Genomic DNA, 144179 nt, shown 5'->3' on the forward strand with positions numbered 1-144179 from the left:
GAACAACTTGATGGTGCCCGTTAGGGTTTTCACGATGTATTGGACACTTATTCTCTCACCTGCCTTCAAGCCCGGTAGCTTAGGGTAGTTCAGACAAGTAGGTTGGCTCCTTTGCAAGATTTCCTTCGCTTTCCACATCCTGATCCTTGGTAGAGGACAAAAGCTGAGGTTGTCTCTGATATTTTTCGGTGCCTCTACCAAGTGGATTAGGTATTGTGGGTACTTTGTGCGCCCGGCCTTCCTCCACTTTGGCTGAGAATCAACAATTAGCCTGACTCCTTCTGGTTGTGAGGTATCTACATTGTAAAGTGGTACGGTCGGCTCTTCTCTTATTCGCTTGTTGATGGTGGCTGCCTCATATTTCAGCAATGGATATGGGAGAGAGGGTTGAAGCCACTCGCGCCTGAGGTTGCTGGCGTCGATCTTCTGAATGGTCATAGACTTGAAAACCCTCTGCTCCCACTCCAAGGCTTCCTTTGTTGTTTCTCTGAGCTCCACCTCTATTGCTTTACGCAACTTTTCTTCCTCTTCCTGTGTTAGATCCTGTGGCTCTTGAGAGGATCCTTCTGGGATTTCCTCTTGCATAGGCGTGTCCACCGGATCTGCCACATTCTCTAAGTCAATGCCCTCATTGGCTGTTGGCCCTGTGCTCTCTTGCTCTCCTGCTTGCTGTCCTTTCAACTCCTCAATTTGCCTCAGGAGTTTTTGCTTCTTCGTTTCCGCTTCTTCGCCCATATTCGCGAGGAGGTCATTTACTTCGGCGTTTATTCTCTCCGCCTCCTCGAGCTTTCTTTTCATACTTTCTACTTCCTCTTGCAGGGATTTTTTCTCTTCTTCCATTCTTGTTTGCATGACGATAGATACTTTTGCCATCATCAATCTTTGCTTTTTCTCTAGAGTCAGCTCTTTTTGAAGTTTTTGCATCTGTTCTTCATAGAGTTGACTCTCTGTAGTGATGTGAGTCGAGCTAGTGGCTCTGACTCTGGCAGGTGATGCTCGCAGCCTCTGGATGGTCTGATCTTTTACTTTGAGTTGGTCCTTGAGCTCAAGGACCTCATCCTAGCTGGCTTCTTGATCTATCTCCGTCTTTTCCTTGGCGTTTCTCATGGCTTCTACTTCTTTAGACTCTTCAGCCAGCTGTAGGGTAAGGTTATCTCTTTCCCTCTCGGCATCTAGCAATGATTTGCTGAGTTGCTGACATTCTTCTTCCACTCCTTGCATTCTCTTTGCTGCTGCTTGATTTTCTTCCTCCACTGCCTGGCATCTTTGCAGTGCCCTTGCTAGGCTGGCCTATAGCTCTCAGCTTCCCTCTCCTTCTGCCTTTGGCTTTGTACTTGTAGAATGTCTACTTCCATCTTAATCTTCACTTTAGTGGCCTTGAGAGCTACTATCTCTCTCTCTCTCTCTGAAGCCATGGATTGCGCTCTCAACCCTGTTAGCTTCGTCATCACCACGTCCCAATCGTTGGAGGGTAGGTGCAGGTCCACTGTATCTGTGGCAATTTCTTTTAATTCCACTAGCCTGATGCCTTGCATTTTTTCTTCAGTCCCTGTGCTTGCTCGCCAAGTCGAATGCGACTGTGGCGGCTTCTTCCTTCATGTATCCTGCAGCTAGCAGGTCCAAAAAGCTGTGATAAGTCTCTTCTAACTCTTTTTGCTCACTTCGAGGCTTAGCCTCATCCTTTGGCTTTGGCTCCTGACTCTGCTCTTGCTGGGTCTCTTCCCGTTCTTCTGGTTTGTCTTCAGCCTCCTTATCTTCTTGTGGAGGGCTACTAGGAGGTGATGAGGGCGGTGGTGAGGGCTGTGGGCTGGGTTTAGGGCTGGCCGGTAGAGATGTAGGCTTGCCCTTTAAATCCCTGTCTGCTTCAGTTTTTCTTTCTCTTTCTGTGTTCTCTTGCTCATCTAGCAGTTTCTGCCGTATTTGTTGTACTTCCTCCTCTCTGAAAGGGACATGCGGTATATTCTCTGATGCGGCATCAAGAATCTCAAAATTCTTGATATAGTCCTCGAATATGTCCCTTTGCACTCTTCGGGATGATCCTGACATTGACTCTAGATAAAGCTTCCAGAGTTCACTTAAATCACCCTTGAGGGGTCTCTCTGCTCGAAAGCTCTCCATCAGCCTCTCTAATCTTGCCGCTTGTTGTGACCTTGTTTCTTTGGCAGGCACTTGGGAAAATTCCTTCTTTCCTTTCTTTTTCTTTGGCTGTTCCTCTTGAACCGGCTCTAGCCGTCTTTTCAGTCTTGTAGCCACCCTTGGTGCTCTTTGGGGCTCGTCTTCTTTGTCTTCTTTTAGCCTCAGCCAGTCGTTATGAGACGGGGGTTCAGGCCACCTTCCTTTTGCGTGTAGTGCCCCATAAATCACCTTGGTGATTATTTCTCCTGGCACAATATAGGTTGGCTTCTTTTTACCCATCTTTACTAGTTTGTCACGTATATACGCTGCATAATTGATTATCTTTGGGGTGCCTTTCGTCATTGCCCAAGTGAATGTAGTGGCAATTGCACCTGGCGGCATTCTGTACTTCTGTGGCCTCTTCGTGCACATGTGAAAGTACTGGTTGTATAACTGGCTCATGATTGCCACTCTTGGGTTGGCAATATCTTCAACGGTGTAATTCCCTTTCTTCTCGTTGTACACCTTGACCTCATCCCTTCTTTTAGTCACACTATCCCCCTCGTTGGAGAGGTCTAGTGCATCTGCTACAACCTGCTCAGTGATGATTATTTCTGTTTCTGGCCTGCCTTGTAGATCTGTTACTTTGGCCACTCCATCCTCTTTGATGGTTGTCACAAACTCCCAGACTCTCTTTATGTCCACCCCTGCCGGTATTGCTTCAAAGTAGCTGTGGAGATCAATCTTCTCCAAGTACCTGGCCATCTTGCTTCATACAAACTCATTGAGTTCTCGCGGCAGCATTGGTAGCTCGATAACATTGCCTTCAGTGTCTTTGAACACTCCTTGGTAGATCTTTAGGTCGTTGGACTCTAACAGATCTTCTTGTATCCATGTGCTGGTGGGCTTTAGTGTTCCTTCTGGAATGACAAACGGTTCCACTTCTTCCAGGTAATCCTTGATGGTCATTCTTTTCTTCTTTGCCGGTGACTTCGCGGCTGCCATAGATCCTGTTGCACTCAGTAGTCCGAAGTTAGCGTTTTTTCCATATTAGCTGCGAAACTGAGTTTTAACTATCCAAATGACTTGAAAATTGAAAATAAAGCTTAAAAGGAACTTGTGAGGCTGTGCATGTGCTCACAGTGCAAATCTGGCCAAAATTTTCCATTTAGACATCCTACGCGTAGGATGTCTTTTTCATCAGAATTGGTTCATACTTGACATGTTGATAGTGCATGGCTCATGGAACATGGCTATATGCTTGGATTTGGATTTGGATTTGGATATCAAAAAGTGGATTTTTGGGCTGATTCAGGCTTTAGGTCACAAATTGGGTAGAAAGTCCATCATAGGTAGCAATTGATGTCCAAATGGGTTGAAAATTGGTATATGGGCTCATTGCACCATGGTATTGGCTCCCATGATGTCACTCTTTGCAGAGAAGGCTTAATTTATGCTGGAGACATCCTACGCGTAGGATGTCTTTTTCATCAAAATGTCATGAAATTTATTATGTGGGTAGTCCTTAGCCTATGGAACATGGCTATATGCTTGGATTTGGATTTGGACAAGGAATGATGCTTGTAAGGGCCTGTGTGGGGTTTTTGGGCTCAAAAAGTGTATCTTGAAGGTGTTGGGGGTCAAAAATGATTAGAATGGCTTCAAACTTGATATATGAGCTCCTGATGATGAGGTGATTGGATCTGGAATGATCAAACATCCTCTGCAGGTCAACAAAGTCAAATAGACATCCTACGCATAGGATGTCTACTTCACCATTTTTTGCTTCTGACCACACAGATGGGTTGGTGATGTGTTGGTGAGTGTGTTGTGCAAATTTCATGTGATTTGGACAAGATTTGGTAGGTGTATGGCCCATTATTGTTTCTATGCCCTAACTTTGCGTTTTTTCATGCATATGAGGTCAATTTTGGTCCAAATGTGATGAGACTTGGTGGATAGCTTGTAAATGTCATTCAGAAAATGTGTATGATGAAAAATGTTGGAGTCTGTGCCCAAAAGTGCCCTTGAGACATCTTACGTGTAGGATGTCTCCTGATGATTTTTTCATGGATGGGGCTCCTAGTGCCTGCCCTTGGTCCCCCTGAGTCCCTTTTGAGCCTAATTTCAACAAAAAATTCAAATGGATAGAGAATAACTCACTGTGTGGACTTCAGAGTCTTCGAGCCGTTTTTTGACTTTTGGAGTGCTTTTTGGCAATGAAATTTCTTGATGTTGGTCTCCATAGCTTCTCGATCCCTTGGGGATCCTTGCCGTATGGTTTTTGTCGACTTTGGCTTCATCGGAGCTTCATTTGGCAATTTGTCACTCTAGAAGCACCCGTGGCCGCCGTCTCTACTTGTAGGTCTCTACCACTCGCTTTGTGTGTGACCCCTACGATAGTTTTCGCGACATAATGACAAACATGCGCGAAAAGCTCAAGGTGGTGAGCCTACCTCTCATGTGTGGAACTGGTCGCGTAGTTGTGCGCGTCGTAGAAGCTGCTGGAAGGTCGATCCGCTCTAGGTGGCAGAAGCTCTCTCCACAAAGTCAATAGTGAGAATGAGCTAAAAATGGGGTGAAAATTTCTTATAATGGAGGTCTCCGAACCACTTTTCATGAAATTTGACATGTGCTCCCATGTGCTCCTATCTTCTTGCGAGATGCGGTTTAAGCTCAAAAATTTCTTGATTTGGACTCCATTTGCTCTGTTTACCAGAAATTTGGCATTTCGGTCAAAACCTGGCCAAAACACGCTTTCCGCTCCAGTCTCATAATTGCACTCCCACTGTACCATAGGTTGTCCTATAGTCACTGATCATCACCATATTTTTTGTTTTTCATTACGACTGTTTTTCACCTGCTTTTTGTATTTTTAAAGTTTTTCTGTCGAAAATTAGCAAAATTAAAAGGAAAATAGCAAATCAAACCCAAAAAATTCCCAAAAATCTTAATAAATCACAAACATCACCGCAAAACATTATATACACTCACATGCAATTTTTATGGCCGGATTTCTCCATTTTACCACTATTTTGCTTGAAAAATGGCTATTTCTACTTATATACACACACCTAGGGGCTTGATTTGGCGTTTGGCCCCATATACCTATAGATACATGCTGTATAAGGACATATGTACTTGGGTTACTCCAAAAAAAATTCGCAATCAAACAACAACCCTTAAAATAGTCGAAAATCATGACCTTTTTTGCTCTTTCTGTTATTGGTTCCACATTTGAGAATGCCTCCCCCCCTCCTAGCCGTAGTCCTCTCGGACGACAAGGTATCGCCTCGGAGTATGTGCCATCCATAGGTTGAAAAAGTTGTGCTAATGCCTGGCCGATTAATGTGGCCCTATTTTATGTATACTCTGTCAATGCATGGAAAAATTAATGATGTGCAAGAGAAGGGAATAAGCAAGATGCTTATTGGCATTCGCCGTCGAGGTTTCCTATTTTCTTTGCAAGCAACAGCTGTAACTCTACTGCTCTCTATTTAATTGTCTTTTTTGCAAAAGGCAATTGCTTTGCCGATACTGTTGATATAACCGTAGCTGTTTCTATGGAGAGGATTGGCTTTGCCGGAAGGGCTATGGGCCGTATTGCCTTTGCTTTCCATTGGTATTTTGCTTTTTCCGGTTTTTGGAAATGTTTTGTCATTTCCTTTGTTGCCACTGTTTTGTTGCTGATTGGAATCCACATAAGCCAGCTCTCCTTTTTCAAATGCAGTTGTCTGCCTTTTGTTGTTGCTTGTACTGAAGGGAGTTCCTTTTGCTTTTGTTTTGGTATCCAAATGCGAGTGACATTTGGGTTATGGCTAAGCATTTTCTTGGGGATCCATACCTATTTTATGCCCTTGGTTTTTGGTTGAACTATCTGCTTCATTGGAATTCTTTTGTTGCATTGTTGTTTGTCTGCCATGTCATTTCTATCCTTCCACATCCATACTTGCTTCTGTTGTTTTGGTAAGCGAGATCTTTGTATTGCGGCCGATGACTTCGTATGTTTGTAATTAGCATGGTTGGCCTTTACCTGATTGTTGGTCTCGGGTATCATGTTGTTCTTTGGTGGCATTTTTGCTTTTGGCTCTTTTTCAAGTGATTGCATGGCTTGCAGCTGATTATTCTGGTATTGTTGAGCAAAGGCTATCACCTGTTGTTCATGTGCATGCTGAATTTTGACTACCTTTGCATTCCAATCTATCTGCACATTGTACTCTTTCTGCCACGGTTGTCCCAACATCATTGGGTGTTGTGTGCTTTCATCCTCCACCACATAGAATTTGTGTGGGTAAATATATTTATAGTCCATCCCATTGTTTTCAACGGGTGTGATGTGCTACTTTCCAGCACTTGAGGAGTAGGATGAAGTGGACCTGTGAGTTTGAGCTGTTGGTATAATCCGTAAGAGATCAAATTTTCTTGAGCTCCAGAATCAAGCAATGTCGTCGATTCAACTTGAGTGCTGCCCACTTTGGCTGCAATTATTGGCTCCAATGTGTCTTCATCCAACTTCGTCAGTCGAATGGCATTGATTCGCAATGGTGCACCACTTTGTTGTTGTTGTCGCAGAGTCTTCTTTTTGCTATGCGTTCTTGTGCTTCTGCTTGAGCTTCCTCTCGTACTCTTTGTTTTTCCTTCATTCTTTGTATGGTCTTTCAGGTGTATTTTAGTTGTTGTCTCGCCATGTCTGAGGTATATGTGGTCGTAACCCCAATCTTGGACCATCTTCAATTGTCGCATGAATGGTCGTCCCAAGATGATCTCATAATTGTTCTTTTTGTCGAAATCGAGTATTGCAAATGTATGATCATACTCGATTCCGCACGAAGTGACAATCACTTTCTCTAAGAGTCCTAGAGGCTTCTCCATGAACCCATCTGCCAATTGCAGTTTCATTCTGGTAGCCCTCAAAGCTGGTTTTCCCCATCTTTTCCAAATTTCCTTGGTGGCGATAGGAACTCCCTCTCCACTGTCAAGAATAGCTTTGGAAACTACTCCTTAAAATTCTAAGGGTAGCGTGGTGTTTCCATCTTCTTCCTCGCAATACTCTCCAACCTTGTTCAATGGTACTGGCCTAGTGTTTAGTTGAGGCCTGTCCAACTCTCTGGTCCCTTCCTGTAGCTTCAAGGTGGGGTCTTTCACTCCAAATTTTTCTAGGCATTTACCTGCTGTGGTCCACATGTTTGGCCGTAACTTTAGGAGTTTTGCTAATGTGATTGTGCATGCCACAGAGGTGGACAATAACTCAATCAATCCTTGCAAATCCATCACTTTGTTAGAAGAAAGTCTTTGAGATGGATTGCTCTCACTTCTGACTTGGCTTCATACTCTCCTAGGTAAGAGGGTAAAGTTTTCAGTGAGTCTGGTTGGCTGTGCCCCAAACTAACTGATCCTTAGTGTCCCCCTTGTGAATGTATCTCAAAGTTCATTTGTGATCTCGCCTCAAATTCTTCAATAGGAGGTAAGATTACATTCTTTTCTTTTCTCGCGCTATTCATGTGGTTACTCATCCTATTAGCCTCGTTGGCCTCACGGATTTGCTTCCACAGATCGTCTAGACCGTTACAGTCCTTACCCATTTCTGCCAATGTTTTAGGCCGGAACCCGTCACTTGCCTCATTTGTGGTATTTGGCACTATGATAGGCTCTCCTCCGGACTCATAGGCGTTAGTGAGTCTTTCCTTTGTTTCCACATGTTTCTCTAAAGTTGGTTGGATAGGGGTTGGAGCTGGTGCCTCATGCCAATTTACAGGTTTACCCAGCGGGTCTTCCATCAATGATTGAGCTGTTTCGATCATCTTTTTACACATTTCCAACCTTTGTTTTTCTATTTTTGCATATGGATAAGTCATCCACCTTTGCTCCTGGGTTTGGTTCTTTTTAAGTCTAGCTTCATAAGCTTTTAGAAGTGCATCCAACTGCTCATTTACCTTGTCAGCCAGTACAGATCCTCCTGATCCTACACTTTTGGTCTCTGCTATTTCCTTGGGTGCTATGGTTGCAGTGGTGTGTGAGCTTAGGCTAGCTAGATCCTCTAACCGCTCTAATCTATCCTTTGTATGTTTCAACTCCTCGGACAGAGCTGTATGCTCTTGTTCCTTCCTGGCTTTCCTACGCGCCTTTCTAGCTTTCCAAGTGCTTCTCTGATTTTTCGTTTCTGAACTTTGGGCGTCGGTTTTTGGTTCTTCAACTATGGGTTCGATCGTCCTTCTTTGAGCTTGGGCTCGTGTTACCGCCTGAATGGGTATGATTGTTTCATTTTCCGACCCTCCACTGGAAGGTACTGTTTCTAACATGTTCAAGGTGGTTTTTGGTCCTTTGCTCGGGTTTTTAGGGCAATCGGGGATCAAATGAGTAGCTCCATACTCAGTGCAATATGCGTTGACTCTAATGATTTCATCATGAGGACAGTCTCGTAGCCAATGGTCTCCACCACACTTGTAGCAGGGTCCCTTGGGTTGTTGAGGTGCTCCTTGTGCCCCTCTTTGTTGGTAAGCATGTCTCTGTCCGCCCATGACTCCATTGGCTATGAACAACAATGTTCGTTCATCTAAGCTATATCTTCCTTCTCTTGCTGCCTGTGCAGTAGTAGTTGGTGGTCCTGTATTTCCTATCATGCTCCATGGTTCTGGTGTCAAGGGCTCTTCCGGTGGATAATAGACAGGGTGTGCCGCATATCCATTGGGATATTCATAATATGCATGCATAGGCACCAAAGCCTTATCCTTTGATTCAGTTACGGTGGGTGTGTATCTTATACCGACTGGTTGTAATCCTGGTAGGGGTGGTTGTTGCCCCAACACCGGTTGTGGTCTTTCTACACCTACAGGTCCTGGTAGGTTGCCTGCTTGATATCTAGGCATCGGTGGAACTTAAGGAGAGGCTACCGGAGCTTGGGGAGCGTAAGGTCTCTCTCTCACATATCCCTTGTTATAATAACATTCCTCGGTCCCATGGTTTGTCTATTTTTGTTCAATAGCACACCACTTGGGCTGTTTAGCCTGGGGTTTAGTGTACAAGTTAATCTTTTTTAGCACTTCATCTACAAGTTGCTCCTGGTTTACAGCTACTTCTCCTTTCGATGCTGTCTTAGAAGACTTGCTTCCACTTTGTTGTGAAGACAAATCGTCATCAAGGTCCTTAACTCCCCCTCTTTGTAGACCGCACAATTGTCCACCAGGTAAAGAGCCTCCTTGGTCAACTCATTCAACGTCGTGCTCCTCTTCATATGTAAGTCTTTCTGGAGATCCGCATTCCTTAGTCCCTGGATGAATATCAGCATGAGTCTGGACTGAGTTGGCAGTTCTTCAACAGGACAGAACTTAACATATCTTTTTAGTCTTAGGGATGCCTTTCGTACAGATTCTCCATCTTTCTGTTTGAATTTATGGATATGTGAGACAGTATTATGAGCTTTCCCCCTTTGTGAGAATTCCTCGATAAACTCGTCAAACACTTCCTCCATAGACTCAAAGTCTCTACGCTCTACAGAGTCAAACCAAGTGGCAGCATCATCCTCTAGGGTTAGTCCAAACCCTGCAAATTGGGTAGGGAATTCTAACACCTCTTCGGCTCTAATTACACGCACAAAGGCTGCTACATGATCTCTTAGGTCTCTGCTTCCTGTGTATTTCTTATTTACCCATTTTTGCACTTGAGAAGGTCTAATTCTCCGATGGTCTACAAACCTCATCATTGGATCTCCCCGTCCTAATCGATATACCTCCTCAGGTCTTCTGTAATAGGCTGGTTCCTCTCCCAGTGGTGCTCCTAAGCCATAATTTCTAACGGTTCTCGTTGGAGGTGGTTCATCTCTTCGAACTCGTTCTATGGGTGGTCCTCCAGGCTCTGTCGACCCTTGAGTCTTTGGCTTACTCTCTCCTTGATACCTTGAATAGAGTGGTGGTTCTTGCAAATCCCTTAGCCCTCGTGCAGCTTGATAACCATCTCGGTTTTGGTCTTGTTCCAATGTTGCACTCTATCGGAGACATGCCTGCAATGATGGCTGGTTTGTTGGTTGGTCTTGGTTGTTGAATGCTTGCGGTCGGGTGGAATGTGAGGTAGCATCATAATCTTTTGAAAAAGGATTCGTTGACTTGCTTGGGGTGTAGGTGGCTCTTGGCACTTCTTCAAGGGCATATGCTAATGCTCCTGGACCTATTTCCCTTTCTACCTCCTCTCGGAGAATACGTTGGTATTCTCGCCCGTTTCTATCAACAAAAACTATACCCTTCCCCATAGCAGTTTCATAAGAGAACAAGTAAAGAACCTTGTCTTTGCTTAATTCGTTTACGTATGGTTCTTTGCTGCGAAAGTAAGAGACTATACCCTCACTCTCATGCTTGTAGATTCCCACATTCTCGTTATAAGTTGGAACCCTAGTTGTTTTCTTATCATACATAAAAATATCTCCGGGCCGATCAATGTTTGGTGGCGGTTCTTGAGCTTCTGAAACCATTTTCCCTTTCGCCACGTTATCTCCATATCTGTTGTAATCTTCAGGGTTACTAACAATCAGATAGTGGTTCCCCTTTTCGTCTTGGAATCTATCTCCATCATCATAGACTCGAATTATCTCCAATCTCTCAGCTGGCCTCTCTTCGATACAAATGCACTTGCGTCCTCGATAGTCAGAATAGACTAGGGCTCCCCTCGAGTTTGTTCCCTCTAAGAAGATCACCGTGAGCTTGGAATCATTCAAAGGATTTTGGGAGGTGCTTCCTCCTGGCATTGGTCCATCATAGGTGAAACCTCCCGGCTGTTGGCTACCCATCATGAAGAAAGATTTGTCTGACGAAGTTTCAGTATCACTACCCTCCTCAATAATCGGTGCTAGAGAATCTAACCTTGCCTGAGTTACAATTTCTTCGGTGGACACTAAGCTACCTTGGTCACCGGCCACCTTCTGGTCTCTAACAATGTATCTTCCTGATCTTAAATTCATCAAACTTATCAATGCAATTTATCAGAAATCCAACCACTCACCTGGCAAAGGGTCAGTTTCTGCACAACTTCTTGCTTTGTTGCTGAATATACCTGTACACAAGCGTTTAATTTTGGCAATTGAATCAAAGCATTTATCTGTTAGAGGTTATCTTAGTAATGATTGGTATAACTGGAGAGTTAATCTCAACCACTACTGTATTTTATACACTGCTGATGTTCTGGACTAGGTCTGCTAATCTGAACTGTACTTCCCTCGGATGTTGGTCAATTTATGTGAAAAAGTCTGAATTCAGTCTTTGCTCCGTCAAATGGACAAACAAGGTCCAAATTCACTTCTGAAAGAAGTTCTGGAACCCTTAAGCCAAATGGAATCTCACTGTTTATGCCCAGTCAAATTTTCTCTTCAATAGGCCCCAATAGACATCCTACGCGTAGGATGTCTCCTGCTTTGTTTTGCCTGGATTTTTGCACTATGGTTTCCCCTTGATGTACTGAGCCCACAGCTGCTTTTACTTTTTGATTTGGACACCTATTAGCTTGTCAATGAGTCAGAAATCTATTCCGACAGCCTGTTGCTGATCTTGATCAGTCCAATCAACTCCAATTTGGACCAAAATTGACTAGGAGGCTTGGCTTAGGCTATACAACACCTTGCTATGCTCACTGTCAAAGTCTGGCTTCAATTTCTTGCTTTAGACATCCTACGCGTAGGATGTCTTTTTCATCAGAATGGCTTCAAACTCAAAGCCCAAGCTCCCCTTGAGTTGCTGATCACTTTGGTATACTCAAAATTTGATTTGGAGTCCAAAATCACACTGAATACATCCTACACGTAGGATGTCTTTTTGGCCTGTTTGACCCCATACTTGTCCCACAGCTTCCCCTTGATGTCAGTAACCCAGTGGTATGCTTAGATTTTGGTTTGGATTTCAAAAGTCCCCAATTTTGGCTGTTCTTGCCTTTTTCAGTCAAAAAGTGCTAAAGTCCGCTTTGAACCCAATTTCCTCGCCCAAATGAGGTGAAACCCCTTTCAGTCACTCAATATATCATGCAAGACATGTTCATGCAGCCATCTTATGGTTTTGGTCTAAAAATAATGTTTTGGCACAATTTGGGTAGGATGTCTGGCAATTTCAGTCTATCTGGCCTTCTCTTGTCAAGATATGGTCAAATTTCCACTTTCCAGTTGAAATTAGGGTAAACCCTACCTTCTGAACACACTGGTCAACTCAAAATCCCAAAATTCCCCCCAGATTAGCCTGTAGACATCCTACGCGTAGGATGTCTCCTGGCTTGAAATTAAAAAAAATTTTGACAGGAATGCTCATGATGCTCTGTAGATCTATCAGAAACACTCACAGTAACTTTTGGAATTCAATTAGGCTTTCAAACACACTTTTGCGTCTTTTTGCGTCTTTTACAAACTTGTGATGACTTTACCAAGCAAGTATACATGCATGAAATTCTCTAGATCCTGAATCATGATGTCCTACTTACACTACTCCTACTTATCGTGTGAAATGGTGATAATGGTGTTTTGGTTACTTTCTGACCTCTCTGGACTCTCAAGCTCTCCTCTCACCGCTTCTACCACTCCAATTCCTACTCAATCCTTGACTACTACCTAAACTATCTTGGTCTACCTAATCTACCTAAGTCGAAGGATATAGGCCAGACACACGCTTCCTATACTCCCTCTAAGACCTAGAGAGTCCTCCACCCTCTGATCCTATCTAAATGTAAAACGAGACTCTTCGCAAGCCAAAAATCCCAATCCTCAAGGATTAGTCTCGGTCACCTATCTAAGGTTTTCGTCCCCAGCAGTGGCGCCAATGTTGGACGGATACGCCGCGACGGACGTCAGCACAGCGAGAACTCACCTAACATATAATGTCAGCTAAGGAAGAAGCTCGACCCACACGCATGTGGAAGTAAGCATAAGGTGTCAACCTACACTCGACCAACTCCTAACTAATTCCTACAGAGGTCTCTACCAATTGTCTAAGTCACAGCCTTCAAGAGTGCATAAGAGGAAACTTCCTACAACGCTTTCTAGAGCCGAACACCCATCAAACAATCTCGAAACACCATAGAACTTGAAGGAGACCCTACCAACACCAATAAGTCGCTCTCCCTAAGGTCTATGAACCAAAATCCCAACCCAAAACACCCAGTGCAAAATCACGTAGGATGTCTGGCCAAAATCTATAGGTCTTCGTTTCCAAAATCTAAAGTGCCTAATGTGTAGTTCTACTCAATGTGAACGCGTGGATATGCTACATGCAAAATCAAACAACGTATGCTCACCCAAACACCAGATGAAGCTCGTAGAAGGAGCTCGCAAAACCGGACCGTACGCACGCAATGTAGGTATTGACGCGTAGCTCTCGTCGGGGGCAACACGCTGCACTTCTCAGCACTCGATTCTGACCACCGGTGCACACGTAGCATCAAGATGAAGCTCACACTCTCTCTTGTACACAGTATGCTCACTCACAGACTTCAAAACTCGTTTTTAAAAATGACAAAAAGGTTTTTCATTAGGTCAAAAAGTGGTATATATACCTTATAATTCTCAAACCCTAAAGTTCCAAAATCAACCATCTACTCAATCTAACTTATCAAAACTGGGATACAATCTAGAAACTTCTGTAAGTCCCAATATTTACAAGGTGAAAAATAAGGTTTTCCTCAATGAATGAATAATTACAAAAATAATAATCTTCCGAGTAGTTAGTTGCCCGTGGGGTGTGTCTAGCTTCTAACACCCACTGCATGTGCAATATCTGGTCTTGTCTAGTCCATATCATATATAAGAGAACCTACCGCTGCAGCATATGGAACTTTAGACATATAGGCTATCTATTCTTGTGTCTTTGGACACATATCCTTGGTTAGTTCAAAGTGACCAGCCAAAGGTATAGAAACCGTTTTGCATTTTGCATTGCAAACCTTTCTAGTACCTTCTTGATGTAATCCTCTTGAGATAGCTTTATTGTCTTCTTTGTCCTGTCCCTTGATATCTTCATACCAAGTATCCTCTTTGCAGCACCTAAATCTTTCATTGAAAAAGATTTAGATAACTCCTCTTTTAGGTCTTTGATGTCCTGCATGTTAGCACTCGCAATCAACATGTCATCAACATACAAGATTAGGATGATGAACTTCCCATCTCCCAAATTCTTTGTGTAGACGCAATGATCTAAGCTGCATCTTGTGAATCCGTGATCCAACATCTATCGATCGAACTTCAAGTACCACTATCTTGATGCTTGCTTTAAACCATACAAGCTCTTCTTTAATCCATAAACCATTTTCTCCTTACCTTTTACTTCATATCCCTTTGGTTGAAGCATGTGAATTTCCTCCTTTAAGTCACCATGAGGGAATGCCGTATTTACATCCATTTGCTCAAGATTTAGATCATGCACAACACAAGGCTTAAGACAAGCCTAATTGAGTTCATTTTTACAATATGAGAAAATATTTCATTGAAGTCAATCCCTTTCTTTTGAGAAAACCCTTTTACCACAAGCCTAGAGTTGTACCTTTTCTTCCCACCTTCTTCTTCCTTCAGCTTGTACACCCATTTGTTTTGAAGTGCCCGCTTACCTTTAGGCAACTCAACCAACTCCCATGTTTGGTTGTGATGTAATGAGTCCATCTCCACTTGCATGCTCTTCATCCATTCTTCTTTGGATTCGTGTTGCATAGCTTTCTCGTATGATTCCGTCTCTCCAGAATCTGAGATCAAGAGATGGTTGAAGGAAGGAACGAACCTTTCTGGAGGTCTACTTTCTCTTGTAGATCTTCGAGGAATAGGTTGAGGCTCCTCATTTGGTTGACATTGTTGCACATTGTCATCGTTTGTAGTCCTTGAGTCTTCACCGTCCTCAAGCTCCATGTACTCATCACCTGTTTCTTTTTTTTCTTTTCTTTCCAAGTAATCTTTGTACATATTTTGTTCATTAAAAAATTAAATCCCTACTCCTAAAGATTTTACCATCTTTAGGATTGCATAGGCAATACCCAAAGTCACCTTCTCCATAGCCAGTGAAAAATGGGCATCTATGTGTGTGTGGGTGTGTGGGTGTGTGTGTGTGTGTGTGTGTGTGTGTGTGAGAGAGAGAGAGAGAGAGAGAGAGAGAGCGCGAGAGAGAGAGAGAGAGAGACACACATACGCACACGCACAGAGAGAATAAAAGGCTATGGTGGAAACACAAGTGAGACATTCATGATTGAAAAGTGCATAATGTAGCTTCTTAATTCATCATCAACAAATGAGTACAAATGAGCTTTTCATATAAGAGAAGGAGGATGTATCTTGCTTACATCAACTGTGAGATGTGAGAGACTCTTCAAATTAGGCCAAATGGAGAGGATCATGGGAAAACTTGTATGCACCTTATTAGGTGACTATTTTGACCCTCCAAATGGCCCTTATATGTAATTGTGTACTAAGTTTAGAAACCTGTACAAGTCATATATGTGGATGGCATCATCTAGGATGTATAGGCATTCATAACTAGTTAATAAAGGGCTTCATAAGTGGTGCAAAATATGTCTCACACACCTAACAAGCCTCCCCTTTAGTGTCATATGTATCACCCAAATACAAAGTGTCCTCCCTTAGAGAATTTAATAGTGGAGTGTAGGAATCAAGCGTCTCTCCTAGAGAATTTGACAGTAGGAGTACATCAAAATGCCTCCTCTTGACAAGTGTATGTCATTAAGGTGTGTAGGCTCAAAAACAAATTTTGGTGCAAAAATGATTTTAGGTGTGTGGCTCTGGTGTTGGAATGCCAAATGTGTTTTTGATGCTATCTTCAAATGTGCAATTTTTTTGTCGATGTCATCATCACATTTTTGGTTCATCTTCATGTTGTCGAAAGTCTTTCTGTTGGTTCTTTTCTTTCTCTTTGAATTTCTTTGTTATCAATTTTTGTTGATGTTTTTTTTACAATACCTCTCATTTCTTGAAGTGTGAGTGAGCTCAAAGTAGTTGTGTGTATGTATGTATGTATGTGATAATGTGCAAATGCCAGAAGATGCATTATATACATTCCATTGTTGCGTAGTGCACATCAAGTGTGTACATGTGCTCATAAGGAAGGTCTTACCAATGGCAGTGTCTAATCCTTTGTGTATCTTTACAAAATCATCTCCAAAGAGAGTGAAAGCATTCATTTTAAAAGTTGTTATTGGCCCAAAAAATGAGTTCCCTTTGCTCGCATGTGAAACTCTTCCAAGCTGAAATTCTCTTTGCTCTGCCCACTGTGGGATTGTGCTCTTAATAGAGGTGGCACCAAGTTTTAGGTGTGAAAACCTACTTGGCCAAAACTAGCACCGAGTGCCAAAAATGCTCTTCCTTGGGTCCTTTGGAGCTCAAGATAGGCTCGTGCAGGAATTCTTGTTGACCGATATTGCACCAAATAAAATCCACCTTAAAACATTGTTTGAAGTCCGCTTGAGCATTGATGTGTGGGAGTGATGCCTAGGGGACCCAAAAAGATCTCAAATGCAGTTGAGCGCCTTTTTGAGATCCACCCATGAGCCCTTGTCTAAATTTAGGCAATAAGAATGAACACCTTACCTTGTAGGTCAACACCCCTTTACCAATTGCCATGACCTTGCACGTGGGAGCCTTCCAAGAATAAGAACTTATCCCAGTATAGGCAAGAGCTCTCACACAGACAGATACCCGACTTTGAGGAGAAAGTTGAAGGGGCACATGAGCTCCAAATAGAGCGGTCAAGGGCTCATCTAAGAGCTGTTGTAGAAAGCTTTAATCTCATGCACACACAAACAAAATGGCTTTGTGTGATGATGAATCAAAATCAGGAATAAAATTGCACCTAGAGGGGGTAAAAAGAGGCTAATGATGGACAAAAAAATCTTAATTACTCACACTAGTCGCAATCTCATCAACCAAGAAGGGCACTGGCCAATGGGACTTTCCAATGACTTGTTCAAGCTTGATTAAGAGCTTGTGATCAAGAGTTCTAAGAAGAGAGAGAGAGAGAGAGAGAGAGAGAGAGAGAGAGAGAGAGAGAGAGAGAGAGAGAGAGAGCTTAAGTTGCAATCAAGTGTCCATTAAAACTTGATTTAGCATAGAGAGGGGGTAGATTAGGATCAAGAGGGTGATTAGAAAATACTAACCACAACAATAGCCTTGGATACAAATCAAAAAATTAGGGTAGAAACACAAGTGAGCCATTCATGATTGAAAATTTCATAATGGAGCTTCTTAATCTATCATCAAATGAGTGCAAATGAGCTCCTTAAATAGGAGAAGAAGGAGATATGTTGCTTACATCATCTGTGAGGTCTTAGAGACTCTTCAAATCAAGACCAAATGGAGAGGATTATGAGAAAGACTTGTATGCACCTTTTCGGGACTATTTTCACCCTACAAATGAACCCCTTTGCAAGTGTACTAGGACTAGAAACCTCAATGGGTCATACATGTTTGGATCAGCATCATCTAGGATGTCTGAACATGCATAACTAGTTAGGGAAGGGCTCCATAAGTGGTTCCAAATGTGTCACAAACACCCTAGATTGGGTAGAAGCAATAGTGAGAGGGAGAGGGAGGAGTTAGAGGGAAGGAGGTGGGGAGAAAGAGAGAGAGAGAGAGAGAGAGAGAGAGAGAGAGAGAGAGAGAGTGGAAGGATTAAGAGATAAGGAGGTGGGGTAGAGAGAGAGAGAGAGAGGAGGAGGAGGAGGCAGAGGAGGTTTGAGATAGAGAGAGATTTTGAGGAGAGGTGTTGAAGAGAGAGAGAGAGAGAGAGAGAGAGAGAGAGAGAGAGAGAGAGAGAGAGAGAGAGAGAGGAGATTGGGTGGAGGGTAAGGTTACACCACCCAAAGATACTTATATCAACCCCTTTATCTTGAATAGGTCCTTGAAATCATGCTATAGGGCACACAGCAAAAGGTATGTATGGGCTTCTGGCTATTTTTCCTTATTAGAGAGAGATTTTGAGGAGAGGTGTTAGAAGAGGGGAGAGAGAGAGAGAGAGAGAGAGAGAGAGAGAGAGAGAGAGAGAGAGAGAGAGAGAGAGAGAGAAGGGCAGGGGGTGAGATGTAGGGAGGGGAAGTTTGAGAGATACGGATTAGAGAGTGAGAAAGAGAGATGGAGGTAGGGGGAGTTAGATGGAGTGAGAGGAGAGAGATAGAAAGAGAAAGAGAAAGGGACGGGGGAGAGGATGGGTGTCGAAAAGAGTGAGAAGAAGATTGATAGGGGTAAAGAGAGAAATGTGTGGATTAGAGAGAGAGAGAGAGAGAGAGTATGATTTATTTAAAAAAGAAATATTATCTAAAAATAATATTTAATTAAAAATTTTATCTATTTAACTAATTATGATGCCTACTTACTCTTACTTGTTATATAGATTTAAGCTCTTTTGAGTTTGAGAGAAAGTTATGCTATAGTATTATCTATCTACTAAGTTACTTCTCTTTGAATATTATCTCTCTTATAACTTGTGGTCTAAATTTTTGTACTTTCAATCAATCTTTTCCTTTTTCTAATAAAAATTTTATAATGCTTAAAAGTCTCTTGATTGATCAAGTTGCTCCCTCACAACTTATTTCTCTAAATGCTATTTTTGATATTATAACACAGCAGATATGTACCTTTGGAAAGTACACTCAATCATCGTGGAGGAGGTTGGTACGTTTTGGAAGAGTGCTTTTCAAGTGTTTACAATATTAGTGTCACAAAGAATCATCTCCTCAATGCTTTATTCTAGCACCCCATTTGTTTCTGAACCAAGCACTACAAAATTTATATGTTTCTAAACCAAGCACTACAAAATTCATTGATTTAAGCTCTATGGGAATGATGCATCAATGCAAGATTGTTTACACACTTCACCATCCGCAATGGATGGAAAAACCCTCGTGGATATTTTGAGATCTATGTCAAGAAATAACACCTGAACAAAGATCATATCCGTGATCTCATTGTGAAGGTAATAGAGATTCCCAAAATTACAATGGCAACGTCATTTTTAGTTTCCACCGACCAAGAGAAAAATGCACGCAATGGACTCAATGAAACATCAATACAACCTTCATCTCTAGACAAAGACACAAACCTCAAACATAGTCTCCAAGGTTGCACGATGAAGCCAATGCATTGGTCCTTTGAAATGCATCAATGAAGTTTGTCCTAAACTTCTACACTATGGATATTCTAATGGTATGCACTTGCACAGTAGTTTGTTGAGGGTAACGGTACCCAGCAAGGTGTGTGACACAACATCAAGCAAAGTAATATGTTACTTTTGTTCCAATTGCCTTATGCATTAGAACTTGTGAATGTTTTGTGTATTATGTGATTTCGTCGAATGAAACATGCAGTGAGTTGTTGATTCATTGAGGCATGCACTTTCGCAACATTCACAAAGGCAAATCAAAGTCACTAATAGACAAAACCAAAGAAATGGTGAAAAAGGTTCTTGTTGTTGACCATCAAGCCGGAGCTAAGAAATTCTAGATGTGTGTAGCAAAGAGATAATGCCAACATCTATTTTTTGATCCAATGGTGTAGGCCAAAAATTGTGAGCAACAATTATATGTTGTGACAAAGAAAATGGGTCCCTTGGTGCAAGAAAGTTGGTATAACCCGATCCATTGCATTTATATAGCAGTTATTTTTTATTTTTTAAATTTAATATATGTAGCTATATAAAATGCTTGTAATCTTCCTTTTAATAAACCAATCCGCTAGGTCTTGACAATGTGTTTTGTTGATGCATAATGCCTGACCAAAGAATCATTTGGTATTAATACACTTATCAATTTGAAACAAGATTACACTTATTACTTCTTCTAAGGTAGCCAGGTTTTGGGGCAAGATAAAGAAGGGGACAAGTTCCTTTTTTTTTAATTTCCAAAGTGGATCCATTATCATGCATCAACCTAGTGAAACTCATTAAGCAAAATGCAACAAAATATCTATGTTGTGCTTGGGTCCAATTTGATCACACCAGATGGGTTATGAATTGGATAACAATGGCATGCCATATATAGTGTGTTTTTCAACATATTATGTGTTATAGAGAGCATTGTTTTACAAGAGATTGATTTTCATTCTTTGGTGGGATAGCGTACAAGCCTCCTTCTCACTATAGTTACATGCAAAATGAAGGAAGAGCACATGGATTCATAGTGCCTCTTTTGGAAATTCCTCAATGGCAGTGTGAACCGGTAGATTTATTTGGATTCATGGATATAGATGAATTAGTATGCACTGTGCCATGTGTTAATTGGTCATAAGGGTAATGTGATGGAAGGTTGGGAGCATACTTGACTTTTTTCAAGTATATAGTCGCACCCTAGCAAGTAGCACACAAAGAAATGTGTGAGAGATGGAGACAAGCACCATCCAAGAGGCATCTTCTACAATTGAAGCCTGGTTGATACAACAATGGTGGTCACTGGTGACTAGGTAATTACATAGACAAATACCTTGCCTACATGGATTCATGGCTAAGCTAGTGGGAGGTCTACATTGCCCATTGGGGTAGCATCATAACCTCCGTTGAAAATAACATAGATGTCCCAACACCCTGCGTACAAATCTTGCCAAAAGAAAAAATTAAAGCTAGTTGGAAGGAGAGGGATTCAAGACAAGGATATCACTAGATGATGCATGTACCACAAATATACTTTTACAAACATGAAGGCTATTTTTTACTTGTAGGGAAAACATTTAGGGAAGGGACCATCCTTGTAGAGGCTTGTTGAGTGGCTGAGTAATCCAATCATCTCATGTCACATGAATCATTGATGAAGCTACCAAGGGAACACCATGCTACAAAACACCTTCAACTCTAACGGGCAACAAGGAAAATTCTCAAAAAAAGAGGTTGTGAATAGAGGTGAATAATGTTGAAGATGAGTTAACTCATTGATCAGAGTACAATTCAGTCACAAAGAATCAACAACCAGGTGGACGGCCAAGGAAATTAAATTTTATAGGTGAAGGGTATTCAAACATGCATGTTAAGAGGAATGAAGGGGAAGGTCCTATACTAAAGGAGAGCAAGATCAACAAAACAATATGGGCTATTTGGTGCACCCGCATAGGCAACAAAGTGACTTATAGTGGAACGCCTAACGAGAGACAAAGATATGGTGTGTTCATTGTAGGCTCCAGTGTGGGAGTTCTAGCTCCCTCTTTTGAAGGATATTGCAAACATCCCAGGAGAATGGTCTACCAATGGTTTTGGTTTTGTCTTGAGCATGTTTTACATTGCCATATTTTGGATAGAAATATTTAAGCACACCCTGGAATGGTATTGACCAGTGCAAATTGGCATAAACCTTTCTTTGAAGGAAGTGCAAAAATTATATGAATGAGGGTATCAAGTGGAACAAGTTGTAGGGGATATGGATCCACATATTTTGGTGACTCCATCTACCAATGAGAATGTGATAGGGTCATCACATGGTCTAATGCAGAGCGATTTTTCCAACACTCAAGATACGCTACGAACAAAGTATCGCCCAACAATTTGAGTAGAGACACCTTGCAAAATTTCTTTAGCTCTAGCTTTGAAGAAAAGAGTGATACATGAGATTTGTTGGTTCAAAGGAGTAAATGAACTTTTCAAGGTGGAAACACATGGAGAAGAAAATCATCATGTGAATATGTTTAACGTTCAAATTTGCAAAGATCCAACTTGTATATGCCCGGTTGTTCAAGATCGTCTTGCATGCAAGCAACCGTATCTTGTATGTAAAAACATTTACTTTATATTCTTGTATTTTTTAGACTTAAGCCAAAACAAGAATATGTTTATCTACTAACCAATTATTGGTGAGGTACAAGTCTTCAATGCACTCACTAGAGAATGCACCTATCCTACCATAAATATGTAGTTGGTTCTTAAGTTGCTATTTTCTACAACAACTTATGTTCTCTCTTCTTGAAGTATTTGCACTTTTGGAATCCCAATGATGAAGGACTAAGAATAGTACAAATTTTTAACATGATTTTTTAATGAATATTCTTTGTAGTGCTCACATTACAGAGCATTGTTTTGTAAATGACACCAAGGAAAAGGGCGATTGACAAAAAAATATTTCTCATAACAACTTTGAGTTGGACTTCTCTGCGCTAATGGAGAGATGTATGAGCTACCCTCCAATGTTGGGCCCCCCAATTTTAGTGATGGATACTTCAAACGGTATGTGAATTCTTCTATTGTCATCTTTTTTTTTTTAATAAGAGGGCACTTGAACCTGACATTTTATTCATGAATCCATTACATTCTCTTACAATGTCCACTAGAAGACACGTTTATCAAACTACCACTCTTGCCAATGTGGTCGAATGTCCTCGACCATCAAGCTACGTGGATGTGTCCAAGGAGATCTTGACATTTGAGGGATTTCTAGTAAGCCCCATTTGATCAACCTCATATCATACAATCTTTTCTTCAAACCTCGCATGCATATTTTTCTTTATTAAGTGGGTTTCAAGTGTGGGATATCTATCCCTTAACCTCCCCTAATCTAACCTAACTCACACTACAAAGTAGTTTTTCATGAAGTTGTTGAGATGTCAAGCTCAAACATGTACTACTCTTAGATGAGTATCATTGATTGTCATCATCACTAATGTGCTTTGGTGGATATGCATATTTTCTCCAATGACATTATAGCTGGACTACACCGATTTGTTCTACCTACCAGAGTGGTGGCAATTTTTCCATCCAATTCACTCACTAGTGGTTCACATAAAACTGTCACATTAGTTTCTCTTTATGTTGTATCTTTCCCTTCTATGCATTGTAAACTTCTTATCTTGAGTTAGTAAAGAAGAAGAAGAACAATGGGGTTTTCCTTTATCTTTTTGTGTGCGTACATACTTGCAAGATCTCAAGATCTCTCCTTCTTTATCTCTTAACATGGTATCAAAGTCTGGTTGTGTCTGCAGTAGCAAAAGAAGTTTTGGGATTGTTTAGAGCCATTGTCAAACGATCTCTAATTAAGGTGATTCTTTTCTGAAATTGTGTGTCTCAGGTTTGTGTGTAGTCCTTGGTGGACCGCATCTATGCAGATAGATTTTCATTACAAGCATGATGGTGTGAAGGGGGAGAATATCTTTCCAATGAGTTCATTAGTTTTATGAAAAAGCATGGAATTTAGAGGCAATTTTCATACAGGTATACTTCACATCAGCACATTTCTTTTTAGCAAAAGAACAGGCACATAGAAAAATTTGCTATAGTATTGATGAATGACAAAAACATGTCTCATGGTTATTGGACTAACGCTCTTGCTATAAGTGTTTTCATTATGAGTAGGACCCCTACTGTTGTAGTGCATGATATGGCACCAAAAGAGAAGTTTTGTCGTGGAAATTGGATATACCAAATTTTGAATTATTTGGATGTATTGCTTATGTGCATGTGTCAGATGAGTTAAGAAGTAATCTTGAACTGAAAGTCAAAAAATGTGTATTTTCATTGGGTGTTCTCTTGAGCAAAAAGGGTATAAGTATTACAATCCTATCACGGGGAAAGTTATGGTCAGCAAAGATGTTTTTTTCTATGAAATGACAAGCAGATATACTCATGTGAAGGATGATTTAGGGGCTGATGTAAGAGAGAATGTGGCTACAAAAAACTCAGGTGCATAGTCATAGGTTTTGAGTGGGCCCCAAGTGCTCCCTAGTGTACGTCATGGTGAGAAGCCATGGAATGGCAAGTTGCATTAATGAGTGAGTCCTACTAACTCTTCAAATTTATCAAAAAATGAAAAGAAAAAGTTGATAATTCCCTAAGCTGCCAAATTTGAGTTCAAGTCATGATAGCCTCAGGGGGTCACTATATGTAAAACCTTTATATCGCATGCGTTGATGGACTATCTATAAAACCGTTTAGCTGTGAATTTTTCATCAATAAAAGGGACTCTTTTTGTAATCAATTTGCAATTTTTATTTCAAATCTATTTTTCCAACACCCTTCTATATGTGGAAATGTGAGAAAATATAGAATAAAAATATTCTTATAATTGAACTCACATGATAGGTCTTTGTTATTGTAGTGACCCTTCGAGGTGACAGCATTGACTGTAAGAAGAGTATGGCACTTGGAAGTGATCTTGAACCACGCAAATCTAATAGAGTAATAACTTTTATGTAGAGATTTCTGACAGTTATGTGGCTTGACATTATGCATAGAGGGCAAAGATTACAGAGGAGGTAGAACCCATTTGTTCTGAGGATGTAACTAAAGATGCAAAATGGAAGCAAGGCTATGGATGAAGAAATAGTTGACCTTGATGCAATTTTAACATGGAGAGTTAGTGCCATTACCAAAGGGAAAGAAGGAAATTGGATGTAAGTCAGTTAAGAAGATAAAGCATAATTATAATGGCAGTGTACTCAATAGGTACAAACCAAGGCTTGTGGCCAAGGGTTATGCACAAACATGTGGGATTGATTATGAGGAGATGCTCGGGCCTAAATCTAAGATGGCTACCATTTGTGTGTTTATTATTGTGGCTAGAGCTTTAGGATTGGTGTCGAAACAAATGGATGTAAAGAATGCTTTCTTGAATGGAGATTTGGATGAGATAATCTTTATGGAGCAACCACAGGTTATGTGGATATGATACTACGTGATCTTGTATGCAGGTTTAAGAAATCATTGTATGGGTTAAAGGAGGAACCTAAAGCTTGGTATGAGATGATTGTGGCCTTCCTCATCTCTTTGGGTTATAAGATTTTTGATGCAGATCATTTATAGACAATGAAGCACAAATTTTGGTGATATGCATCTATGTAAATAACTCAAATGTTAACGGTCATAATGTGGCTAAAGTAGAGGATGTATAGGCTCTACCTATGCAGGAGTTTGAGATGAAAGACTTGGGAGACTTGCGTTATTTCTTGGGCAGTGAAATCACTCGCACAAAACAGGGTGTGTAGGTTGTCACAAAGATAATATTCTTTGGGTATGGTATGGTTGATTCTAAGCCGATTGTGATGCCCTTAGATTGGAATTTAAAGTTGGAGAATGATGCAAATCAAGTGCTTGAGAATTCTACCTTGTGAAGGATGATGATTGGTAGCTTGATCTACTTTACTCTCGTCCAGACTTGAGCTACAAAGTTGGATTGGTGAGCCAGTTTATGTAGTCTCCCAAGAAACCATAGTTGAATGCATTGAGCCACACATTGCATTATGTGAGTGCTACTTTGGATCATGAACTCTTTTATAGGGCTGATGTTGCATTGCATCTCTATGGTTACACAAATGTAGATCGGTAGATTGTGCATATGATCACGTGTCTACCAGTAGATTCATGGATTTGGCTGAGAGTGCTACTATCACATGTATCAAGAATCAATCTATGGTTTCTCTACTGAGTACAAAATTAGAGTACAAGGGTGTTGTAATGGCCACATGTAAGGTAGCATGGTTGGAATTACGTCTTTACGACTTTGGAGTACAAGTATAGAGGCTAGTTGCCATCTATTATTGTGACAACCTTAGCAGCATCAGTTGGCTTGAAACTGAGTATTTCATACAAGGAAAAATCACATTGATTTGCAGAGAGAGGGTCTTGGTAGGCGGCATCAACCTTGAGTACTTGGTGACAAATGAGCAAGTTAAAAATATCTTCACAACATTGCGATGGTTTTGAGTAATGGTTGGCATACAAGGAGATGGCGTTGAGCTTGAGGGGGAGTGTTGAGATGTCAAGCTCAACATGTACTACTCCTATCACCCCAGGAAAGTCATCATCAATGATGTGCCTTGGTGGATATGCATATCTTTGCAAATGATACTACATGTGAACTACATCAACTTGGTCTACCTACCGTAGTGATGGCACACTTATACACCCATCTTACTCACTAGTGTGTGCTAGTTTCTTTTTATGTTGTCTCTTTCCCTTTTATGCATTGTACACTTCATATCTTGAGTTAGTGAACAAGAACTTAGAACAAGGGTTTTGCCTCCATGTGTGTGTGCACACACGCTTGCAAGAGCCCAATCTTTCTCCTGCTCTATCTCTTAACAATATTTTCATCATTACTTTCTTAGCAAAGTATACTCAAACTCTTGCTCTCTCTCTTGGAGGATCATAATAGGTACAATCAAAAAATGTCCATGCGGTGGCTCTTGTGCCTATTACTCTTGGCTACAAATATAACAAGCACAAGACTTGGGACTTTGTAGAACACAGAGGCTCAAAAAAATTCACATCACCACCACCATCTCTCTAGATCAGGAACAACGAACACTTCACTAGCATCTCTTATCTCGATGATCATTTGTTAACATTGTAGCACCACATTTCCATGTGTGTTTGGAATGAGAAACCTAACAATAGTTTGATTATAAAAACTATTGAACCATACAATGGAGTATACGAGACTTGACATATGGACAAGGACGATGATATTATGTAGAAGAATAACTTACATGTATATAACACCATGTCAATTTCTTATTTTAATAGTTTACATTATCTTGAAATACTAACAAACAAAAAAATGTTCGATGTAGAATCTCCTTTCTCCAGGTATTGCTAATGATGTAATCCATTGTGAATATATCTAGTCCCTAGACAAAAACCTCCACTAATCCTATGAGGAGAAGGATCCAGACATTACTTGCATCCATACAAAAGCACATTGTAAAGAGATGATTCTTGGCAATGCTTTGATGAACATGTATGTACAAATGCATTCTCGTGGAATGAATCAATGTAAAATATGGTCAAGGTAGAAAGTTGTGGGTCGTTTTTAGTGAATAAGGAGAAATATTTTTCCTTAGCATGTATTCTCTTCTTGGATTGCATTTTAACAACTTGAATGCACCTGAATAAAACAACTAGGAGACACATGCATCAAAAAATCTCTAGCATGCAAGTAGGGTTAAAGATGCCTACCTTTTCAACATAGGGTGAACTTTTTTTATATGATCTAGAGAGAACCAAGAAGCTTTGATTTTTGTTAACAAATACAAGCCAAAAGGTATCTCTCCAATGATAATCACCTATGTTCTTTTCTTGTTTGAAGGCATGTGGTTTTATGCAAGATGTTGACGTGCACATATTTTCAAAGCTCTAGATTTGGACAACGCCATCCATGTGCACATTGACACAAGTGAATTTTCCATTGGATGCATTTTGGCTCAATCATGAGAGAGAAGCTTGACTTCTCTATTGCAAATGCAAGTAGGTAGTTGATTCAAGACAAAAAGAAACACACACACACACACACACACATAGAGTTTGTTTATAATTTATAAAGAAGTTTTGACATTATCATTCAGTCAATAAATTCATATTATTTTCTAGATCAATAGGATGCACTATAGCCAAACAACAGGTGCACTCCAAGCCAGATGCAATGAGAAGAATTGTGACATGATTCATGATCCTCTTTGAGCTAATTTGAAGTAGCTATGCAGCAAGGCACCAAGCATTTAGAGCAGTTCACCTATAAAAAAACCACAGGTAGAGAAGAATCAACGAGTTTACAACGAGAATCACATGGACCATGTATAACAATGTATTACGTTCACCTTGATTGTAGGCTATCTTTACTACGATGATAAATTAGTTCCCAAAAGAGTAGCCTTCCGAATGATTCTGCCTCTATCCCTACAAAATCCCATGTATTTCTTTGTGGAAAACACCTAGCATGTGACCCGTTTAAGAATGGGCTTTAGCGTGTAATAGTAACCTTTTTTTGTGAACCTTCTCTTTTATTGAATGATTAGCCAATAAACCATGAGATAAGTGTTAAAAAAATACAGTGATGTGTAGAGCAAAGAGCAATTGTCCCACATGCAAAGTAATGTGAGTACACCTAGTACAAAGAAGAGGCTCCAAAATTGACGTAAGAAAAGTCATTTTTCAAGAAAATAAGCGTTTTTAGTGTTAAGTTTGTGGTAATTCTATTCTTATAACATATCCATGGTTTGTATTGTGCTTGATCCACCTTATATTGCATTGTGATATCACAGACTAGGCTAATTGGCTAGAGTGGGCCTTGCAAGTATGCAGGTTTAGCTCTAGTTTGGTACCAAAAAGACACGCGTGTCCTTTTTTCATGAATTTGAATAAAGTAGTGCATGAAATCTAGAAAAGGTCTCAAGAAATGCTTTTGCAAACTTATAAAATGTTAGCCAAAGTACTCATAGAAATCATAATCCCCTACTTTTGTACACAACCTCAAATCACTATACTCATGAAAAGCACCTATACAAAATAGTAGTTGATGTTTCACTAAACCTCATACCTTAGCCTGAGAAAAAAATCAACAAGATGCATGCAGTAATCCATGGTAACTACATATATATCTGCTTGACGTTTTTGCAACTCTCATGTGAAAAAAAATTCTTTGTGAGTAGAATTAAATATAGAAAATTGTGTGGGTCAAATTTGCAACATTTGTGAATTTAGTTAACGACCTCATAGAACATTCTAGTTCATCAAAATTTGCATTGTCTGATGCAGCATTTATATTAAATCTACCACTCAGTTCCTTAAGAGGATACGAGTTAATGGTTATGCAAGCCATATTTGGTGATTTATGTCATATCCCAAAAATTGTGCATGTTGAAATTCTTATTTTTTATTTATCAAAGATTATCTTTTTAAGAACTAAGTTATGAAGCTAAATTTCTTGTTATATAATAAGTTTTTCCCTATGCAGTAAATTTTTATGATCTCTCATCTTAAAACATATCACCATGATCTATGTTATTGGCGCAATTAAAATTTTGGCTATGTTCTTCACCTCATACTTAACCTAAGATATGAACATGACCTATAAGTATTTTTTTTAGCTTCAACAAAAAAAATATGACAAGTTGCTAGAAAAACGAGACACTTTAGTGTCTCAAGACACTTGTGTCCAATTACAAAAAAGACCAACACTAAGAGCAAGTGCATAAGGCATCCCAAACTTTTTGTTCCAAATACTTGTCTAGCCTTATGTGTGTGTCTGTTCATTTGCATCTTAACCATTTCTAATTTATGTATCTTTTGATTATTGGATTGGTTTGTTAATGCTTGTTTTCTGAGTGTTAAAACGAGTTCATGCATGGCTTTGCATTTCCTCCAAATGTTTTGCACACAATTGTGTCTTTAGAGACAGAGGAGAGAAAATCCATCTTGAAGATAATGAAATAGCACTTCAAAGTTGTCAGTGTGACTAGCTGCCCAACATTTCTACACATCTACCTCACCAGCGAAGAGCTACACTCATGTTGCCAAAAGCTTTATATCGTTGAAAGGTATCGTGCTCATCCATCCATCATAGCATGTGATTGGCATGTAAAGGCACACAGAAGGAAAAAGCTAGAGCTCTTGCAAGCTCCTGCAAAAAAACACACACATACACAACCAAGAGGGCAACAATAGAGAAGGAGGTTGAATCCTACTTCTTCTTCTTCACTACTCAAAATGTGAATACGGTGTACATAAAAAGACATAATTAGAGTCTATGTACAACAGTCAACATTCAGTATCCTTAGCACTAGTTTGGTAACGTAACGAGACATAAAAGTGTCCTTTCAAGGTTTTGGAAAAAACTCAAATACTCCTAGGATGTGATTTTTTTGGGGGAATTGCAACTTAATCTTGAAGAGCTAAAAGACCACTCCTAATGGTAAAAATAAGTAGCCTTCAAAATTCCCCACTATTTGGTCATGGTCGGCTTCCAAATTTAGTCTATTGATATATTTCATTGAAAACAAACAAAACTCTAGGTCAATCCCATACTAAGGATTTTAAAGAATTTTCTAGACCATCAACATATTTTTTCCACAACACACAAAACCATCAAGCATAATCCAATCCAAGAACCATAAATCCATCAAGCACATCACATAGGTGAGCATCCCACCCCTCTTTGGGTGATTCACAACCATCCATAGAATATAGTTTAGTACAATATATGGCTGTAAAAATTTGGAAGCGTGAACATATCTAAAAAAGTAATTCAAGAGTTGCATGTGGCTATCACAACCAGAACTATGACCATAAGTGAGATTTCATTCCTTAACCATCAATTAAGTCTTCCTTGAGAAATGACATACTTGGAGTTTATCTATATCCCCTCTTTTAGCAGATTCATGGCACACCAATGCCTCCTGAGGCATAGACTTTGTGCATAAAAAAGATTTTGAATAGCGGATAAACACCTTGAAATACTAATTTAAGTGTCCTTTACCACATAGGAATCATATACATAACCATACCTTATCCTCCTTTCATGTAGGATAAGTATTTACCTAAAAAGAGAAAAATAGTGCATGCATGCACATGAGACGTCCACATATGTTCTCGGAGTTTCCAAGCATAACATATCATCTCCAAATTACTATAACCATGGTACAAAATATTTCCATCACTTTGGGTAATATATGTCATAATTTCATTCCTATGCGCAAAGCACTTTTTCTCTATGTATGCATAACATAGAAGGGAGAGTATATGACTTCTTAGCAATGCATCAAGCTTAGTATTATACTATGGAATATCCCCCTGTCGCATCACTTCACTCACACAGAGCTCATATCAACTTCTATGATGCCAAAAGCAATCTGTTTTATGCAAAATTGACTTTATGACTTGGTGTAGGCTCACAATCAAGACTTAATAACAATAGACTAGATTTATATTTTTTTATTTTTAATCAAGGTTATGGATCGTTGGCTAAATGGACTCCTCCATCAGGCGAGTCCATATGGGAGCCCTCTTAGGAGTAAGTTCCAAAATAGTGACCAAGTGCAAGAAAACAACAAGCTATATATTGATCATAACTCTTCACACAAGTAGAATTCGAACACAAATCATGTTATAAAAGTGCTCTAAACGATGTGGATAATACTGGTTTTGAATGGTTCAATTTAGTTCTTAATGTTTTGGGAGATAATCAAAACAATGTCTATGCGTATACATTACATAAAAGAAGAGCAGTCTTTCTTGCGTGTTTATGTAATCACATACATGCCATAAGCATACATTGACATGTTAAACATGATTAGATAAGTAAGGTTTTTAAAAGCACGAAAAGCAAAAAAATCAAACTTTTTCAAAATTGAACCATGCTTGCACAAGATCTAGCAGTAATACATTTCGACCTTGCTTTTTGCTTTAAAGCACCAAAAAGCCCCAAAAGGAGGATTTTTTTGCCCAAAATTGAACCATGAGGCCATCAAGCCCAAAAGAGATTGGAAATAGCATCACTTTCCACTTTAAGACACTACAAGATTGTCATCAAATATTTCATGTCACAAACGACATAATTAAAATTATGTGGACTTAGATAACCATTTATTTACTTTTCAAAGAGACTCAAAAATCAAGGATCTTACATCGGTCATTAGTTGCTAGCATTCTTATTTATATATGTAAATGCCGTTTCCATTATCAAAGTCATCTAAGAGTTAAATCACTGGCATTAGACAAAATTGTTCACTAATTGGTCAAAATTTTGACATCAAGTGAGCATTGGGGAGCAGTCGTAGGTACTAGTAAGCAGCTTCACAAAAATGCATTCCTTGCACATCATTTGGAGCATTAAAACTTTGTTTAGTCAATTAGAATCCATGGAGTGCAAAAGTAAGGATAACACTCACATTTGGCTTCCAAGCATTACCCAATACACTTGTAACAACTTGCATTGTTAGAATTTTTGAAAACCTAAAGTGCATTGTTAAGAACGGACAACTAGGAAGAAGGTGGCGGTACCTACTAAGAAGGGTTAGGGGGAACCTACTCTGACCCCCTCATGATGTTTTTGTCCCTACATAGGAGAAGGGACACTTTAAATAAAGGGATCATGCCCCACTCCCCAAAACTATCGAGTACCAAAAAAAACCATAGAATTTTGAAAAATTCAAATATTTCAAGATGTCACTTTCTCCCTCCCACATTGACTCCCAAAGAAATTCAAACATCTTTTTCACTCCAATGCCCCTTTTTTTTCCGAGAGATCCTTCTATAAGTTAGTGAAGTTGCCCATAGGGCTACAAACCACCTCTACTACAGAGGGCTACAACAATCATAAGGGGAGACTCTCCCAATGAAAAAACAGCATATGTACAATGAGGCTAAATCAGGAGATGGAAGGAGGGAAAAGCCACACAGATGCCCCTTCTTTTGTGCCCTTCTGCTACCAACCTCCCGCCCAAGCTTTCCATGGCTCTCCTCAATGAGAATCCATGCATGTATTGTTTTTAGGAAAAAGATTGACAACTTGTTTTACGCATCAAAAAATTGCATGTTGTCATACTTCAAAACCGTCTTGAGTCATAGCCAAGAGTATGAATTCAAAGAGTCTGAGTAATTGCAAAGATCTTTAATCTCCCGTTTTAACAAAAGTCATTTCTATTTTGTCAAATTCTAATGAAAGTCTGCTAATTCTATAAAAATCAGTCAGGTTGGGAAGTATGTTTAGCCTTGGCCCGATTCTGTGAATACTCGCTTGTTAAATTGGTCGCTGGCTTGCCATCTGAAACGTCACACTCCTGCATGTCTCTTGCAACAGAAGGAAGCCAGAGCTCTCCCCGTTGCCGTTTCAACAAGCTGATGCGCTCCTCCTCATTTTGCTTCGCTGCATTCTCATCTGCCTGTCGTAAAATCCACAAAGCAAGAGCCTTTGCTTTCTCTCTTTCAGCATACAGTTTAACAGCTGCTCCATCAATTGCAGCGGCCAACAAATGAGATTGAAACTGTCACATGAGTGACACATTAGGCTTCATAAGATTTGTGACCTTGTAAGTAGCCAGCTACTGGTTAGGTAATGAAAACGTGTGTGTGTGTGTGTGTGTGTGTGTGTGTGTGTGTGTGTGTGTGCGCGCGCGCGCGTGTGTGTGCGTGTGTGCGCGCGCACAGTTAAATATCGAAGTGTGTTACCTGCTCAGAAGCTTCATCAACACAACTGTTTAAAAACCTCCTCTTCCTCCTTGCAGCTGCCTCTGCAAACAAGAGAAATTTTGCAAAATCAGGCCTTAAAGCAGTAAAAAAGCAGGCAAGCCTGTACTTGGCAGTGGCCTTTGCTCAGAAAGACCACTCGCAGCATATTTGAGCAAGGTAACCACAAGTTTTGAGAATGTCCAAAGGCACTACCACATATACTTACGAAGTTACATGCCATTGACAAAACTTTACATAATAACAAGAATAATTGTATCATTGTGGGCCTCAACAAGACACAACACATGCAAGCAGGCTATCTTCCCACTGCAAAATGTATTTTGCAGCCGTGGTGCACTCCCATAGTCAAAGGAACAGGATCCGCAGGATCTCTGGCAGTTACATAGCCGAGAACATAGATTAAACACACAGCCTCTTCCATCCAAGATGCTGTATTACAAAGAGCCCTTCATAGCTATTCTAGAGGATGGCTTTATCTAGCACCAAGATATATGGACACATATATGCCACATGGTGCTAGAGTGGCGATTGACAGCTCAAGGTCTCATGTCACGAGCTAGAAATGAAATGAAATGTTATATTAACGTCTTCAAAAGGCCAAAATGACCTATGAGACCAAACTACTACAAAATTGTGAATCTGATACCATGTCTGGGTACAAAAAGACTAGAACAAAATACTACTACTACTAGAATTCATTCTCATCTGCACTCTAGACGTCGAGAGAGTATGGCTCGAATCCTCTGTTGTAGTCTCTGTCGATGCTGTGTAGCCCCTCTCCTCAATCGTGGCCGTCTGGATCTCTGTAGCTCTAGTGCTCGGTCGATGAGAGTGCTGGTAGTGGTAGAATGAGTGTGGGTTGAGCTCTGCAGTGATGGCTGCTCCTCTGGCTATCCCATATCTAGTGAAAAGAAATCTGTAATCTGTCTCTGGGACTCTCTCTCTCTCTACCTCTCCCAAGTAAAGTGTCTCTATATCTGTGTAACTCAAGTAGATATAGCCCAAGATATCTCAGATCCTCATAACTCATGACCCTAGAGAAAGGACCGAAACCCTCTCTAAATAAGCAGTGGAAACGGCCCCGAATCTCATAGTACACTGTGCAATGACATATGTAATGTAGCTCTGTCTCTGGCTCTAGCTGGCATAAGCGGCATATCCTGGTATCCCTTTGAATCTACCAGTCTCAATCTCCAGCTGATGTGAGGATGTGCGTATTTGACCAATGGCACACCGCAAACCATGAGACATATGTGTATCCATGTAGCTGGGTCGAATCACAAACCCATCTCCTGTGAGGTGGAGAAGATGCTCTTTATAGAAAGCCATCTTCGTGCCCAACTCCTATGGTGGCTCTATCCATGTCCTAGTATCCAGCTGGATCAGGTCCTGACGAATGAGTCTAGTAATCTCCACCTGTGTAAGAGACATCGAGGGTGTCTGAAGAGAGTACTGGAAAGGGGGCAGCCTGTCCATGGTGAAGCCATGCATCTGAAACCATGATGTCAATTGTGCATACAAGCATGAAGTGTCCCCTTGAAGAGTTAACTGTCTGGAAGACTCAAGGCCAATCTAGCATATCTGTCTCTAGTAGTATCCCACAAGCTGTGCACAAAGGAGAATGATCTGGTAAGCGCCTCAATCTCCATAGGAGGGGCAGCTAGCTCTGCTCGAATGAGGTTGGGCAGGCAGCACAGATTGACAGAGACTAGAGGACATGTAGAGCCTGTGGACGTGGGGTAGAGAACGAGGAGCACTATGTATGCTAATGCCCAGCATATGAGCACATACAGGGCCGATATACAGCCCTTTTCACAAGACAGCCCATGCTATTGGGGTCGAGAAACTACAACCAGCTAAGTCCCTTTCTACTAGAGATTCCAAGACAGAGAGGCTCTCCTCTAGTCATCCACACAACCCATTGGAGGGAGATAGTCACAGCTCACAGACTGCTTTCAGAGAGCTGCCCAAGTTCCATAGTCACCACCCGAGGGCCAAAACAGGAACGATGAAAACAAAAAAAACACTGTTCCCAAGACCGTGACGGCCAAGACACGGTGTTTTTTTAAATTGAAAGATAAAACATACAAACAATTTAACCCCATGATCACCACATGATGCACACATAGAGCAACTCAAATTGCCTAAAAGCGACACAAATGCCTTCGGAAGCCACAAGAATCTAATGCAAAACATTGCAGGTGCATGTTGTGAATCTTAATCAGAGAGACTCAAGAGTCTAGGCACACAAAGCACAAACATGGAAACACAGATTCAAAATTTAATGCACGCCTAATAAAATGAAATGCATTTTCATATTAAACCAGGGGCAGATGATTTTTAGCCTTAGATAAAAAACGGTTCCCAAAAGGTCAAGAACCACGTTCTGTTTCAACCAGTCAGAACCCGCATTTTTGCTTACTATGTGAGCCAATTCACCCACTGGCAATCAAAGAGGAGTCACACTGCAGCAGGTAAAAATTGTTTGGGTGTATAGATGCCCCAAAGCGCCACAATACCAAGCCCAGAGAGTACGTCATTGGGCCATCCAAGAGATTCAACTCCAATATGAGCAGGCCAGGCAAGGAAGGTAGAGTGGGCTTTCATAGCAACGGGGACTTCACTCCGTTGATACCCATACATGCCATACTACACCCCCTCCCGGATGGAGCTAGCTAGTCCTGTGCATATCATGGATATACTCCTATGTGTCTGTAGTTCCAAATTCCACTATCATCCCCCTCATACACACATATGCCATACACACACCCCGATGTCTCTTATTTTATAGCAGGTTTATTTTCAGCACTCGTCACTCTTTAGACCACTCAAAGAGGAACAATGGACTAGGCTTTCCGCTCACGACATGCCCAAAAATGCCATGTGGGCTAGCTTTCTGCAGGGTGTAGTATCATTGTGTACTTGCACGAGAGCATCCTTTAATCATAGGCTCATGGGTAGGGATTGTCCATATCAATTTGCGTTGCATATCATGTTTATGTGCTTGTGTTTGTTAGTTTTGCATGCTATTTCTTGCATGAATCCCATGAGCAGTTTCTGCAAATAGGGATGCCCGACGGAAACCATGTATATTCTGTTTGCTGACACATTTTTTTGGCTTGTGAATGGTATCGCCATGGACCGACCACAAAGAACTGAGCTGGCAAGATCTCAAAAAGCGGGACATTTGTTGGACATGCCAAGCCTGCTCGATAGTCAAAATCTTCCACAACCTGCGAAGACTCACTCTCCAGCCTCCCCTAAACAGTGCTTACTGTAAGAGGCACATGTGACTGAATCTCCAAGGGATCCAGAATCTATTCGACTAGCCTATCCTGGGGCAACTCAGGCTGCTCCTGAACTACCATCGACTGTTGGTCCTCCTATATCCCTTTGTCCAACTTCCCTTGAACCTCCTCTCAATCCAGGTCCGTTAACCTCTCCTCCGGAGGTCTGTCTGGGGGCTGCTCTACCTCTACCGACCTCTATCTCACTACCCCAGACAAACCTCCTCCAGAGTTCTGTTTAGGGGCTACTCTGCCTCTGCCAACCTCTGTCCCATTACTCTCTTTAAACAAGGATAGGTCGTGCAAGTGCCCGTCTCTGTCTCTGACTCCATGTCTGCTCAACACTATGCTGATGTTGAGCACTCTGTTGCTGCTGACTTTGTGTGGGGTCTCTCTCTCTCTCTCTCTCTCTCTCTCTCTCTCTCTCTCTCTCTCTCTCTCTCTCTCTCTCTCTCTCTCTCTCTCTCTCTCTCTGTTTTACCTGCGCGAACCCTAATCTAGGGCCTGCTGTACCTGTGCGAACCCTACCTCTTGGTCTGATGTACCTTTTCAAACTCACTGGGCCTGCTGTACCTGCGCGAACCCTAATTTCGGGCCTGTTGTACCTGCACGAACCCTAATCTAGGGCCTGCTGTACTTAACCAAAGTGTCGACCTCTTCTGTCAAGACGTTCTGGAACAACTGCATCAGAATTGAAATTTCCACAGCCTGCGTATGTTGTCAGTTGATGAAGAGTGTTTCCAGCATACTCTTAAGCTCTCGAGTGCAAATATCTCTCCTAGGTTCAACTCTTCTTGCTGCTCGCAGTCGTCATTAATGCAGGTATACAATAACCCTGTTCATCGCAAGATGTAAAAGCAAAAAGGGAATCAACTGCCTCCACCAAGTTGCGCCGCCACCAGGGCTAAGGAGTTTTCATCGGCACCTCCAGCACCTGCAGCGACCGACGTGCCTACCCGCAGCAACAACACACCCAGCTGCAGCCTTGCACGGAAATTTGCAACAGGGCAGCACGCAGGACTTTGGGACAACCGGGACACAATTGCCGGAAGCCAACACGGAAAAACCGGACATGGCGCCTCTCGATAAAAGAGAAGTGGAGGAGATGATTGCAAGGGCGGTCACACAAGCCAAGGAGGAGGCCGACAAGGCATTGAATGCCGAGGTACGCAAGATGGTGGAGAAGATAAAGCAAATGGAGGAAGAGCGGAAGCAACTAGAGAAGCAAATCACGGGACTCAAAGAGGAGGTCAACGTCTTGAAGGGAGAAGTGGCGGCATCAAAAGACCTCAAGGAAGAAGGGGAGATACATGAGGCCGATAAGGAAGCCATCAAGGAGGAAATCACCAAGGAGCTCACCAAAGCCATAGAGGTCAAGATGCAGGCCACCAAGGAAGGATGGGTGGATGTCGTACGTAAAAAAATCACAAAGGAAGTAAAGGAAGAGAAGCGGCATGAAGAGACACTATGGATGCATGCCACCCTCGAGGAGAAGAAGATGAGAGAAGCCCGTATGCTCAATGTAAGGGTAAGTGGTATCAAAGAGGAGCATGGATCATCACTAGAAAGTGACAAGAGAACATTGTGTGCCAAACTTGGATACACCAACACCCCTTTCATCAAAGCATGGAGGGTAGGGAAAGACCCTCAAAAGACGGTGCTCATGCTACAATTCAAAGACCTCATGTACAAAATCACCTTCCTGAAGAAGGATTGCATTGAGAGGATTAGGAGGAGCCCCCATTTACATTGATGAGGATCTCACCAAGACACAAGTGGAGCATCGAAAGCTTTGTATGCCCAAAATCATGCAAGCAAGGAAAGAGGGCAAGAAGGCTTTCTATAGAGATGGGCGAATCTTCATAGATGGAAAACCCATCGCATAGGGATTCGCGGCCTATGAGACTACGGAGGCGACACGACATGAGATCACACTCGGAGTATGGAATTGTGACAGATGCCTCTGGACTCAGCCAGGCAGACTCCAGGAGGTGATGGAGGGGAGAGACATTTGTGATGCTAACAGAGACACATGAGAGCCAGGAGAGAGGTCTACCACATGTCCGGGGCTACCACTGGGAGTCCACATACAGGCGATCCACAGGGAGGCAGGGGACATCACGAGGATCAGGGGGGATTGCTCTTTTAGTGAGGAGAGAGCTACAGGATAGGGTCACGGTAGTGAGCAGAGATGTAGAGGCCCGCTTCATGTGGGTGAGGATACAGCTAGCCCCAGACAGAGCCATACATGTTGCACTGTGTTACTTCCCCCCACGCGGGTCACATTTTGCAGACCATACAGAGATACGACGAGCATCTACAACAGAGGAGGAGCCACCAGCGGAGGATGCCGATGAGAGTATGGTAGAGGAGGAGGAGGAGGGACCACAGTCACAGTAACCCTTTTCGGTTCTTTCGGAGGACCTCCTACACTACGTGGCATTGGGAGAGATCCTACTTGTAGGTGATTTCAATGCCCGCACACAGAGCCGACAGTGCGAGATGTATGACTTTGATGATTCCACCCTACTCCATACCATAGCGGCGGAGGATGTGGGACTAGGGAGGACATCAGAGGATAGAGGGAGTGACCCTACCAGATACGGATCACACTTACTGGCACTAGGATCAGCGCACCACCTCCTGATCTACAACGGGATGTCCCGTTGGCCGATGTCAGGTGGATACACTTGCTTCCAGAAGGGAGGCAAGACAAGACAGGGAGGCAAGAAAGGCCAGAGCACAGTGGACTACATCTTAGGCTCCACAGGGGCCATGGATATTGTACGCTCCTTTACCATACCACCACGGCCCATCGGCGCAGATCATACATATCTCAGCCTCTCTCTCAGTACCAGTTTACCGACACCACCTCCCCAGTCCCCCACGCAGCATACCACTATACACTTCAGTGAGGAGCTTTCTGAGATTTACAAATACCATGTGTACGCAGGGATCAGCCAGCTAGACCCTGACGCCCCACTCTCCAGACTCACCACTGAGCTCACCTCCATACTACACTCAGCAGCGCTCGAGAGCTTTCCCTCGACCATGCACTCCAGCGACACATCACGATCTGGGACGATGCCCCAGAATAGATGGTATGATGATGAGTGCAGACAGCTATATCAGAGGCTTAGGGCACATCATATTACTGGGCAGATATCTGAGAGACAAATGCACCGACAGATGGGTACTCTTACTAGACGTACGAGGGGAGCCTTTGAGGAGACACGGTGGTGGGATGTGTACCATACACTTCAGAGTCGAGAGGCAGCGATCTCTTGGAGAGAGATGAGACAGCGGACCCCACCCACATCTATAGAGGACCCAGCGGGGTATGGCATGCATATGCAGAGACACTCTATCAGGTGCCGGCTCAGCCCCCCCTTCCACACCTCGTGGCTCTCCGACCTACAGCTCCCACTCTCTTTACCATAGATATGGTGAGACGAGGCATTCAGAGTCTACAGCACCACCGAGCCGCGGACCACACCGAGCTTCAGGGTGAGCATTTTATATACGCTACACACACTTCGGCTCCATTGATTGCACACTTGTTCAACAGGGCATTGGTAGAGGGATTTCCAGAGAGCTGGACTATGCATACTATTGTGCCTTTACATAAGGCTGGAGACCGCATGGCTCCAGCCAACCACAGGACTATCATGATTGGTCATATGATGGCCAAGATTTATGGAGCAATTTTAGAGTCAGAATTGAGCAGATATGCAAAGACCGAGGGGCTACGCGCCTCCGGACAGGCAAGCTTCAGACGCACATTCTCTACTGTGGACCACATCTTCACTCTCAGATGCCTGATAGAGCAGTGACGGAGCCGAGGGAGACGCCTCTACTGTTGCTTTGTGGACTTCCGCAAAGCCTTTGACACAGTCCCCAGAGAGAGACTACTACAGCGACTCATATCTCTTGGGATACCCCCGGACATGATATGGGCCATATATGCTTTGTATGAGAGAGTGTCAGGCAGGGTCAGATGCCCAGGAGGACTATCAGATAGCATCACTAGCACCATCGGGGTGACACAGGGGTGTCCACTCTCCCCTACTCTATTTGGTATGTACATAGATGAGATGGAGACCCTACATCCGACAGAGAGGAGGAGCAGGCGCTGACCTATCAAGCACTCAGGTACATATTATGCTATATGCTGATGACATTTTTTTTATTTTATTTTTTTTAAGAGAGAGTAGAACTTGAAATTACATATTATGCTATATGCTGATGACATTATTTTACTTGCAGAGTCACAGGAGGATCTCCAGCTCCACATACAGGCTCTAGACTTATTTTGTACACAGAGAGGAGTGACAGTGAACCTTGGCAAGACCAAGGTTTTGATATTCCACACATCAGGCATTGTTCGTAGGAGATCAGTTTTTCCTTTTGAGGGCAGCCAAATTGAGGTAGTAGAGTCATATGTATACTTGGGCATCACCTATACAACCAGGACTGGCCGCTTCTCTATGGCACAGGCAGCCCGAGATCGCACCACACGAGCGTATGCAGCTCTAGCCATGCTTGAGAGGGGATGCCATCAGACACATTTCCAGGAGCCCCGCACGAAGAGCTGGCTATTTGACACTTTGGTGACACCAGCTCTTCTATACGCTGCCCCAATGTGGACCCCAGGATTATCAGAGCAGGCTTGGAGCAGACTCGAGAGGCCACAGATATTGGTGCTTGCTCGGATGATCCGGAGCAATGCATCAGTCCCACATGATATTATGAGAGCAGAGTTCGGTGCCCCACCCATGGTAGTGGAGGCGCTATTTCAGACAGTGGGATACCTCCACAGGCTGCGAGACATGAGGGCAAATAGACTACCTCGCCTTGCTCTTGAGGCCTCCCGAGGGCTAGCAGACTCTGGGGATGAGAGATCATGGTACGCGAGTGTGACTAGATGGCTTCAGACATACGGCTACTCTATGGACAGATTGCCTCCCTCAGTATGATCCGGATGCACCACGTCAGGCCCTCTCACACACTGAGAGGAACACAGTTGTCAGATATGAGCTCATACAGAGGCATGTAGAGCAGACTTGGCTCACACCTTCGCAGCCATTGGCCACGAAGATGGCATATTACAGAGATCATTTCCTAATGCTCACAGAGGACAGGTTCATACAGAGGCCCCACTACATGGATATATATCTACCACATGGCATGAGGGTAGCCATCGGACAGCTCAAAGTATCATCCTACCAGCTTGAGATTGAGAGCAGCAGAGCAGCATGGGTCCCACGCAAGGCCAGGATATGCAGATTATGCAGGCAGGAGGTAGAGTGTGAGAGCCACTTCTTATGCAGATGCCCTCACTATGCGGAGATTAGATCACGGTACCCCACTCTATTTGACAGGCCAGAGGTCTCATTACAGATAGTGATGACATCATTAGATCAGAGACTACTTGGGAGACTCTTGGTGGAGATGCACCAGCATAGAGAGAGAGCCCTCCAGACGGGGGAAGGTGGAGGATCGGATAGGCAGACGCGCTTTACAGACTACTTCCCATGCAACCACAGCCATCCACACATCAGGGGATGACTTTGATACGAGCTGAGGAGGCCAGATCTAGGCGGAGACCACAACTACCAGGATATCGCTCCAGGGCCTCTCAGAGACACAGACGAGAGGTCCAGGCCATCAAGGATTGACATACAGCATATATTCAGAGGGCAGGGCAGGGCAGACACTAGACATGGCGGGCATAGCCAGAGTCCTCACATCAGGCTCACGGATGTACCAGATACTACACCCTGCCATCACTACTGGATGGAGCTGACGTACCACACCACCCCCCTCCCTCCTCCCCTCACTCTCACTACACACATACATGCCTCTTTATGTACACCGGATGTTTTGTTATTACCCGATCACCCCCACATCTGCACACCGGATGCTTTGTTATTACCCGATCACTTACCACACTACACTTTGTACACCGGATGCCATTATTACCCGGTCATTCTGCACATACCAGATATCCAGAGGATATTCACATTTTTTGTACATGGATTTGTCTCATAGGCCAGTTTTCTTTGGCCTTTTGAAGACGTAAATAAAATCAATCTCTCTCTCTCTCTCTCTCTCTCTCTCTCTCTCTCTCTCTCTCTCTCTCTCTCTCTCTCTCTCTCTCTCTCTCTCTCTCTCTCTCTCTCTCTCTCTCTCTCTCTCTCTCTCTCTCTCAGATCTGACAAGATGGTGATTATGATGAAAGTTTGATCCACCTTGGTTCCACATCTTAGGTCCCAAAAGCAACTGCTATCAAAAGCTGGTGCCAAAAGCCTTCGAAAGTCAACGCTTTTCAATAACTAAACTGAAAAGCAACCAGCCACCAACTGCCACCTCACCCGTCCTTCGGGCACCACTTCAGCAACCCGCAAATCTCGCCACGTTTCATTGGGCTCAGAGTAAGGTCCTCCATTGGCTTGAGGTCCTCCATTCAAAGCCAGCTCCGACTCCGCTTTCTGCCCCTCTCTTCTGGTCAGGTCAAGTACATCACTTCATGACAAAATATAAAGTTATGGAACAAGCCAATGTGCACAAACTATCTGTACATCATGGTGGCATGTATGAAGAATGTAATATGAACCACCAAGAAGGTGCACAGTGCCATGTAATATTCCCTTGATCCAGTCTGAAGAACGAGCCCGCTGCCTGAGAAAGAATCTGCAACACTCTTCCACTACCCTAGAAGAGCCAGGTGTTGTATCCCGTTGATTGCTCAAAGTGTGCAGTAGCTCCATCCATATCTCAATCGATGTGGCAATGTGAGAACGCATCTAGAATATACGTAAGGGTTTATCACATGTTTGTGTGTGTGTGTACACAATACTATGCATGGGGACATGAGTGGAGTAGTTTTAAACATTGAAGTGTTACCGTATTGAATACCTCATCAGAGACTTTCTGCAAAATTAGGCCTTAAAGCAATAGGAAACAAGTTCTATAGCAGGCGAGTGTATAAAGACTGACCTTGGCATTGTCCTTTCTCGGAGAGACCACTTGGAGCATTTTTGAACAGGTGAAATCCAGAATTCTCATTCGTGTCCAAGGCACTAGCACATGTATCTTTTGCTGGTGTTATATAATAGGTCTTGTCTAGATACTTATGAAGGAACTCGCGCGCCTGAAACAGTGAAAAATCGAAAAACTTGAGTACAACACGTAAGTGAAGTATCTCTCTATCTCTCATCAAAACAAAACACATAAAAACACGCTATCTTGCCACCACAAAGGAATTTTGTAGCAATGGCACACAAATAACTCTCTCTCTCTCTCTCTCTCTCTCTCTCTCTCTCTCTCTCTCTTTTTAGGGTTTCGTCACCTCTTTTTTTGCTATTTTAAGGGTTTCGTCATAGCTTTTTTGCTTTTTTTTTGTGTTTCGCCACTGTTTTAAGCTATTTTTTTAAGTTTCGTCACTGTTTCTTGCTGTTCTTTAGGGTTTCGAGACTGTTTTGTGCCGTTTTTTAGGGTTTTGCCACTGTTTTTTGCTGTTTTTTAGGGTTTCAAATATATGTTTTGCTGTTTTTTAAAGTTTTGAAGCTGATTTTCTCTGTTTTTAAGGGTTTCACAAGCGTTTCTTGCTATTTTTTAGAGTTTCTTGCATTTTTTGGTTGTTTTAGTCTTTCTCTATCTCTGATGGTCTCCCTCCATTGGGCTACCCATTGACCCCCTTTCACATGGCCTCTCCAGTGGCTAAGTTCTCGATTACCAACAAGCGGATATCAACACTTCAAGTTGAAGTGAAGGAGTGGAAAAAAGAGATGGAGGCAACCTTTCTTCAAAAGATGGAGGAATGGAAAGAGGAGGAGAAGAACCCATGCGAAAGAATTTCTCGTGTCGAAGAGCAAGCGGCTTCACAAGAAGCCACAATCCGAACTCTCCAAGGTGAACTTCTTGCAGCAAAAAGTGGGTGGCTCGAAGAAGGCAAAATTCAGCCATCCATGATGGAAGAATTGAATACCATGAGAGAAGAAATACGGATTATCAATGAAGATGAGGAGAAGAAGTCATGGGCCGCGGTCATCTCCGCAACACAAAAGAAAGTAGCAGAGGCCGAAAAATGGATTGAGGTCACCAAGAAAGGGAAAGGTAAGGAAGCTCCTTGTACACCCACTCTTATTAACATGACCCTCGAAGAGGAACAAAGGAGGAGGATGCGGGCTCTACATGTGAGGGTAACCGGCCTCAAGGACATAAGAATGTGGAAAAAGAGGTCACAATCCTCACATCCATGATGGGGGTGGACAAGCCTTCACACACAAAGGCATGGAGAGTGGGCAAGAAGAGTGGTGGCCAGGGAGAATCTTCAAAAGAGAGAGCTCTCAAACTTTGGCAGAGAAGAAGAAATAAGAAGATAGGTATTTTCCTCGATGATGATCTCACTCTCTCACACCTTGCACATATGAGAGAGGTAATGCCAAAGATTACGGTGGAAAGGGAGAAGGGAAAAACGGCCTTTTACAGAGATGGTCGCGTGGTGATTGTAGAGCGGCACTCTACATGACGGTGTGAGACCTATGGGACCACACTGAAGATGGCTACTTGGAATTTGTAATGGATCTATGAGGTTGGACGTTGGTGCCTTTGAGGACAACTTCAGAGAGGGACATTGTTTTCTTCTCAGAGACTCGTCAAGCCCCTGGACAGCTTATGCCACATGTGGTGGGATACAGATGGGAGACAGCCCACAGGACAGTCGCGAGATCTAAGCATGGGAGTAGAGGTTCAAGAGGAGTAGCAGTGCTATTTAGGAAGGAGTTACAACCACTAGTACATATTGTACAGAGAGATGATCATGCTAGATACATGTGGGTGAGGCTGAGAGCTGACACAGGCCGATTTCTATACATTGCCATAGGTTACTTCCCCCCCAGTACGTCAGTATATGATGCACCCAGAGGACAGTCGCCTTTCTCTATACTAGATGATGATATATGGGAGTTTTCTAAGGATGGTGATATCATCCTCCTAGGAGACTTCAATGCCCGAACGGGCAACTCTCAGACAGTCTTCTCCGACACTTCAAATGAGATGCTTAGAGAGTTGGATGTGGGTGACTTGGAGCTTGACAGATGCTCACATGATAGAGAGCAGACAGAGTATGGGAGATACCTCACGAAGATGACGACCACACATGGGTTAGCCATACTTAATGGCTTACAACGATTTCCTGGAGCAACCGGTTTCACATGCTTTCCACACAGACATGGGGCCAGTACAGTGGACTATGTTATGGCACAGCCGAGCTTTATTCCTTGTATTCAGGATTTCACAGTGGAAGCCAAACCAATGGGTGTAGCAGTGGATCATGCTCTTTTGACATTGTCCGTTTCATTTCAATATAGTATAGTTTAGACATCAGAAGGCAGGTCACATACCCGTTATACATTTATACCAGAGACTAACTCGGTTTATATAGAGGAGATCTATAGCCGTCTATGCACAGCTAGTCCTAGTCTCTCAGTGGAGGAGTGCACCACTTTACTGACTAAGACACTCCATAGTGCAACATCAGAGGCATACCCACACACTCAGCCGGGTCGGAGGCGACATTCTGGGAGCATGCCCCAAAATAGTTGGTATGATGAGGAGTGCAGAGAGATGAAAGCCCAGTTCCAAAGAGATCTTCTTTTAGGAGTCATCACTTACAGACAGTCTCGGATCGCTTCCCGGCACCTTGTGCAACGGAAAAAACGAGCTTATTTGGCCCAAATGGAGTGAGACTTGTATCAGTTGTTCTTGAGTAGAGACTCAGGAGAGGCATGGCAATTCTTTCATGAGCACTCCCCTCCCCCAGTGATTACTTCTCCTGATATGTGGGGCCAGTATGCGACATCGTTATATACAATTCCTGGACAGGACCCCCTTCCAGATCCTACAGAGCCATGCCCACCTACCAGCACCTTCTTTACCACTGAGATGGTAAAGAGAGCCATTGACAGGATGAGGACCAGCAGAATATATGATCATGACGGTCTAGTAGCAGAGCACTTTATACATGCTAGAGAGATGTTGGTAGAGGTTCTTGCAGTGTTGTTCAATCGTGCCATGTATGAGGGGTTACCTGAGACTTGGAGGTTGTCTACTATTGTGCCTATCTTCAAGGCAGGTGATCCTACAGAGCCTGGGAATTACCGCACTATTATGGTTGGGCACACATTGGCACCATTGTATGCATCCATTCTTGAGCAGCAGTTGAGTAATTGGGCAGAGGGTGAGGGTGTACGAGCAAAGGGCCAGGCCGGTTTTAGGAGGGGTTTCTCCACTCTTGATCATATTCCGACACTCAGAGCCATCATTGAGAAGGGCAGGTCACATGGGAGACAGATTTATTGTAGCTTTGTGGATTTCCGCAAAGCATTTGACATGGTATTGAGAGCTCGATTGATGCGCAGATTGCAGGAGATGGGGGTACCCATAGTGTTGATTTGGGGGATTATGGCTCTATATAGATTACTGATGGGACATGTACGCACCCCGGAGGAGATATCTGATTTAGTTCACTCCACCATTGGGGTGAAACAAGGTTGCCCATTGTCTCCTACTCTATTTGGTATATATGTTGATGGTGCCCAGCTGGCAGGGACGTGGATCTCATTGTTGTTATATGCTGATGATATTGTGTTGATCTCTGACTCACCAGAGGGTATGCAGCGAAGTTGGATGCATTACATAGTTTTGCAGAGGATAGTGGATTGACTGTAAACCTTGGTAAAACCAAGGTTATGGTGTTTAACACCCCACCACAGTGGATCAGGAGATCAGCACCGAGTTTCACATATGGTCAAGAGCATACACTTACCTTGGGGTTGTCTTCATTGGGCCGAGGTTTTCTTTGGGGAGAGCAACAGAGACTAATCTGACTAGAGCTTATGCGGCCTTGGAAGGCTTGGAGAGGATGTGTTCGCAGGTTCAGTTCCACGAACCTCGGACAAAGTTATGGCTCTTTGATACTTTAGTAGCCTCAGCTATGTTGTATGCGGTGCAGATATGGGGACCTGCTGTAGGCCAAGATGGTTGGAGACGTATGGAGAGACCCTTGGTATCTATGATCTCTAGACTAATCAGAGCCAAGGCCTCCGTACCCCACGCTATCATTCGAGCAAAGCTAGTTGCCCCTCCTATGGAGATTGAGGCGCTTACCAAATCAGTTTCCTTTGTGCACAGCTTGTGGGATACTACTAGAGACAGATATGCTAGACTGGCCCTTGAGTCTTCCAGACAGTTAGCTCTTCAGGGAGACACTTCATGCTCGTATGCACAGATGACATCATGGTTTCAGATGCATGGCTTCACCATGGACAGGCTGCCCCCTTTCCTGTACTCCCTTCAGACACCCTCGATGTCTCTTACATGGGTGGAGATTACTAGACTCATTCGTCAGGACCTGATCCAACTGGATACCAGGAGGACATGGATAGAGCCGCCACAAGAGTTGGGCACAAAGATGGCTTTCTATAGAGAGCATCTTCTCCACCTCACAGGAGATGTACATGGATACACATGTCTCATGGTTTGCGGTGTGCCGTTGGTCAAATTCGCACGTCCTCACATCAGCTGGAGATTGAGACTGGTAGATTCAGAGAGATACCAGTAGACAACAGGATATGCCGCTTATGCCAGCTAGAGCCAGAGACAGAGCTACATTACATATGTCATTGCACAGTGTACTATGAGATTCGGGGCTGTTTCCACTGCTTATTCAAAGAGGGTTTCAGTCCTTTCTCTAGGGTCATGAGTTATGAGGATCAGAGATGTCTTGGGCTATATCTACTTGAGTTCCACAGATATAGAGACACTTTACTGGGGAGAGCTAGAGAGCGACAATTTCAGAGTTGGATTATAGATTTCTTTTCACTAGATATGGGACAGCCAGAGGAGCAACCATCACTACAGAGCTCGGCCCAGACTCATTCGACCACTACCGATACTCTCATCAACCGAGCACTGGAGCTACGGAGATCCAGACAGCCACGATTGAGGAGAGGGGCTACACAGCATCGGTGGAGACTACAGCAGGGAATTCGAGCCATACTCTCGACATCCAGAGTGCAGATGAGGATGGATTCTAGTAGTAGTAGTATTTTTGTTCTAGTCTTTTTGTACCCAGACATGGTATCAGATTCACAATTTGTAACAGTTTTGGTCTCATAGGTCATTTTGGCCTTTTGAAGACGTTAATATAACATTTCATTTCTCTCTCTCTCTCTCTCTCTCTCTCTCTCTCTCTCTCTCTCTCTCTCTCTCTCTCTCTCAACTTGAGTCTTACGGATAAACGCGTAATATAAGCAACCAAATGCCGGAAAGATGCCATGTTATGGTTCACTCCAATATTTGCCCTCTTTTTTTCATATTGGAAATACATGCGACGGGCTTAAAAAGTTGGCCACTCGCAAAGGAGAATTTCACCGTATTTAGCCAGAAATAATTAAATGGACGGGAGCCATCACATAGTTGGATATGTGAAATGTTCAATCGTGCACTTCAACACGGTATGCCTTGTGATTGAAGCACTAATTGGGTCAAGCCTTAGCATAAAGGAGGGGATGTAACCCATAGTTACCGGGGAACGCCCCCTAGCCTCCGTTCTGGCGTTCCGGGGGGGCAATTCCCTTCCTGAACGTTCCGAAACGTCCCAAAACGTTTGACGTTCTAGGTGGCCAGTGCAAACCGGAACGGCCGTTCCGGAACATTCCGAACACCCCCAAAACGTTCCGGAATGCCCCTGGAACGGCCAACGGCTACAAACAAATTTGGCAAAAATTGAAAAAATTGAAGTAAATGTTTGGGCTTCTTTTTGAAGTGTGCAAGGCCTCAAGGACTCATAAAATGCATCCCCCTCCCCCTTTCTCTCCACAAGCTAATCCTCAAGGCTCAAGCTCTCTCCCTCTCACACTCTCAAGATCTCTCCCTCTCAAGACTCACTCTCTCAAGGCTCAAGCTCTCTCCCTCTCACACTCTCAAGATCTCTCCCTCTCAAGACTCACTCTCTCAAGGCTCAAGGCTTTAAGCCTTCAAGCTCTCTTCCTCTCCCTCCCACTCTCTCAAATCTCTCCCTCTCCCTCTCACTCTCTCGAGTCTCTCCCTCTCTCTCTCTCTCTCTCTCTCTCTCACATCATCTAGTCAAGCAAGATTGAATGGTCTTCAAAACGAGTTTTTTGTGAGTATTAGAGTCAAAGCACTCTAATACTCCTTGTATTTAAACACAAGAAGCTAAAAAATGCACTATTTGGGTGTTTTTTATACCTCCCGTTCCGCGCCGTTCCCGTTCCGAACCCCTAGCCGTTCCCCCGTTCCGCGGGGATCCCGTCGCCGTTCCCGTTCCGCGTTCCGGGTAACTATGATGTAACCAATGGAAATAATTACCGAGCTATAATGATTGGGTCTCTTATGAAAAAATTAAGGGCTAAAAAGAAAGGCAAGCGTGCAAAAGGACAAGCGGGGTTTCCGTCAACATCATAGGACCATTGATCATTTTGTCACTCATCGTGTTCTCATGGAGGAAAGCCAGTTGAAACGTAAGCGATTGTATTGTTGCTTCAAGGACTACAAGAAAATATTTGACATGATTCCACGTAACAATTTGTGGAGAAGGATGGAAGAACTCCGAGTACCAAGTTGAAAGAGGTTCGCGAATTCAGGTTGGGTGATTTTGAGTGACAGTGCGTGTGCGCACTGAGAGAGAGAGAGAGAGAGAGAGAGAGAGAGAGAGAGAGAGAGAGAGAGAAGGTCAAGCTGGAGCAGAGAGAGAGATCTCGTAAGATTTGTCAAGTCCAATAATCTCAAGTGATGAGGTTTTGGACCATTTAAAATGCCACTTGGACAATGTGAACACCTTACAGATAGTCCAAGTGGCCTAAAGGCCAATAAAATGAGGTATGATGCCTGTACAGGCAGAAATGGGCCTGTAGGGTGGTAGACTTTAGCTTTCACCCGGTTCTTTGCTTCAAAAACTTTACTTGAACTTTATGACACAGAGAAACTTCGCAAATGAACTTGTAACTAGAAATAACACTTCTAACTTGGCATCTAGAATGCTATCAAGAAGACAGTGACACCCCGTAGGCCCCAAAGACTGGCGCCCCTTTCGGTATTTCTTTATTCTTAAGAAAACTTGGGAGAAAGACCTGCAAGTTCCTACGAGCTGTCCTGCTTTTACCAGGCTGAAAATGGCCTACTCTAGCCCGATTTCGACAACATAACCACAATAGGAAGCTTCATAGACAAAATCCCCATGTAAAAGATGACTTCCCCGGCGCATACGGGCACTTTCCCGGACCTGTCAAGAATCTGCAGCACACTAAATTCTCTGCATTCTGCCCCAAAAATGCACCCGATCACCTGTATAGTGATCCTAAAGCTTCTCCAAAGCTCCTGAGGGTATTAGAGATCAATTAGGGTCAAAACCCTACACCTGTAAAAATACACAGCAGGCTGTATTTTACTGTTTCGGGCTCCGTTTCACGTGTCAGTCGCATCCATAGCAAGCCCTCGTACTCTTGCACCTGTAGGGCTACTTGCCCTTTGAATCGGACAAAATTTCTCGCGTGAAATCTCTCTGAATTCACCTCTACCTACGGGGGATTAGCAATTAGCTAATCCAATACCGGAACAAGAGGCTCTTGCCCCAGCATGCGCGCATGAACCCACACAATTGTACATACAGATGGAAATCCCTTGATCTGGGCATTACGATTCTGTAATCAAAAGGGGGGAGAGGTGCGCAAGAGCGGAATCATCGCGCTACATAAGACAAGGAAGAAGGCAAGCTTTCCATTAAAGTTGTGATCACCTGCACCCACTACTCACACATAGAGTAGTTCACATAATGAGCAAAAATCAACCCCCACACTCAAATTGGGCGCCTCCTCTTGGGATGAGACTGGCAATTCAACTTGGTGCCACCATGTGTCCACTTTGCCTCTTTTGAATTAATTTCCTAGTACCCACCGACTTATAAAGTGTAGCGAGGGGCCTAAATGAATTTGAACTGAGCCTAGGCACCCTTCTACTGCTCGGATTTCAATGCCGACTGGCCCGACCATCTCGTGGTGACCTGCCCTTCCCGACTGCGGGTGAAACTCTCGGCCGTCGGCCGTTTCACATTGGCCACACAATGTCTGGCCATTTGTGACTTCAAAAAAAGGGTCCCAAAAATTAAATAAAAATCAAGAAAAAGAAACCAACAACTAAAGTTAGTAGTGTGCCACAGCCTCGTGAAACAGGCCCAAAATGGTGGGCTAAAAATATACAGAAAATATATCTGCAAAGCTCCCGAGCAGAGCTACGAAGTGGAAACAGTCTGAAGGAGATCATGAGTGACATCAGGGTATTTACCCCCAACAAACCCCCACTTAAAGGCCCAGAGAGTCGCCTTTAAGCTATGTAACTCCCACATCTGTAGGCAATGCTCATGTTGTACCTTGGACAGGTTTTTGGTAAGAGCATCGGGAGGGTTCTCATGCATGCTGATTTTCATCAATGAGACCAAACCATCATCAAGCATCTCTCTGATAAAATGGTATCGCGCATCAATGTGTTTGGTACGCGCATGAAACATGGCATTTGCACTCTTGCTATCACATCCAAGGACAGGCATGTCATCAGGCAATCCAAGCTCATTGACCAAGCGGACTAACCATATGGCTTCTTTGGAAGCCTAAATGACTAAAATATATTCAGCCTCCGTAGTAGAGAGTACAACTATCCTTCGAAGTCTAGAGCACCATGAAATAGCAACGTGTAAATGTACCCACTAGTTGACTTGCGCGTATCAGTATCACCTGCCATGTCAGAATCACAATATCCCTACAGTTTTAATGGACCTTTTCCATAACACAAGCATTTGCTTTTGGTCCCTTCCAAGTACCTCATTACAGACTTTACAGCTCTGCCAAGATTAAACATAAACCTGCTCACTACTCCCATTGAATAAGCAATGTCAAGTCTAGTGGCAACCATAGCATACATCAGAGAGCCACAAGTTGAAGCATAAAGTACTCCCCTCATAGCATTGGATGCATCATCAGTTTTCGCGCAATCACTTGCAGTCAACTTTACATGTGGCTACAATGGCACATTCAAAGGGTTAGCATCAGCCATACTAAACCTGTCAAGTACCTTTTCAATGTACTTTTCTTAAGACTAAAACAACACTTTTTGTTGCCTCTCTCTCCTTATGCGCATGCCCAAAATATGTTCAATTGTACCCAAATCTTTCATTGCAAAAGCTGACTTCAGCTAGTTTTTGAATGTGTCAAGAGTGCTCTTATTTCTTCCCAACTAACAACATGTCATCCACATACAATACAAGAATCACTAGCCTATTGTCCGCATCTCTTTCGATGTATAGATAGTGATCCGCATGGCTACGTTTGAGCCCATGTTTAAGCATGAAAGTGTCAAATTTTTTGTACCATTGCTTAGAATCTTGTTTCAACCCACACAAACTTCTTTTGAGCATGCATACACGATCTTCCATGCCAAAGATGACAAAACCTTCCGGTTGCTGCTGCATATACAACACTTCTTCAAGGTCATGCAAGAATGCTACTTTTACATCCATCTGATCCATCTTTGAATCCAAGATAGCAACGAGAGCAAAAAGAACGCAAAGGGTAGTCATTTTCACAAAAAGAGAAAACACCTCTTGAAAATCAATGCCTGACTTTTGTGCATATCCTTTGGCAACAAGCCTAGCTTTGTACTTGGGTTTGCCATTGACAGTTTTAATTTTGTTGTTAGAAATGACTTTCCTACCTTTGGATAACTTAACCAAATCCCAAGTATCATTGGCATGCAGTGCCTTGATTTCTTCTTGCATAGCCAGCTCCCACTTGCTCTTAGAATCACATGACATGGCCTCTTTATGTGTAAGAGGCTCTCCCTCATCTGTCAATATAATGTATTGCAAAGAGGGGTCAAATGTCAGGGCAGCGGAAGTGTTTAAGGATTTACCTCAGATCTAGTATTCCGCACAAACACAAGGTTACTTTATTTTAGTTGAAAAGAGAAACTAAACTGAACACAATGAATGAGAGAGAGAGAGAGAGAGAGAGAGAGAGAGAGAGAGAGAGAGACACGACACGGCATGTCGGGTCCCAACCACCCTCAAGGGCCCCCTTTCTCTGTTGCCAGAGCAAGTACTTGCTTTATAAACTTGGACAATGTTGTTACAATGATCCTAGATGATGAGATGCAGAGATGGTACTTGCTAGAGACGCTAGGTATTGCTGAGATGCTAATGGGTACTTGGTGTCGATGCTTGGTACTGCAACAACAATGACGGATACTTGTGCTATAAGTACTTGGTACTACAAGGCTATGGCTGAATGCTGAAAATGCTAATGGCGAAAGGCTGAAATTGCTGAGATTAGTGGCTGAAAAACGCTGGCTGATGCTGACGATAAGGGCTGAAAAGGATGGTGCTAAAGCTGGAAACGCTTGCATTTGGGGCTGAATTTGATGGTGAAGATGGGCTGAAAACGCTGGTTTGTCGATATGCTAAAAACGCTGGTTTGCTGATGCTAAAAACGTTGGGTACTCGGTTTACTTGTGCTACGGGTAGTGTGGGTACTCGTGCTGTACTTGTTCTTCTGCTTCTTCTTGCTTGAAGTGTGACCCTCAAGGGTCCCTTATCTACCCAAACCAAGCTAGGTGAGCAGCCACCAAGGAGACTCCACGATTCTTTACAAAAATGAATCTAAAGAGTCACTTATTAATAAATTGACTTAAGTGCATGTTCGTATGCCTATATGCTTAAGTGACTTAATTGTGCAAGAGAGGGTATGCAACTACGACCTACCTGTACATGCACGTCCTGCTAGAGGCTCACAAAGTGCCAGGCTAGGTCCTAAGCTAAACTAAGAATGACGCTAGACTGCAACAAAAGCTTGTCTACAAGGCGCAAACTTGTGTATATTGCAGATGTAGGTATTGCTGCAATGTAACCACCGGCCGTACCAAAGTTTGTAGGTACAAGAGGAGTATGCCCATATGCTGCTCGGAATGGACTCATGCCAGTCACTGAAAGGGTAGAGTTATTGTATGCGAACTCTACAAGTGGAAAATATTCTTCCCATGACTCCAATCGAATTCGTATGTAATGTCGAAGCATTTCTTCCAAAACTTGATTCACTCTTTCTGTCTGACCATCAGTTTGAGGATGGTATGCTGAGCTGAATAACAAATTTGTACCAAGAGATTTGAAGAGAGATGTCCAAAAATGTCCTGTGAATTTTGGATCTCTATCTGAAACAATAGACTTTGGCAACCCATGTAATCTGAAAATGTGTTGCACAAACAATGTCGCAACGCCTAGGGCAGAAGCAGCCTTCTTGCAAGGAATGAAATGTGCCATCTTTGAAAACCGATCAACCACTACGAGAATCTGTGCATTGCCTTTTCGGGAACGAGGCAAAGTAGTGATAAAATCCATGCTGATACTTTCCCATCTTTCTTGAGGTACCGATAAAGGTTGAAGTAATCCTTGAGGAAGTTGTCGAGAAGCCTTCATTGTTTGACAGGAATGACAAGCTTTAACAAACTTGATAACATCTTGTTGCATCTACGGCCAAAAATATGTTGCTGACAACAGTCTATATGTCTTGTTGATGCCAGGGTGAGCAGCAAAAGAGACTTCATGATGCTCTTGAATCAAAATCTTCCGCAATGGTGCATTGTGAGGAACACAAATGCGATCAATATAATAGAGCAAGTCATCAGCAATGGTGTAAGCTACACACATATTCATCTCTACAGGAGTAGGAGTAGAGAATTTGAGAGCTTGAAATGCGTCTCCAAAATCTCTGTCTGTCAAATATTCATGCTTGAAACAAGCAGGTATTTCCATTTGCACACTGGAAATGGCAAAGTTAGTAGCACGAGGCACGCGGCTTAAGGCATCTGCAACCACATTTGCAAGGCTCGGCACGTATTGAATAATCATATGAAAGTTTGTCAAGAACACAACCCGTCGTCTTTGACAAGGATTCATCACTGGTTGAGTAAAAATGTATGTTAATGACTGATGATCTGTCTGAACAACGGAATCTGCGCCAAGAAGATAATGCTTCCAAGTGCAGTAAGCATAAACAATGGCCAAGAATTCCTTATCATAAACTCATTTGAATGGCTGAAAATTTGCGGCTGTCAAAAGCAATGACACGCTCATTCTACATAAGAACACCTCCAGAAGCACGATCAGACGCATATGTCATCACAAGAAAAGGCTGGGTGGGATCTACAATAGCCAAGACTGGGGTTGTCGTCAAGGCATGCTTAAGAGCTTTGAACAACTTCTGCTTCATCAGACCATTGAAGCTTATCTTGCTTGGTCAACTCAGTCAAAGGAGCTGAAATATCTGAGAACTTGTGCACCTTGGTGTGATAAAAATTGGCAAGTGTCACCAGAAGGTGTATTTTTCATGTTGACTTCCATAAATAAGTACTAGATATTTTTATTTTTACTTGTTTTGCTCGAAACCCTTGAAAAGGTACAAGTGGACATTGCATGGCCAATGTGAAACAGCTGAGGCCAAATAGGTTTCTCACATCCGAAGTCTAGGTCAATCACTATGGGACTGATCGGGCCAGTTAGCAATGAATTCTGATGAGTATGGAAGCCTGTGTGTGCCAAATGAGGTCTGGGCCACTCGAAAAGTCACTTTTAACTTTATAAGTCAATGGGAACTAGAGAATTAACTCAAAGGGGCAAACTGGACACTTGGCAGGAGGAGAGCTGCATGCACGACACCTCAGCAAGAGGAGGCGCCCAAGAGAGAGGGGGGGCTGATTTTTTACTCATAAGTGACCTACAGTGTCTGTGTGAGTAGTGGGTGCAGGTCTACAGCTTCAATGGAAAGCTTGCCTTCTCCTCTGTCTCATGTAGCGCGATGACTTGCTCTCGTGCATCTCTCTCTCCCCTTTGGCACATATGGTAATGCCCCACTAGTTGGGCTACTCAGATGAATATGTACAATTTTAAGGGTTTATGCGCGTTTGCCAAGGCAAGAGCCTTTTGAACAGGAACCGGATTAGCTAATTGCTAATCCCCCACAGGGGTATGCACAATTCCATCGCGAAAGATTGCAAGTTCGGAGAGTTTTCTCACGTGAAAACTCGTCCAATTCACAATGGAACTGTCCCATTGCGTACGGGAGCCCTTGGAACGCACGTCTACACTGTCCCATTGCGTGCACGAGCCCTTGGGACACGCATACGCGTGTTCGCTCCGCTAAAAACGATCTGAAACAGGAAATTACAGCCTGCTGTGTTTTTCTGCAGATTTAGGGTTTCGCACCTAAACTGCAAGGGAGCACCAAGGGAGCCTCGTGAGAGCCTTGGGATGTGTGTATAGGCTTTTGAGCACACGGCAAAGAAAAACAGAGAATTACAGCCCTCTGAATTTCTCTGAGACAGTTCACCAGAGAGCTTCCAAATAGCGAGGGGATCCGCCCTAGACAGGTACTTTCGACCTACAAGGGTTTTTGCGCCGTTATGCTACCGAAATCAGGTCGGAAACCTGCGTTTTCAGCCCTCACCAGGTTTGGACAGTTTTGTGATAGCCAATACTAAGTGGTCGGATTGTCTACCTTAAATTAATAAAGAAATACCGAAAGGGGCGCCAGTCTTTGGGGCCTACAGGGTGTCGGTCTCGTGTGCGCAGTGACATTCTAGTCGTTGGACGCAACTGTGGCATTCTAGTCGCTAGACGCAAATGTGCTCTGTGTAAAGTTAACACGTAATTGAAATAGTACCGCCCTCTACGTTGTACAGGCCGGTTATATGGTTCCATCGACGGGATAGTCACTTTTTCTTCAAAAAGTGCAACGTGGATTGTTGTGGGTGGAAGGAAAACACAGAGTTTGTCGTTATGGCAGAGACGAGAGACCAAGTACCTGAAGAGGGATCTTCCTCACATGGCACAGAGAAAGTTCCTTCAACTCTTCAAGAAGAGGACAAGTTGTTTAGAGCTCAATTGCGTTGCTGCATGGACATGTTTCAGCAATTGGCTAGCAACCCAAGGATGCAGGAGTTCTTACAGGCTCCGACATAGGGTTTTCAGCCTCCTACACAGGGCATGACTGAGCCGTTGCAGAAAAAGGAGATTTCCAATGCGCAGAGGACTCATGATGCTCGAGGGAAAGCCCATGTGGTTGAGCAATTAGCGGTGTCCAATGATCCAAAGCAACTTGTTTTAGCTGGGCAGGAACCTTTTGTGAATGGTCAAGGGAGTAATGGACAGGCTATGCGTCAGACCCTTCCATTACCTAATACCTATCCTGGTTATTTTGGAGGTGGATAAGTGCTTCAAGCTATGGCTGGACCTTCCACATGTTATATGCCAGGGAATGTGTTCGAGACAATGCAAACAGGCATGGGTAACCCTATGTACGCGAACGTGGATGTCCAACCAGGTTTTCAGCTATGGCCAGTTTCGAGTGCCTGGAACACAATTTGGTATGGCTGGTTTTTCGCAGCCATACGTACAAAATGCAAGGCTGCCACTTTCTTGAAAGGGAATGCGCTTCAATGATGGACCGCATTGTTGAACCAGGGTCAAGCCCCAACAACGTGGGTCCAATTCAAACAGCTTTTTGCGCCTGCATGGTTGACAAACACTTTTGAAGTGGATGTGATGTGACAAAATGGCACGGTGCGAATCTGAAAGAGTACAATAAACAGTTTTGGGCCACACTGTTGCCAGTCACCTCTTACAGGTTTGTGCCATTGTCATAACAGATTGAGAAGTACTATTGCGGATTTCCCAAGAAACTCAGGGACTACTGCACGAAGACTACTGTCATGAATATGTTTCAATTGATAGAGAATGCAAGAGTGGCCAGCAATCTGTCGAAGGGAGATTCCGATGGATTTAATGCCACAAGAAAGGGTCCCAGGGTAAACAGTTTTCAACCAAGGGCAATGTTGCAGCAAAGGCTTCTGAGCCTCCCACAAAGAAGCCCTCCAATGAAGAAGTTGATACGTCCAAAAAGCAATCTAAATCTCCTTCAGGACGAGGACAAGGACAAAAAAGCCATTTTTCTAGAAAAACCTTTGAAGAAAGGAAAGCTCTTAGAGAGGCCAAGGAATGCTACATTTGTGAAGAGGAAGGACATTTTGCAAATGAATGCCCACGGAAGAAGTCACAAGATAAGGATGACAAGTCAGACCATAAAGGGAAGAAGCCAAAGCCAAGTGCAGGACTTGTTCCAGATTTGGCTGGAGACCAGCCAAACACAGATGCCACGGAGCTGTGCAGAGCTTGGGACAAAGTTAGAGACCAGACAGTGCTGGTTTTCTTTGATCCAGGAGCTCGTGCAAATTTCATATCACCAGAATTGGCATCAAAGTTGGGCATTCATGCAAAGGAGATGGGTATGACAGGGGAAGCAGGTTTGGCATGCCCAGGTCATTCAGAGCCAGTTACTCCCATTTTGGGGGAGCTTCGTCTGCACATTCAGAGCTATGTGGATGCGGAAGCGGAAGAATTTCATATTATGCCACTTGAGGGTTGTGATGTCTTATTGGGTATCCCATGGTGTTACAGGTTACATGCTATGGTCGATACATGCAACAAAAAGATTACCCTTGTACATAGAAGAAAGACTCATATCCTTGATGTAAAGCTTAAAGGCGAGTCTGTTCCAATTGTTTCTGCTTCTGCTATTTCATCTGTAATAAAGAATCATCTTTCTGCGTACTTGATCTTCGCAAAAGAAGTACCTGAAGTTGTATCTAATCTGTCTACCTTAGATAAAGACAGGTCAACTTTTTTGAGTGGTTTCAGAGATTGTTTTTCGGACTCGTTGCCAGGGGAGTTACCTCCTGAGAGACTTGAGGATCATACCATAGATCTTGTGCCAGGTTCTAATCCACCTAATAGACCACCATACAAGGTTAGTGCAGCCCAGTAGAAAGAGATTATGAGTTAGGTCAACCAGCTTTTAGAGAAGGGACTGATTCAGCCCAGTTCATCCCCTTTTTGTTCGCATGTACTCTTAGTGCAGAAGGATGGTTCATGGCGCATATGCATTGACTATCGCGCCTTGAAATAAGAATACCATCAAGAACAGGTTCCCCATACCAAGGATAGATGACATTCTTGATCGGCTTGAGGGAGCGTCATTGTTTACAGTGGCTACCATCAGATACGCATTAGGCCAGAAGATGTCCATAAGACTGAGTTCAGGACAACATTTGGTCTCTATGAGTTCCTTGTCATGCCATTTGGTCTCACAAATGCTCCTGCCACGTTTAATAGAATGATGGACAGAATTTTTAGACCACATAGAAACTTCGTGGGTACCTTCTTTGATGACATGATTGTCTACTCAAAGTCTGAAGAGGAGCATAGGGATCACTTGACCGCAGTTTTCAATAAGTTACGTAAGAAAAAGCTACTCATTAATGCGAAGAATAATGAATTCTTTTTGCAAGAGATTCACTTCCTTGGGCACATTGTTTCAAAGGATGGGGTACACATGGATCCCGCCAAAGTGGAAGCAATTAGGTCATGGCCAGACTTGAAGTCCGTACATGACATTCAAAGCTTTCTAGGCTTATGTTCCTACTACAGGAGGTTCATCCGAAATTTTGTTGAGATTGCTTCTCCACTCCATGCACTGCAAGGAAAAGGAGTTACTTTCAAGTGGACAGCCAAGGAAATTTTAGCCTTCAAACACTTAAAGAGAAGCTGACTTCAGATCCAATAATCATTTTGCCAGATCTTTCGAAACCTTGTGTGGTTCAATGTGATGTGTGTGGCCATAGTCTGGGTGCAATTCTAATGCAGAATGGCCGAGTAGTCGCATATGAGAGCAGAATTCTTTTGAAGACCGAAAGGAACTTGCAAGTCTATGAGAAAGAATTGCTGGCAATAATTCATGCTCTCACTAGTTGGAACCACTATCTGCTAGGGGCTGATTTTGTTGTCCAAACAGATCATCAAACCTTGCGATATTTTCTCACACAAACGAAGTTGTCTGAGAAGCACATGCGATGGGCAAACATCTTGTCAATGTTCCATTTTCAGATTGTGCATGTGAAAGGGAAAAAGAACATGGTGGTTGATGTGTTGTCACGAAAGCCCCAAATTTCAACAGTGTCAATTCCGTACCATTGTGAACTAGACGAAATGAAGACACAATATGCTGAAGATTCAGATTTTGCAAGGATTTATGACCAGCTTGTTAATGGGCGACATCATGAGCACTATATGCTTAAGAATGACTTTCTCATGATGCATGGAAAGTTATGCGTTACTAAACAGTTACGGCCAAAGATTTTGATGGAAAGTCACGCTCCACCTTATGCTGGACATCGTGGACTTGATGCGACAGTGAAAGGGGTTGAGGCATTCTTCTATTGGCCAGCTTTGCGTCAAGATGTTGACACGTTTGTAAGATCATGCTTAGTTTGCCAAAAAGTCAAATTTGACACGCAAAAGCAACCGAGATTGTTGCAGCCATTGCCGATCCCTGATAGGCCATGGGAAAGCATAGCGATGGACTTTATCTTTGATCTCCAAGGACGCAAACAGGCAATGATGGGATTTGGACTATCATTTGTAGGTTCAGTAAGCAGGCCCATTTCATTCCTGTGAGGAAGAAGATAAAGCCAGAATACATGGTCATGATATTCATGAGCAATATCTTTAAATATCACCGGATGCCTCAGTCAATTATCCAGGGATCCACGTATGACGAGTCTTTTCTGGAAGGCATTGTTTGAGAACATGGACACTACGCTAAAGTTCTCTTCTTCGTTTCATCCTCAAACTGATGGGCAGTCAGAAGAGGCAAATTCTATTGTCTTGGATCTGCTCAAATGTTATGTGTCAGAGCACAAGGCAACTTGGGAACACCATCTCCCATTGGTTGGATATGCTTACAATAACATTGTGCATACCTCAACAAGTAAGGCACCATTTGAGATAGTGGAAGGAGGGAAGAAAGTCCCGCCCATTTTGCAGACTAAGGACAAGATATTTGAGGCAGACAAGTATGCGCAAGATATGGATGAAACATACAGGAAGATAAAGATTGCTCTTGAGAAGACTCAAGCTAAGCAAAAGAAAGTTGTTGATCGTCACCGTCGTGGTGATTGGGTGCTTTTGCGCTTTGAAAAGGCCAGGTTAAGGAAAAGGAAAGGCAAGGAACGTTTGTTTCCTAAGCTCAGTATCCGATATTATGGTCCTTTTCAGATTTCGGAAAAGATCAACGATGTAGCTTACAGGTTGAAGCTACCAGAAGGCTGGAAAATACATAATGCTTTTCATGTCAGCCTTCTAAGACCCTTTGTTGGTGATGTGCCAGAGAATATGCTTGATGAGGAACAATCCGAAGTGGAAGAATTGGATGAGATCCTTGTTCCTAAACAGATATTGGCACATAAAGAAAGAAAGGTTAGAGGAAAGGTTGTAAGACGCTATTTGGTGAAGTTCAAGAACTATCCATCGTTGGATGCCAAATGGATGAAAGAGTCTGAATTGGTTGATTCACCTCATCTATTGCAATTGTATCCTAAAGCCTTTCAGATGGAACCCACTGTGACTTGATGTAGCCTTTTTGGAGCAAGGCAAGAGCATGGTTCATGATGCTCAAGAGAGTAGTTAAGCAATTGTATCTACTCTTTCCATACAGAATTTAGCTAGAGATGTTTGTGCTTGAGAGTACACTAGAAAACTTCTATGCTTGATATATGTGTCATAGCCAAGTTGGTGGGATTGTTTAATCGTCCAACGCACATTTCCGAAAGCATGTACATCTTGGATTCTCATCATAGAATATATGTGATATCAAGAGATATTCGCACGTATTATTGGTATGCAAGCGAGGTCGCTTGCAGTATTTCAAGGTTGGGGTGTGTCACCAGGAGGTGTATTTTTCTTGTTGCCTTCCATAAATAAATACTATATACTTTTATTTATTTTCATTTTTACTTGTTTTGCCCGGAACCCTTGAAAAGGTGCAAGTGGACATTGCATGGCCAATGTGAAACGGCTGCAGCCAAATAGGTTTCTCACATCCGAAGTCTAGGTCGGTCAGTCTGAGACTGATCGGGCTAGTTAGCACTGAATTCTGATGAGTATGGAAGCCGGTGTGCGCCAAATGAGGTCTGGGCCACTCGGAAAGTCACTTATAACTTTATAAGTCAGTGGGAACTAGAGAATTAACTCAAAGGGGCAAATTGGACACTTGGCAGGAGGAGAGCTGCCTGAAGGACACCTCAACAAGAGGAGGCGCCCAAGAGATAGAGGGGGCTGATTTTTTACTCATAAGTGACCTACAGTGTGTGTGTGAGTAGTGGGTGCAGGTCTACAGCTTTAATGGAAAGCTTGCCTTCTCCTCTGTCTCATGTAGCGCAATGACTTGCTCTCGTGCATCTCTCTCTCCACTTTGGCACATATGGTAATATGCCCCACTAGTTGGGCTACTCAGATAAATATATATAATTCTCAGGGTTTATGCGCATTTGCCAAGGCAAGAGCCTTCTGAACAGGAACCGGATTAGCTAATTGCTAATCCCCCACAGGTACGCACAGTTCCATCGCGAAAGATTGCGAGTTCGGAGAGTTTTCTCGTGTGAAAACTCGTCCAGTTCACAGGGGAACTGTCCCATTGCGTGCGGGAGCCCTTGGGACACGCGTAGGCATGTTTGCTCCTCTAAAAACGATCCGAAACAGGGAATTACAGCCTGCTGTGTTTTTCTGCAGGTTTAGGGTTTTGCATCTAAACTGCAAGGGAACACCAGGGGAGCCTCGTGAGAGCCTTGGGATGCGTGTACAAGCTTTTGGGCACCCGGCAGTGAAAAACAGAGAATTACAGCCCACTGAATTTCTGTGACAGCTCACCAGAAAGCTTCCAGATAGCGAGGGAATCCGTCCTAGACAGGTACTTTCGACGTACACGGGTTTTTGCGCCGTTATGCTGCCGAAATCAGGTTGGAAACCTGCGTTTTCAGCCCTCGCCAGGTTTGGACAGTTTTGTGAAAGTGTGTACTAAGTGGTCAGATCGTCTACCTTAAATTAATAAAGAAATACCGAAAGGGGCGCCAGTCTTTGGGGCCTATAGGGTGTCGGTCTCGTGTGCGCAGTGACATTTTAGTCGCTGGACGCAACTGTGTTCTCTTTCCTTCTCAGTGCTCTGAGTAAAGTTAACAAGTAATTGAAATAGTACCGCCCTCTATGTTGTAGAGGCCGGTTATAGCAAGTCCCAAAAAAGAATGCACATCTGAGATAGTGAATGACCTGTATCTTCTTGGGATCTACTGCAACGCCATTAGCAGAAATAATATGACCAAGGTATTCTACCCAATTCTTGAAAAAATCGCCTTCCTTTTTGTTGATGTATTACACATTGGTTCGCAGAATTTGGAAGACAATTTGCAAGTGTTCTTTGTGATCAGTCATTATTCGACTAAAAACAAGAATATCATCCAAATATACGATCACAAACTTGTCCAAGTAAGGACCGAAGATTTCGTTCATCAATGTCATGAAAGAGGCCGGGGCATTGGTTAATCCGAATGGTAAGACCAAAAATTCATAGTGACCATACTTAGTGCGAAAAGCTATCTTGTACTGATCACCAATGCGAATGCAAATTTGGTGATACCTTGACTTCAAGTCAATTTTGGAGTAGATTTTGGCACCCAACAACTGATCAAATAACTCGTCGATGCGAGGCAAGGGAAAGTTGTTTTTGATTGTCAACTTATTCAAAGCACGATAGTCGATGCAAAGACGCATAGACCCATCCTTCTTCTTGACCAATAGGACAGGAGCTCCAAAGGAACTTTTGCTTCAGCGAATATGACCTTTATCCAGCAAATCTTCTCGCTGTCGTTGTATCTCTTGAGATTCCGAATATGAAACTCGATAAGGGACTAGAATTGGTGGAGGTTGTCCGGGGATCAAATCTATGGGATGATCCACAGAACGCCGAAGAGGTAAAGTGGTTGGTAGCTCATCGAGAAATAAATCCAGATGTGGTTGAAAGAAGGGTTGTTGCAAATAAGCAAGGGTTGACGAAGATTTAGAGTTCTTTTCACACGTCTTAGATTGTTCTTCACATGATTCTTCTGCATTGGGTTCGGCATCTCGTAACATAATTAAGGCAGTAGCACAATCACGTTTTCGAACCAGGCATTTGACTTGTAAAGCATACCAATATAATGGGTTTAGTACCGAAGAGACCACGAAGCTCCAGTTTCTGCTACTTGTCAAAGAGCCGAATAGAGTGATCTCTGAAAGTGATGAAAGGATCATACTAAAATAACCAAGATTGACCAAGGATCAAGTCGTAATGTGACAAGGGCATAACTGCAAATCCAAGTTGATCCTCGTAATCTTGAATCTGAAAATCAAGCTTTTCAATCCTTTTGTTGCACTTGAAAAAGGAATTATCAGCAAGTTCTACTTGATAAGCCGCCTCACTAGATTGTGTTTGAAGGCGAAGTTTATTACCCAACAATGTGCTAACGAAAATAGTAGAACATCCACTATCCACAAGAACATTGATTGAGCCGAATAGAGTGACCTCTGAAAGTGATGATAGGATCATACTGAAATAACCAAGATTGACCAAGGATCAAGTCGTAATGTGACAAGGGCATGACTGAAAATCCAAGTTGATCCTGGTAATATAGAATCTGAAAATCCAGCTTTTCAATCCTTTTGTTGCACTCGAGAAAGGAACCATCAGCAAGTTCTACTTGATAAGCCGCCTCACTAGGTTGTGTTTGAAGACCAAGTTTGTTAACGAAGGATGCGCTGACGAAATTAGTGGAACATCCACTATCCACAAGAACATTGATTGGATGCTTGCCAACAAAGCCAAGAAGACTAAGGACCTGTCACAAAACGGGAGCGTACACGAGCACTTAGAAAATCTGAAAATTATAATTCTTTGAAAACATGAGAGAAGGGAGAAGATCGACACAGTATTGGGGACCAGAAGATGGGCTGGTCCCCCCCCGTTAAGAGTATTCTTTTATTCAGGGAGAATTCTTATACAAGCACGAGAACCCGAGGAAACCCCTCCGTTCTGTAGTCTTAGACCCGAAGGTCGTGCTTTCCCGTAAAGGGCTTGGGCAGATATGGCGATATGGCTTACAATTGGGAACTGCCAATCTCCTGCATCAGCTTGAATCTTTATTTTCTTACCCCCATGATCAAAAGTGAGGGTCTTTTCCACATAATCGGGAATAGGTGTCATGTGAAAGTGCCATGGCATACCCAAGATGATATCACATCCCTCGATGGGTGCCATCAAAAATGATTCGCAGTCCTTGTACTCGCCAATCCGAAGATTGAGTTGTCCTTGCACGGGAGTTGCATTGGTTGTCAACCCCTCGAATGCCGATCCGGATGTAACCGGTGTGCCAAGCTGAGCCGGTAGAAGACACAAACGTTCTGCAGTATCCAGGGAGATGAAGTTATCCGTGGATCCTGGATCATAAAGAATCAGTACTCGCTGGTTGTTCAAAGACCCCCAGCCCTTCAAAAGTTGACGCTTCCCTTTCTCTGTTTCTGTGTTTCCTTGAACATCTAGAATTGAGTTCGAGCTTGGTGGTGCGGGTTCCTTCCTTGCTTTCTCTTGCCTCGTAGAGGCTTGTTCTTGCCGTTGCTGCTTTAGCGGGCAGTCCGGTTTCATATGTCCTTTCTCGCCACAGTAGAAGCATCTTCCTTCCTCTCTGAAAGTTTGAAGTTGAGTAGGAGAAAGATACTTAGTTCGCTTGCCAATGCCCTCTGGCTTCTTAGAATGATCATCGTCCCTCGATGGAGGACGTTTTCTTCCTTGGCCCCCTTGGTCATCGTAGACCCCTCTTTGTCTTGCACGGTAAGTACTATGCTCCATCTTTCTGGGCGTCCCAGTTGAGTGCAAATCCTCAGCAATGATTGCTGACTCCATCATCCTCTGAAGAGTATCATGCGGATACACCTTCATACTCTTTCGAAGCTGCCGGTTTGAGACCCGCTTCGAACTTTCTTTTCTTTTCCTCGTCGGCAATCTTCATGAAGGGAGTGACCTTCAGAAGAACCGACCAATACTTGTCCACATAAGTCGTTACTCTTTCATGTTCCTTCTGGGCAAGCCAGTCCCATTCCTTCCGTATGTCCTGCTTGAAGTCATGCGGAAGAAATTGTTCATAAAATTCAGATTTGAAGCTCTCCCAAGTTCTGGCCTGAGAACCTTCCAGAATCTTGGCTAACCACCAATTACTTGCCGTTTCCTTGAGGTGCATCCCCACATGGCGTAATTTGGATTTTTCTGTGAAGTGCCCATTGGTAAAGGCGACTTAAAACTGTCTGATGAAGGACAGTGCTTTGGAGATGTCTCTCCGTCCATTGTAGGTTTCGAACTTGATGTCCTTGTCGCCTGATTTGAAGACTCTCATGCGATGTTGAGACTTGCGACCTTGCTTCTTGAATCGAGGCTTATCTTTAGGTTGATGTATGGTAGTGGCGGTAGTAGCTGCTTCCTTCTTCTGACGAGATGATCGAGAAGTAGAAGTATAATCAGGAGAGTAAGATGGAGATGAGATAGAGATGTCCTTGCTCTCGTCTAGCAGAGAGAGCACTTTTTCCTCGCCTTTTCTTGAAGTAGGCCGTTCATTCCGATCCGAAGATCCTTTGTGCACCTCGGCACGTGCTTCTTCTCTTGCCTCCTGTGGTCTCACGCCAACAGTGTTGTCTGGATGCTTGGCTGCATCAGTTCCATTCGTTTTCTTCATTCCGCCAAAAAGCTTTTGGACGTCTGGCAACAATAAGATTTGTCGCAACTCCGCAAGCTAAACTTGGACTTGTTGAAGCTCCTCTTCAATGCTTCTCCCTTGGCTCGACATGGTTCTTCCCGTTCTTCCCGGAATCGTCCTTCTTTGTAGAGAAAGAGAGGAGTCCGAGCTCTGATACCACTGTCACAAAACGGGAGCGTACACGAGCACTTAGAAAATCTGAAAATTATAATTCTTTGAAAACATGAGAGAAGGGAGAAGATCGACACAGTATTGGGGACCAGAAGATGGGCTGGTCCCCCCCCCCCCGTTAAGAGTATTCTTTTATTCAGGGAGAATTCTTATACAAGCACGAGAACCCGAGGAAACCCCTCCGTTCTGTAGTCTTAGACCCGAAGGTCGTGCTTTCCCGTAAAGGGCTTGGGCACAAGGCCGTTCCTTCCCGTGAGGGACTTAGGCGCGAAGCCGTACTTTCCCGTAAGGGACTTAGGCATGAAGCCGTACTTCCCGTGAAGGGCCTTCCCGTGAGACGGGAGATTCTTGCAAAAAAAACCACACAAAGCAGCAATTCTCAATGCGTATCAACACCTTATACCTGTCGCTCCTTGCTCGGAGAATCAACCTCCGTACTCAGTCGTCACGCGAGCACTTGCAAATTCCGTCGCCAGTCTCTGCTCCAGAATCCCAGCGCTTGCACTTCCTGCTGCTTCTGGCTTCCTCCAAACTTAAACGCTGGCTGTTCTTTTATAAGCCCTGGCACCCGGCGGGAATAGAGGCCCAAAAAGCGGAGCCCTGGCGCCCTAGAGAGAGGAGAGAGAGATCGCTGGGCCTCACGCTTTTTAGAGAGAGAGAGAGAGAGAGAGAGATCGCAGATTTCAGCCTGCTGCGTAGCTATTAGCGCTGGCCTTTTTTAGAGACTTGCTTTATTTTATTAAAAAAAGGGCTGGTCACTTAAAAGTGACCGGCCACTTTACAAAATAAAGTGTGAACCTGTTCAAACTTTAAAAACTCACTCAGTTAGTGAAAACAATGCTATACGAACACATTCCAGGCGTCCCCGGATGCAGGACATGACACAAATGCAATGCAGACACAGACTCCTCGCGGGAAAACATCTGTCCTCCCGCGACTATTCCTACTTTTCGTAAAAAGCTTCATTGAACCCATCTTTATTCTTGTGCTTGCGTACTTACGCGTATTTTCTTACTCAGTTCGGATTTCCTCCTTAGCCTACGGGATGCCCCCTTACTGATGCACCCGTCACCCATCATGTGACGTATCAGAGGCACTCGTAACCCGGCCCTTTCCACCGAACTTACGGAAACTACTTCGCGATGTTTACTGTCACCCATCAAATGACACATCAGAGTTGTCCGTTTCTGATGGCAGTTCCTGTAGCTACAATCTTTTTAACAGTTCTTAGTGCACATAATAAAATATCCTAAAAAAGAGATTTAATCATTAAAAATAAGAAAATAGTCCAATTAGCAACATCCCTCTGGCTTCTAAACAGTTGACCTCAACTGTAGTGCTTGGACATATACCTCCAGTATCTCGGGATAAGCTGCTAATTCCTCCTGCGTCATCCACTAAGCATCTAGATTCGAATAGTTCTTAAACTTAACCAAATACTTCCGTGTTATCTTTCCGGATTTGAGAGACCGCTCCTGATGACTTACTATCTGCTCCGGTTGGAGTATTTCTTCTGTTTCCTCAACCTCAGGAGGTTCCTCAGCGCTAGGCTCGCTCGGAGGCGGTCCCACATACGGCCGGAGTAAACTCACATGTAAAGCATTATGGATCTTCCAATTAGGCGGTAGCTCTAATCGGAAAGCGACATCATTCACTCGCTCAGTAATCTTAAACGGCCCATAATAACGGGTAGAAAGTTTTACCACTTTCCCCTTATGAGACGCTTGTTTCTTAAGTCTTGCCTTCTCAAACTTGAGTAAGACTAACTGTCCGACTGTTAAGTCTAGATTCCTTCTGTGCTTGTCTGCAGCTTTCTTATGCTTTTCCTGAGAGCGTAGAATAGCTCTCCTAACTTGCCCGTAGGCGGTGTCCAAATCCCGGACAAATTCATTTGCTGCAAAGATCCTTATCCTTAGTTAAAAGGATGGGTGGAAGCAAAGGCTTACCATACAGAATCTCAAAAGGTGCTTTCCCCGTCGATGAGTGTATGGTATTGTTATACGCATACTCGACAAGAGGCAAATATTTCTCCCAATCAGATTGCCGGTCTGACACATAAGCTTTTAACATATCCAATACTGTGGAATTGGCTATCTCACTTTGCCCGTCCATTTGAGGATGGTAGGCAGATGAAAAATTCAGCTTTGTACCAAGATTATCCATCAAGGCACGCCAAAAATTTCCTGTCATGCGAGGATCTCGATCACTCACAATTGACTTAGGCATTCCATGATGCTTAAAGATCTGTGCCAGGAAGACCCTAGCCATATGATCTGCTTTGATCGTTTTCTTGACCGGTATAAAGTGTGCTTGCTTGCTAAACCTGTCCACAATGGTCCAGATCGCGTCATTTCCAGTCTGAGTTCTAGGGAGGTCCATGATGAAGTCCATGGCAATACTTTCCCAAGGTTCATTAGGCATAGGCAAAGGTTGTAGCAACCCAGGCGTCTTATGCCGATCATACTTCACTTTTTGGCAAACCAAACATTCCCTGACATACTTATCAATGTCTGCTTTAAGGCTAGGCCAAAAGAAATATCTTTCCATTGCTAAGGTCGTAGGGAGAATACCCCGATGACCTGCATAAGGCGAAGCGTGTGCTTCATCCATGATCTTCTTTCTTAATGGTTCCGCCACACATATAGCCTGATGGTGGTAGAGATAACCGTCCCGAATGGAATAGGGAAACTCATTCTCTCCACGATGTAGCTTTCCCCAAATGGTGGAGAAGTCTGGATCATTCGGATACAAATCCGGTAGTGCTTCTAATTCTTGGTGATACACCGAAGTGATAGCGTTCACCCTTGGCCGCCTAGACAATGCGTCTGCGACCACATTTTTACTCCTAGCTGTGTGAAGGATCTAGAAGTGAAACATAGACAAAAAGTTTGCCCATCTCATCTACTTCTCAGATAGTTTCCTTTGCGTAAGAAAATACCGCAAACTCTGGTGATCAATCTTGATCACAAAATCCGCTCCTAGAAGATAGTGCTTCCAGTTGGATAAGGCGTGAATCACCGCCGTGAGTTCCTTTTCGTAGATTGATGCATGCAACTCTGCATCCTTAAGCCGTCTGCTTTCATAAGCCACTGCATGGCTTAACACTGCTCCGATGCAATCACCTAAAGCATCGCAGTGAACCTCAAATGGTTTCCTTAAGTCAAGCACTATCAAAATAGGTCCATGGCTTAGCAAGTACTTGAGCCGATCAAAAGCTCCTTGTTGTCTCGATCCCCATCTGAAAGGAATCTTCTTCTTTGTCAAATCATGAAGTGGTCCTGCTACATGAGCAAATCCTCGGACAAACCTTCGATATATGAACATAATCCCAGAAAGCTACGTACATCATGTACCGTAGTGGGAATAGGCCAATCTTCTACCACTCAGATCTTGGCAGGATCCATACTCACTTTATTGTGGGAGACTATATGGCTGAGATAGTGTATCTCAGAGAGAAAGAACTCGCTCTTCTTTGCATTCACATGCAACTCATGCTTTCGCAATTCTTGAAACACTAAGTCCAAGTGCCTCCGATGTTCCTCTTCTGACTTAGAGAAGATGAGTATGTCGTCAAAGAATACTCCCGTAAAAGCTCGATAAGGGCTGAAAATGCGGTCCATCATGCGATTGAACGTCGCAGGAGCATTGGCCAAGCCGAAAGGCATTACCAAGAATTCATATAGTCCAAAGGTTGTGCAGAAAGCAGTCTTATGGACATCCTCAGGGGCGATCCGTATCTGATGATACCCACTCTTTAAGTCTATGCGACTAAAGACACTTGCACCCTGCAACTTATCAAGTATATCATCAATCCGAGGGATCGGAAAGCGATTCTTGATTGTGATCTTGTTTCAAGACCGATAGTCTATGCACATTCGAAACGTGCCATCTTTCTTCTGCACCAGTAGAACTGGAGAGCAGTAGGGTGAAGCACTTGGCCGTACTAACCCTTTCTCTAGAAGCTCGTTGACTTGCTTCAAAATTTCCTCTTGCTGAGCAAGACTCACCCGATAAGGGGGTTGATTGGGAGGCGAGCTACCCGGTATGAGATCTATGCAGTGATCTTCCGGGCGTACCGGAGGGAGTTCATCAAGAAGTGTTTCCGTGAAACAATCCTTGTACTTTTCAATAAATTGAAGACGCTTAATTTCCAGACAAGAGAGAGAGTCCCTACTAGTTTTATCCTTGCAAAAATCGAGTAAGCAGAAACACACTTCTTCATTTCTTTCATCATGGAGATATGGCTTACAATTGGGAACTGCCAATCTCCTGCATCAGCTTGAATCTTTATTTTCTTACCCCCATGATCAAAAGTGAGGGTCTTTTCCACATAATCGGGAATAGGTGTCATGTGAAAGTGCCATGGCATACCCAAGATGATATCACATCCCTCGATGGGTGCCATCAAAAATGATTCGCAGTCCTTGTACTCGCCAATCCGAAGATTGAGTTGTCCTTGCACGGGAGTTGCATTGGTTGTCAATCCCTCGAATGCCGATCCGGATGTAACCGGTGTGCCAAGCTGAGCCGGTAGAAGACACAAACGTTCTGCAGTATCCAGGGAGATGAAGTTATCCGTGGATCCTGGATCATAAAGAATCAGTACTCGCTGGTTGTTCAAAGACCCCCAGCCCTTCAAAAGTTGACGCTTCCCTTTCTCTGTTTCTGTGTTTCCTTGAACATCTAGAATTGAGTTCGAGCTTGGTGGTGCGGGTTCCTTCCTTGCTTTCTCTTGCCTCGTAGAGGCTTGTTCTTGCCGTTGCTGCTTTAGCGGGCAGTCCGGTTTCATATGTCCTTTCTCGCCACAGTAGAAGCATCTTCCTTCCTCTCTGAAAGTTTGAAGTTGAGTAGGAGAAAGATACTTAGTTCGCTTGCCAATGCCCTCTGGCTTCTTAGAATGATCATCGTCCCTCGATGGAGGACGTTTTCTTCCTTGGCCCCCTTGGTCATCGTAGACCCCTCTTTGTCTTGCACGGTAAGTACTATGCTCCATCTTTCTGGGCGTCCCAGTTGAGTGCAAATCCTCAGCAATGATTGCTGACTCCATCATCCTCTGAAGAGTATCATGCGGATACACCTTCATACTCTTTCGAAGCTGCCGGTTTGAGACCCGCTTCGAACTTTCTTTTCTTTTCCTCGTCGGCAATCTTCATGAAGGGAGTGACCTTCAGAAGAACCGACCAATACTTGTCCACATAAGTCGTTACTCTTTCATGTTCCTTCTGGGCAAGCCAGTCCCATTCCTTCCGTATGTCCTGCTTGAAGTCATGCGGAAGAAATTGTTCATAAAATTCAGATTTGAAGCTCTCCCAAGTTCTGGCCTGAGAACCTTCCAGAATCTTGGCTAACCACCAATTACTTGCCGTTTCCTTGAGGTGCATCCCCACATGGCGTAATTTGGATTTTTCTGTGAAGTGCCCATTGGTAAAGGCGACTTAAAACTGTCTGATGAAGGACAGTGCTTTGGAGATGTCTCTCCGTCCATTGTAGGTTTCGAACTTGATGTCCTTGTCGCCTGATTTGAAGACTCTCATGCGATGTTGAGACTTGCGACCTTGCTTCTTGAATCGAGGCTTATCTTTAGGTTGATGTATGGTAGTGGCGGTAGTAGCTGCTTCCTTCTTCTGACGAGATGATCGAGAAGTAGAAGTATAATCAGGAGAGTAAGATGGAGATGAGATAGAGATGTCCTTGCTCTCGTCTAGCAGAGAGAGCACTTTTTCCTCGCCTTTTCTTGAAGTAGGCCGTTCATTCCGATCCGAAGATCCTTTGTGCACCTCGGCACGTGCTTCTTCTCTTGCCTCCTGTGGTCTCACGCCAACAGTGTTGTCTGGATGCTTGGCTGCATCAGTTCCATTCGTTTTCTTCATTCCGCCAAAAAGCTTTTGGACGTCTGGCAACAATAAGATTTGTCGCAACTCCGCAAGCTAAGCTTGGACTTGTTGAAGCTCCTCTTCAATGCTTCTCCCTTGGCTCGACATGGTTCTTCCCGTTCTTCCCGGAATCGTCCTTCTTTGCAGAGAAAGAGAGGAGTCCGAGCTCTGATACCACTGTCACAAAACGGGAGCGTACACGAGCACTTAGAAAATCTGAAAATTATAATTCTTTGAAAACATGAGAGAAGGGAGAAGATCGACACAATATTGGGGACCAGAAGATGGGCTGGTCCCCCCCCCCCCCGTTAAGAGTATTCTTTTATTCAGGGAGAATTCTTATACAAGCACGAGAACCCGAGGAAACCCCTCCGTTCTGTAGTCTTAGACCCGAAGGTCGTGCTTTCCCGTAAAGGGCTTGGGCACAAGGCCGTTCCTTCCCGTGAGGGACTTAGGCGCGAAGCCGTACTTTCCCGTAAGGGACTTAGGCATGAAGCCGTACTTCCCGTGAAGGGCCTTCCCGTGAGACGGGAGATTCTTGCAAAACAAACCACACAAAGCAGCAATTCTCAATGCGTATCAACACCTTATACCTGTCGCTCCTTGCTCGGAGAATCAACCTCCGTACTCAGTCGTCACACGAGCACTTGCAAATTCCGTCGCCAGTCTCTGCTCCAGAATCCGAGCGCTTGCACTTCCTGCTGCTTCTGGCTTCCTCCAAACTGAAACGCTGGCTGTTCTTTTATAAGCCCTGGCACCCGACGGGAATAGAGGCCCAAAAAGCGGAGCCCTGGCGCCCTAGAGAGAGGAGAGAGAGATCGCTGGGCCTCGCGCTTTTTAGAGAGAGGAGAGAGAGAGAGAGAGAGAGAGAGAGAGAGAGAGATCGCAGATTTCAGCCTGCTGCGTAGCTATTAGCGCTGGCCTTTTTTAGAGACTTGCTTTATTTTATTAAAAAAAGGGCTGGTCACTTAAAAGTGACCGGCCACTTTACAAAATAAAGTGTGAACCTGTTCAAACTTTAAAAACTCACTCAGTTAGTGAAAACAATGCTATACGAACACATTCCAGGCATCCCCGGATGCAAGACATGACACAGATGCAATGCAGACACAGACTCCTCGCGGGAAAACATCTGTCCTCCCGCGACTGTTCCTGCTTTTCGTAAAAAGCTTCATTGAACCCATCTTTATTCTTGTGCTTGCGTTCTTACGCGTATTTTCTTACTCAGTTCGGATTTCCTCCTTAGCCTACGGGATGCCCCCTTACTGATGCACCCGTCACCCATCATGTGACGCATCAGAGGCACTCGTAACCCGGCCCTTTCCACCGAACTTACGGAAACTCCTTCGCGATGTTTACCGTCACCCATCAAATGACACATCAGAGTTGTCCGTTCCTGATGGCAGTTCTTGTAGCTACAATCTTTTTAACAGTTCTTAGTGCACATAATAAAATATCCTGAAAAAGAGATTTAATCATTAAAAATAAGAAAATAGTCCAATTAGCAACAGGACCTGATTCGAAAGGTCCACTGGGACAACAACATGATTTCGAGCATTTAGCATCAAGGCACTCACCACCTTAGAAACTCGAACACAACGTGCTGCTTGCTTGCCTTTATATGGAACAAGAGGTTGGTTGCGGGCAGGTTCTAAAATTGTGGTCTCCATGTGGGAATTCTTGCGAGGATTGGAAGGGTTTGGCTTCTTGGGGCACTCATACCACCTGTGCGGTCCATTGCAGATTGTGCAGAATCCAGGACGATTGGAGTGGGAGGTTGAAGGAGCCGATGAAGAGGCTTGCTGTCCAGAAGAAGTATCCTGCCGAAATTCACAGCGACCATTCCGTCTATGATTGGGATGATTGCGTCGTCGATTCTGAGTACTTCCAGAAGATGAGACTCGGGAAGTGGCTGCTTGTCCAAAAGACTGTGGTCAGAAGGAGTTTTGCCCAACTGAATATTGTCTCGAAGATTGAGATCCTGAGAAAGAACGCTCATTTTGGCCTCCTCGTTCTCTGTGATTACGCTGTGAAGAGCCAGCATAATTGGAAGACCGGTCACTAGAAAAGAAATTTCAGTATGGGCATCAATTATCGCTAAGACGCTTGACATAAGCGATTTCAGCATCTAGTGTGGCAGGGTTAAATTTGTGGACATCATCTCGCAGGGAAGGCTCAAGCCCGTCAACAAAGCTATATAGTTTGTCAGAGGGACTAAGGGTCTCTATCTCAAGAGTCAGTTTTTGAAACTCCGAGATATACGCGGCCAAGGAGCCAGTTTGGCTCAAGCAACGAAGAGAAGACCGGGCGTGAAAATCCACGTTTGCAAGCTCAAAAGCCTTACATAGGACGCGCCCGAATTTTTTCCATGTAGCGGTTATCTTGCAATCTTTAACCCACCAACGCCACCATAGGAATGCAGTATCCTTTAGCAGGGAACTTTCCAAAGCAACCTTTTTACTTTCAATGAGATTTGTGTTTGCAAAATAAACATCCATCTTGAAAAGCCAATGATCAAGCACGCAATTATCGCAACAACCATTGTAAGGCTCGGGTAACTTTGTATCAATTTTCTTTTTTTGTGTTGTGTTTATTATTTTAAAAAGATATTTTAACTCTGGATTGTCTACCTCTGATTCCGGAGGCTCGACTTGCTCAGGAACTGACTCTGCTACAGAGGAACCGAATGTGTAGCCGACTGGATCCTTGAAGAAGAGAATGCCTATAGGATGTCCAAACGAGATGTCATTGATGCCAGACCGGTGGAAAGGGCCTGCTGGAGGACTGACATCTACTCTCTAAGTTCAACGATCGGATCTGCTAGTGGAACAAGAGCGCTAATAGTTTAGAGGGAATATCTTGAAGAAGCTGGAGAGGCATGTAGGCCGTAATGAGAGGAATCTGCTGCTGACGCGGCGTCAAACTCCTCCAGGAACTCCGCTCCAAAATCGGAATCCTCCAAGAAGCCTGCTCCAAGATCTAAATCCTCTATATCTTCGACCTTGTTGACAGAAGGTGTGTCGTTTGGGGTCAAAGGAGTATAATCCGGAATATTGAGCTCGCTGTGAACACGAACTAGAGGCTGCTGTGAGATGACATTGTTCACCATATCGACCCGACACTCCATCAAAGAATATGCCAAATGAGGGTATCACCCCATGTGCTCGAAATATGGCAAATGAAGAGGTTCGCACGTAACAAATATGTGCCACACCACCCAGACCTGGAATCGAGAGGTGTGGCGATGTGTGACATACACCAGATAGTCCTGAGGTAAAATTGTTGTTGTTGGTGCGGGAGCAGGTGCAAGCGTCGGAATAGGTTCTGGAACAGGTATCGCCTCTGAAACAGGTGCGGATTTGGGAGTTAAGGAATCCAGAATTATGATCACTTCTGGTTCGTGTGCTGGTTCCGGTTCTGACTCCGGGTATAGGGAATGATAATGAGTTCGGGTGCCGAGAGAGGGTACGCCGGCAATTCTGTGTCGGGAACCTCGTCTATGTACGAGATGTAGGGAAAGGAGTGCACCGCGCGCAGGAATTGAGTAGCAAGAGGCCAGGACCATCCACGTTGGCTCTGTGTGAGAGAGGGGAGAGAAACAATTCCCAGCGTTGCATCATGGCGTTTTTTTTCTGGTTTATTTAAGGGGTGCTTTCATATAGCCCTTTAGTTAATTGGGCTGGCCTGCCAAGTTGAGCACCCACATTGGGTTTTAAAAAAAAATTGCATTGCTGGTTTAATTAACTTCGCATAAAAACTTACAAAGGGACAGCCAGCGCAAGGGAGTCCGCCAACGAAAGGGATGCACTGCTTGGAGATTGCATCGCGAACAGGTAATTCAGCCAACGTCATGCGCCGGGTAGCAAGCGAAGAGGCACACCGTTGGGAAGGGGTGCGAGCACGAAGGGGCACGCTGTCGAGAAGGGGTGCGAGCACGAAGGGGCAGCCCGCTGGCTATGTGGCTATTTGCGCAAAGAGGTGCACACAAAAGCCAAAGGGTACATCCCACGAAAGGGTAGCAACAAGGGCCACCAGCAAAATCATTCACGGATACGTGCGCGCGCACACACACAACTCTTCTGTCCTTTATGGTATTGCACTGAAGTAAGGAAAATTCAAGTTACCTCATGCTCGCATATGTGGGCGTGTACCACCTTTCTTCTGCTGCCGTGCAATTCCGAGAGAGGGGGGAGAGGGTAGCGGCGAGGATGAGCGGCTCACAACCTTTGGGTCCCAAGAAAAAAATTTGCTATGATATCACTCTAAGGATTCTAGTTACTAATCCTTAATTAAGTACTTAAACTCATGATTAAGTGTCACCAGCGTGTGACTACTATCTATCCTTTTCGTTGATTTCTTTCTTATTATTTATTTACTTTCACTTTTTGGAAACACCCCTCAGGAAATCTAACTGCCTTGCATTGCATAGCTAGTGTGGAACTGTCCAGAGGAAGTCCAGGCCTGAGGGCAAGAGAGCACTAAGGTTGGACAAGAACTATGGTTAGCCAAAGTGGGGTCATTGACTAGCCAAAGTGGAATCCTTTGCTACAGAGGCTACATTTCAGTTCTGGGTGTGGCTACAGTGTACAAAGGGGGTCAGATGACCTAGAAAGATACAATGGCAGCATCTCCTAAAATTTAGGGAACTGCTATTTTGGGACCTGAAAATGTGTTTGCGTCATTACCTCCGGAATGACAAGGGGAACATTTTCTTACTCTACCGTGAAGTCAACTGGGCAACCGGTTGGGAGATTTTTAGGCGGCAACCCCGAAACGGGAAATGACTTGTAAATGTGCCAAGTGGCACATTTCTGTGCACTTTCCTCATGCAAGAGAAGGTGGCGCTGAATTTGAAGGGAGAAGAGGCTCATTTGCAGATTTCTGTCACGGGTTAAGAGCTATGGAGTGCTTCCTTTCCCTCCTATGTACAGTGCGGTGCCGGGAGTGATGCCCTGCACGCTACGCACTGCCCTCTCTCTCCCCTATGGGAGTATGTTATGCCCCACTAGTGGGCTTTTCAATTGACCAATGTACAGTTGTGTGGGTTCATGCGCGATTGCCGAGGCAAAAGCCTCTTGCACAGGTATTGGATTAGCTAGCGGCTAATCCCCCGCAGGTACAGGTGAATTCGGAGAGGTTTCATGCCAGAAATCTCGTCCGATTCAAAGGGCAAGTAGCCCTACAGGTGCAGGAGCTCGAGGACTTGCTACGGATGCGACCGGCACGCGAAACGGAGCCCGAAACAGTAAATTACAGCCTGCTGTGTATTTTTGCAGGTTTAGGGTTTTGACCCTAAACGGTCCCTAATAGCCCCAGGAGGTTCGGGGACGCGAGGGGACCGATATACAGATGATCTGGCGCATTTTCGGGGTTGAAAACAGAGAATTCAGCGTGCTGCAAATTCTCACCAGGTTTTGCAAAGTGCCGTATGCGTCAAGAAAGTCATTCAATGCGTGGGAATACTAACTGTGAAGGGTCTTAGTACAGTTATGCTGCCGAAATCGGGCTGCAACATTTGAAATTCAGCCAAGTTTATGCGGGGCAGCTTGGGAACCACAGCATTTATTCCCTCTTTTAAACAATAAAGAAATAACGAAAGGGGCGCCTAAGTTAGGGGCCAATCTGGTGTCGGTCTTCTCATACAGGTGCATTCTAGCAGCATGTATCCCTTTCCCCTTTATTGTGTCTTGAAAGTACAGGTAAAGTGGGCGACAAATTAAATGGGTGAAAGCAAATAAGGTTTAAGTCTAAGGTCTACCGCCCTTTTTGAAAGTACAGGCCGGTTTCATGGTTCCATCCCCGGGATTAAATCACTTTTTCCCATAGAAGTGAGCCTTGGTCAGTTTGGGCTTGAAGACACGGGGGATCATAGACCAGACACAGGAAATTGCAATCATGGCTGACAGACCAGATGATGTGACTGAAGAGGTTTCCTCTTCGCAGGGTCAACAGACACATGAAGTGGGTGAGTCTTCAAGACCACCACAGAGGGATGATGATATATTCAGGACCCAGTTGGTTACTGCTGTGGCTATGTTCACACAAGTAATGCAGAACCCGAGGTTTTTAGCCTTTCTGCAACCTCCTCTTCCGTCTCAGCAAGTTGGGTCACTGGATCATATTCAAAAGCCTCTTAAGGCTCGAGCACAGGTGATTCATACTGCACAGTCAATGGAAACACCTGTACACTTGACGTAGAACATGCAGTCTCTACAACCTGTGCCTAAGATGCAAGAACAGGTGGCTAAGATGCCAGTCTTTCAAGCTGTATCAGTTCAGCCAGCCACTTTTCAGCAGCCTATAGTTGGTTCTAATGGGCAGGGAAGCAACCTACAAGCTATGCAACAAGTCTTCCCACCACCTTCAGTACACCCTCGCTATTTTGAAGGTGGATCAGTATTCCAGAGCATGGCAGAGCATGGCTGGTCATGCGCCTGGAAATCAGTTTTACACGCCAGGAACAGTGTTTGGGGGTGCTCAAACGATGATACCTAACCCCATGTATGGTGTCACGGCCATGCTACCAGGGTTTCAAAGCACTCAGGGCCAATTTGGGATGCCACAGGCAAATTTTGGTATGGCTGGAATTACAAATCAACAGCCAAATATGGCATTTCCAGGTCAACTTAATTGCAGTCAGGGAACACAAATGAACCCTAACAGTGTTCCCATGTTTCAGTCACTTCCATAGGACAACTTAACGTCGCTGGAGAGGCCAACTCCGTACAAAGAAGGTGGCAAAGGTGTGACATTCACGACCTTTACAGGGTTTGATGACAGGAAGAAGGCTCTCTCATTCCTCCAACAGTTTGACAAGGCCTATGCAGGGGGAAACTTTACAGAGGCTTCAAAGGTCCGCAAGGCAGCCACTTTCTTGACAGGGAATGCGGAACAATGGTGGACAACTTTATTGCTGCAAGGGCAAGCGCCGTCCACTTGGATTTACTTCAAGCAGATTTTTGCAGCAGCATGGTTATTTAATGACTTTGAAGCAGATGTCATGACAAAATGGCACCAGCTTAATGCTGCTACTTGCAAGAATCTGGATGACTACAATCGGAAGTTTTGGAAAGATCTACTTCCAGTAACTTCCTATAGGTTTGTGCCATTGACAGAACAGATTGAAAAATATTGTTGTGGCCTACCCAAAGGATTGAGAAAGTATTGTACGAAGACCAAAGCCACTACTTTGACGCAGCTCATCGAGGTAGCAAACACTGGCAATGGTTTGCTCAAGGGAGAAGATTGTGAATTCAATACTGGCGTCAAGGAAGGATCAGCCAAGAAAAATTCAGCGAAGAAGCACGTTCCCAATGAGGTTCCTAAAGGGACTCAGGAGCCGGCAAATGCAAGGAAAGGCAAAGCTACGGCTGATTCAGAAAAGGGACCAGCGAAGAAATGGAAAAGACGTTTTCCTCACAAGTCGGAAGAGCAAAAGAAGGTCCGGAGGTCAAAGAACAAATGATTCATCTGTGAGCAGCCTGGCCACATTGCTTACAATTGTCCTACAAAGAAAAGGCCAGTTGATTCGGAAGACAAGGAAGACAAGAAAAGAAAGAAGCCCATGGCTGGTCTAGTGCCAGATATGGTGGGCGACAAGCCAAATTCAGATGCAAGTGAGCTTTGCAGAGCATGGGGAAAGGTCGGGGATCAAACAGTTCTTATCTTCTTTGATCCAGGTGCCAAAGCCAACTTCATTTCCCAAGAATTGGCTTCAAAGTTGGGAATCAGACCTGAAGAGATGGGATATATAGCAAAGGCAGGTTTGGCATGTCCTGGCCATACAGAGGCTGTGACACCCATCATTGGAAAGTTGCGCCTACATATCCAGTCCTATGTAGATGCTGAAGAATTTTACATCATGCCACTGGACGGATGTGATGTGTTGTTAGGTATTCCTTGGTTATTTCGTGTACAGGGAATCATGGATGCCTACAACAAAAAGATCACTGTACAGAGCAGGGGAAAGACTGACATTCTGGATGTAAAGCTTAAAGGGGAGTCTATTCCCACTGTATCAGCTTCTGCTATTACTTCTGTAATGAAAAAGCATCTTTCTGCGTACTTGGTTTTTGCACGTGAAGTGTCAGATTGTGATGAATCAAATTTATCTGTGCTAGATAAAGAAAGGTCAATGTTTTTACAACAGTATAGTGACTGTTTTTCCGATTCATTACCGTCTCAATTACCGCCAGAGAGACCCGAGGACCATGCGATAGATTTGGTGCCTGGCAATAGCCCACCAAATAAGCCTCCCTACAGGGTTAGTGCGGCTCAACAGAAAGAGATAATGGACCAAGTACAGGAGCTGTTAGAAAAGGGGCTGATTCAGCCCAGTTCATCTCCGTTCTATTCTCCAGTGTTGTTGGTGCAGAAAAAGGATGGCTCATGGCGTATGTGCATCGACTACCGTGCATTGAACAAGAATACCATCAAGAATCGGTTCCCTATACCTAGAATTGATGACATTCTGGACAAATTAGAAGGAGCAGCTATGTTTAGCAGGATAGATCTAAAGAGTAGGTACCATCAGATCCGCATTAGATCAGAGGATGTGCACAAGACTGCTTTTAGAACGACGTTTGGCCTTTACGAATTTTTAGTGATACCCTTTGGTCTCACAAATGCTCCTGCTACATTCAATAGGATGATGGACAGAATTTTTCTGTCCACACCAACAATTTGTTGGTACATTCTTTGATGACATGATAGTCTACTCAAAGAATGAAGAGGAGCATAGGCATCACTTGGCCATTGTGTTCGAAGAGCTACGCAGTCATAGGTTGCTCATCAATGCAAAGAAAAGTGAATTTTTTCTAGAAGAGATCCACTTTCTGGGACACATTGTCTCAAAGGATGGTGTCAGAATGGATCCTGCAAAAGTTGAAGCGATCAAGTCATGGCCAGATTTGAAGATGGTGCACGATGTCCGAAGTTTCTTGGGACTATGCTCCTATTACAGAAGGTTTATCCAAAATTTCGCTGAGATTGCTTCACCCTTACATGCTCTTCAAAAGAAGGCGGTCACCTTTAGATGGACACAGAAAGAGATTTCAGCTTTTAATCTCTTAAAGAAAAAGATGACTTCAGATCCAGTCATTGTGTTGCCAGATCTTTGGAAGTCATTTGTGGTCCAATGTGACGCCTGTGGTAGTAGCATTGGTACAGTGCTAATGCAAGATGGCAGGGTAGTAGCCTATGAGAGCAGAATTTTGCAAGGGCCAGAGATGACCATGCAGGTCTATGAGAAAGAGTTACTGGCTGTGATCCATGCGCTCTTAAGTTGGAAACACTACCTGCTAGGTGCAGATTTCGTTGTCCAAACGGACCATCAGACCTGCGATACTTCTTGACACAGGCAAAGTTATCTGAGAAGCATATGCGATGGGCAAATATCTTGTCCATGTTCCACTTTCAGATTGTGCATGTGGAAGGCAAGAAGAATGTTGTGGCTGATGCCTTGTCAAGGAAGCCACAAATTTCAGCTGTGTCAATTCCTTATCATCATGAACTTGATGATATGAGAGAACAGTATGCAAATGATGAAGATTTTGCAAGGGTCTTCGAGCAACTAATGGATGGACAACGTCATGAACACTATCTTCTCAAAGATGAGTTCATGATGATGCATGGCAGATTGTGTGTCACAAAGCCATTGCGACGCAAAGTTATGGAAGAGAGTCATGTCCCACCGTATGCAGGGCATCGTGGTATCGATGCTACAGTTAAAGCGGTTGAGACATTCTTCTACTGGCCTACATTGAGAAGAGATGTGGATGCCTTTGTGTGAGAATGCCTAACATGCCAGAAGGTCAAGTTTGACAGGCAAAAGGCACCAGGGTTATTGCAACCACTACCTATTCCAGATAAACCATGGGAAAGTATTGCTATGGATTTTATCTTTGATCTTCCGAGAACGCAGACAGGAACCGATGGTATTTGGACCATCATTTGCAGATTCAGCAAGCAGACTCATTTTATTCCTGTCAGGAAGAAGATAAGCCAGATCAAATGGCACGCTTGTTTATGAGCAATATTTTCAAGTATCATGGCATGCCACAATCGATTGTTAGCGACCGTGATCCACGCATGACAACTTTGTTCTGGAGAGGCTTGTTTGAGAATATGGGCACAACGCTCAAATTCTCTTTATCATTTCATCCTCAACAGATGGGCAGTCAGAAGAGGCAAATTCTACTGTCCTAGATCTGCTGAAGTGCTATGTGTCAAAGCATAAAGGAAAGTGGGAGTAGTATTTGCCATTGGTGGAGTATGCATACAATAATACAGTGCATTCATCAACTGGCAAGGCACCTTTTGAGATAGTTGAAGGTGGCAAGAAAGTTCCTCCCATACTGCATACAAAGGACAAGATATTTGAAGCAGATAAATATGTTTAGGACATGGATGAAATGTACAAGAAGGTCAAAGTGGCCTTAGAAAAGACTCAAGCAAAGCAAAAGAAAGCAGCTGATCGTCACCGTCGTGAAGTGGTATATTCACTTGGTGATTGGGTGCTTTTACGCTTTGAAAAGGCAAGGTTAAAGAAGATGAAGGGCAAGGAAAGATTGTTTCCAAAGCTCAGCATGCGTTACTATGGGCCTTTTCAAGTGTGCGACATAATCAGTGATGTTGTATATAGGCTGAAATTGCCTGACAGTTGGAAGATTCACAATGCGTTTCATGTGAGTCTTCTCAGACCCTATGTGGGTGATGTGCCAGAGGATATGCCAGCTGAAGATCAGCCAGAAGTCGGAACTTGACGAGATCTTGGTCCCGGAACAGATTTTGGCACATAAAGAAAGAAAAGTGAAAGGCAAGGTTGCCACGCGTCACTTAGTAAAGTTCAGAAACTATCCACCAATGGATGCTAAGTGGATGGAAGAAGGTGAACTTGAAGAGTCACCAACTGTGTTATCACTTTACCTTGAAGCCTTCGATTTGCAATCTACCTTGACCCCTTGAGTTTCAAAGCTACATGGATTGTCAATATGACAATGGCTTTTGAAACAAATGATGTACATGGTATTTAAAGTGAGCTCAAATGAAATACCTGTTACATGAATATTAGAGCTATACAGATTGTCAGTTTGGCAATTGCTCTTATGGAATGTCCAAAAGTTTGGTTAGTGCTATAGAAGTGAGTACTTCTTGTCAGTTTGTCAAGGATACAGTAATTGCTTCTATTAAAGGGTACATGTGTAACTGCATTCTTAAACTGTTGGTTTGGGTATGCTCGAAAGTGTTACTGGGCCCAACGTGTACTATAAGACAGTGGCAAAATGCGTAGCTACTATTTTGTCATTGGAAAGTTAGTGACTCAAAGCAATGGCAGAGTGCGAAGCTACCACTATGTCATTGGGACAGGGTTCACACGCAGGCAATACATGTGTCGACGAAGTGTTGAATACACCAGGGTTGACAATGAGCATGTATGTGTCGTACATATGTCGACAGGTGTTGAATACATCAGTGTTGACTGTGAGCATGTATGACATAGATGCAAACGAGGACGTTTGAGATTTCAAGAGGGGGTATGTCACCAATGTGTGACTACTATCTATCCTTTTCGTTGATTTCTTTCTTATTATTTATTTACTTTCACTTTTTGGAAACACCCCTCGGGAAATCTAACTGCCCTGCATTGCATAGCTACTGTGGAACTGTCCAGAGGGAGTCCAGGCTTGAGGGCAAGAGAGCACTAAGGTTGGACAAGAACTATGGTTAGCCAAAGTGGGGTCATTGACTAGCCAAAGTGGAATCCTTTGCTACAGAGGCTACATTTCAGTTCTGGGTGTGGCTACAGTGTACAAAGGGGGTCAGATGACCTAGAAAGATACAAAGGCAGCATCTCCTAAAATTTAGGGAACTGCTATTTTGGGACCTGAAAATGTGTTTACGTCATTACCTCCGGAATGACAAGGGGAACATTTTCTTACTCTGCCGTGAAGTCAACTGGACAATCGGTTGGGAGATTTTTAGGCGGCAACCCCGAAACGGGAAATGACTTGTAAATGTGCCAAGTGGCACATTTCTGTGCACTTTCCTCATGCAAGAGAAGGTGGCGCTGAATTTGAAGGGAGAAGAGGCTCATTTGCAAATTTCTGTCACAGGTTAAGAGCTATGGAGTGCTTCCTTTCCCTCCTATGTACAGTGCGGTGCCGGGAGTGATGCCCTGCACGCTACGCACTGCCCTCTCTCCCCCCTATGGCAGTATGTTATGCCCCACTAGTGGGCTTTTCAATTGACCAATTTACAGTTGTGTGGGTTCATGCGCGATTGCCGAGGCAAGAGCCTCTTGCACATGTACTGGATTAGCTAGCGGCTAATCCCCCGCAGGTACAGGTGAATTCGGAGAGGTTTCATGCCAGAAATCTCGTCCGATTCAAAGGGCAAGTAGCCCTACAGGTGCGGGAGCTCGAGGACTTGCTACGGATGCGACCGGCACGCGAAACGGAGCCCGAAACAGTAAATTACAGCCTGCTGTGTATTTTTGCAGGTTTAGGGTTTTGGCCCTAAACCGTCCCTAATACCCCCAAGAGGTTCGAGGACGTGAGGGGACCGCTGTACAGGTGATCTGGCGCATTTTCGGGGCTGAAAACAGAGAATTCAGCGTGCTGCAGATTCTCGCCAGGTTTTGCAAAGTGCCCGTATGCATCGGGAAAGTCATTCAATGAGTGGGAATACTGACTGTGAAGGGTCCTAGTACAGTTATGCTGCCGAAATTGGGCTGGAACAGTTGAAATTCAGCCAAGTTTGTGCGGGGCAGCTTGTAGGAAACCACAGCGTTTATTCCCTCTTTTAAACAATAAAGAAATACCGAGAGGGGCGCCTAAGTTAGGGGCCAATCTCGTGTCGGTCTTCTCATACAGGTGCATTCTAGCAACCTGTATCCCTTTCCCCTTTGTTGTGTCTTAAAAGTACAAGTAAAGTGGGCGACAAATTAAATGGGTGAAAGCAAATAAGGTTTAAGTCTAAGGTCTACCGCTCTTTTTGAAAGTACAGGCCGGTTTCATTAAGACTTAAGAAACTTGAAATGAACTCAGAGACAAGACTCAGAAGACTCTGTGTTTGATTGATTGAAACTGTGATACAAGGGCTTATTATATAGGGGACGAACAGGTACATATGAAAAGGTATGACCCTTCACGAAGAGACGCATCCTTTAGGCGAATAGACATGTCTTTAGGCGAATAGACACATCCATTCGATGAAGAGCCGCAACCATTGGTCGAAGGGGCATGACTAGTTGTTGAAGGAGTGTGGACGTTGGTGAAGAGACATGACTTTAGAGCGAAGGGTTGGGACCATTCGAGAACAGGAGTCCTCTTGGGTAAGTCACTTCGCATTTGTATTTGTAATGAATCAAGAAGAGTGTACACAATCGTGACAGTTGGGGCATGCGTAAGTTGTAACACAAAGGCCTCAAGGTAAAGTTGCAATACATTTGGTATCTAGCAATTCACACTCTTCCATCCACTTTGCATCCATAGGTGGATAGTTCCTGAACTTCACCAAATACCGTCGTGCAGCTTTTCCCTTAACTTTTCTTTCCTTGTGTGCCAAAATCTGCTTAGGCATCAAGATCTCATCAAGTTCCTCAACTTCTGGTTGATCCTCATCTAGCATATCTTCTGGCACATCTCCCACGAAGGGTCTTAGAAGACTCACGTGAAACGCCTTATGAATCTTCCAAGTATCAGGCAATTTCACTCTATAAGCAACTTCGTTGATCTTGTCAAGTACTTGAAAAGGCCCATAGTAACGCATGTTGAGCTTGGGAAATAACCTTTCCTTGCCCTTCATCTTCTTTAACCTTGCCTTTTCAAAGCGTAAAAGTACCCAATCACCAAGTGAAAACAACAATTCACGACTGTGACTGTCACAAATGGGTGACGTAGCAGCACACCCCGGACACACACTGACACGTGGTAGCAGTACGGACCCCCGCATATTGCGCACATTGGCTGTTGTGGCCACTGTGCGGACTTTTCCGGATTTTGTGGCGCAAAAAGCGGAACTCCTGACGTGGCATGGCGTACAGAATTCCCTACTTTTTGCTGGCTGAATTTACGTTGCCTATTTTTATGGCAGCTTTTGGGATAATTGCTTTATTTTGAGCAAGCTTTTAAATTACTGCTTTTGGACATCCCTTGTACCAATAAATAAGTGGGAAGGGCCTCACTTCTCAGAGCATCTGGACGTAGAGTCTAAGAGTGAGCACCTACCCACTGTACTTTGAACACACATTAATACAAAAAGAAATACCGAAAGGGGCGCCAGTCCTTGAGGCCAATACCTCTTGGCACGGAACTACGCCGGGCCATGTGGACTTAATTGTGAAGTGTGAACTGTTTTGAAGTGAATCTCTGTTGTGTCGCTAGAATCTTGACTTGGGGTGTCCAAGTTTGTTACAGTGGTATCAGAGCATGGCCGATTTCTACTACCGGAAAATCCGATCCTTTTCTTGCGACACTTATGGATTCCAACAAAAATCAGTCAATTTCTTCTGCATCTGGGAATGCGGGAGGAGATCACACAGAAGAGCAATCAAAAGAGAACGGCCAACCCCGGCCTACTCAGGCTGAGATTGAAGAGATGGAACGTTGACAATTGGTTGACGACACAACAAAGATGATGATTAACATTACAAAGGATCCAAAACTTGCAAATTTTTTCACTCAACAATCCTTCGAAGAATTACACACCCAGCGGCAGAAGGCCACAGAGCCACCCATCAAACCGGCACTCAAGAAACCTCCTTCTCCGAGCATGTTTACAGAGCAAGAATTAGAAGAGGTGGTTCAGACACAGATCAGCCGGCTTTTGGACGCAAACAATAAAGGCAAAAAGCACAACAAAAAGCATAAGAAAGGAACTGACTTCCCCGATTATTTGGGTCGTCAATCTACTTTTGCATTGGCAAGAAAGCTCTTCTGACTCGAGCGAAGAAGACATGAAAGGGAAAAAGCGAAGCAAAAAGTAAAGCTTCGGAAAGTACAAGAAAAAGACAAAGAAGCCTAAATTTCGCCCAGTTTCTGACAGTTTTACAAAAGACTCATCCTCAGATAGTTCGAACTCCGTCGATCACATGTTTTACGCAAAGAAGAAGCATTTTTATAAAGCCAACCAATATGACTTCCTTGAAGATAAAAGCAAGAAAGTAAGAGAATGCAAAGAAGGTGGTGTTAGGTGCAGCGGAATGATTGTTTGCGCTTTGCTCAAGATGAGTGCTCCGAACTGTGCTCAAGGGTTCCTTTTAGTTCTTATGGAAGGGAGAACCTTCCGTTCTTAATGGAAAGTGCTATGATCACAACAAAGTGAATGGACACTGTGCATGCAAGTGTATGAGACTCAGAGATAGAGAGAGAAGATTGATACAACACCAGAGACGTAAAACCCTCCTCCAAAGGCCCCACTCTCGTCGGTGAGAGTGGTCTACTTATTGATTGCACAAAGTGCTACAATGCGGATGCAATGGACTGATGCAACTTGGGACTATGCCGATGATGACGACGGTGATGGACGACGACGACTTTGAGGCTAAAATCTGTGGTCTTCTATTTGTTGAATTTCGGGGCTGTTTCGGTGGCTGAAAATGACTGTTTTGGCTGCGTTTTCAAGGCTGAAAAATGGGGGTTCTTCTGTAACCAACTTGGGCTGATTCTACTGTTGTTCCATAGGGCTGAAACGTTGTTGTTTTGATGCGGCATTGGCTGAAAAACACTAATGCTGGGCTGCCTGTGTCCTTAGCCAAAAACGATGGACTTGATGGACTCCAAAAACGCTGATGGCTGAGATTGGAAAACGCTAGCAAACTGATGCTTCTGCTGGCGATTGGGTGGATTGGCAACCGCTAAGGGACTGGGAGATGAGGGCGATCATGCAAGGGATGGAAACGCCAGAGATCTGGGTACTGCTGTTGATGCGGAAACTGTCAAGACAAAAAACGCTAGGTGCTTGAGGGTGTTGGCGATGACGGCAATGGAAAACGCCAAGGGTTCTTGCTGGGTTCTACTGAGAAGGTGCCTGTTGAGCGGGAAGCTCCTGCTGCCTCTTCTGCCAGAAAGTGCTAACTTGGGTTTGCTTATATATTAACTTAGCAAAATTTCCCTACCTACTTTTGTTGGGAAGTCACTTAAAAATAATAAGTGATAAATGTCAAAAATAGGGAAGATAGGCTAAATGCACTGGAAAATTCCCCTAACTGATTCTAATGGATTCTGATGGGAATACTGATGATCATGCTGTGTGCAACTAGAGGATATGCATCTACACTAAGTGACTGGGCATGCACGGTCTACGAATAGACTCACAAAAGTATCAGATCACTTTCAATCTAGACTTGACTGGACTGACTGAACCTTGATCATGTTGTAGCTTGTCCACGGACACATAGGGTTGGATGTGTCACGTGACATCCCCTCCTTTTCAAAGTGAGGTACTGGTACCGAACTGTATGGCGTCGAGAGAGATCGCCAATAGCATCCGGAATCTTGGAAGGGACTCTTCGTCGGTCCACTCTGATGTGTGGGTCGTGCGGTACTTGAGCTTCATAAAGGTCTGCAACGCTTGCTTCTTTGGGCCGCGCCGAAAGCGACAGTCTTTCGAGTCTCCTTCAATGCTTCAACTTCGTCTAGAGTCATGCTTCTTTCTTCTTCAAGAATCTCCATGGCTGAAAATTCCTGAAACCATTTCCAACACAAAACCATGAACATACCATTCCATGTAAAGTAAAGGGAAAAAATCTTGTCTTCACTAAAGACTGTGTATGCAATGTAGATGAACATAGAGACGGAGTGACAACCCGTTCATCAAACACATGCAAACAATGAGATCAAATCTTTTGCTTATGATCTAGAGCAATCAACTGTGGCAATTCACAACTGAAATGCCCATGCTTGGTGCTCATACTTTCATGTGCTCTGTCGAAAATTGTGTCATGCCAAGGAAAAGACATGAAATGTGACTTCCTGACATACATACTGTTCAGCTTTTCATGAAAAATCCGCATACATGCGTACTCATCCAAGAGAGAAACGTGCTCAACATACAGTATGGCATGCCTAGGAAAAGGGATCACATAACAATGCTGACTAAAATACAGGAAACGATGACGAATGAAACATTCGAACAATGCCTGCGTATCAATCATGGGAACACATAATACTTCCTGTGAGGGTTCTTTGGACCTAGGCTCGAGAGCCAAGATCAATTCTTCCTGAAGGATCAAATCTGCAACGAGGTTAGCTTCGCTAGAAAAAGCGTCCACTAACACATCATCCTTGTGAACAATCACATCATCTTCATGCAATTCATCATGCTTGTGAGAAATCACATCTTGATCATGCAAATCATCATGCTTGTGAGAAATCACATCTTGATCATGCAAATCATCATGCTTGTCTTTATCATCCAAATCATCATGCTTATCTTCATGCAAATCATTGTGCTTATCATTGTCATTCAAATCATCATGCAAATCATTATCAATTAAATCATCATCATGCTTCACACAATCATGCAAATCCTGTGTGTCATGCTTTGGAGAAGAAGAGACTGAGAGAGTCTCCTTTTCCCGATCTTGTTGAATTTGTGCCTGCATTTGAGAAAAGAGTTGCAACATCTCTTGCATTCTTGCTTTGGTCTCGCGGTCATGTTCTGCTTGTCTTGCTTTGGCTTCCAAGCGTGCTTGCTCGTTCTCACGCGCTATGGCTGCCATTCTTTCTTGGTACTGGCGCTCTATGGCTGCCATGTCTTCTTCGTAGGCTTTTCTTTCTGCATCTCTTTCTTGGTCCAACTCCTCCCTACGAGTTAGCGCAATCCTTGTCGTAGATGGAAAAGGAGGAGGGTCGGAAAAACCTCCTTGTGGGGAAAATTCTTCTTCGCCTCTCTCATGCTCATCACCTCCAAGCCAAGTATCCATTCCGCTTCGAGTGATGATCATTCTGAAGTCGTAGGTTCTTGTGGTCTTGGGTTCTTAAGTTCACGAGGAACTTGGGTTCTTGCGGGTCTTGGGTTCTTAAGTTCACGAGGAACTTGTTCTTGCGGGTCTTGAGTTCTTGAGGTTCTTGAGGTTTTCTTTCGCTTGCAAACCGTGTTTGAGAAGGATCTTCTCTTCACCCGAATTCTACTCCTTTCTGCGGGCGCACCCTTTGGCTGCCTTGTGCTCACACCAAGGTTGCTTTTTCCCACCTCACGTCGATTGGCCGGCCGCTAAGTGCACGGTCCGCTCTCAATGAGTGAAAAGAGACACAAGGGGAGGCTGGACAAGCCCTTCTTTCCTGGGATTCTTGTCACTCGTCAATAAAACACGATTAGGAATCGACGAAGCGAACTTGGGTTCGTGCGACCTCAATAAGCAAAAAAAATTATTGTGGTTCTTTCCTTGAGGGATACACAACACTACCAAAGCTCTGATACCAATGTTAGGTGCAGCGGAATGATTGTTTGCGCTTTGCTCAAGATGAGTGCTCCGAACTGTGCTCAAGGGTTCCTTTAAGTTCTTATGGAAAAGAGAACCTTCCGTTCTTAATTGAAAGTGCTATGATCACAACAAAGTGAATGGACACTGTGCGTGCAAGTGTATGAGACTCAGAGATAGAGAGAGAAGAGAGATACGACACTAGAGACGTTGTAAAACCCTCCTCCGAAGGCCCCACTCTCGTCAACGAGAATGGTCTACTTATTGATTGCACAAAGTGCTACAATGCGGATGCAGTGGACTGATGCAACTTGGGACTATGCCGATGACGACGACGGTGATGGACGACGACGACTTTAGGGCTGAAATCTGTGGTCTTCTATCTGTTGAATTTCGGGGCTGTTTCGGTGGCTGAAAATGACTGTTTTGGCGTTTTCGAGGCTGAAAAATGAGGGTTCTTCTGCAACCAACTTGGGCTGATTCTACTGCTATTCCATAGGGCTGAAACGTTGTTGTTCTGATGCGGCATTGGCTGAAAAACACTAACGCTGGGCTGCCTGTGTCCTTAGTCAAAAAGGCTGGACTTGATGGACTCCAAAAACGTTGATGGCTAAGATTGGAAAACGCTTGCAAACTGATGCTTCTGCTGGCGATTGGGTGGATTTGCAACCGCTAGGGGACTGGGAGATGAGGGCGATCATGCAAGGGATGGAAACGCCAGAGATCTGGGTACTGCTGCTGATGCGGAAACTGTCAAGACAAAAAACGCTAGGTGCTTGAGGGTGTTGGCGATGACGGCAATGGAAAACGCCAAGGGTTCTTGCTGGGTTCTGCTGAGAAGGTGCCTGTTGAGCGGGAAGCTCCTGCTGCCTCTTCTACCAGAAAGTGCTAACTTGGGTTTGCTTATATATTAACTTAGCAAAATTGCCCTACCTACTTTTGTTGGGAAGTCGCTTAAAAATAATAAGTGATAAATGTCAAAAATAGGGAAGATAGGCTAAATGCACTGGAAAATTCCCCTAACTGATTCTAATGGATTCTGATGGGAATACTAATGATCATGCTGTGTGCAACCAGAGGATATGCATCTACACTAAGTGACTGGGCATGCACGGTCTACGAATAGACTCACGAAAGTGCCAGATCACTTCTAATCTAGACTTGACTGGACTGACTGAACCCTGATCATGCTGTAGCTTGTCCACGAACACATAGGGTTGGATGTGTCACGTGACAGGTGGACAGTCAATTAAGTTTGACTCTTTTTCTAGATTTCGAGATGCTCCGAGGGCTTTGGCCTTCATACAGCAGTTTGATATAGCTTTCTCTGGAGGGCATTACTCAAAGCACTCCAAGATTCGAAGGGCTACCTCTTCCTTCAAGAGAAATGCTCGAACATGGTGGTCCACCCTTCTACTGAGAAAGGAAGCTCCAGCTAAATGGTTGAAATTCAAAAGGCTTTTTATTTCTTCTTGGCAAACTCGGGAGTACGAACGAGATATACGAACTGCTTGGAATCATCTTCAGATGACCTAGGGAGATTCTCTAGACGCTTATTGCGAGAGATTTTGGAGCTCTTTTTTACCAGCCTCTTCATTTAAGAAGGTCTCGTTTAAAGAACAAATTGAGTGGTTTTTGCTGCGACGGAGATCCAAGACTTGCTTGGAACAAAAGTCAAATTCTATTCAAGAATTGATGGGTCATGCGAAACGGGGTTTTGCCATACATTCGGGCAATCTGACTTACCCCACAAATGAGATCTTGACTCAAGGAACCCAACAGACTTCTAATAATGAAAGTAGAAAGAAAAAGAGTTCCCACGAAAAGAAAGACAAGGATTCACGACCCTAGCTCACTCTTCGAGAGAGGGTCGTGAATCCTTGTCTTACCCCACAGATGAGATCTTGGCTCAGAGAACCCAACAGAAAAAGAGTTCCCAAGAAAAGAAAGACAAGGATTCACGACCCAAGCTCACTCTTCGAGAGAGGGCCAACTACATTAAAGAGGGGAAGTGTTTCGGATGCAAGGAACATGGGCACGTCTCCGCGAAGTGCCCTAAAAAGGCACAGCAAGAACAAAATGAAGACAAGCCAAAGAGTTCAAGAGCGGCTGAGGAACGTGGACGAAAAGGCAAGATGAACACAGGATTGGTTCCAAATTGCATGGGTACTGACCCAAGCACGACTGATGAAAGTACAAAACTTTGTCGAGCTTGGGGCAAAGTGAAAGATCAAGAAGCCCTGATTTTCTTTGATGGAGGAGCCAGGCCAACTTCATTTCACTTGAATTGGCGGCGCGGCTCGAGATTACACCCGATCGGATGGGACCACAAGCAGATATAAAAGCATCACATGCCCTCACTCAGAGGAGAGGATCAGTTCTTGCAAGAAGAAGATGCTGCTGCAGATTTCATCCGCAAAGAAGATGTTGCCATTGAGGCCCATGGCTGCCCCAAGTGTACCAGATGTCGCCATGACCCAATGCGCGAGTTCCCTCGCGAAGAAGTGCCTACAGAGCGTGTTTCCATCGCGACAAGTTGCTGTATTTCTCTATTTTCAGCCCATAAACGTCGTTGACGGGGCTGAATTACGAGAAGGAACCCGAGAACACGCCTCTTTTGTGTGTAGGATTGGAAGAGAGGATTTTCTACGTAGAGATCTCTTCCGGAGAATTGTTTTTTGAGAACCAAGTGGCGTTTCGAGCGTCGAGACTTTGAAGGTAACGATTTTCATGTTGTGATCTCTTAAGTATTTGTTTGCAGGTGTACTTTCTCTTAATGAGGGAATAGGAGCAAAGGAAGGCATGAGCTTCTGCAGGAGAAAAGCGCTCTGAGGAACTAGAGCTAGTGTAACAAACTGCTGACGTGTCGACCTACTGAAGAACGGAGTTATCGGCCGAGGGGCCTAAACCCTAACAAAAACAAGTAACAGAAGAAGAAGTCCTACCGACTTATGGGGACCCCGTTCGATGGGGCCCCAAGTGACAAAGGATTAAAATAAAGCAGGACCTGCACACACACACGCAAAAACTGATGACGTGGCAGATTTTTGAAAATTACACAGACATGATGACGCAGCAAGCTGTACGGATTTCCACGTTTTGTGTTGGCTGATGACGTGGCAGACTGTACGGATTTCCGTGATTTACGTGCTTTTGAGTTTGAAGGCTTTTTACTGTAAACTGCTTTTGGGGCCTAGGGCCTTTAGATATGAGGTTAGGGCTCATTCTCTAGCATGCTTCCTGGAGAAGGTGCAGAGCCTAGAGTACCGGCTTGTACTTTGATGATGCAATATAAAGAAATACCGAAAGGGGCGCCAAGGTTTGGGGCCAATACTCTCTGGGGTGGAATTTCGCCACTCCGTGTCGCGTGTCGTCTCTCTCTTTCAGTTCAGTTGTTATTGAAGTGCTAAAAAGTCTGTTCAATCTGCTCTTTTCTATTGGCACGTGGTGTGACAGCTAGATCAGCCCAAGGGTTTCGTACCCAAGCTTGGAAAGCAGATCCACGAATCGAAGGGAGGTAGACTCTCGAGATGCGATCCCGAAGTTGAAATTCCCAAGGGAAGGACTTCGTGTACAGGAAAGCGGAGTTATTCTGCAGGAAGAGGACTCTGGAAACAGAGTCGAAAAAGAATTACAGGGATGCCATGCCCTGAGTCTGGAAGGTGAGATCTAGAGGCGAGAACCTTGATTCTTGAGGATTTGGAATAAGGAATAAAAGTTCCTTGGAATAGGGTTTTGCCCTAGGAATCCGAAGCTGAGGCTTCCAGGAACCATCAAGTCTTATTCTAGAACGAACGTGGTAATACGTTCGGTCAAGTGCTTGTATAGACTTCTCCTCAGTAATAAAGATACTATTACGGGGGGGGGCCCAGCCCATCTTCTGGTCCCCAGTACTGTGTCGATCTTCTCTCTCTCTCTCTCTCTCTCTCTCTCTCTCTCTCTCTCTCTCTCTCTCTCTCTCTCTATATATATATATATATATATATATATATATATATATATATATATATATCTCCTCTGGCTTCAGTACTAAGTGATAAATTCTATTTATCCGAGTCTATTTTATATTGCTATGCGCTCCCATTTGTGACAGTAAACATAGGCTATAACCTAAAGGCCTCAAGATAGAGCTGCAATACATTTGGTGACTCTCACAGTTCATGCTCTTCCATCCATTTTGCATCCATAGGTGGATAGTTTTTTAACTTTACCAAGTAGCGTCTTGCAACTTGTCCCTTTACTTCTCTTTCTTTGTGTGCCAAAATCTGCTCAGGTACCAAGATCTCATCAAGTTCGTTGACTTACGGCTGATCTTCCTGTGGCATAACTTCTGGCATATCACCCACAAAGGGTCTTAGAAGACTCGTGTGAAACGCATTATGAATTTTCTAAGTGTCATGCAATTTCAGCCTATAAGCAACACCATTGATCTTATCAAGCACTTTAAAAGGCCCATAGTAACACATGCTAAGCTTCGGAAATAACCTTTCCTTCGGCTCTTCATCTTCTTTAATCTTGCCTTTTCAAGCCGTAAAAGTATCCACTCACCACGTGAAAACAGTAATTCACGACGGTGACAATCAACAGCCCTTTTTTGCTTTGCCTGAGTCTTCTCCAAGGCAAGCTTAATCTTCTTATACATTTCATCCATGTTCTCAACATATCGATCTGCCTCGAAGACCTTCTCCTTTGTATGCAAAATGGGAGGAACCTTTTTGCCACCTTCAACAATCTCAAAAGGTGTCTTGCATGTGGACGACTGCACCGTATTGTTGTACAAGCATAGGCAAATAATGTTCCCACTAGCCCTTATTATCTAACACATAACATTTCAGCAGATCCAGGACAGTAGAATCAGCCTCTTTTGACTATCCATCAATTTGTGGATAAAACGAAGACGAGAACTTTAGCGTAGTGTCCTCAAATAATCCTCTCCAAAACAAACTCGTCATGCGAGGATCACGATCACTGACAATCGATTGTGGCATACCATGGTACTTAAACACATTGTACATGAACAACCGAAGATCAAAGATAAAATCCATAGCAATGCTTTCCCATGGCTTATCCGAAATCGACAGTGGCTATAATAACCCTAGTGCCTTTTGCCTGTCAAACTTGACCTTTTGGCAAATCACGCATGCTCGCACAAAGGCATCCACATCTCTCCTCAAAGTAGGCCAATAAAAGAATGTCTCTACCGCTTTAACTGTCGCATCAATTCAACGATACCCTGCATAAAGTAGAACATGACTTTCTACCATGACCTTATGTCGGAATGGCCTAGTAGCACAAAGTCTGTCATGCATCATCATAAAACCGTCTCTGAGGAGGTAGTGCTCATGAAGTTGCCCATCTTGCAATTGTTCAAAGATCCTCGCAAAATCTTCATCGGTAGCATATTGTTCCTTCATGTCATCAAGGTCATGATGATAAGGAATTGAAATAGCTGAAATTTATGGCTTCCTTGATAACGCATCAGCCACAACATTCTTCTTGCCTTCCACATGCAGATAGAAAGAATGTTTGCCCATCGCATATGCTTCTCAGATAACTTTGACTGTGTCAAGAAGTATCGCAAGGTCTGATGGTCTATCTGGACAACAAAATCAGCACCTAGTAGGTAGTGCTTCTAGCTAGAGAGCGCATGAATGACAACCAGTAGCTCTTTCTCATAGATTTGCATAGTCTTTTCTGGCCCTTGCAACATTCTGCTCTCATAAGCCACTACCCGACTATATTAGCACTGCTCCGATCCTATTGCCACACGCATCACACTGTACCACAAATGACTTCCTGGGATCTGGTAAAACAATCACGGGATCTGAAGTCGAGTTTTCCTTTAAGAGACTAAAAGCTGAAATCTCTTTTTCGGTCCATCTGAAAGTGACCTCTTTCTTTTGCGAAGCGTGAAGCGCGGAAGCTATCTCTGCAAAATTTCAGATAAACCTTCTATAGTATGAGCACAATCCCAAGAAGCTTCGGACATCATGCATAGTCTTTAAGTCTGGCCATACTTCAACCTTTGCGGGATCCATTTGGACACCATCCTTTAACACTATGTGGCCAAGAAAGTGGATCTCTTCCAATAAGAATTCACTTTTCCTAGGATTCAAAAGTAACCTGTGACACTGCGTAACTCTTCGGACACAATGGTCAAGTGACGCCTATGCTTCTCTTCATTCTTCGAATAGACTATCATGTCATCAAAGAATGTGCCAACAACCTTTTGATGCGAGCGGAAAATCAAGTCCATCATCTATTGAACGTAGCAAAAGCATTTGTAAGACCAAATGGTATCGCTAGAAATTCATAGAGACCAAATGTCGTCCTAAACGCAGTCTTATACACATCCTCTGGTCTTATACGAATCTTATGGTACCCACTCTTAAGGTCTATCCTGTTGAAAATTGCAGCATCCTCTGAATGGTCAAGAATGTCATCAATCCTTGGGATAAGAAACCTGTTCATCATGGTATTCTTATTCAATGCACGATAGTGACTAGTCAATACACATGTGCCAAGAGTCATCCTTCTTCTGCACTAGGAGCACTGGGGAGCAAAAGGTGAAGAACTAGTCTGAATCAGCCCCTTCTCTAAAAGCTCCTCAACCTGGCCCATAATCTCTTTCTGTTGAGCCGCACTAACCCTGTATGGAGATCTAATTGGTGGGCTAGAGCCTGGCACCATATCTATTGTATGGTCCTCAAGCCTCTCCGGCGGCAATTATGACGGTAATGAATCAGAAAAACAATCATTAAACTCTCGCAAAAATGTTGATCTTTCTTTTCTCTAACACAGATAAATTTGACTGACAACTATCTGAAACATCACGTGCAAAAACTAAGTACGATGATTCTTAATTACAGAAGTAATAGCCGAAGCAGATACAATAGGGACAAATTCCCCTTTGAGCTTTACATACAAAACATGAGTTTGTCCCTATGCTGAAGGGTGATCATTTTGTCGAAGACATCCAGAACGCCATGTATCCTGAACATCCACAAGATTCCCATTAGCGCATCACACCTTTCCAATGGCATGATATAAAACTCTTATGTGTCCTCATACGACTGAATAAGCAAGCGCAGCTTTCCAATGATAGGAATGACACACTCTGAGTGGATAAGACATGTCAACCCTGAGATATACCAAAATTCAAGAAGTAAATCAAGAAACTGAAGGGAAACTTTAGGTATGAGCACAAAGCATGCCTACATCACTAATACAGGTTCAAGTCATCCTTTTTGGAGAACTATCCTCACTCCATCAAAGTTATCTCCGGTGATGAACATTGTATGCAAGATGTTTCAAAATAAAGGGGCGTTACCTTTGAATGTGTACGGAAATACCCTACATTGACATGCGGAAAATCGTACATTCCCGCCTCACACAAGGAAAACGACAAGCTCATTCTTTGCAACACCCTCCTCGCTACGTTTCCAAGTAGCGTACCCGGGTTTGGTAGTACTCAAGAGCTGGGGTGGCATCTTGGCCGTCGCTGCGATTCCCTTTTCTGTGCTTCTTGTGAACGAGAATAGCTGCACCACCAGAGACGGAGGCGCAATCAACGGCGACGCTGCGTAGCCTCTCTGCCTCTTCATCGTCGATGTCGGACGATGAGGTGGATGCAGTTCCCATTCGGACTTGTCACAGGCCAAAATAAATTGGCTAAAAGTAGTTTTGAGTACCCTTTTGTTGAAAAGATACGAGTGTTCAAGCAATTTTCTAGACGAGCTGCAAAAAGTCTCGGACATCTAAAGATTGCTTTGAAGACGAAGGGAGTGGCACGTCCTCGTGATTAATTGACACCCCCTCGGTCAAGTGGGATCTACGGTCCCTATTGATTGGGGGCGACGGGATTGGTTTTGCATCATCCTATGGCGGTTTAATCCCCAGGTGATCACTGTGTGATCACAATTAAAGTGGACTCCACGTAAACTTGATGTGAACATCAAGTGAACCCCATGTAACTCCCAATCAAGATGTGATCACCATGTGAACCCACTTATTTCAAAGTGATCATGGTGTGACCTCGCGCATCCCAAAGTGATCTTCGAGTGAACACCATGTGATCCTCACCCCATCATTTTTGCTATATGATCGAACGTTCTCACCTCCATTTCAAGTAGCGTGCGATAGCTTAATGGAAGAGCCTTAGTTCCGTGTGGTAGGTGGTGGGTTCAAGTCACGCGGGCTCAATCTACCGAAATCTTTTTATTCCTAAGAATAAACGGACGGTCGAGATTGTTCGAACATCATCGACCGTTGATCCCACCTGACAAGGGGGGTGTCAAATAGTCCCGAGGGTGACACGATAGCTCTCTCTCTCTCTCTCTCTCTCTCTCTCTCTCTCTCTCTCTCTCTCTCTCTCTCACACACACACACACACACACACACACACACACACACACACACACGTGCCCAACCTGCAAGCCTCAAGCACCCATCATCCATGTAAGGGTTCACAATGTCTCTCTTTTTATTCCTAAGAATAGGCGGATGGTCGAGATCGTTCGAAGATCGTCGACCGTTGATCCCACCTAACAAGGGGGGTGTCAAATAGTCTCGAAGGTGGCATGGTAGCTCTCTCTCTCTCTCTCTCTCTCTCTCTCTCTCTCTCTCTCTCTCTCTCTCTCTCTCTCTCTCTCTCTCTCTCTCTGACGTGCACAACCCGCAAGCCTCAAGCACCCATCATCCATGTAAGGGTTCACTGTGTCTCTCATTGTTCCTTGTGTTTCTCCTCATCACCCTGCATTTGTGTCAATGTGACATCGTTGCTTCATTTTTTGTGTCACCTTCCACTCACCCTCTCATGACTGGCTACTATGGCAAGAGTTGCGAGCTATGATGCAAACGTTCTCGTTAAGGCACGTGTGCAAGATGACAAGAAGCATCTCGACAAGATGCTGCAAGCCCTCCTGGCCTATGTTGGGTCAAGTGTTGGAGAGGGCTTCTTATGGCATCTTCGTGCCCTCCCATGTGTTGGGTTCTTGAGGCTTGCGGGTCATTGGTTAGAAATGTCATGTACAGCTCTTCAGCTTCACGAAAAAAAGTTGTTGTTGCTTGAATTTTAATGGTTGTTGCAGCTTTCTTGAATTAGGCGCTGGCAGGTTAATTTACGTTTTGCTTACGGAGGTAGTATTTGAATTTTGTGTGCTTGAGTTATAATTAATTATTAATTATGCAATGATGAGATCTTTGTTAGAAGACACATTTTGTTTCTGTCATATGGGTGTTTCTTTTGCCTACTCAAGAGTAAGGGCTCTATCTGCACATAGTCAATCAAGTTGCTATGTTGACATGCACATGATAATAAATTGTTGAAAGTCTAGCAGAGATGAAGAGATAGCAACAAAGAGAGAGAGAGAGAGAGCACAACAAAGAAGAGAATTAAGGACTCCAAATCTAGAGGGGACATGTGTCTATGTGTATGTTGCTATATTAAGATACTACTTAGAGAGGGAGGAGCTCCATCATCGCCCAACCACCAAAAAGAGGTTTGTGCATGAGCAGGTCTTCTAAATTTTTTGGCTCTATTAATTTTATTTCCACTCACCTATGGTGAGTTTTGCCACAAAAAAAAAGATACTCCTTATACACAAATAAACATTTCGTTCAAAAAACAATGGCTTTAGACATTTGGAAGGCAGTTTGTACAAAAACAATTCTACATTTGACTCATTTTTTTACAATGTATGAATGTCAGAACATTCCAGTTATCCTAAAAGTGGCAGGCAACACTCAAGCCCTTCTCGGTGATTCCTACATTGCCTGCACCAGAGGGACATCCAACATGGCTAACGGGGTAAGAGGGAAGTTGATGAAGATATCCCATCCCCCCAACCCAATGTTTTTACAAGGCCTATGATAGATGGTCTTGCGGACCCTTATAACCGGTTGCAAAATGCAGAGGTGGGCCTCTGAGTGGCGGAGATGGAGCTTGGACAATCTCAAAGCACAATTGTTGTTGAGCAAGGAGGAGGAGGAGCACTTGCGATAGGAAGTGGCAACCTAGAAGCATAGTGCTACCAAGTAAAACAGCCCCTTCCGATGCACTACATTCTTTATGAACCAATGTGCAATTTCCCTAAGTCTGTTTAATCCTCCAGCTCCTCCTTGGTGGAAGGAGTCTTTTGCTCTTCTCTTAAGACATTATCCTAGCTATCAACTCTTGCTCGGTTGAGGCCACATGTAATGTCATAAATATAATATCTAACTTTACCAAATGATTTTCTCATATTAAACTGATCATTTAATATGGGAAGATAAAAGGGGAAGAAGAGTTAGGATATAGATATGTGCTTCTAGACCTATCTCAATAGGGGACCAAAAGGAGAAATGGTTGCATCTCAATAGGGGTGCAAAAGGAGATGGTCTACCAAAGAGCAATGTGCAATAAGTGCTTCTAGATTTACCTCAGCAAGGGACCAAGAGGAGAGATGGTTACATCTCAATAGGGGTCCAAAAGGAGGCAGTCTATCAAAGAGCAACGTGCATCTAATGGAGCTTAAAAGACCTTAGGGTTAGCTTCATCAAAGACCTCCAAAAGTTAGTGTTAAAAAGTAAAAAATTAATTGTTCCTAATACTTATGCTGATAGCATCTCGTCTGAGAATTCTAGTGAAAAAGTCAAGAAGAAGATGCGTTACCATCATTGCAAGGCTAATGATCACTTGATTTAGCATTGTCCTAAACTGAAGTCAAAAGAGGCGAAGAAGAAAGAGTTTGGTTTCACTACAAGTGCAGCTATTGTAGAATCTTTTGTTAAAAGAGATTTTGATGCTAATGTAGATGCAGAGTGGGAATTCAGTGTAGAGTGCACTTATGATCCTTCTATCCATGATGCATGTATGTCAGTTGCTAGAGATTCACATGTGTGGTAATTTGATAGTGGTGCTACAAAGCACATTACTTCACATTGTGACTTGTTTACCTCTCTTGAGTTTGTCCCTCATGGGAATATGGTCACTTGTGCCAACAATGCCTTTTATTTGTTCACGGGAGTTGGAAAGATTGTGCTGACTATTGCGAATGGCAGCTCTTTCAAACTTGTTGATGCACTTCATGTACTTGGGATAAAAAAGAACCTTCTGTTTGTATTTGCACTTGCTAGACTTGGTCTAGTTGTCAAATTTTTGGATTTCATGATCTCAATTTTGGTGCTCATATTTATCTGGATCCTAATAAGGAGTATGTGGTAAGGGTAGATGATCATACTGCTGAGTTTGAAGAGAAGGTTAGAGCCAACAAGCAAGGCACCTTCTTTATGGACCAAAAAACGGATTACAATACTTGAAGATTGGGGATCCTGGCATTGTAGATCAATGGGAATTAGAAGTTGATACACTAATTCCAAACATGGACACTAAAGAGGGGCCTCCAATGCTAGAATTAGAAAGGTATGGCTTGCTAAATACCAAAACTTTGAAGTGTACCCATGGCTTAGAGTTTATTGTTGAGAGCACAACAATGTTATGGATTTGATTTGGACAACCCATGCAAAACCAGGCCACTTGATACCCTTGAAGATTATGTATATTTTCAAGATAAGGGAGAAAGGCCTAGTAGACCTTCCCATCCATCTCTTTAGGGATTGTTATAACGATAGCTTTGTTACGATGACCCCGAAGGAGGTTGAACAGACAAAGTACCAAGGATTCTCAATCAAAGAAATCATCATGGGTACGAGATCTGAAACATAACAGAATATGGGGCCAAACAAAAGAGAATTTGGTAGTATGGCCAACCAATAGGGATGCATGGCCCGAAGTAGCCATCCCAATGGTGGGAATTGGGGTAGAGATGCAAAAAACACCATTAATTGGAGAGGAGCAGGTGACACCAAGACAAGAAGAGGTCCACATGAGTCACACCTACCAAGCAACTGGTTTGAAATCTTAGTAGGAGAAACACCGACCAGGCAGGTAGGTGCATAGCACAACCATAGAGTCAAACCAGCTAATTTTCAAAAATGGGTCAAAAAATACAGCGGATAAGGGGATCCGTATGACCATCTAGCAAGCTTCGGGTAGGTCTTGAGAGTCGAGTGCATAACGAACTTCCATTGAGGGGTTAGGGATGACTTTGAAAGGTAAAGCTTTAACTTGGTTCCATACCATACCTCCCAAATCAATCACTAATCTATAGACGTTGGCTATGAGATTTGTTATTTCTCATTCAAAAATGGGAATCAAGTAGCACAAATCTATAGCTTTAAACAAAAACAAGGAGAAAGTGTGAGGAACCGTGTGAGTCAAATGAGGCAATACAGGGAAAGATGTCTAAATTTGGGAATTCCAACCAAAGAGAGACTTGTCTCATTATTTCTAAAAGGTTTGCTCAATGAGGAGTTGGATGCCATTCTGTATAGCAAGAAACATACAACTTGGGAAGCACGCATCCTGCATGCAATAGACTTGGGGGATAACTTAAAATATTCAATGAAGAGAACGATGTTAAGGATACTTAGAGTGAGCGGACCACAGCAACTCTACTAGCACAGGTAGGACCAACTGTGGGGCAGCTCCTATGAATGTTATTAAAGACATGCTTAAACGTATGAATTATATGGTGAGTAACATCATGCAAAGGATGTTGATGTGAGGATTGGACCAGGGTCCACCACAGGGATAACCTATGGGACAATCTAGACCATCAAAATCGTGTGTCATCGTGGGAAAATGGACAGACCATGAAACAAATGAGTGCTATTACAAGCCTAATTATGATGGAAATGTCTAGTACATGCTGATGAGGTAGCAAGGATAACCTATGTATAATAAGTCTCCGCCTAACATGGGGCCAATACAAAAACCACCTATGGCTATGGGACCACAACCGTTATTAGGTCAACAGCCACCTCTACCAGGAACAAACGTTGTGTTAGTTAAGTACATGCTTCCTAAAGGGTAGGCGAATGAGCAAGATCTTGTACCAGTCATGCCATATAATGAACCAAGTTCAGCAACCATGGGAGTAGAAGACGATTTGTACACTCAGTCATCTCCTACCATAGAACAAGTTTATCAAGCACCTCCAGATGCAACATCGATTTACTTTATTGCAAATCAGGGAGCCATACCACCCATGGTGAAGAAAATGCCTAAGCCAAGAACAAGAAATTGCCATAATCCTGGTTCATATGACCATTGGAAAATTGATTTTTTGAGCCAGATAAGAATGCTAGACCAGTTGAGGCTTATTGCATGCAATGTGGTAAAAAAGGCGGGCATTTTCTTGATGACTGTCCTAGAAACCTGGCTAACAAAGGGAAAAAAACCATAAACATAGTACAAGCTGTACCAAGTAGCTCCTCAAATAGTGAGCCTATTGTTCCGATCTAGGTAGGTACAAGGGCACATGCCAAGAAAATCAGACAAAATAGTGTAAGAGGATCAGATACACCTAGCAAACCTTTGAGAGAGTCCAAAAAAAAGAGACACAAATGATACAATCTTTGAAGGCAAAAACAACGAAGGAAAATTGACGAGAAAGTTCAAAAAGGTTTGAGAAAATTACTTAGTCAATGCCATCAAAGTTTAAGGAATTGAAACCAACATTGAGAGGATCCGTGTTGGTAGACAAAATATATGAACCAATCAATGTAGCATTGGAAGCCTTCCAAGCAAGACTAAAAGCGGGTCAAACACTGGAGACAAAATAAAAAAATAACCCAACACTTGACATGGAAGCCGCAAAGCTTGAAGCTTATAAGAACTTAGTGCAAATCACACAATCAATGCTAAAAATGCAAAATTCAAAACTTGAAATCATAGGAAAATTGATGGAAAAAGAAACAAACCAAAAACTATGAAAACAAAGGATGCTGAAAAACCAAGGGAATCTTTAGCAAGAACTGACAAATCTGAAATGATAGTTCTAAACAATCAAGAAGAGCTAGAGGGAATTCCCTTAGTAGAGGAATATTGGTCAAACCATCTATGGGAACGAGTGAGGGAAGTGAACGACGGAAGCTTGACTCTGAAGTCGGCTCCAATTGAGGAATTTTGGCTAGATCAACCACGTATGGAGCTGGATGAACAATTCTTGTATGGAGATTGGAGATCATAGTAATCAAGCCCATCAAAGGCTTGGACACTCCAAACATTTACCCTCATACTTGAGAGAAAACAAAGAAAAATCATTGGTTTGTAAAACCACTAAACTAAAAAGACCCAAGAAGACTTTAAATGTGGAGAATTTACAATCAATCATGTCGACTCGTGTCCAGGTTACCATCATATTGGGTGATCTGCTCAAGATAAGACCACATCGATGGAGGGATCTGCAAGGTATCATATGAAAAATGGGCATAACAGGTTTGACAAAGGAAAACCTTGAAGATTACATAAGGAAGAATCGCGGGAAAAAACTATTAGATCCGTACCTATGAACAAAGTTGGAGATAACTGCAAAGAAAACACAACCCCTCTAGAAAATATAATGATGTAACAACCATGGCTATTCCAGACCGTGGATTAGGTATCACCATTGCAACAAAGGCAGATTGGGAAGCCTCGAGAAAGTAAGCTATTGGACAAACACGAATGAAATTGCAATTGGCAGGTGGGCATATTGAGAAACCCATGGGATTATTGAAAAATGTGATAGTCATCTCTTGTGGAATTGACTACCATCATATGTTTTCCATTGTAGATTTTGGAAAAACATTGAATTATGAAATCATTTTGGGAAGACCTTTAATGAGGCAAATAAAAGCTTATCCAAGGTTGGGGAAATGACTATCTCTACTTGAAACAAGTTGAATCAATTACACAGGTAAACTTGAAAGACCATTCATAGAAGGATGTTTTGAGAACACCAATCTAGGAATTGGATACAGAGACCTCAACAAAAACTAAACTAGTGTCATGGTTACGCAAAGACATGCCAATTTGGATGTGTGGAGCCTTTGAGAGTGGTAATTTATGTAGAGAAGATTGTATTTTAGATCGAGAGGTAAATGATGTTATGTACCAGAACACTTTCTAAACATTTGTTTGAACCATTTGAGTGGACCTCAGATTTTGGCCACTATGGATGTGTGCATTAACAAATCCACACCTACGCAATTTTGTGATGAGGAGGGATACGACATAATTCTTGTCTAGATGGTATCCATAGGATTGATTGAGGAGCAACAAGTTTTCTCTTATCACTACTATGACGCTACTATGACACCACTGACGAGTTAGAGGAGGAAACACTCACAGCTAGGAATTTGACTCTAAAAGGGAACATGTCAAGGCCAATTTTTTTCTCAGGGGAGGAAAAGAAAAGTTTTTTGAGTTTTTGAATCAACATCATAGATGCCAACAAAGACATTATTGCAAACAAGAGAAAAAATTAAGAAAGAAAATAGATAAAATCAAAAATAGGGGACAAAATTCAGTTTTTGTTGATGGCTGATGCAAAAGATTGCATCAATGACAAGATAAACAGGAAGATATCCTACCTTGGAGAAAGGGAAAGACAAAAATTGACAAAACAAAACCAAACAGAAGCTAAGCAAACATGTTGAAACCAAAGAAAAGGAACCTTCAATGACCAAAATAGAACAAAAAGCTAAGTATAAAGAGTTGAAATGAACCTTAAAGGACTCAGGAGTTTTGGACCATTGAAATGGAATTTGAGAGAGATAAACTAGGGATAATCAGTATTCCTTCACCTTATAAGAAGTATACTCTGCAAGATAGATGGATCATAGTGGAGCAACCAATCAGACAACCCAAGGAACAAGGAAAGTTGTATGAGGGACCTGAAAATGTAAAACAGACTTGGATGTCCTACAATAGGTATATTGTGAGATTCTTGTAGTATTTGAAGTTGGGATACAAGAGCTGATCCCCCTATTGTTTGGGATACAAAGACCATTATTGAAATAGAGATCGTTGTTTTTAACATGGAAGCCTTAGATTTGCCTTTCTTGTTTCTATGTGCAATTAACCAAGTTCAGTAAATACAAAATCTTTGTGTAATATGGATCTTGAGGCATACCATCACAAATAAGGTCAATTAAGAGATAGTAGAAGTTGTGATAGCTCCTACAATACTTTTCCTGGTTAAATCATTGGCCACTAAGTTTTTCTTTCCAGGTCTATATTCAGTTCCAAAATTGTATTTGCATAATAACTCCATCCATCTCCATTTTTGCACATTAAGATCAGGTTGAGTATAAATCCACTTGATCATGATGCAAAGCAACCCTGTAGCTTTGTTCAACCATATACCATAACACCACACATATGCAAAAAACAACATTTTGCCATTTTTGGGTGCATGCATAATACACAAATGAAAGTATTTGACCTCAAACCAATGTATCAAGATTAACCTCATAATATAGACTAACACCTTATCATATCACTTTGCCCATATGAGACTTGTGCAACAAACGATAAGACAAAAAGCCATTTTATTCATATTTGCCCGTACAGTTCGGGTTGGCTAATCATATATCCCCATATAAGTTTATGAACATCAAACATTTGAAATCAAAGTACAAAAAAGAACCTTAAAACATATATAAACAACTCAACCAACTCATGACAACATATGGTACTCCCCCTCGATAGCACCCCTACATGCTGAGTAACCTCGTACATGGAATGGTTAATAACTCGCACTCAGGAAGTGATCTCAGAGACCTAAATACATTTATCAGCAAGTTTAATCAAGATATTGATTTGGCTAAGTGGATTCTCTCATCTGATGAGTCTATATAGTGGTTCTCCAAAGAGCCTTGGGTCCAAAATTTTGACCAAGTGCAGTGGGCAGCAAGCCGTATTTTGACCGAAACTCTTTGCTCATGCGAAGTTTATTTTCACACGATACCCAAAGAGAAAATTTTCTAAATGACGTGTTTAATCTCTAATTTAAAGGGTTCGACCTGATGCATAGGGATTTGAGAGATATGATCAAAACAGTGTTCCTACCGCCTACGTGACGTGAAACAGAAAACACTTGTTGTGTACATATGTGACCATAAACACACCGTGTGTATAAATCAATGTGTGAAATATGATAAAACAAACATGGATCATCCTTACACACGTCCGACAAGTCCTTACATGCCCTCATATACGCAAAAAAACCATTGAGAGGGCATTTACTCAAAAAACGGAGTAGAGAGAGAAAGAGATGATGACTATGGAGTTTAGAGGTTCTTACCATGCTTAAGGAGTGATTATGGGCTGTTGGAAGGCTTCTTGATTTTCCACAAGAGAAATTCCATGCTATGCGTCAGAGGTATATAGAGGTTTTGACCACGAAGTCATTGGAGAACGCGCACACAGTGAAAGGAGAAGAGAAGATAGTAAGCAAGTACAGACAGTGTGTTCTTCTTCTTCTTCTTTTTGCAAATGAGAGAGAGGATTTTATGGAGATGGTGATGGAGAGCTTGCACCACTCGGTATAATACGTAGGTATTGCCGTGCTATAGTAAACACAATTGTGGCACCCAAAACTAAGCACTAGAGACTGCTTTTATAGGTCCTCACAGGCTAGAGTGTGCCCCAAGCTACAAATGGTGCCCCTCTTCTCCTAGAATAGCTCCAGATGTTTGTAATTTCCCATTGGCAAATCTCTTGGTATGTATACCAATAAGGCCCATTTGGTTTAGACCGTCCTTTCCCAAAGAAAAGCGTAGGGAAATTCAGTTCCTTGCAGCCTATGTCTACGAATAGTCCAAGTGGCTTGTTGTCTTCACATGGAGCGATCATCAAGACCTTTGTAAAAGCATCAAAAAAGTTGTTCAAGGTAACAAAGTTATGCAACAGATTATCTATGTGTGGTTCTACAGCTTCTTCTTGCAAATCATCGATTGTTGGTTCGTGATTCTCATCCGTTTCGTTGCTTTCAGCATGGAGTGCAACCATTTGTTTGTTGAACAGTGCACTAGGTTGTATATCATCTTTCTATAAATGGTGTACCTATAAAATCAGTCAATGCATCGATGACATGTTGCGGTTAGATTTGGCCATTTTTATATATTGCCTTATACTCCAACTTTTCCTTTATTGCTACACCAATAGTTGTGTTTTCAACGGCTATGCATGGCAAGATGTTCTAAACTATTTTTGTTGTCGTTGGAATGTTTATCACACTTCCTCGTAAGAGATATTGCCCATAATATAAAGTATTGATGAATTTGTGTGAACGTGTTCGTTGGTGCAACCAATCGCTCTTCAAGCTCATTGACTATAGTTATTGATTCAATATGTTCATTCATACATAGTAAAGAAGGCAATGAGAACTTTAGGATGCTTTTCTTTTTACAATAGTATAAACAACTACAACACAATTGCACTTTATTAGTGTTATTTGGTTTTAATATCATAGAAGTCTCATGCTCAATCAGATTCTTTTCATATGAGCAGTCATCCGTCGTCAGGTCTTTTGGGAAATTTAGTTGTTTACAATAGGAACAAAATGATGTTGGAGTTTGCTATGTGGCTTCAATAAATCGTGACATAATGTTCTCGATTTCAAGACCTTCATACACGGTTTGCTCACTAGCTGTTTTGTGTATGTTTTTTGGTTTTCTTAGCAGAAAGTATTAGTGATGTTTAAGTTTATCAAGATTACTGTCTGGCAGGTTGCGGTTTCTTTAAAAAATGCAAGCAAATTTCTTTTTTTGACAAGTTTAGATTGCCTCTATGCAGATGTAGTAACTTTGTGGATGTTGTTTGTAGAGGAGAGGCAATGGCTGCTTTTGCAGATCAGTGACACTGACCATTCTTTTTGTCATGGTGTGCCTACTTCTATGTTATTCCTCTTCTTTCAACTTAAGTCTCATGCTTGAGCTCCTTTTGCATATCTTTAGGGCTTAACCTGCAAATTTTGGACAATGCACGCAGAGGCTCCGGAGAGTGACACTTGGTGCCTTGGGAGTAGCATGTAAAGCAATCGTGCTATTCCAATGTTACACTTCAGGTTGTTGCTATGCCATCACTAGATCTCTGTTGTTCCTCTTCTTTTAACTTAGCCTCATGCTCAAGCTCCTTTTTGTAGATCTAGTATTCTTTCAAAGCCAAGGGAAGTTTACAGTTCTTAGATTATTAGAAAGTTAAGGGAAGGCAATGTTGAATCTGATTTTTTGCTTTGTATTTTCCATTGTATTGTGCAGGTTGTTGTTGCATCATAATTGTTCCTATTCTTTGTGTTTAGTCTAAAATCTAAATGTGTACTTCATGTTTCTTTGCTACCCAAGCCCTACTACTGTTCATTACATTTGTCGAGCCATGGTGCATCTTAGTTCCATTTTGGAAGGGCTTACTAAAAGCTTGAGTGCTACTTTGTAAGTATCCCTCTTTGAATGGAAAAAAATATTTTCTTGCTCCATGTCCATTGCCACACACATTTCGTTCACTTACATTACCAACAACATTCAAGGCTAGGGGATTTATATTGCATTTATCTTTGTTTTTGTCCCGACCAACCTGGCATACTGTGGGGACACATTTGGCATCTCGAGAAGGGTGGGTTTGCTGATTCTATGGTTCCTTTCCTGTTCAGGGTGCTGAGTAGTCGTTTTTGCCTTGATATGTTATGGGTTTTGATACATCTTGACAATCGTGGGCATTGATGTGCTTAATCAATCAAGAAAACTAGTGTGTGTTGCCTTGGATACACCATGTGTTCCGCTATGTACCATGATGAAAAGTAGAGAGTGTCTCTCCATGCTAATATATATGCATTCGTTACTCCATGTGAATGCTCTTGGTTACATATTTCATTTGCATTGGAGATTTTCATGTCCTAGATTTGCATTGAAGATTTGATCACATATAGTAATCTATTGAGCTGTTCATAAAGAATTGAGTGTTTTTCTCTTGAATGTGTTGTGCTAGCCAATCATGCTCTTGAATGTGATATGATAGCCCTATCCCTTGCTTTTGTTTGTACAATTCTTTTCTTCCCTTTCTTGATTTGATTTTATGGGTGACGATGAATTAAGCCATATACTTTTTTATTTTCTCTATTGTCTCTTTGGATTTCCTAGTCACAAGCTCTACTTCACATATATTTGCTCATCGTTTACCTAATAGAATTTTATTTTTGTCTTGTTCTATTGGTGGAGGAGGAGACTCCTTGACACGTTCCAAAGAGTAGGAAACAAAGCAATCACTGACCTACCAACTTTAGCTAGTAGGTTTGTAGCATCATTTTTAAATTAAAAATATTCAAATAAGAAATAGTATGAACTTATATCAATCAATTTAAACAATACGTGGCAACAAGAAGAGAGCTACCATGACCAAAACAAGGTGAGGAGGCACGAAGTCCTACTAAACTTAAGGGGAGATGAGGGAGAGTAAGTTTAATTACGTGCCTGTAATCACATGAAATTTTATTGTGTTTTAATATAAAATTGTATTATTTATTATACATATATAATCACAAATGGCTTTTATATTACAAAGAGCCCCACTTAAATAATGTGAAATGTGCACATTGCACATCGACAATTTGAAACAAAATAAAATGAGAAGGAAGTAAAAATAAAACAATAAAATCAAGTGCTTTTTTCATAAGAAAAAATAAATTATTAAACATAAAAGCAATTTTTTTTAAAGAGGAATTTTTAGAAGAGAGCCTTTAGGTAGTGTAAGGCTATTTTCATTGCATCATTTACACATCATAACATAAAATCATGAAACATAACTTGAAGAGAAAAACACATTAAGATTGACAAGTTCTTGAGGACAATATTTGCTTGGCGCTAAAAGAACTCTTATATTATAATTCTCTAAGTGAGAGCTCTGATTACAATATAAGCTTGTGCTCATGTGGAGATTCCTCAAACTCAAGAAGATGCTGAGCTTCATGATTCACACATGGTGTAACCCTCCTTCCAAAGCCCTAAACACCCCAACAAGGAGAGAACTATGGGGCTGGAGGTAGATGAGGGTGAAGAGAAGTATTTTGTAAGCAACGAGATTATATTTTCTAGTATGCTTACTTCCTGAGCAAGATTTTAGCACATCTAAAATTATAGAAAAGAAGAAAAAGAATAACTTTCATGAATCTACTTGCTTGGATTTGCATCCATAGCCAAGTTCTTGAGCAAGGGGACCATCTCTTGAGCTCCCACGTGAGAGGGAGAGAGAGAGTACTTGCTTGGCCACATTGGGCACGTGAGAGTGAGATAATGAGAGAGCACGCCCAAAAATCCCACGACTATAAGTGTGAGCTTTGTACTAAAGTATGAGTCAAGGAGAGGAAAGGTGTAAATATCCTACATGCATTGGTGCAAGGTTGTAGAGCTACTTAAAGCTCATTTCATGAATGAATAGACACAATTCCATTTTGCATTACATCTCCCTTGTTTGTGATGGCTTAGCAAATACTCAAGATCGTGTTTATGAGTCCAAGTTATATGATCTTAGAACCTAATTTGCTTGAGTGATAATCTAGCCAACACACACTCACTTGTGTGCATCATGTTTCTTTTTTATCCACCCTAGTTAGCACGATCCCATTCCCATCAAGTGGTATCAAAGCTTTAGGTTATGCTAGCCAGGCTTGTCGCTATGCATTAGTTTGTTAGTGATTAGCATCTCCATTATATTGATTAGCATTTCTTGATTATTGTTACAATCCATTGGGTTTTACATAATTAGTTGCACCTCTTGATTAAACCCTAATCTAGCTATGTGTATGCATGTCCTTGGCACACCCAAGAGGCCACTACCCTCCATGGCTAGGTTAGCTTGATTAGGTGAGGAGAAGGTCATACTTTGCATTTTAGATTGTAATTAGTATGTGTTTCATTGTGCTTTGCAATTTTTTATTGTGGTGATTGATTTTGCATGGTTTTTGCTTCATAATTAGTCTCTAGTCGAGTTCCAAATTATTGTATTGTGCATGTGTGGGAAAAGGCCTCGTCAAGAGCTTCCCAATGAATGTCTACTAGCTCTATTCGGGTTTTGTATGTATAATTAATTGCCTAATCAATCCTGCAACATCAGTAGTCGTTGAGATTTCTCCAAAAGTGCAGCTCAAATGCATCTTTTGTGTGTGTGTATGTGCGTGTGTTGTGTGTGTGCGCGCACACGTGCGCCTAAAATGCATTTAATTCCCACCAAGTTTTTGTGGAAAAAATTCCCCAACTAACTCCAAGGCCAGTCCTATTTTGGTAGGAACCCATGCAAGCCGGTCAAAGCCTAAAAGGCCGCTCACACACATGTAGCTGCTCGCCGACAGACTCCAAGTGAAGCGCTCAAGCACATTGCATTTTTTTCGGGTCCGATTCGACCGTGGACAACCTCCCCTGGCTTGACAAGCGCCGTTCGGTGGAATTTTCGTCGCTTAATCACCCAGCAACCGTCCGCGATCGGCTCTGCTCTGACCGTCCAACTGGCGGATCTCACCCGGTGGTAAGACCGCCTTCACTCACACTTTGGGTCCGCCCCATAGAGGCCCCCATTCTCGCGGACTTGCCACCTATGGCCCAGGTCGGCCCTGCAAAGGTCCTTTCCAACAGCCCGACCTAAACTCGCCAACTTGGAGCTCTTTCTCACAGAGCCCTACTGCCCGCAAGCTTAGCTCACTAAAACCCCAAGCTAAATATAAAGGGTAGTTCCCATTAGCAGAAAAGAAACTTGGCTAAGCATTAAAGAAAATCCTCAAAAGCTTTCACTTTGAACATTCAAAGGGACTCCAAAGCCCCAAGCGGAAAGCATGGAGATAAAGCAAAGAAGGCTCCTCAAAGGCAAAGCAAGCAATCAAAGGAAGTCCAAAGCAAGCCTTTAAAATTCTCTCACTTTGTCTTTGTGAAGAGGAGATTCACTCCAAGTGAACAGGAGCTTCACAAAAGGGATCTATGTGTGTGTGTGCGTGTGCAATTTGCCCCTATAGATTTGCAACCAAGCACAAGAAGTTTTTGCAATATATATCATAATCTACATTTATATGGATGATTCTTTAATCGTGCTTGTGTATAGAGGTAGACATTGGCTAGGAGAGTCTCCTAACCTAAGATCCCTCTATTAGCACAATGGAAGAGAAGGGGCTTAGGAAATTTAATGGGGAGAGCTTTCATACTTGGCAAACCTTCAACACACATAGTAAGCCAACACTCACTGATCCGACACCTACTGCTTGTGCACAAGTATTGACGCGAGCTATGAGTGCACAAAATCAAGCCAAGGACGAGCACACATTAGAAATCATAATCACTGCACTACATGACAATTATGTACACTTTATTGATGATTGTGATACTTCATTAGCTGCATGGGAAGCACTAGAAAAAAACTTTGGAGCAAGGAAAAAGAAGATCAAAGTGAGCTTAAAGAAAGATCTATACAAATTACAAATGGAACGTAATGAAGATATTGCAAGCTTGGTCAATCGCCTCAAAAGTATGATCACACAACTAGCTTATGTAAATAGTGTTGTACCAGAGGAGGACAAAATTGCAGTTCTTCTAGCAGCCTTACCACCTAGCTTTGACCAGATCATGACCATCATTGAGGAGAAGGATCTAGCACCAAATTTTCAAGATGTCATCAACTCTTTAATGTCCAAGGAGAAGAAGCAAGGGAGGAATGCTACTTCAAGGGAAAGGAGCTTTTGCAGTTGGCTATGGTAACAAGACTTGTTTCAAGTGTGGCAAAGAAGGGCACATAGCAAAGGACTATCTAGCATCAAAAACTTGCAACATTTGTGGGAAGAAGGGTCACCTTCCTTCCAAGGGACAAAGGCAGCACCAATAGAAATCGAAGACCCAAAGTCTATTTGGGAGACGGAGACAAAGATGAAGATAAAGAAGAGGGCGATAATAGCCTTCTAGTCTACGAAGACATTCTCTAGCTTTTGTTTTGGTATTTTCCCTTCAGTTGTATTTTGTTTGGAGATAGCTTGGACTAGCTTAGTCTCAGTTCTATACATCTGCTTGAGAGGAGGTGTTGAGTGTCTCTTGGATTAGACATAGGTTGTCTACTGGATTGGGGATGGTCTCCTAGATTGGAGATGTTCTTTTTGCTACTGGATTGGAGTGTGCCAGAGATATTAGTTTCTTCAGTTTCTTCCTAGTCCAAACCTCAAGGGGAGGATTGGTGTGAGCTTTGTACTAGAGTATGAGTCAAGGAGAGAAAAGGTGTAATTATCCCACATGCAATGGTGCAAGGCTGTAGAGCTACTTAAAGCTCATTTCATGAATGAATAAACACAATTCCATTTTACATTACATTTTCCTTGTTTGTGGTGAACTTGTGATGGTTTAGCAAATACTCAAGATCGTGTTTATGAGTCCAAGTTAATGGATCTTGGAACCTAATTCTCTTAAGTGATAATATATCCAACACACACTCACTTGTGTGTAGCCTGTTTCTTTTTCATCCACCCTAGTTAGCACGATCCCATTCCCATCAACAAGCCCCCTCTTTTTCCTTCCCCCTCACTTGCCAAAAATCTCCAAAAGGAATGCTAGGTACATGGACCAATCAAAAGAGAAGACTTAAAGACCAACTAGATGCATGAGGTTCCACTTATCTCCTCTCCCCTTGCTATTATTAGAAAACTATCCCCTCCTCCTTGCCTTGCTTTTGGAAATTCACAAATGCACACACTTGCCCTACTACCCATAAAGCATAAGTGAGCTACTTTGGATATGTGGCCTAAACAATCTTAGAAAAGAAGGAATAGAGTCAATTTTCTCAAATGGGAGGGTTGATCCAACCTTAGTCATGTGCTTTTCATTTCATTGATTAAATCCCATCAACTTACCTTCAATTTAACTAACTCATGTGCAAGACCTTCGCACTATCCTTTGAAGGCTCTATGAAGCTGACCGGGGCTAGAGTCTACCTATCAATTTAGAACCTGCTAAATTAGAACAGACTCTAATAAAGATTAACTTACCCTTGGGCTTTGGAGCTTCACCTCCTGTGCAAAACTTTAGCACAGTCCTTTGGAGGTACTACGAAGGTGGTCCCAAAACCTGCTAGAGTCTACTAATTTATAACCTGCTAAATTAGAACAGATTCTAATAAAATTTAAACTTACCCTTGGGCTTGGAGCTTCACCTCTTGTGCAAAACCTTAGCATAGTCCTTTTGGAGGTACTACGAAGGTGGTCCCAAAACTTGCTAAATTTAGATTGACTCTTATAAGTTTCAATTTTATCTTAAGACTTCTGAGACTTCATACTTAGAGTCTAATGAGTAAATTTGACTACTTAAACTTTATATAGTTAATTTTTTATTTTTAGACTCTTTTAATTAGCCCTTTGTCTTGTACCATTGATCAAGGTTGCTTGGGATACATTTATCCTTTCTTGACATGTAGCTTTGATCGAGATAATTAAATAGCAATTATTCTTGCTCTTTTATAAACTTCTTTCCTTTGGTCCCAAGTCTTTGACCAAACTAAGTTGTTAAGCATTTATGTCAACTTGACTTGTTTTGTTTTATTTTCCCCAGACCTACATGGCCAATTTAAGATGAAAAATTCTTTTAGAAACTTAGAAAAAGAAATTTTTATTAGATTACCACTCCCTTGAAATCATAGTCATCCTTGACTATGGAGTAGGAGAATTAAAGTCATAACTAGTCCTTTTACTTTGCATAGAGGATTTCTTTTTACCCGTCAACATCCTTCCATAGTGGTGGGCAATTCCACTTAGTGCTTGTAAGATTGAGCTACCACAAGCATATATTTACTTAGCCCTTACATCTTCCAGAGGAGATTGGCAAAGTCTACTTGGTGCTTGAGAGACTAAGCTACTACAATCATCTAAATATTATATGCATACACTTAACAACTTATGAACATAAAAAAGAAACCTTAGAGTCAAAACAAGAATAAATTCTTTATGGAACATATTTGTTCATACCTGGTTCTTAACTTTGACATTAGACATTGTAAGCATTGACAAGGCTTACGTTATCCTTCAACTAGATAATGTAAATAAGATAGCATTGGATAGTCTTACCACTTCTTAACCTTGTATTCATGACATAGGATGCTCTCAAGCAACAAGATCTCTTCTTGACCTTCAAAATTGGGTATACATAACAAAGAAATCGGTTTTAAAACTCCCTCGAGTGGGCATGAATAGTGATTGTTCGGCATAGAATCACATTGATCATGGTTTGTGCTACTTCAAGTGTTTCTCACAAGGTCCAAAATTTTTATTTTTCTCTCTCTTATCGACCTCTCTGGAGTTTTGAGCCAAGACACAATTTTCCCTTGTTGAGTTTATTTAATAATTTTCAGTTTTGGCGGTAGCTTAAAGCACGGTGAGGGAGAAAAGAGGGGTGAATTAAGGGTGTGTTGGCTCAAGCCAGGCGATAGGAGGCAAGATAGAGGTCATGTGAGCGTGTAGGATGCATTTCAAGGTCAACCGAGTCTGTAGGCGATGGAGAGAGTCTTACCATACACTGAGAGAGCTTTACCGAGCGAATGGTAAAATCGAGCAAGACCCATCACAAAGACTAAACACTCAAAGCAATTAAACACTAGTTTTAGACAAGATATCTTGTCCTCTGTCCATGTTGAGGGTGTGGTCACTCGGTTGTAACACATTACATGCCTTACAAATGCTTGATAGGTGCATTGTTTAAATTGGATGACTTTTGTTCAAATTCCACCATATGAGTTGACAATAGGCATACCACTGACCAACACTTACTCTTCTTGGTTTTTATGGAGCCACGGGATGAGAATATTGGAAAACATCACACACATTCCCTATGGCTCAAGTGCCTAATGCAACCATCCCTTATATATATAAAGACTCAAAAGGAACTCTATATAGTATGAAGACTATTGGCAACTTGTTAAGGTGTATCAACATTGCTCTTCACTAGACCTTTTTGAAAAAAAAAAATCTTCAAGCTATTCTCACTAGCTTGAAACTCAAAAGCCAATTAACTATATTTCAAGACCTAAAAAATGGACGAAATTACAATTACACTCTTTTTCTTGATAATTGAAAAGTAGTCACACTACACGGTTATATACCAACCCAATAAGGCCTCCCCCCCCCCCCCCCCCCCCCCCCCTCTCTCTCTCTCTCTCTCTCTCTCTCTCTCTCTCTCTCTCAAGGCATCACAAAAAAGCTTACCTTTTGTATATTTTAGAAATCTACGTCAGATTTCAAGCTTGTCTTGACAATCTTGAAACCCAAGATAGATTTTAAGCTTGTCAAGACATTACTTTTTTCCACATTAAAGTATAAAAATTGATGCATCCTTCAAAATTTTGATGCATAGACGCATAAAGCCTTGTATGGCCATTGTGTACCAAAATTTGTACATTTCTTGTGGGCACTAATTGCCCTAGTAGGTCTCTCCAATTTTATTATATTCACCATTAGGAGGAATAAACAAGTATTCCACCATCCACAAAATCTTTTAAAAGTCTTTTTCCTTTACTATTTTGGAGGTTAACAATTAGGAGATTTTTTATCGTCTTTTATTTAAGCTTTCTAGAATCCTTAATGTCGGATTGCAAGGAAGCAACTGAGAGGTGGCATATCTCTCTCTCTCTCTCTCTCTCTCTCTCTCTCTCCACCTCATCTTCTCTCTTGTAAGTATGTTTTACCTAACTGTTTTCTTAAAGAGGAATCTCATCATTAATAGAGTTTTTTAGTAGAGAAAAAGAGTAGTAGGGAGGTGCAATTTTGGAAAAGGAGGAATGAAAGGAAACCTTTTGAGATTCTCTCTCTCTCTCTCTCTCTCGCAGTTTTAGGCCAATGAGGGTGACTGCGAGTCCATGATTGCATTTCAATCAAAGTGGATGATTGGAATTTTGTAAGCGTGTTTGTTCCACTCGCCTGACTTGTACACACACACACACACACACACACACACACACACACACACATATATATATAGATAGATAGATAGAGAGAGAGAGAGAGAGAGAGAGAGAGAGAGAGAGAGAGAGAGAGAGAGAGAGAGAGAGAGAGAGAGAGAGAGAGAGAGGTGAAAAACAGTATATTAGGCCTTGTCACTTCTTGCTTTAGTCATGTGATCTGCTCTCGATGTGCTAAAAGCAACCGATACCATTGGTTGGGTGCAAATGCTTTGCCCGACATGTAACCACATGATGATAAGTGCCCAATATGGTGGATGGAAGCCATCCGTCCATCTACATCTACGTGATGGCTATGTCCTGTCTATCATGGCACTACAAGATAAGAAAAAAGAGGGGACTCAATGAGAGAGTCCATCGTCAACTTAAAGCTATGGAAAATAAAGTATTATGCATGATTGAGGGTGCACCATGGAAGTTGTAAGGTTGTGGTGGCGCGAGGATTAGTTATCAATTATTTTGATAGATAACTAAGCCGGCATCGTGGTCACACACAAGCGAGCTGAAGCTTAGTAGAACGGAGCCCTGCTTTTGCAACTATGCCAATTTAAGAATAGTAGCAAAACTATGCCGGTGGTTTTTTTAATTGCAGTTTGGTCATTGACACTTTTCTTTGACGCATAGACGTGGAAGCAATAGAGAGGTTCTCAGCCTGTCACTATTGCAAAAATTACTCTTTCTCTCTCTCTCTAATCGGTTCTCCATCCACATGCCAATTGAATTTGTCTTTTTGTTGCTGCAAGTGAACACGTTCGTGGCGTCTGTAGGAGCTTAGTTTGGCTTAGTTCCCAATAACTAGAAACTAGGCCTCGTGTGACCATGCCCTAAGTGATAAATTAAACTCCATCTAATAGAGGATGCATGCGACTCACAAAAGCCTTCATTTGGGCTGCGCATGCAAGGGAATGTGCAGCACCATGCATACGCATTGAAGGCGGCCGGCTGTAGCCAGTGACTTACAACTGCATTTTTTCAGGTAGCGACCTGCAACAACGAAGAAAGAGTTCATGATTTATTAATCATTTCAAAACTCCTCTAGATAGTCTGCGGCGCCGCGGACTATTTTTAGGAGCTTTTGGACATCTTTCAGACACGAGAGAGAGAGAGAGAGAGAGAGAGAGAGAGAGAGAGAGAGAGAGAGAGAGAGAGAGAGAGAGAGAGAGAGAGAGAGAGAGAGAGAGAGAGAGAGAGAGAGAGAGAGAGAGTGGCAAGAGCTTGGTTAGTGAAAAGAGAGAGTAGTGAGTGAGGAGGGCAACAAAAATGTCAGCCAGGGTCGAGGTCTTGGGATAGGCCATTGCTGCCTCTACCCTGTCTTCCTCTTCTCGTAGATATGGCAGCCCTCACAGGTTCTTCTTCCCTTCTTTCAAGGCCCGATCTCTTGGGACAGGCCATAATTGCCGCCTCCATCCCATCTTACTCTTCCCGCGTCTCCTCCCCATCCCTCGCCATTGTGGCTATCTTAGGCAAGAAGAAGCCCAAGCCTTCCCCCAAGGAGGCCGCCAAAGTCGTCCCCCGCTAACAAGCTAGAGCTTGCAAAGTGGTACGGTCCATCCTCGAGAATTTACCTTCCTAGCCAGATTTGACGTGCTTGCCTATCTCACTGGAGAAGTACCTGGAGACTATGGATTTGATCCCTTCGGACTTAGCAAGAAACCTGTAGACATTGAGAAGCACCAAGCCTATGAACTCATCCATGCGAGGTGGGCAATGTTGGGAGCAGCTGGTTTTGTCCTCATGAGGCTTTTTATAAGTATGGGCGGCAATAGCGCTGCCACGCCAGCCTCGACCGCGTCAACCTCACCATCACCAACCTCGGGCCATGTGTTAGCAGCGGCTAACAGCTGCACCAAGCATGCACCAAGTAGGGGATATGCTATGGATGTACACAATATTTTCTATTCACATTGTATAAGGTCTTGGGCTCATTTGGGAGTTCCAAAGTTGTATATGCTAGCCAGAAAACTCAACTTAAACCCATAGTAGGAGGGTTTGTGGTGCATGCCTTTATAAGGAACCCTTTTATGCAAAGAGGTCATTCTGGAGTGGTCCTTTTGAGAACTCTCTCCCTAGAGTAGGTCTTGATGGCCTAGCCTTTGAGCTTAATGCCCATACGTAGAAGGCTAGTGCTAATCACATGTAATTAGTGTAATCCTCTCTTAATTAATCTAGTTTTCATTATGTTGTCAATCATGTTTCTCTACTTTCCATCAATCATGTTGTCAATCATGTTTTCATTATGTTGTCAATCATGTTTCTCTACTTTCCGTCATTGTTTTGAAGTGTTGATCTTTTCTAATCTAACTCTTACTTATGCTCAGCTACTCTGATTAGTGGAGTCCTTATCGAACTCTCTTGATTAAGTGGAGTGGACGTACTCGTGATTAAGGGATTAGAGATGTCCTCTAATGGTGTGCTTGTGTGTGTGTAGGTTTAAGAAGCCTTGAGCTTAATTGTGTGTGTAGGTTAAGAAGCATTGAGCTTAATTTGATTATGTGTGACTTGATTTGGACACCATGATTGGCATGGTTGGGGTGGCCGACTTGAATGCGATCTTGTGTGCTTAATCGTCAATGCATGTAATTAGAGTTGTGCTTGAGAGACTCCAAGATTAGTGTGTTTCACTTTGTTGCTTGATGTGTGTAGATGATTGCTTGTATTGATGCTTGATGTGCGATTAGCATTAGTTGATTTGGGATGATTTCTATTTGCATTGGAGGATGCACACTCTTGAATCCTCTCAATCTTTGCATCCGATGACGCTCTCGCACATTCTTTGTGTGATGCCTCCAAGCCCTAGCCGGGTCATGCTCTCCCTCTTCGGATTGATAGATTTTGTGGGAGATTGCTTATGCTATGGCGAGCCTCCAACACCATGCCTGCGCATTGAAGGCGACGTGCTATTGCCAGTGACCTACAACCATGTTTTTTTGGGCAATGACCTGCGACGGAGAAGATTTCCCATGATCTAATCATTTTAAAACTCCTCAAAACAGTCCGTGGTGGTGCGGATTGTTTTGAAGATATTTTTGGACCTCTTTTAGATGCGAGCAATCCTAAAAGTTGGGTTAGTGAAGAGAGAGAGAGAGAGAGAGAGAGAGAGAGAGAGAGAGAGAGAGAGAGAGAGAGAGAGAGAGAGAGAGAGAGAGAGAGAGAGAGAGAGAGAGAGAGAGAGAGAGAGAGAGAGAGAGAGAGAGAGAGATCTTAGTTGAGCTCCTCCATCGTCCGACACCAAGTCTTTCAAAGGCCATTGGCCACCAACTCAAGAGAGTTCTTAATCATCAATATTGGTGACAAGCAGGCGGGGCGCATCGTCTTACAAACCTTTGCAGTTGAAGGCTCTTCATTTCACAGGGTGATTCCAAACTTCATGTGCCAACAGTGTTCGGGAATCATTTTTCCAACAATACAGATTTTTTTCCTTGAATATGTCAAGAGAAAAAAAAAGGTTATTTATTTAGGTCTTTGCACTATTTTTCTCTATTTTGGGGCAAAATATTTTTTTTTTCCCTTGCTCTCAACCGTCATTTTTGAAATTGAAAACGGAATGATATTAAGCTGAGACACATTTATCCTCAACATTGTGTGTCAAGGAGGAGACTTCACCCGTAGGGATGGAATTGGTGGGGAGTCCATCTATGGGGCTAAGTTTGCTGATGGGAGCTCCATCAAGAAACACATTGGCCCTAGTGTGCTCTCCATGGTAATGTCGATCCCAACAATAACGGCTCGGAGTTTTCCTCTACACTGTCCAGACCCGGTGGCTCAACGGAAAGCATTTTGTATTTGGACGTGTTGTTGAGGGCATGGATGTAGTGAAGAACATTGAATCAGTGGGCTATCCAAGTGGCAAAATGTAGTCCTCATCCTCACAATTTACCATTTTTCATCATTTTTTTTCTTACGGCTACCCATTCTTTCTTTCCTCTTTTTTTTTGCATCATCTTCTGTGCATGCCTTCTTTGGCACGATGGCTTAGCAATTGATTGGAGAGAAGATCTCAAAGTTCAAGAAGCTTACATTCACTTTGACATAGATTGCGATGGAGATATCACCACCAAAAAAGCCATTCAAGCCTTTTATAAGAACCAAAATGGGTTTGTTTTTGCTATGGAGATTTTCCATGTGATGACAAAGCTATTAGAGAATTTGATAGATGAGTAGGTTGATAAAATGATTTGAGAGGCAGATGTTGATGGACATGTGATAAATTTGTGACGATGATGCTCTCAAAGTAGTGCTTTTGACATGTGTAAAATGTAAACAATGCACAACCATGCTTTGCTGCTAAAATGAGCAGCTTGTACTTGAAGACTTGATATAAAAACAAACCTTTTATCCCAAAACACAAAAATACTAGGGCGGTGCCCGAGTGACACAAACTAACTGGAGGGGGTAAATAAAAGCATGTTCATATTAGGTAATGTGGGAAAAGTCTCTCATTATGGGAATTTTTAAATGGACCAGTTTCACATAATTTGGGAGTTCTACTTGCAAGCGAGATAGTGGTCCATGTGATGACATTTTTTGGTTGAGTATGAAGACTACATGTTATAATAGTAGATCACAAAATGCATGTGAACATGAGCGATAAACATTAAGATTTGGGTGTTGATAAACACCGTTGAAAGTCCTCAAAATAGTGTTCAAGCATACAATTGATAATGAAGTTGATTCGTGGTGTTAATAAACACCATGATGGAGTTGATGAATGTCATTGTGGTGTGCAACGAACACCACTGTGGTGTCAATAAACACCATGATGGAGTTGATGAATGTCATTGTGGTATCAATGAACACCATTATGGTGTTGATGAACACCATTGTGGTGTTTATAAACACCATTCTACACTCATGACAATGATGACCACAAATGGATGAAAGTTTGTCCCATTATCATATTTTCAAACCAAGAGAAATACAACCTACAAGATCACTATACTTACCATTATGGAGAAATGACACTTTTCATGGAGATACATTGGAATTTACAATGTGCTACTCCCCATTGGAGTCACCATCCAATTCATTTCCTTGTTCTTGCACCTCAAGTAGGCCCAAACAAGTTTTTGCTTTCATTGCATGTCTTTTTGGTATCTTAATTCTGACAAATAGACCTTTCTTGCTTGATCTCCAAGACCAAACAATTGCATCTACATTTTTCCATGCTGGTTGGTCTTTATCATTGAGCATCCAAAATCTGTTCCAACAATTGGCATATTCCTGTGCATCTGTCAACCCACTCTTTCTTACACAAGGTACCCAATATTGAATATATAGCTTTTGATAATTTGGTGTGAGGGATCCTTATCAATGTTAGACAAAGTTGTAGCAAGCCAAATGGGATATATCTCTGGGTCACTTGGCCGTAGCAATAGGAAGTCACCTTTATTTACATCTAGAATAGGATTGAACTCTTGCCTTGATTTTTCTCTCTGAGGCTCACAATAATGATCATTATATTCCTCAAGTCCAATGAATCTTTCCGCCTCTTGTTGTTGAATTGTGACAACATCATCAGCTTGATGGAATCCTTGAGATTGTGGCCAAAAATTCTCAAAGTATATATTTTGGGTCAAGTTTGGCTTGTGAAGCTCTTCAATCACATTATTCCAATACTCTATCACAGGACGATAATATCTTGGCACAAATGAACCATTTCCTAGATTTTACCAAAATTTAACATAGTTCTTTAGACCCAGTAGGGGGTACCGGCTGGGGAAAATTCCAAAAATGAAGGGAATCTTGGAAGGTGCCATTAGTGCGGAGGCATTGACAGGCGCAATACTGAAGCGCAGGGAGGCAGGTGGCAACCAGTGAATGCTAGAGGGGCCGTGAGGCGACGGAGCAAATGTTATGTGTTGGGCGAGGAAGGGAGCAGAGCTCGGACGAGCAGCAAGGGAGGGGAGATTTTTATGTAGAGAGAGCGAGTCGCAAGGGAAGCAGCAAGTCATGCATGGCTGAGTGGTTAGCACAAAAACTACCTCTTGCTATGCGCGGTCGTGTGCTCGATTCGCACCCCTAAATACTAGATTTTTGGAGTGCATCGAAGCCTCAAACGTCACCTTCTGAGGAATTTGAGGAGATTCGAAGAAGCTGCCTTTATGAAATTCTCCATTGGTACAAGAGGTGGATTCCCTTGTGATAGCATTGTCTTTCCACTAGCATCTTTCTTCCATATTGGAATGCTTCCACTCCAATTAGGAACACCTACATGAGCTTTATATTGCATAACTGGTGTCTCATCTTGCATTAAGAACCTAAATTGAAGGGGTTTTGAATGTCCTACACGTGCATCTTGACCATCACAAATATAGCCATCACAATACTTCTTGAAATCCGGTACCTCCCCAAGCAAAAAGGGAGCTAGAGAAGTTGTTGAGCTTGTTCTTAATGTATCCATCAAATGTGGCAAAGTGTAAGTCCGCAACTTCTCTAAAAATCTACTAAACACGGCATCTATATCTTCATGTGTATGACCTACCATTAAAATCCCACTTGGATAGTCTTGAAAATGCCCCTTGCAACTAGCAAGGATAGATATGCAAAAAGATATCCATTTTTATTTTCTCCAGTGCAATTATCTAGCTGCAATAACAAGTTATCTGGCAATGTATGAAAGGAACTTGTATTAGTTGTTGGGTTACTTTCATGTGTTTGCATGCTAGAACATTTTCCATCAACCATATTGTGGTAGTCTAAGCCATCCCTTAAGTTTATAGCATGTTGAAGTGAGACATTACTCCTTGGAAGTCCACTTGTAGCCAAATCACCAAGAGGGTGTTGATCCTCTCGCTCTAAGTTATGTAAACATGATGCTATTGATCCAATTGTGAGGTTGGGATCAAATGGCCATAAATCATGTAAAACAAAGTGTCCATAATAGCCAGTTGCATGTCCATGTGTTATCATACCAATCAATGCCACCTGCAAGTTATACCTTGAATCTACACCCTTAGGCACAACAAGTAGCCTTGGTATGGCAGTCTTCTTTTGGTCCATCTTATCATGAATGATACATAAACATTTTTGAGGTTGGGTTTCAGACAATGTTCGCCATGCATAGTATAAGCTTCTACAACTTTTTTGTTGTGCCATATGAATTTCTCTTTCCTACAAGATTACTAATCTTTCTTGAAGACTAGGTTTTGCCTCTAGCCTTGCCTTGATTGAGCTACGCAAGTTGCACTTAGAGAACTCACTTGTCTTTGTTAGGGATACATGTGGGTATTCCTTGTTCCAAATCCTAAAAAAGGAGGATTTAGATAGCCTTTGGTCACATGGAAGTTGTTCAAGAGTAGTGTTAACTTCATTTAAAATGTCAACCTGCTTATAAGTGGATGGTATCACCAACTGAGTTTCCCTTGATCCATCCAATAAGGTCCTACTTTTGTGCGGCATCCGTTCAGAGTTCTTTTCCACAAACTCATCAAGTATTGATCTAGCCTTGCCAGTATAATCAAGTCCCCTCCTCAATACACCTGTGTTTCCATGCACATATTGATGTGTTCCCAATTCAAATTTTTCCTTATAGCAATAAAATGATTTATTTGGTATTCCATGTATTTCATACCTTGCTTTGCAAAACAGACGGAACTCCCATTCAACCGAAACTGGTATCTCATTTTTTTGTTTGAATTTTTGATGATCATTACATATTGAGAGAACATCATAGCTAGAGTTTGTGAGTGAATTTTGAGATTGACCCCAAAATTGTTGTCGAATATGCATCAATACTTCACGAGATCGACAAGCTGACAACATTTTTTTGGACAACAATCAATGCATGAAACACTTTTGATTGACTCAAATGATAAGTAAATACTTGCAATAGGCTTTGATCTTTGTTTTTGTATCCTATTAATAAAAGTGTATCGTCTCTTTGTGGAACAAAGAGTAACACTAGCATCATGAGTTGTAGGTTTATCATTAGCCTCACCACATACATGTGCACATTGAGCATTCAAATCATCAAGGGGAGTGTACTGCTGCAATGGACTCCCATCTAGCATTGTTATTTGTTTTACTGGCCATGTAATCAAAGTGACACTATTTGCATGCAACAATACTCCATCATTTGCATTTTCCCTTTCAACTACCACACCCACATTCTCATCTCCAGGCTCATGAAAGTTAACGCATTCATCTCGAAACACATATAAGATCAATCCTTCATTGATAGTCCACATCATGGTCTCATCCTTTAAAAGAACTCTTTGGTTCTTCCAAGATTGTCGTATAGACCTTTCTAATTCAGGAGAAGTTATTCGTAGCGCATCCACAATCATAGGATCTGCCTGATTTTCTTCCTCATCTTCATGACCATTGCATATATCAGATGATATTAAGTTTTGCTATCTTGAAAAAGGTCTAAGTAAACGCTTTGGCCATCGAACACTACTCCAACATGAGTTTTGCAATGAGGTTGTATCCATTGTAGGAAAAGGCAACAAAAAATCCTTTAAGCATTCCTCCACTAACACTGACACATTTCCTAGACCTATCTTTGTACCACCACATGTTGCATTGGGATCTATCCTACAAATAGATCCAACTGCGACAATTTCATTTTGTAGAAGTAGACGCACCTTTTCTCCAGATTGAAAATCCGTCCTAAAAGAAAAAGATTTAACATGTCAAAAGAAAAAAAATTCAAGTTTCTATATATGGAGATCAATGACCCTCCATTCCTATGAATACACTTGCTAATATGATTGTGAACACAATATTGGAATCTTCTAGTTCATATTAGTCTGAAGGACTTTAGAACATGCGCACATATCTCTAAATTTGAAAGTAGCATGCTCATTGTTTAGACGGATGTCAAGATCTTGTTTCTTGTGTGAACCTATATAGCATTGAGAGATCCATGCTATAACAACTTCTTTGTACATATCTACACTTTAGATTGGCCAGTTTTCCATTCTTTGTTTGCTCTAGATTGTCTCTCTCTCTCACTCTCTTAAAAAAGACATATTAATCATGTTCTTTGATAGTCACATGTCTTGTCTAGATTGACCACATGCCCATTCTGGGTCATTTGATGGTATAATGTTCTTCCTTGTGCATATGTGTCATGTAGGTTAGTTATCACATGTTCATTGTAGATTAGTTTTCTCTAGATTATGTCTTTAATAATCATGTGATACCTAGATTGGCCACCTGTCCATTCTAGGATAGGTGATTGAATGTGTTATGGTCATGTGCATATTTGCTCTAAGGATTATTCATTTGTCAAATCTAGGATAGGTTCCTTCACTTTGTTCTCTTGTTTGGGTACTTGTCTCTTTTATGATTCTCTCTAGATTGTGTACCTAGATTTATTTTGGATTGATACATTTGTCTACGTTCCTTGTTGAGTCAAAAGTGTATTATAGACTGGGCCACCTGTCCATGCTTGCTATTTAGGTGAATGTCAAGACATTATATCTTGTGGCATGTACACTTAAAAAATTTCCATTGTTTTGTTGCTGAATTCTAGGCGAGGTTATTATGATTGCCCTTTTGTGTGCTCGTCCCTAAGCTAGTTGGTTTTCTCTAGATTATTGATGTATCTTTTTTAGGAAATACACATGTAATTGTGTTCTTTCATATTCACATGAGCTATCTAGAATAGCCACTTGTCCATTCTAATTTGGGTGGTGGTAGGATGTTCTCTTCCTTTTGCATATGTGCACTCTAGATTGGCCACCCGTCCATTCTATGTTTAGCGCTTATCAAACAATTCTTTGTTTTGTGCATGTGCACTTTATATTATATTAGCTAGTGCTTTTATCCTTTGGAACTTTGTCCCTCTAGATTGACCACTTATTCATTTCACTGTTCTATTTAAATACACATCATTGATATGTTCTTACTTGGACACATGCACTCAAGATTGGCAACTTGTTCAATAGTTGTCAATGCATACCATGTGCACTTACTTGTTATAGGGATATATATGTGCAAGCGTCTTCATTTGGACACTTGCACTTTATACATTGGACACCAAGTTGTTTTCACATTTACAATATAGATTGGCCATGTCACCTTTTAACCATATGTAGGTATTAATAATTGTATTGTTGGACACTTGTCCTCTCTAGATTGGCCACTTGTCCATTCTAAGACCGGTGGGTGCCACTACTTTATATTTTTTATAGATGTGCACTCTAAATTGGCCACTTGGTCATTCTAATGGTATGAATAAATCCATTGTTGTTGGATACTTGCCCTCGTAGATCAATCATCTATCCATGCTAAGATATGTGTGCATCAATACTTTATCCTTTGTGTAGATGTGCACTCTAGAGTAGCCACCTCATCATTCTAATGGCATGAATAGATTCATTGTGTTTGGATACCTGCTCTTGTAGATCATCCACCTATCCATTCTAAGATAGGTGGGTACCACTACTGTATCTCTTGCACAGATGCACACTTGAGAGTGACCACCGAGTTGTTCTAATAGTATAAATAGCTCCATTGCTGTTGAATAGTTTCCCTTTGTAGATTGGCCACATGTCCATTCTAAGATAGGTGGGTGTCACTACTATATGTCTTATGCAAATAGGCATTCTAGACTGACCACCTAGTTGTTCTAATAGTATGATTAACTCTAGTGTTGTTGGATATCTACCCTTTGTAGATTGGCCACAAGTCCATTCTAGGATAGTGGGTGTCTCTACAATCTCTCTTATGCAAGTAGGCACTATAGAGTTGGCACCATGTCATTCTAATGGTATGAATAACTACATTGTTTCTAGGGGATACTTTACCTCTATAGATTGGCCACATATCTTTTTTGGGATAGGTGGATGCCACTACATTCTCTCTTGTGAGAGAATAAGTCTAGATTGGTCACCTAGTCATTCTAGTGGTATAAATAAGTGCATGTTGGACCTTTGACCATTGTAGATTGGCCACATGTGTCCATTGTAGGCAAGGTGGGTGTCACCATATTCTCTCTTGAGTAGAGGTGCTGTCTAGATTGGCCATCTGATCAATCTAATGCTATAAATAATGGGACCCTGGTGATTTCAATATGTGTAGTTAAGGTATTTTATAATTGTCCATTCTATGTCAAGTGATGGTCATATGTGAATGTGCTCTTTTCTAGGAAAGACATGCATAACCATGTTCTTCAATAGGCACATGTGTTGTCTAGATTGACCACCTATCCATTCTAAGTCAAGTGATGGTCGTATGATGTTACATATGTAGATATACACATAGATTGACCACATGTCCAATCTAGGTTCATTTTTTATCTTTATAGTCAGATGTGTTGTCTACATTGACCACTTGTCCATTCTAGGTCAAGTGATGGTCGTATGTTGTTGTATATGTATTTCTCTACAGAGATTGATCACTTGTCCAATCCAAGCTCATTGTGCTTGTATGTTCTTTCATATTCATGTGTATTGAAGACCTTAGTCATCTATCCATTCTACGCTAGGTTATAGTGGAATGTATTTTGTTAAGCATGTGTGCATTAGATTGGCCACTTGTCCATTCTAGCTGAAGTGATGGTCATATGTGAATGTGCTCTTTTCTAGGAAAGATATGCATAACCATGTTCTTTAACAGGCACATGTGTTGTTTAGATTGACCACCTGTCCATTCTAGGTCAAGTGATGGTTGTATGTTGTTACATGTGTATATCTACACATAGATTAACCACATGTCCAATCCAAGTTCATAGTTTATCTTTAATAGTCAAATGTGTTGTCTAGATTAACCACTTGTCCGTTCTAGGTCAAGTCATGGTTATATGTTGTTGTATGTGTATTTCTCTACGGAGATTGTCCACCTATCCAATCCAGACTCATTTTTTTTTAATCTTCTATCTTTCTTTCCCAAGGAAAGTATGCTTGTATGTTATTTCATACACATGTGTATGCTCTTACATAGGTATATTTGAACTTAGATTGACCACTTGTCGAATCTAAACTCATTTTCTCTATATTTTCTATCTTTCTTTTCATAGAAAAGTGTGCTTGTATGTTCTTTCATATTAATGTGTATTGAATATCTTAGTCATCTTACATTCTATGCTAGGTTATGGTGGAATGTACTTTGTTAAGCATATGTGTACTTTAGATTGGCCATCTGCCCATTCTAGCTCAAGTGATGGTCATATGTGAATGTGCTCTTTTCTAGGAAAGACATGAATAACCATGTTCTTTAATAGGCACATGTGTTGTCTAGATTGACCACCTATCCATTCTAGGTCAAGTGATGGTCGTATGATGTTACATGTGTAGATATACACATAGATTGACCACATGTCCAATCTAGGTTCATTTTTTATCTTTATAGTCAGATGTGTTGTCTACATTGACCACCTGTCCATTCTAGGTCAAGTGATGGTCGAATGTTGTTGTATCTGTATTTCTCCACATAGATTGGCCACCTGTCCAATCTACACTTACTTTTTCTATATCTTCTATCTTTCTTTCCCAAGGAAAGTATGCTTGTATGTTATTTCATACACATGTGTATGTTCTTACATAGGTATATTTGCTCCTAGATTGACCACCTATCCAATCCACACTTATTTTTTTTTATATCTTCTATCTTTCTTTCCCAAGGAAAGCATGCTTGTATGTTATTTCATACACATGTGTATGTTCTTACATAGGTATATCTGCACCTAGATTGACCACTCGTCCAATCTAGACTCATTTTTTCTATATTTTCTATCTTTCTTTTCCTAGAAAAATGTGCTTGTATGTTCTTTATATTCATGTGTATTGAATATCTTAGTCATTTGTCCATTCCATGCTAGATTATGGTGGAATGTACTTTGTTAAGCATATGTGCATTTAGATTGGCCATCTGTCCATTCTAGCTCAAGTGATGGTCATATGTGAATGTGCTATTTTCTAGGAAAGACATGCATAAACATGTTCTTTAATAGGTACATGTGTTGTTTAGATTGACCACCTGTCCATTCTAGATCAAGTGATGGTCGTATGATATTACATGTGTAGATATACACATAGATTGACCAAATGTCCAATCTAAGTTCATTTTTTATCTTTATAGTCAAATGTGTTGTCTACATTGACCACCTGTCCATTCTAGGTCAAGTGATGGTCGTATGTTGTTGTATCTGTATTTCTCCACATAGATTGGCCACCTGTCCAATCCACACTTATTTTTTCTATATCTTCTATCTTTCTTTCCCAAGGAAAGTATGCTTCTATGTTATTTCATACACATGTGTATGTTCTTACATAGGTATATCTGCACTTAGATTGACCACTTGTCCAATCCAAACTCATCTTTTCTATATTTTCTATCTTTCTTTCCCTAGAAAAGTGTGCTTGTATGTTCTTTCCTCAAATTAGATTAAGTACGTAATTATGACATGTTTTTCAAGGTAAAAATGTCTCAAGTGAGGAACTCAAATGAGAGAAAAGTAACTACCATTCCAGTCAGCATTGACCTTGCTACCAATGAGCCTCGTCCATGGTACCTCAATATTTATGGTGCTCAATATCATAAAGTACATTTGTTTCTAGCCTTAGAACAAGATAACAATGTATTTGAGGATCTAGGCCAAGTAATTGCAGTAGCTGTATCAACCGTTGAAGGGCATCCTAGCATTGAGTGCATTAACATTCAAGTTCCAGGGAATACAGAGTATTGCCTATCTCCAAAGGCATGTTTCGCTCAATGCATTGTAAAAGATAAAGAGGTGACTATGTTCTCTAGAGGCTAGAATGCAGACATGGATCCTACACAGGTGACTGCAGACACACTTCATGACTCCATTGTCCAGAGTGTGAAGAATAAGAAGCCCTCCACCAAGAGTCCAAGGCCAAAATCTTCTCATCCAAAAGCAAAGAGGGTCAAGGCTCATATTGTTGCAAGGTCCAAAGCGGTGGATGAGTCAAATCTAGATGCTTCACAAGAGGGTACAAGCAACTAGCCTCACTTAAGGTTTGTGGAGCTTGATCGTTTAGAGAAAGAGGTTCAAAAGGCAAAGAAAAGTGATACTGGAGGCATGGAGAAGTATTCATCATATTTTCCATTCAAGTATACAGAGTATGAAATTCTAGTGACCAATTGTTTTCTTGCTCCTAATCTTTATAATTCTCCTCAACTTGAGGAGGAGCAGCTAAATAATTGCATGCTTCTCTTTGCTGCAAGTGCAAATAGGCTTTCATCATGTGCCTATTTGATGCCTATCAAGAATTGTGGTCAAAGGAAAGGAATCCCAATGATGCCATCAAAGATTGAAGAAGGAAAGCTAAAAGACTATAGGTATTGGATTCTTGATGGACAACACTCTATATATGCAGCAAAAATGCTGAGAGTTCAAGAAATGATGAAGGGGGGTAGATCACAAGAGCTCGTGGCGGTGTATGCTCAACGAAAGGCCCGCATTGTTGTAGATCCACCTCCACATGCTGCTATCTCTATATCTGCTATTGCAAATGAACAAGCAAAGGCCTTGTATGTGAAGCAACCATACAGTGTCATACTGAAGCACTTATGTGATTAGTGGAGATTTAACGGATGTTCTGCAAGGCCACCACTTGGTGTCGTGGAGGGAACTTCATCTCGCAGCAAATGGATGTAAGTGATAAATTTCTAATCCCATATCATTTTTATCTTTTGCACTAGAAACATAGGACACCATGCAAGTTTGACAGCCAATTTTTGATTTCCCTGATTTCTTTATGTAGGCATTTTAAAAAATGGCTAGAATATGTGTTGGACCATCCTTTATTACAAAGCAAGCTCACATGGTGACTTATTCTGATGCCATCTTTAATGAATGGCTAGATATTATAATAGAATTGGAAAAAGAGAATAAGAAACCAAGTGCCACAGTATTTAGGTATTTAGCTGGTTTGGATTAAGAAGAGGTTAAGAAGCTACGAGTAGAAATAAGAGATGGCACAATTGTGTTATTAAAGGGCATAAAGGACATAGACATCATGGACATGCTTGAAAGAATAAAAAAACTCAAGCAAGATTGTATCATTCAAGATGCCTTGCTTGAGGAGTTTAACTCTATCAATGAAGATGCAAAGTGCAATACTTGGGAGGATCTTGTCTTGATGTATAACATCAATGATGTTGTGTATATGAAGTTTCTTGAGCTTTGTGATATATGGATCAAGACACAATTAAAGCGAGGAATCAAGAAGATTGACTTTCCAGAAAGTGCAAGAAAGTATGTTGAGTGGACAATCAATCTATACAAGGAGCAAGTAAAAGAAATAGATGTTCCTTGGAGGATTTATGTGGTAAACCTTCATATTGAAGGTTCTTCATACTTGGAGCGTCACCTTCGCAACCCAGTGCCCATAGGACTTTGTGTATTGGACAGATCAGAGGCCTTTAAGAGCAACACACATTGGCATGAGGATCAATACAAAGATCTCCTGAATGAGATGATGTCCATCATTGGAGGTTCAAAAAAAGAAGCACACTATGTGCTTCTTGCTTTCTTAAACATGACAGATATTGTGCAATTGCAGAACGTTTTGAATAATATGAAGGACATAATGCGACAACAGAGTGTTAAAGTTCTACATCATGAAAGAGAATCTTTTTATGTTGGGTCCATACAATTCTTCTCTGTTGTGGTCCTTTTGGAAAAAGTGATGCATCTAGTGGACTCCCAACAACTCTTGCTCCAGGAGAATCTACCACCATACTTGATGCAGGGTTACTTGATATCAATTTTCAAACTGTGCAGCATCTATCAGACAAGGATTTCTTGAGATTTAAGAAGAAAATTCTTGTCAAGCAATTTACCAAGAAGTATTGCACAGAAGGATCCAAGCTAGTGGAATTATTCAGTGATGGCTATATAACAGAGATTGGTCTTGAAGAGAAGAAAGAAGTTGTAGCCATAGTGGAAAACATTGAGGATCAGAAGAATCTAGAATCACGGATTCTAGAATTTGTGACATTGCATGATGACATCAAGCGATGTGCAGGACTTCATGTCAATCAAGTAGAGCACTGAGTTGAGCACAAAAGCAACATGGTGGAAAGGATGAGTGAAGGCAACTTTTCTATCAAAGATTTTTAATCACTTGAAGCAAGTATGTATTAACTTAAAAACCTTCACATCCATTTCATTGTTTCTTTTGTAGTTTGAACTTGTTATATCTATTATAAAGTTGACTTGAAAGCTTCAAATATCTTCAATGTATCCTTTTGGTTCAATTTAGTTTTGTTCATTCCTTTAAAAATCTTATGTATAAATTTAGGTTGACTGAAAAAGACAAATAAAAAATTCTCTTTTTGAACAAATTCATGTTCTATTTTTTATATGTCAAAGTATTTGAGTGATGGTTCCATTGTGCCATGATCAACTTTAGATTGGTCACTTGTAATGAACCTCGAATGGGCAAGTGGTCAATTTAGGTGCACATACATACACGTAACAACATATGACCCTCACCTGACCTAGAATGGACAAGTGACCAATCTAGACAACACATATTCACATGTAACAGCATATGATCATTACCTAGCCTAGAATTGACACGTGGTCAATCTAAGCAACACATGTGACTAGTAAAGAACATTGTTATGTGTGTCTTTTGTAAAAAAGAACACATTCACATATCACCATCACTTGACCTAGAATGGACAAGTGGCCAATCAAAAGTGCACATATGCAGAGTAAAGTACATTTCACCATCACCTAACTTAGAATGAATAGATGGATAAGATACACAATATAAATGAATATAAAAGAACATACAAGCATGCTTTTCTTAGGAAAGAGAGATAGGAAATATAGAAAAAATGAACCTAGAATGGACATGTGGTCAATCTAGGGGCACAAATACACATGTAACAACATATGACCATCACCTTACCTAGCCTAGAATTGACACGTGGTCAATTTAGGCAACACATGTGACTAGTAAAGAACATTGTTATGTGTGTCTTTTGCAAAAAAGAACACATTCACATATCACCATCACTTGACCTAGAATGGACAAGTGGCCAATCAAAAGTGCACATATGCATAGCAAAGTACATTTCACCATCACCTAACTTAGAATGAATAGATGGATAAGATACACAATATAAATGAGTATAAAAGAACATATAAGCATGCTTTTCTTAGGAAAGAGAGATGGGAAATATAGAAAAAATGAACCTAGAATGGACATGTGGTCAATCTAGGGGCACAAATACACATGTAACAACATATGACCATCACCTAACATAGAATGGATAGGTGGCCAATCTAGTCAACACATGTGACTATTAAAGAACATAATTACACATGTCTTTCATAGAAAAAGACACATTCACATATGACACCATCTGACCTAGAATGGACAAGTGACCAATCTTTACTAATCTAGACAACCACGTGTTACCAAAATTGGAAAGATGGCCAATTTGGAGAAAACCATATGTGTTTTGATGTCTTGATGTCCACAGTACTAGCCTTACCAAGAATGGATAGATGGACAATCTACAAAACACGACATGTTTCTTTACTAAGAATGGTCAAATGGCCATTCTAGATTGTAATGCTTTTTTTAGTCAAGAGAGATGGACAATTTAGCAAGAACTAAGCTAGAATGGACATATGGTCAATCTAGAGAGCATGTACGCATAGGAATCACCATATTAGAATCACCTAACCTAGAATGGATATGTGGCCAATCTAGATAGCACATGTAACAGTTAAAGAACACAATTAAGAAAGAACAATTACATGTGGTTTAGAAACCAAACATGTTTCAGAAGACGTCGGTTCAAGCAAGAAATCATAGTATCCTTCTAATCTAGTATGGATACACATGTTTTTTTTGAAAATGGGCACACTCATATATGGCCATCATCAAACCTAGATCCAAGTGAACTATATTGAATAAAGTGCTATGTAGAGTGCACCCAATTTTAAGGGGACTCAAAGCTTTGATGAACTAAATTTTTTGTAGAAAAGTTATCTTCTTACTATAACATGTTTTGAAGTTCTTTATATATGACCATCACGTGACCTAGAATGGACACGTGGCCAATCTAGGAATCACATATGCACATAATAAAAAACATAAGACCATCAGTTGACCTAGAAGGGACAAGTGGCCAATCTAAGAAACAATATGCACATGTCACAACATATGACCATTAGCTGACCTAAAATGGACACGTGGCCAATCTATGCAACACATGTGACTATTAAATAACATAGTTATGTGTGTCTTATAAAAAAAAAACACATTCACATATGACCATCACTTGATTTAGAATAGACATGTGTCGAATCCGAATTACACATATGCAAAACAAAGTACATCCCACCATAACCTAACCTAGAATGGATAGATGGCTAAGATACACAATACACATAAATATGAAAGAACATACAAACATGCTTTTCTTAGAGAAGAGATGGAAAATCTAGAAAAAACGAACTTGGAATGGACAAGTGGTCAATTTAGGGGCATAGATGCATGTGGTCAATTTCATGTAGTTCATTGTAGACAAAGTTATCTTCTTACTATAGCATGTTTTTAAGTTCTTTATATATGACTATCACTTGACCTAGAATGGACAAGTGGCCAATCTAGGTAACACATATGCACATGTAACAACATATGACCATCACTTGACCTAGAATGGACAAGTGGCCAACCTAGGCAACACATATGCACATGTAACATTTATGAACATTACCTAACCTAGAATGGACAGATGGCCAATCTAGGCAACACATGTGACTATTAAAGAACATACATTCACATATAACCATCACTTGACATAGAATAGACAGGTGGCCAATTTGAAGTGCACATATGCAAAACAAAGTAAATTCCACCATAACCTAGCCTAGAATGGATAGATGGCTAATATACACAATACACACGAATATAGAAGAACATAAAAGCATGCTTTTCTTAGAAAAGAGAGATGGAAAATCTAGAAAAATTGAACCTGGAATGGACATGTGGTCAATCTAGGGGAACATATACACATGTAACACCATATGACAATCACTTGACTTGGAATGGATGGTGACCAATCTAGATAATACATGTATTCAATAACATAATTACACATGTCTTTCATAGAAAAGGTCACATTCACATATGACAGCACCTGACTTATAATGGACAAGTGGCCACTCTAATCAATCCTGAAAACCACATGTTAACAAAATTGAAAAGATGGCAACTCTGGAGAAAATCACATGTGTGTTGATATCTTGATGTCCACCTTACCAACGTTACCAAGTATGGATAGATGGCCAATCTAGAGAAAACCACATGTTTCATTACCAAGAATGGCCAAATGACCATTCTAGAGTGTACTTTTGACTGAACAAGAACATATATGCATGTGTTGATACATTAAAAGAAAGGGCATAGAAAGACCATACTAGCATGCTTTTTAAGTGAAACAGAGTCAGAAAAACTAACCTAGTATTGGACGGATACGCCGCGACGAACGTCAGCACAGCGAGAACTCACCTAACATGTAATGTCAGCTAAGGACGAAGCTCGACCCGCAGGCGCGTGGAAGCAAGCATAAGGTGTCAACCTACACTCGACCGACTCCTAACTAATTCCTACAGAGGTCTCTACCAATTGTCTAAGTCACAGCCTTCAAGAGTGCAAAAGAGGAAACTTCCTACAACGCTCCCTAGAGCCGAACACCCATCAGACAATCTCGAAACACCATAGAACTTGAAGGAGACCCTACTAATACCAATAGGTCGCTCTCCCTAAGGTCTATGAACCAAAATTCCGACCTAAAACACCTGGTGCAGAAACACGTAGGATGTCTGACCGAAATCTGCAGGTCTTCGTTTCCGAAATCTTAAGTGCCTAATGTGTAGTTCTACTCAATGTGAACGCGTGGATATGCTGCAATGCAAAATCGGACAACGTATGCTCACCCAAACAACCGATGAAGCTCGTAGAAGGAGCTCACAAAGCCGGACCGTACGCGCGCAATGTTGGTATCGGCGCGTAGCTCTAGTTGGGGGCAACACGATGCACTTCTCCGCACTCGATTCCGACCTCCAGAGCACACGTAGCGTCAAGATGAAGCTCACACACTCTCTCTCGTACACAGTACACTCACTCACAGTATACTCACTCACAGACTTCAAAACTTGTTTTAAAATGACAAAAGGTTTTTCATTAAGGTGAAAAAGTGGTATATATACCTTACAATTTCTCAAACCCTAAAGTTCCAAAATCAACCATCTACTCAATCTAACTGTCAAAACTGGGATACAATCTGGAAACTTTTGTAAGTCCCAATAATTACAAGGTGAAAAATCAGGTTTTCCTCAATGAATGAATAATTACAAAAAATAATAGTCCTCCGAGTAGTTAGATGCCGTGGGGTGTGTCCAGCTTCTAACACTCCCCCCCTCCTTGCTCATGTCGTCTCCGACATGGCCTTGATCAGCTGCTTCATCTTATCGTTTCCCTCATCTTTAGCAGTGATTCGTACCTGGCATGTAGGTTCAGCATTGTTGGGCCAAAGATATCTGTATTCATGTTGAAGAACCCCATATAGAATGCTTCCTCAAAATCCTGGAGGTGATAGGATGGTAGAAACATGATTCTTTGATACAGCGCATGTATCACCTCCTCGGAAGGCTGACCTGACAGATCATAAGCACATCTGTATGTATCCTGGAAGAAGAATATGCTGTCGGTCACGTGGCCTGGCTTGAAGGTCTCGAACACTGCTAAGATGGTTCTGCAGATTTTTCTCATCATAATGCATGTAAGGTCAAGTGAGCCAGTGAACAAGTTTATGGCGCCCGTTAGGCTTTTCACCATGTATTGGACACTTATTCTCTCACCTGCCTTCATGCCCGACAGCTTTGGGTAATTCAGCCAAGTGGGTTGGCTTCTTTGCAAAATTTCCTGTGCCTTCCACGTCCTAACCCTTGGTAGGGGACAGAAGCTATGATTATCTCTGATATCTTTAGGTTCCTCTACCAGGTGGATTAGGTATTGTGGGTACTTTGTAAGCCAAGCCTTCCTCCACTTTGGCTGAGAATCCACTATAAGCCTAACTTCTTCTGGCTTCGAGGTGTCTGCATTGTAGAGAGGTACCGTTGGCTCTTCTCTGATCCGCTTGTTTATTGTAGTTGCCTCATATTTCAGCAATGGATATGGGAGAGAGGGTTGAAGGCACTCGCGCCTGAGATTGCTGGCGTCGATCTTCTGAATTGTCATAGATTTGAAGACCCTCTGCTCCCATTACAAGGCTTCCTTCGTGCTTTCTCTTAGCTCTTCCTCTATTGACTTACGCAATTTTTCCTCCTCTTCTTGTGTTAGATCCTGTGGCTCTTGAGAGGATTCTTTATGCTTTCGTCTTGCATGGGTGTGTCCACAGGATCTGCCACATTGTCGAGGTCCATGCCCTCATTGGCGGCTGGCCCTGAGCTTTTTGCCTCTCCTCCTTGCTGGCCTTTCAACTCCTCAATTTGCCTGAGGAGTGTTTGCTTTTCCGCTTCAGCTTCTCCGCCCATAGTCACGAGGAGGTCATTAAGTTCAACGTTTACTCTTTCTGCCTCCTCGAGCTTTTTCTTTATGCTTTCCACTTCTTCTTGCAGGGCTTTTTGGCCCTCCTCCATTCTTGTTTGCATTACGATAGAACCTTCAGCCATCATTAACCTCTGCTTTTTCTTGAGAGTCAGCTCCTTTTGAAGTTCCTGCATTTGCTCTTCATATAGTTGACTCTCGAAAATGATTTGAGTCGAGCTCGTAGCTCTGACTCTAGCAGGTGATACTCGCAGCCTCTGTATGGTTAGATCTTTGACTTTTAATTGGTCCTTGACCTCAAGGACTTCATCCAGGCTTGCTTCTTGTTCTATCTCTGCTTTTTCCTTGGAGTTTCTCATGGCCTCTACTTCTTTCGATTCTTCGGCCAACTGTAGTGCCAGATTATCTCTTTCTCTTTCGACATCTCGCAATGGCTTGCTGAGCTGCAGACACTCTTCTTCAGCTGCTTGTATTCTTTTTGCTGCTGCCTCATTTGCTCCTTCCATTGCTTGGCAGTTTTGTAGAGCCGTTGCCAAGCTGGCCTGGAGGTCAGCTTCGCTCTCTTTTTGCCCTTGGCTTTGTGCCTACACAGAATCCCTTTCCAATTTGTTCTTTTCTTCGATGGCTTTGAGAGTTATCATCTCTTTCTCTGAAGCCATAGATTGTGCCCTCAATCTGGCTAGCTTTGTCATCACCACATCCCAGTCATTGGAGGGCGGGTGCAGGTCTACCGTGCCGGTAGCAATTTCTTTTAGTTCCACTAGCCGGATGCCTTGCATCTGTTCTTTATGCCCTGTCCTCGCCAAGTCGAATGCGACTGTGGCGGCTTCTTCCTTTGTATAGCCTGTAGCTAGCAGGTCCAAAAATGCGTAGTAGGCCTCATCTAATCCTTTTTGCTCAGACTCAGGCTTGGCCTCTTTTTTTGGCTCAGGTTTCTGCCTTTGCTCTTGCTTCTCAGCTTCCTTATCTTCTGGTGGAGGGCTGCTAGGAGGTGGTGAGGGCTGTGGGCTGGGTTTAGGGCTATCTGGTAAAGCTGCAACTTTGTCTTTTAAGTCCCTGTCTGCTTTTGTTTTTCTTTCTCTTTCTTGGCTTTCTTGTTCATCTAGCAGTTTCTGCCTTATCTATTCTACTTCCTCCTCTGTGAAAGGGACATGGGGAATGTTTTCCGCTGCAGCATCAAGAATCTCGAAATTCTTGATATAATCTTCAAAGCGGTCCCTTTGCACTCTTCTGGATGATCCGGACATAGACTCGAGAGATGGCTTCCAGAGTTCGTTTAAATCATCCTTGAGGGCTCTTTCTGCTTGGAAACTCTCCATCAGCCTCTCGAGTCTTGCCGCTTTCTGAGACCTGGTTTCTTTAATTGGCACTTGAGCAAACTCCTTCTTTCCTTTCTTTTGCTCGGGTTGCTCCTCTTCAACTGGCTCCAGCCGTCTCTTCAATCTGGTAGCCACCCTTGGTGCCCTTTGCGGCTCATCTTCCTTGTCTTCTTTTACTCTCAGCCATTCATTTTGAGATGGGGGGTTAGGCCACCTTCCTTTAGCGTGTAGTGCCCCATAAACCACTTTGGTGATCAGCTCTCCTGGCACTATGTAGGTTGGCTTTTTGTTTCCCATCTTTACTAAGCTGTCATGTATGTATGCCGCATAGTTGATTATCTTTGGGGTGCCTTTTGTCATTGCCCAAGTAAACGTTGTGGCAATTGCATCTGGCGGCATCCTGTACTTCTGTGACCTCTTAGTGCACATGTGGAAGTATTGGTTGTACAACTGGCTCATAATTGCCACCTTTGGGTTGGCAATGTCTTCAAAGGTGTAATTTGCCTTTTTCTCTTTGTACACTTTGACTTCATCCCTTGTTTTTGTGACGCTATCCCCCTCATTGGAGAGGTCTAGTGCATGGGCTACAACCCGCTCCGTGATTATGATCTCTGTATCTGGTCTGCCTTGTAAATCTGTTACCTTGGCCACTCTATCTTCTTTGATGTTTGTTACAAATTCCCATACTCTTTTGATGTCCACCCCTGCCGGCATTGCTTCGAAGTAGTTGTGGAGGTCAATTTTCTCCAAGTAGCCAGCCATTTTGCTTCGTACAAACTCATTGAGCTCTCTCGGCAGCGTTGGTAGCTCTATGACACTGCCTTCATTGTCCTTGAACAGTCCCTGGTAGATCTTTAGGTCATTTGACTCTAACAGATCTTCTTGTATCCAAGTGCTGGTGGGCTTTAAAATGTTCCTTCTAGAATGACAAAGGGTTCCACTTCGTCCAGATAATCTTTGATGGTCATTCTTTTCCTCTTTGCCGGTGACTTCGAGGCTGCCATTGATCCTGTTGCACTCAGTAGTCTGAAGTTAGCGTTTTTTACATATTAGCTGCGAAACTGAGTTTTACTTATCCAAATGACTTGAAAATTGAAAATAAATCTTAAAAGGAACTTGTGAAGCTGTGCATGTGCTCACAGTGCAAATCTGGCCAAAAATTTTCATCTAGACATCCTACGTGTAGGATATCTTTTTCATCAGAATTGGTTCATACTTGACATGCAGGTAGTGTAAGGCTCGTGGAACATGGCTATAGGCTTGGATTTGAATTTGGATATCAAAAAGTTGATTTTTGGGCTGATTCAAGCTTTAGGTCACAATTCGGGTAGAATGTCCATCATAGGTAGCACTCGATGTCCAAATGGGTTGAAAACTGGTATATGAGCTTATTGGACCGTGGTATTGGCTTCCATGATGTCATTCTTTGCACAGAAGGCTAAATTTATGCTGAAGACATCCTACACGTAGGATGTATTTTTCATAAGAATGACATGAAACTTGTTCTGTGGGTTGTCCTTGGCCTATGGAACATGGCCATGTTCTTGGATTTGAATTTGGACAAGATTTGATACTTGTAAGGCTCTGTGAGGTGTTTTTGGGCTCAAAAAGTGTATCTTGAAGGTGTTGGGGGTCAAAAGTGATTAGAATGGCTTCAAACTTGACATATGGGCTCTTGATGATGAGGTTATTGGATCTGGAATGATAAAACATCTCTTGCATGCCAAAAAGGTCAGATAGACATCCTACACGTAGGATGTCTATTTTATCATTTTTTCTCCCTGACCACACAGATTGTTTGTTGATGTGTTGGTGAATGTGTTCTTACCTTCACATAATATGTTGGCGTTTGAGGAAGCGTTCTACACAGGGTTCTTCACTTGGCGAACGAAGATTTTTGGGCCAGTGATCAGCAACCTGAAATCAAGATTTGTAGGCTACTCCCCAGTTGAGCTGAAAAACAAAGTCACTATGCAGTTTTTCCAAGTGCCGGCGGACAAAGAGAGAAA

The 144179-nt window shown here is 42.5% G+C and overlaps 1 protein-coding gene and 2 pseudogenes across 4 annotated transcripts; 2 read left to right on the top strand and 1 right to left on the bottom strand.

Annotated features, from left to right (window-relative positions):
• Positions 1–32393: 32393 nt before the first annotated feature.
• Positions 32394–99205, bottom strand: LOC147455013 (uncharacterized). Of its 4 annotated transcripts, none has more exons than XM_086516863.1 (4): positions 98990–99205; positions 43277–43430; positions 32970–33031; positions 32394–32785 (listed from the first exon to the last, which is right to left on the bottom strand). In XM_086516863.1, the coding sequence occupies exons 1-4, from the start codon at positions 99173–99175 to the stop codon at positions 32486–32488; spliced, it is 702 nt and encodes a 233-aa protein (XP_086372989.1). In that variant the 5' UTR covers positions 99176–99205; the 3' UTR covers positions 32394–32485. The 4 variants fall into 4 exon arrangements, with proteins under 4 accessions (XP_086372989.1, XP_086372990.1, XP_086372991.1 ...); XM_086516864.1 differs by having other exon boundaries at positions 98865–99127; XM_086516865.1 differs by lacking the exon at positions 98990–99205 and adding an exon at positions 89475–89768.
• A 33524-nt stretch (positions 99206–132729) lies between these two features.
• Positions 132730–133851, top strand: LOC147455014 (uncharacterized; annotated as a pseudogene).
• Positions 133852–134812: 961 nt separating this feature from the next.
• On the top strand, positions 134813–135330 carry LOC147455015 (uncharacterized; annotated as a pseudogene).
• Positions 135331–144179: the final 8849 nt, after the last annotated feature.

This window comes from Adiantum capillus-veneris, chromosome 7 (assembly GCF_014529385.1).
Source record: "Adiantum capillus-veneris isolate H3 chromosome 7, ASM1452938v2, whole genome shotgun sequence".
In the NCBI taxonomy this organism is placed as follows: Eukaryota; Viridiplantae; Streptophyta; class Polypodiopsida; order Polypodiales; family Pteridaceae; genus Adiantum; species Adiantum capillus-veneris.

Bases quoted from the DNA above. Each gene is read 5' to 3' on its own strand.
- LOC147455013 (XM_086516862.1), bottom strand. From the start codon at position 91,057: ATGATCATCACTCGAAGCGGAATGGATACTTGGCTTGGAGGTGATGAG.